Source organism: Metopolophium dirhodum, chromosome 9 (genome assembly GCF_019925205.1).
Source record: "Metopolophium dirhodum isolate CAU chromosome 9, ASM1992520v1, whole genome shotgun sequence".
In the NCBI taxonomy this organism is placed as follows: Eukaryota; Metazoa; Arthropoda; class Insecta; order Hemiptera; family Aphididae; genus Metopolophium; species Metopolophium dirhodum.
In genome coordinates, this window is record NC_083568.1 from 22,293,905 (window position 1) to 22,434,574 (window position 140,670).

Consider the following 140,670-nt stretch of genomic DNA (forward strand, 5'->3'; position numbering starts at 1 on the left):
ATATTCAACTAGAGTGGCATTACTAAAAAAAAAAATTGAAGGAGGGTGTTGGCGCCCGCAGGCAAATGCATTTTAGGAAACCAAAAAAAAAATTAAATAAATTATATTGTGGGAATACACATTACAAACTTCAAACTAAAATGCCCAGAATCGTAAACAGAAAAAAATATTCAAAATATTAAGTTCATTAAAGAATGATTATTCACAGGGCACCAAGTTATCAATTTTCAAGTCAATACAAAATATTCATTTAGAGTGGCATAATTAAAAAAAAAAATTGAAGGAGGGTGTTGGCGCCCGCAGGCAAATGCATTTTAAGAAACCCAAAAAAAAATTAAATAAATTATATTGTGGGAATACTCATTACAAACTTCAAACTAAAATGCCCAGAATCGTAAACAGAAAAAAATATTCAAAATATTTAGTTTATTAAAGAATGATTATTCACAGGGCACCAAGTTATCAATTTTCAAGTCAATTCAAAATATTCAACTAGAGGTTAAATCATAAAAAAAAGAAATTGAAGGAGGGAGTTGGCGCCCGCAGGCAAATGAATTTTAGGAAACCAAAAAAAAAATTAAATAAATTAGGTACATTGTAGGAATACACATTACTTAGTACAAACTAAAATGCCCAGAATCGTAAACAGAAAAAAATATTCAAAATATTTAGTTTATTAAAGAATGATTATTCACAGGGCACCAAGTTATCAATTTTCAAGTCAATTCAAAATATTCAACTAGAGTGGCATTACTAAAAAAAAAAAATTGAAGGAGGGTTTTGGCGCCCGCAGGCAAATGCATTTTAGGAAACCCAAAAAAAATTAAATAAATTATATTGTGGGAATACACATTACAAACTTCAAACTAAAATGCCCAGAATCGTAAACAGAAAAAAATATTCAAAATATTTAGTTCATTAAAGAATGATTATTCACAGGGCACCAAGTTATCAATTTTCAAGTCAATTCAAAATATTCAACTAGAGTGGCATTACTAAAAAAAAAAATTGAAGGAGGGTGTTGGCGCCCGCAGGCAAATGCATTTTAAGAAACCCAAAAAAAAAATTAAATAAATTATATTGTGGGAATACTCATTACAAACTTCAAACTAAAATTCCCAGAATCGTAAACAGAAAAAAATATTCAAAATATTTAGTTCATTAAAGAATGATTATTCACAGGGCACCAAGTTATCAATTTTCAAGTCAATTCAAAATATTCAACTAGAGTGGCATTACTAAAAAAAAAAATTGAAGGAGGGTGTTGGCGCCTGCAGGCAAATGCATTTTAAGAAACCCAAAAAAAAATTAAATAAATTATATTGTGGGAATACTCATTACAAACTTCAAACTAAAATTCCCAGAATCGTAAACAGAAAAAAATATTCAAAATATTTATTTCAGTGAAGAATGATTGTTCATAGGGCACTAAGTTATCAATTTTCAAGTCAAAACAAAATATTCAACTAGAGGTTAAATCATAAAAAAAAGAAATTGAAGGAGGGAGTTGGCGCCCGCAGGCAAATGAATTTTAGGAAACCAAAAAAAAAATTAAATAAATTAGGTATATTGTAGGAATACACATTACTTAGTACAAACTAAAATGCCCAGAATCGTAAACAGAAAAAAATATTCAAAATATTTAGTTCATTAAAGAATGATTATTCACAGGGCACCAAGTTATCAATTTTCAAGTCAATTCAAAATATTCAACTAGAGTGGCATTACTAAAAAAAAAAAATTGAAGGAGGGTGTTTGCGCCCGCAGGCAAATGCATTTTAGGAAACCAAAAAAAAAATTAAATAAATTATATTGTAGGAATACACATTACAAAGTACAAACTAAAATGCCCAGAATCGTAAACAGAAAAAAATATTCAAAATATTTAGTTTATTAAAGAATGATTATTCACAGGGCACCAAGTTATCAATTTTCAAGTCAATTCAAAATATTCAACTAGAGTGGCATTACTAAAAAAAAAAATTGAAGGAGGGTGTTGGCGCCCGCAGGCAAATGCATTTTAGGAAACCAAAAAAAAAATTAAATAAATTATATTGTGGGAATACACATTACAAACTTCAAACTAAAATGCCCAGAATCGTAAACAGAAAAAAATATTCAAAATATTAAGTTCATTAAAGAATGATTATTCACAGGGCACCAAGTTATCAATTTTCAAGTCAATACAAAATATTCATTTAGAGTGGCATAATTAAAAAAAAAAATTGAAGGAGGGTGTTGGCGCCCGCAGGCAAATGCATTTTAAGAAACCCAATAAAAAATTAAATAAATTATATTGTGGGAATACTCATTACAAACTTCAAACTAAAATGCCCAGAATCGTAAACAGAAAAAAATATTCAAAATATTTATTTCAGTGAAGAATGATTATTCATAGGGCACCAAGTTATCAATTTTCAAGTCAATTCAAAATATTCAACTAGAGTGGCATTACTAAAAAAAAAAAATTGAAGGAGGGTGTTTGCGCCCGCAGGCAAATGCATTTTAGGAAACCAAAAAAAAAATTAATTAAATTATATTGTAGGAATACACATTACAAAGTACAAACTAAAATGCCCAGAATCGTAAACAGAAAAAAATATTCAAAATATTTAGTTTATTAAAGAATGATTATTCACAGGGCACCAAGTTATCAATTTTCAAGTCAATTCAAAATATTCAACTAGAGTGGCATTACTAAAAAAAAAAATTGAAGGAGGGTGTTGTCGCCCGTAGGCAAATGCATTTTAGGAAACCAAAAAAAAAATTAAATAAATTATATTGTGGGAATACACATTACAAACTTCAAACTAAAATGCCCAGAATCGTAAACAGAAAAAAATATTCAAAATATTAAGTTCATTAAAGAATGATTATTCACAGGGCACCAAGTTATCAATTTTCAAGTCAATACAAAATATTCATTTAGAGTGGCATAATTAAAAAAAAAAATTGAAGGAGGGTGTTGGCGCCCGCAGGCAAATGCATTTTAAGAAACCCAAAAAAAAATTAAATAAATTATATTGTGGGAATACTCATTACAAACTTCAAACTAAAATGCCCAGAATCGTAAACAGAAAAAAATATTCAAAATATTTATTTCAGTGAAGAATGATTATTCATAGGGCACCAAGTTATCAATTTTCAAGTCAAAACAAAATATTCAACTAGAGGTTAAATCATAAAAAAAAGAAATTGAAGGAGGGAGTTGGCGCCCGCAGGCAAATGAATTTTAGGAAACCAAAAAAAAAATTAAATAAATTAGGTACATTGTAGGAATACACATTACTTAGTACAAACTAAAATGCCCAGAATCGTAAACAGAAAAAAATATTCAAAATATTTAGTTTATTAAAGAATGATTATTCACAGGGCACCAAGTTATCAATTTTCAAGTCAATTCAAAATATTCAACTAGAGTGGCATTACTAAAAAAAAAAAATTGAAGGAGGGTTTTGGCGCCCGCAGGCAAATGCATTTTAGGAAACCCAAAAAAAATTAAATAAATTATATTGTGGGAATACACATTACAAACTTCAAACTAAAATGCCCAGAATCGTAAACAGAAAAAAATATTCAAAATATTTAGTTCATTAAAGAATGATTATTCACAGGGCACCAAGTTATCAATTTTCAAGTCAATTCAAAATATTCAACTAGAGTGGCATTACTAAAAAAAAAAATTGAAGGAGGGTGTTGGCGCCCGCAGGCAAATGCATTTTAAGAAACCCAAAAAAAAAATTAAATAAATTATATTGTGGGAATACTCATTACAAACTTCAAACTAAAATTCCCAGAATCGTAAACAGAAAAAAATATTCAAAATATTTAGTTCATTAAAGAATGATTATTCACAGGGCACCAAGTTATCAATTTTCAAGTCAATTCAAAATATTCAACTAGAGTGGCATTACTAAAAAAAAGAAATTGAAGGAGGGTGTTGGCGCCCGCAGGCAAATGCATTTTAAGAAACCCAAAAAAAAATTAAATAAATTATATTGTGGGAATACTCATTACAAACTTCAAACTAAAATTCCCAGAATCGTAAACAGAAAAAAATATTCAAAATATTTATTTCAGTGAAGAATGATTATTCACAGGGCACCAAGTTATCAATTTTCAAGTCAATACAAAATATTCAACTAGAGTGGCATTACTAAAAAAAAAAAATTGAAGGAGGGTGTTTGCGCCCGCAGGCAAATGCATTTTAGGAAACCAAAAAAAAAATTAAATAAATTATATTGTAGGAATACACATTACAAAGTACAAACTAAAATGCCCAGAATCGTAAACAGAAAAAAATATTCAAAATATTTAGTTTATTAAAGAATGATTATTCACAGGGCACCAAGTTATCAATTTTCAAGTCAATTCAAAATATTCAACTAGAGTGGCATTACTAAAAAAAAAAAATTGAAGGAGGGTGTTGGCGCCCGCAGGCAAATGCATTTTAGGAAACCAAAAAAAAAATTAAATAAATTATATTGTAGGAATACACATTACAAAGTACAAACTAAAATCCCCAGAATCGTAAACAGAAAAAAATATTCAAAATATTTAGTTCATTAAAGAATGATTATTCACAGGGCACCAAGTTATGAATTTTCAAGTCAATACAAAATATTCAACAAGAGTGGCATTATTAAAAAAAAAAATTGAAGGAGGGTGTTGGCGCCCGCAGGCAAATGCATTTTAGGAAACCCAAAAAAAAATTAAATAAATTATATTGTGGGAATACACATTACAAACTTCAAACTAAAATGCCCAGAATCGTAAACAGAAAAAAATATTCAAAATATTTAGTTCATTAAAGAATGATTATTCACAGGGCACCAAGTTATCAATTTTCAAGTCAATACAAAATATTCAACTAAAATGGCATTACTGAAAAAAAAAATTGAAGGAGGGTGTTGGCGCCCGCAGGCAAATGCATTTTAGGAAACAAAAAAAAAAATTAAATAAATTATAGTGTGGGAATACACATTACAAACTTCAAACTAAAATGCCCAGAATCGTAAACAGAAAAAAAAATTCAAAATATTTAGTTCATTAAAGAATGATTATTCACAGGGCACCAAGTTATCAATTTTCAAGTTAATTCAAAATATTCAACTAGAGTGGCATTACTAAAAAAAAAAAATTGAAGGAGGGTTTTTGCGCCCGCAGGCAAATGCATTTTAGGAAACCCAAAAAAAATTAAATAAATTATATTGTGGGAATACACATTACAAACTTCAAACTAAAATGCCCAGAATCGTAAATAGAAAAAAATATTCAAAATATTTAGTTCATTAAAGAATGATTATTCACAGGGCACCAAGTTATCAATTTTCAAGTCAATACAAAATATTCAACTAGAGTGGCATTACTAAAAAAAAAAAATTGAAGGAGGGTGTTTGCGCCCGCAGGCAAATGCATTTTAGGAAACCAAAAAAAAAATTAAATAAATTATATTGTAGGAATACACATTACAAAGTACAAACTAAAATGCCCAGAATCGTAAACAGAAAAAAATATTCAAAATATTTAGTTTATTAAAGAATGATTATTCACAGGGCACCAAGTTATCAATTTTCAAGTCAATTCAAAATATTCAACTAGAGTGGCATTACTAAAAAAAAAAATTGAAGGAGGGTGTTGGCGCCCGCAGGCAAATGCATTTTAGGAAACCAAAAAAAAAATTAAATAAATTATATTGTGGGAATACACATTACAAACTTCAAACTAAAATGCCCAGAATCGTAAACAGAAAAAAATATTCAAAATATTAAGTTCATTAAAGAATGATTATTCACAGGGCACCAAGTTATCAATTTTCAAGTCAATACAAAATATTCATTTAGAGTGGCATAATTAAAAAAAAAAATTGAAGGAGGGTGTTGGCGCCCGCAGGCAAATGCATTTTAAGAAACCCAAAAAAAAATTAAATAAATTATATTGTGGGAATACTCATTACAAACTTCAAACTAAAATGCCCAGAATCGTAAACAGAAAAAAATATTCAAAATATTTATTTCAGTGAAGAATGATTATTCATAGGGCACCAAGTTATCAATTTTCAAGTCAAAACAAAATATTCAACTAGAGGTTAAATCATAAAAAAAAGAAATTGAAGGAGGGAGTTGGCGCCCGCAGGCAAATGAATTTTAGGAAACCAAAAAAAAAATTAAATAAATTAGGTACATTGTAGGAATACACATTACTTAGTACAAACTAAAATGCCCAGAATCGTAAACAGAAAAAAATATTCAAAATATTTAGTTTATTAAAGAATGATTATTCACAGGGCACCAAGTTATCAATTTTCAAGTCAATTCAAAATATTCAACTAGAGTGGCATTACTAAAAAAAAAAAATTGAAGGAGGGTTTTGGCGCCCGCAGGCAAATGCATTTTAGGAAACCCAAAAAAAATTAAATAAATTATATTGTGGGAATACACATTACAAACTTCAAACTAAAATGCCCAGAATCGTAAACAGAAAAAAATATTCAAAATATTTAGTTCATTAAAGAATGATTATTCACAGGGCACCAAGTTATCAATTTTCAAGTCAATTCAAAATATTCAACTAGAGTGGCATTACTAAAAAAAAAAAATTGAAGGAGGGTGTTGGCGCCCGCAGGCAAATGCATTTTAAGAAACCCAAAAAAAAAATTAAATAAATTATATTGTGGGAATACTCATTACAAACTTCAAACTAAAATTCCCAGAATCGTAAACAGAAAAAAATATTCAAAATATTTAGTTCATTAAAGAATGATTATTCACAGGGCACCAAGTTATCAATTTTCAAGTCAATTCAAAATATTCAACTAGAGTGGCATTACTAAAAAAAAAAAATTGAAGGAGGGTGTTGGCGCCCGCAGGCAAATGCATTTTAAGAAACCCAAAAAAAAATTAAATAAATTATATTGTGGGAATACTCATTACAAACTTCAAACTAAAATTCCCAGAATCGTAAACAGAAAAAAATATTCAAAATATTTATTTCAGTGAAGAATGATTGTTCATAGGGCACTAAGTTATCAATTTTCAAGTCAAAACAAAATATTCAACTAGAGGTTAAATCATAAAAAAAAGAAATTGAAGGAGGGAGTTGGCGCCCGCAGGCAAATGAATTTTAGGAAACCAAAAAAAAAATTAAATAAATTAGGTATATTGTAGGAATACACATTACTTAGTACAAACTAAAATGCCCAGAATCGTAAACAGAAAAAAATATTCAAAATATTTAGTTCATTAAAGAATGATTATTCACAGGGCACCAAGTTATCAATTTTCAAGTCAATTCAAAATATTCAACTAGAGTGGCATTACTAAAAAAAAAAAATTGAAGGAGGGTGTTTGCGCCCGCAGGCAAATGCATTTTAGGAAACCAAAAAAAAAATTAAATAAATTATATTGTAGGAATACACATTACAAAGTACAAACTAAAATGCCCAGAATCGTAAACAGAAAAAAATATTCAAAATATTTAGTTTATTAAAGAATGATTATTCACAGGGCACCAAGTTATCAATTTTCAAGTCAATTCAAAATATTCAACTAGAGTGGCATTACTAAAAAAAAAAATTGAAGGAGGGTGTTGGCGCCCGCAGGCAAATGCATTTTAGGAAACCAAAAAAAAAATTAAATAAATTATATTGTGGGAATACACATTACAAACTTCAAACTAAAATGCCCAGAATCGTAAACAGAAAAAAATATTCAAAATATTTATTTCAGTGAAGAATGATTATTCATAGGGCACCAAGTTATCAATTTTCAAGTCAAAACAAAATATTCAACTAGAGGTTAAATCATAAAAAAAAGAAATTGAAGGAGGGAGTTGGCGCCCGCAGGCAAATGAATTTTAGGAAACCAAAAAAAAAATTAAATAAATTAGGTATATTGTAGGAATACACATTACTTAGTACAAACTAAAATGCCCAGAATCGTAAACAGAAAAAAATATTCAAAATATTTAGTTCATTAAAGAATGATTATTCACAGGGCACCAAGTTATCAATTTTCAAGTCAATACAAAATATTCAACTAGAGTGGCATTACTAAAAAAAAAAAATTGAAGGAGGGTGTTGGCGCCCGCAGGCAAATGCATTTTAGGAAACCAAAAAAAAAATTAAATAAATTATATTGTAGGAATACACATTACAAAGTACAAACTAAAATCCCCAGAATCGTAAACAGAAAAAAATATTCAAAATATTTAGTTTATTAAAGAATGATTATTCACAGGGCACCAAGTTACCAATTTTCAAGTCAATTCAAAATATTCAACTAGAGTGGCATTACTAAAAAAAAAAAATTGAAGGAGGGTGTTGGCGCCCGCAGGCAAATGCATTTTAGGAAACCCAAAAAAAAATTAAATAAATTATATTGTGGGAATACACATTACAAACTTCAAACTAAAATGCCCAGAATCGTAAACAGAAAAAAATATTCAAAATATTTAGTTCATTAAAGAATGATTATTCACAGGGCACCAAGTTATCAATTTTCAAGTCAATTCAAAATATTCAACTAGAGTGGCATTACTAAAAAAAAAAATTGAAGGAGGGTGTTGGCGCCCGCAGGCAAATGCATTTTAAGAAACCCAAAAAAAAAATTAAATAAATTATATTGTGGGAATACTCATTACAAACTTCAAACTAAAATTCCCAGAATCGTAAACAGAAAAAAATATTCAAAATATTTAGTTCATTAAAGAATGATTATTCACAGGGCACCAAGTTATCAATTTTCAAGTCAATTCAAAATATTCAACTAGAGTGGCATTACTAAAAAAAAAAATTGAAGGAGGGTGTTGGCGCCCGCAGGCAAATGCATTTTAAGAAACCCAAAAAAAAATTAAATAAATTATATTGTGGGAATACTCATTACAAACTTCAAACTAAAATTCCCAGAATCGTAAACAGAAAAAAATATTCAAAATATTTATTTCAGTGAAGAATGATTGTTCATAGGGCACTAAGTTATCAATTTTCAAGTCAAAACAAAATATTCAACTAGAGGTTAAATCATAAAAAAAAGAAATTGAAGGAGGGTGTTTGCGCCCGCAGGCAAATGCATTTTAGGAAACCAAAAAAAAAATTAAATAAATTATATTGTAGGAATACACATTACAAAGTACAAACTAAAATGCCCAGAATCGTAAACAGAAAAAAATATTCAAAATATTTAGTTTATTAAAGAATGATTATTCACAGGGCACCAAGTTATCAATTTTCAAGTCAATTCAAAATATTCAACTAGAGTGGCATTACTAAAAAAAAAAATTGAAGGAGGGTGTTGGCGCCCGCAGGCAAATGCATTTTAGGAAACCAAAAAAAAAATTAAATAAATTATATTGTGGGAATACACATTACAAACTTCAAACTAAAATGCCCAGAATCGTAAACAGAAAAAAATATTCAAAATATTTAGTTTATTAAAGAATGATTATTCACAGGGCACCAAGTTATCAATTTTCAAGTCAATTCAAAATATTCAACTAGAGTGGCATTACTAAAAAAAAAAATTGAAGGAGGGTGTTGGCGCCCGCAGGCAAATGCATTTTAGGAAACCAAAAAAAAAATTAAATAAATTATATTGTGGGAATACACATTACAAACTTCAAACTAAAATGCCCAGAATCGTAAACAGAAAAAAATATTCAAAATATTAAGTTCATTAAAGAATGATTATTCACAGGGCACCAAGTTATCAATTTTCAAGTCAATACAAAATATTCATTTAGAGTGGCATAATTAAAAAAAAAAATTGAAGGAGGGTGTTGGCGCCCGCAGGCAAATGCATTTTAAGAAACCCAAAAAAAAATTAAATAAATTATATTGTGGGAATACTCATTACAAACTTCAAACTAAAATGCCCAGAATCGTAAACAGAAAAAAATATTCAAAATATTTATTTCAGTGAAGAATGATTATTCATAGGGCACCAAGTTATCAATTTTCAAGTCAAAACAAAATATTCAACTAGAGGTTAAATCATAAAAAAAAGAAATTGAAGGAGGGAGTTGGCGCCCGCAGGCAAATGAATTTTAGGAAACCAAAAAAAAAATTAAATAAATTAGGTACATTGTAGGAATACACATTACTTAGTACAAACTAAAATGCCCAGAATCGTAAACAGAAAAAAATATTCAAAATATTTAGTTTATTAAAGAATGATTATTCACAGGGCACCAAGTTATCAATTTTCAAGTCAATTCAAAATATTCAACTAGAGTGGCATTACTAAAAAAAAAAATTGAAGGAGGGTGTTGGCGCCCGCAGGCAAATGCATTTTAAGAAACCCAAAAAAAAATTAAATAAATTATATTGTGGGAATACTCATTACAAACTTCAAACTAAAATTCCCAGAATCGTAAACAGAAAAAAATATTCAAAATATTTATTTCAGTGAAGAATGATTGTTCATAGGGCACTAAGTTATCAATTTTCAAGTCAAAACAAAATATTCAACTAGAGGTTAAATCATAAAAAAAAGAAATTGAAGGAGGGAGTTGGCGCCCGCAGGCAAATGAATTTTAGGAAACCAAAAAAAAAATTAAATAAATTAGGTATATTGTAGGAATACACATTACTTAGTACAAACTAAAATGCCCAGAATCGTAAACAGAAAAAAATATTCAAAATATTTAGTTCATTAAAGAATGATTATTCACAGGGCACCAAGTTATCAATTTTCAAGTCAATTCAAAATATTCAACTAGAGTGGCATTACTAAAAAAAAAAAATTGAAGGAGGGTTTTGGCGCCCGCAGGCAAATGCATTTTAGGAAACCCAAAAAAAATTAAATAAATTATATTGTGGGAATACACATTACAAACTTCAAACTAAAATGCCCAGAATCGTAAACAGAAAAAAATATTTAAAATATTGAATTCATTATACAAGGATTATTCAAAGGGTACCAGATGGTCAATGTTTAAAAAATGTGGCTAGACGTTAAATCATAAATAAAAAAATTGAAGGAGGGTGTTGGCGCCTGCAGGCAAATGCACTTTAGGAAACCAAAAAAAAATTTTGAATAAATTTAACTGTATGATTACACATTACAAAGTACAAATTAAAATGCCCAGCTTCTCAAACAAAAATAACTATTTAAAATATTTAAAGAATGATTATTTACAGGGAACCAAGTTATCAATTTTCAAATCTACTTGAGTTCAATGAAGTGAAAAAAAATTGTTTGAGAAATCTGGGTGAAATATCACTAAACAAAAGAATACGCTGGAAGCTAAATACTACAATACACATTAACTACAATCCAAAAACTAGGTGTTCTTTACATTATAATAATGCGAACAGTTATCATGATCAGAGGTGTATCACGGTAGTATATATATTAGAAAATGTATAAAAATGAATGTAAATTATAAAGGATGCAAAGAAATTAAATAAGAAAAGGTCCTGCACGGACTCTACTATGTGATTGTAATTTATGAAGGACATAAAATGTTTAATTTAAAATAATATTGTGTTTGGTGGGTCTACAGTCATTATTAAATTACAAACTATAAAGTCTAAATGCAAATAAAAACATAGTCAGATATTTGTTTTAGTCTTTGTAAATATGTGCGGAAAAAAATTAGATTTAGTACAATGTAAAAAAATGTGGAAAGGAAACCATGAGAATTCTTTGACAATAGAATATTAAAACACAAAACCATATTTTAAATTAAAACTATTGATTTTATACATTTTCTATTTACAAAGACTCATAAGTATTGAAAACCTTATAAAACCTGGATAAAATAATATTTTGTTATATTTTAAAATACATTTTATAATTTGTTGTGGTAAAAAAGTCATTATTTAATGTTGGCTGTATTTAAGTTTTTAATTACTATAGTGGTACAACTCTAGCTGACAGTCTTTAAGACCGTGTTAAAAACTATGATAATTAGTTAACATCTAATTTCCTGCACAATCCTAACCTAACCTAACCTAACCAAATTAATAATATTTAAATATTTTCTTTCATTGTTATGTTTACAATATCGAATACCTTGATAGTTAGTAGGAAAAGATCATCGCAAAGCTCACGACCGGTGATGGTAGTCGTCTATCATTACCATAGCTTCAACTAACCATAGGTTAACCTAACTAACTAACCTTCTTATGACTTATTAGGTACACATTGAATAAAAAGATCCTGATTTGCCGGTTGCTGAACTTAAGTGTTTGATTATCAAGTTGATCGTTAGATTGTTGACACCTTAATCCATGCTATGGATGAAGCCCATAGATAATAAAGATATGGATAGTCCACGCCTATGTTAAATACATTTTAGGCCGCGTTCCAGTGGAAGGCAATTGAGGCTCCTTTATATTGATAGTCGATACTCGTATAGGTATACTTTATTCGGCCTCAATTGTTCCCTTGAAGACCGCTGATAAGACCATTATGTTATATCTTTATTATATTATATGATGGAGCCATACCCAGCTCACTCGTGTAAACAATTTGAAGCACATAAAAGCGATCAACGCGTCTCTATCAGTGTTTCTTTCAGGTACTTGTCCGGGAGGAAGGGGGGGGGGCAAGGCCCCCCCGGAGATTGTCTAGTGCCCCCCCGGAGAAAAATTTAAAGAATAGTAAAAAAAAAATCAAATAGTCATAAGACAAATGTAAATTCTATACCACAGTGAATCACCAACAATAGATAAGAGGTACATCCGATAAGAGTCAACACAGTATTCTATTTATAATTTTTTTTCCCCGATAGAAATCAGTAATCACATAGATAATATTATAGGACACCGGTGACTATAAATTATTAAACACCAAAAATATTATCAGATTTATACGTAGGTATTTCATTAGTTTGTAATGTGTATCATTGTTGTTCACTGTGATAATGTACCTATTACTAGTATTACTTTACTATAGTCTAAACGGTGAAGTGTATTGACTGTCACTGTGTTATTTGTTACTGTGTGTTGTGTACCTAATTCATTGAAATTTGTATAAAACAATAAAAAATCAAATTATATTTGTTTAATAATTTAGTACAGTTCTTAATCAGCATCAAAGCATTGACAATCATAATAAGGTAAACTATTATATTATTAAAAGGTCTGCAGTTAATCTAAATTCTTAAATTTATACTTTTAAGTCAGTTAAAAAGTTAAATTTATATGTACCTACTAAAATATATTTTATAATACCTAACCTAATGGTATAAATTCTATTTAAATGTATATTTACTTTTGTCATATTGTAGGTATATCTATTAAATATTTTTTTTTCAATGATTATCTTATTTAAATAAATAACTTGAATTTGTATTGCCATATTTTAATTATACTGAACTAATTTACCTTTATACTTGTATTATTTTATATGATCAGGATTTTTTTTCAGTGTAGGTAATAAAAAAGTAAGTTAAAAAGTATGTTTTTTTCTAGCTATTATTATTATTTTTTTTTTTTTTTTGTACCTATATTGAACTTAACATACATGTATTTAAAAAGAAGGTTAGGTTATATATAATAATACTATGGGGGGACGAGGTGGCAGAGCGGTCTAACGCGACGGATTCGGCACAGCCGGTCCGAGCTCGATCCTCGACCACCGGGCGGCATTTTTCTCCGTGCAAGTCACGGTGTCCGGAGAAAAAGTGCCGCCATCCCCCCACCCGGGGCACGGCAGAAACCTACGGGTGCCACATTAGAAATTCTGCCAAACAAAAAACACACGTGTTCCTCCCCCTACCGACTTAATAACCTACAGTAAAACTAAAAATAGCTAATGGCCTCAGCTGCCGGGCTCAAGATCAATTAAAAAAAAAAAAAATAATAATACTATGTGTGTATGTAAAACTTTATGCGAAATGTTGGGTATGACGTATCTATTTAATTATAATTTTCACAGTCATAACAGACTACCTATTACAGTATAATAATGTGATATTGTGTAAATAAAATAATACGTATTATAATTGCCCCTCCGAAGAAAATTGTCTGAAAGATACACTGGACTCTCTATTAATGATTTATCAGCATCTAAGCCCAGCCCACCTTCATATTATTCTCTATGCAAAAAGTAAATTTAAGACAAATTTGTAAATCAATGCACAGTCTCTCTATTGTACCTACTAATATTTGTGATTTCATTAATTTTCAGTATTTTGTATTATTAGATTGGGAAAACATAAGACAATATAATTTACACAAGACAGTGGCTAACACAATCATACTTTGATAAAAGTATATGATATAAGTACCTTCTATATTTGAATTAATCGTTTTTTTTTTCGGGTCATTTATTGGTGGACGGCACTTTAACTACGGTCCCTCAACTTACTGAGGCAATTATGATAATTAATTATGATATTTATGGACGACACTTGCACCATGGCCCCTCGATATAGTAATGTGGCGACCCGGCACATCTCTTTTAGATAAATGATTAAATACTTAATCAAGTCTTCCAATTTACTAAACATTTATATTTTGTAGATGATTTGAAGAAAAATTTAAAATTGAAGAGAGACTGTGTGAATTAACAACATTTTTGGTATGAACTGTTTATTTGAACACCTGTTATAATGTGTTATATTGAACTTAAGTTAATTTTTTATAATTTACTATAGTAAACATTTGAACATTTATTACAATATACGTATATTATACATAGATTTAAAGTATGATTATTTTTAGTTTTTTTTTTAAAGTTACCTACCTACTACAATACAAGACACTTTATTTTTATATTTTGAAGCAATATAATATGTTTTGGATTATTTAGATCTATATAAACTAAATTTCAGACCCATAGTTTAGTATTTAAAGTTTGTATGATCAAAGTCGTGGAACCAAATTTTATCAGACTCTACTAGAACGTTGTAGTTAAATTAAACTATAATAAGTATGTGGAATAACAGTACCTAACCTTCTATGATAATTTGTTATGAATATAATATTTTAAGTAATAGCTCAAATTTAGCACTTTTACGGTACTTAATACATTTTCCTAATATTTTAACAGAAATTATGGAGCTAAAAATATAGAAATACCTATATTATGTCACGGTCCATGGTTCATAGTTTTGTTTCATTTATAATAATAATGCTTTTTAATATACTTTTTCATAAATTAATATTTATTACAGTTGGCCTTTATGATTTGTTTGAACTATTAGTACGTATTTTTTTTGGAAAATCCCTATTATTACAACTCCGTTACCAATAAGCGTTTTTTTTTGGGTTAGTTAATATAATTGCATGTTTTCATGATTTCTTCGTATTTATGCTTATTTTCTTAAAATGTTTTTATATTTTCGGTTCATCCGTTACCTACTTACATACCTACCTACCAAGTGCGTAAATAAAGAATTTTTTTTGTAAACCAATTTGAATTATAATTTATTAATTTAAAAAAATGTTAATAAAAACGTTTTCATTCAGTATTTTTTTGAATTTTAAGTGCATATTTTTGAATATTTCAGTGCATATATTTCCGGTTTTTAGTGCATACATGCAGGCAAATATTTAACACTTTTTCATTACATTAAATTCACAGTCCTGCTAATTACTTTTACTTCCAATCATAATACCTACCACAGTCAGTGCCGTAAAAACCGGGTGTGTTAAGTGTGTGGAACACACGGGCCCAGGGCCAAAGAAAATTTTTAGGGGCCCACTCAGATCTCTCAATAATTCATCTCTGAAAAATGAGACAAGAGTACGAAAAAAAAACTGACAACGCAAGAAAATTGTGTGAACATGGAATATACCATTTAAATTTGATAAAAAGCGTCAACGATTTGCTGTAAGGCATTTTGACGAAGTAGATAGTGATTATCGACTTACAGTAATTGAAGATAATTTTAAGGTAGACGTATTTTACCCAGTAATTGATACAACATTGATGCAACTTAGAGAAAGGTTTAAAGCAGTCATTGTCAAAGTGGGCGATAGCGCCCACTAATGGGCGTTGGTGGTCTTCAGGGGGGCGGTAGGATGCCCGAAGGAATTTTGGGGCGTTGAGTTAGGTTTAGGGGGCGATACAAAAAATTATATATATAAATATTATAATTATATTTTATTAAAAAAAGTCTCATTTATATATTTATACATATATTAATACAAAATGTAATATAGTAAATCTATATTTATTAAAACAAAATACTTTTTCAATTTCTAAATTTTATATTTTGAATTCATAACTTTTTTAGCATGATTTAAATAAAACAATTTTAATGTGAATAATTTTAATTATAAATGTTTCGTTTTAATAAAAATACTTTTAAGTATGAAAAAGTATGCGTTTTAATTGCTGTCATCCAAAAAGCTAATTTAAAATGTATGTTAGAATTCAGAAATTAGATATAGAATATTTATATATTATAAATTGTAATATCTATTTTTAAAAGACATAACAGATGCTAAGTTAATTTTTTTTTTTTGGGGGGGGGGGGCGCTAGAAAATTTTTGATTCTCAAAGTGGGCGTTGGATGAAATAAGTTTGAGAACCTATGTTTTAAAGGAATGCAAATGGTTTGTGAAGATTTTAGTAAACTTATTCCTCAAACATTAGTATAAATGTCTGAAGAACTTTTAATAAAATCAGCGTACGACTTTACCATTAAATACAAAGATGATATAAGTTCAGATTTTACAAGACAAATTATCTCTTTAAAAGCATATTTATCATCAACTTATCAAGAAAACTCACTTCAAAAAATGACTGTTCAAAATTTAGGAGATATCATTATCAAAGATGACTTAACTTCCATACTTCCAGATGTTTTTACTGGTATAATCATTTTTATGACTATACCAGTAACATCTGCTTCAGCAGAAAGGTCATTCTCAAAGTTAAAACTTATTAAAAACTATTTGCGCAACTCTATAGGTCAAGACCGGTTATCTAACATCGCTATTCTGAACATTGAAAGACTTCAGCAGAAAATATTAATGTAGACAAAATCATTGAAGACTTTGCAAATTTAAAAGCAAGAAAAAAGAATTTTCTTCGATAGCTTATAATTTAGTTTTGAAAATTTTATACTTTTAACATTTTTAATTAATATTATTATTTTATTCAATTACATTTATGATGTTCAAATTTCAAAATATTTTTTATGACTTACCTACCTAAGAGTTATAATTATATTATTTATTTACCCACATTTATATGTAAAATTATTTAATTTTTATGTTGTTTCTAAACTACAAGTTATACTTATTGTTAAAAAAAATGTCTTATTAGGAAAATAAATATGGAGATTTTCAAATAAGTAAATTTTTTAGGAAAAAGGGGCCCAACAGAGTTTTCACACACGGGCCCAATCAAATCTAGTTACGGCACTGACCACAGTTAATGTTGAATGTCAAATTGTCAACAATCAACTGCTTCTTCAACTTGATAACACTAAGAGGATGTCAGATTTTTAGCGCACCATTTATTTCTCTCTCTGACCCAATCATTTTAGTGTTTTCTTAATCGTACATTTGGTATGCTACGGGTGGGTCAAAGATGGAAAACAAATAGTGCGCTGACATCCCAACCGGCAACAAGTTTACACGAGTGAGCTGTGTATGGCTCCATCATATCATGGTCTTATCAGCAGTCTTCGAGGGGAACAATAAATTGAGGCCAAATAAAGTATACTTATATCGAGTATCGACCATCGACTATCAATATAAAGGAGCCTCAATTACTTTCCCCTGTGGACTATATGATCCATATCTTTATTATCTATGGGCTTCATCCATAGCATGGATTAAGGTGTCAACAATCAAAGGATCAACTTGATAATCAAACACTTAAGTTCGGCAACCTGCAACTCAGGATCTTTTTATTCAAAGTGTCCTAATGATTCATAAGAAGGTTAGTTAGGTAAACCTATGGTTAGTTGAAGCCAAAGAGTCAATAGGGCCTTTGCAATTCAAGATCTTTTCCTACGTATTCGGCATTGTTAACATAACTATTCTACCTTTACACTTTTTCTTCCCCCGTCTCTCACAGCTATATACAGGTTCAGCCACTCTCATTCCACACCTCCATATGATCGGTATTTTGTCTATCCATCTCTTCTTCAGTCTTCTCGCCCATCATTTCTCCGTTAAATTAACTTCTATAGCCACTCTCACTATCTCTTATCATACAGTGACCGAACCACCTAAACCTATTCTCTCTTGTTTTCACTACAATATGTACACTACCCTACACTACCCTTAATTAATAAATTTCTTATTCTATCCTCTTTTGTACCTTAACACCTTACTTGTTATTCTCATATCTGCTACTCTCACTCCGCTTACCTACCCTAACCTTACATTTCTTTTTCATCTTTCCCTTTCATACACCAAACATTCTGAAATCCTGTTGACCCATTTCCTTATCTTCGCACATATCACACACTTCCTAATTCCTATTCACTCAGTCTCTAGTTACCTACAAGTCATCGTACTTGATTATCAGTGAAAATATTTAAATATCATTGAGCGAATTCCCTACTCGAAAGAATTGCTTAAAAAAATATCATACCTCACCAATTTTCTAATTTTGAACACGACTTTATTGATAGTCCGAATAGTGTTATACCAGTATAGTTAAAATACAAATATTGAAAATTTTCGGGCAATATTTATATATATATATCATAATTATTAATATTATTATTATTATTATTACTTTTATTCGATGTGTTAATCTTTTCATTTTTTATTATGTTAATATTTTAATTATATTATATTATTGTTATCTATACAAATATATTGTGAACTGGACTTTTGTCCGTATTAATAAATAAATAAATAAATAAATAAATACATCCCCTGATCAATTAACTATAATAAAAAAAAACCTACTGAGTAATAAGAAAATACATACCCCGTGACGGAATCAAAATCTGCTACGAAACTTAGTCTTCGAAACACTGAAACGTTCACACATTTCAATCTGCTTATATGTATTATTCCCAGTTTGAAAATGTTCACTGACGAATACCATTTCTGAAATAACACGCATCTTATGCAGTAAAATGTTCTACAATATTCTAATGACCTATGCGTTATAGTCTACAGATATTATATAAACCTACCAATAAATACCTAATATTAATTTTTATTACACAGAGTTTGTATTTTTAAATGTTGTATTCAAGGATTTATTAGTTTTATTTGTATACCTAACAAAAATTACATTTATTCACAAGTCAGTTATCAACTAAAACTCGACTACGAGTAAGACAGCGTTTGGATTGTTCGGACTGGCGTATAATTTATTATTATTATACATTGCGCTTTTGGTAGATAGTAGTAAACGTATATGCTTCTACGTTACTTAGTTAACAGGTTTTCCGCGACAATAAATATTTAATTCAAGTCTAAAAAGTAAATGTAAGACCAAAATAATATAAAAACAAACTTACGCATAAACATCGACTCTTCCAGTGAAACCTAGGTGTACTGCAGCACACGTTGTCGTCGAAGAAACAGCTATCTTCATCCGTCTACATCTCGTTCCATCTCCATCTCTCTCTACATCTCGCTAATTGAAACTTATCTAGTATACAATACTAGTATCTTTATGATCTGTAATATATAATGGTGTTCGATGAAAAAGATTGAAATAAGATAAAAATACATATTTTTTTGGTTTTGAATATGAAAGCTGTGAGATGATCGATATGAATTTTGTGAGAAATCTAGAGGTACTAGAAAACTGAGACGAGTGTGTTGAATGAAATAAATTAAAAAATTGATTAACACAACAATCGCTTAAAAATTAATTTAATTCAAATAATGAGATGAACCTTATTAGATCATTTAAATTTTCCAGAACAAGCCCCCAGTTGTTGGTCGCATGCCAATTTTAACCATATACTAGACCACAAGTTTATAGACATTCTATAATGCATTCTGCTGCCGGTGGCCCTAGACACTGTTGGGGAAATTATAATATTTCTTTAGTTATTAAATTACGATACGAATTATAAGTTACGTAGGTACTTGTCCAATACTCGACTACCAGAATTTAAATTAAAGAATGTGATGTATACCTAGGTAACATATCGATCGATTCTAAAACAGAAACTTAACCTAGGTACAAATAATATCACAATATCAAATAGTGAAATGTGAAAATTTGAAGAAAATTTCCTATAGGTATATCCCGTAAAACCCCCAAAATAAAACGTACGTTTGAGGTGTTCTCTTAAAACCCAAATGTTTTATGCCCGTATCCCGTATGCATAGAAAATGTATGTTTCACATTTAACGAAAACTAAAACTATCGTGACGGAACTGAATTACGAAGAACGTATAAAACAAAAATAATCGTCACCAAGTGATAGGTATAATCTGCTATGTACTTACAAATCATATTAAATAACATTAATCATTATGTATTTTCTTATTTTGTTAGGTAGGTATAAAAACCTACCTTCCTACTTATAAAAGCATTACCAAATCATTGATTTAAAACTTTAAAAATTATTCTACTATAACAATAAATTAACAGTTGTAGGCAAAGTATTATTATAATTTAAGGTATTTTTCATAATATCCTAATTTTTGTACACCTATAACAACTGGATTTTAAAAACTACTCTACGTCTAGCTGGTATATAAGTTTGTCTGACAATAAATATTTACATTAGGTCAACCGCTTCAACAGAGTAGAAGGACAAAACTTGCGTAATTATTTATTCTTCCGGTGAAACGCGGTCCCTTTGAGTGTATAATATTGTCTAGTGTCAGAGCTGTGCATCTCCGCCAAGGAAAATGCAGCGCGCGTCTTCATATCTCCGGTCCAAAAGTTCAGTCCAGTCTGGAAGTATTGAGATTAATGACATTTATAAAAAGGTAGATAAGTGGATGTCGCTCTGCTGTACAGTAGGTTACAAGTGGATAACTGTAATGGATGGTGTTAAATTTTAATTCAATGATATGATATCATTGTATAAGAAAAACGATTCTGAGCGAAAACGGTCAGTCAGCCTATGATATTACCAAGTATATTTGATGATATTATTGTGAATAAAGTAATTTATATATGACATATTTGGAACCTTGTATTAAATTTTCAATCTTTAGCCATAAAAGTTAAACATTTTATAAGTTTTAACTAAAAAATAATTAATAAATTATAAATTTGATAAATGTTGTCAAAATTTGAACTTTAAATGCTTAGTTTCTTGTAGACATTATTTTTTTTTTTTTTTTGACAATGTCCGTAAACAGCTCAAAATAAGTCAAAATATTTTTAAAATGTTATGGTGAATAGGAAATGCAATTATAAACATTCAGTCAAAATTTCATCTCCCTACAGTCATTTGTTTTAGAGTTACACCAAAAACCAAAATCAATTTCCTCAAAAACAGATTTTACGTAAAAATTCCCGTTTCTTTGGTTTTTCACGTCGCTTTTGAAAACTACTTGGAAATTTCATTATAACACGTCTGACAGATACTTACTATTTAATATTTAAAAAAAAAAACTTCGATATAGTATAATTTCATATTGGCAAGTGTTGTTTTCTATAACTGAAGACTGAAGTTATAGTATCGAACATAATAGGTAGATAAGTAATAAAATAGAAATATAAGTAAAAAAAATTACCTTTATTTAATTGTATTTAATTTTTTTTTTTTTGAAGGAATTTTCGCTAAGATTTTATAAAATTGACTTCAACCCATATAAATGTTCTAATTTCATTTTTAAATTCGTTGATAATAATGAAACGAATTCTTTGCTTGGAAAGCAATGTTTTAGAAAATTCAGAAAATGCAGTTTACATTTAAATCCGCGGCCTAAATATAAATAATAATTTCTGATGCATTGAATGCATTGAATGCTGAAGAGTGAGGGGGTGGACAATGAGCTGAACCGAAATATAACATCTTAAACACTTAATATAAACAATTTTTCACACACGCGTCATGGTATGAAAATAAAAAATATTTATAATTCATATATTTATACCGATCTTCTATATTAATAATAATTATAAATATATAGCAATAACAAATCATTTTTGAGTAGCGGCCCTCCGGGAAAGTTCCCAGTATCCCGCCGGCCCAGTCCGCCCCTGGTTCATATTGTAACCAAAAAATCCAAAAAATCTATTTTAAACAGAGTTACTTTTCACAGATATTATAAGTTAAAATTTAGACGAAATTACATATTAAAACCAAGAATAACGATTTTAGTTATTTTGTTGTGATTTAAAAATAGTAGGTATTCGCGGATTTATGAAACTTTTAGAGTATATTATTATAATTTATATACACGATGACACTTTCACGATGATACCAATGAATTATATATTAATTAATAATTTTTGAACATTGTGTTCGAAAAAATAAAAATAAATGTGATTTTAATTAGAGTCTAGTAATGTACCTACCTATATGTAAAAAATAAATAAATATAATAATGTTGAACTTTTAGGGACATAATAGGTAACACATTCGTGTGTATAGTATTACACTATTTATATAGGTATATTTATATACCTATACGAGTATATGAGTAAGTATATTATTCATAAGTGCGCACACGTCAGGATAGGCAGTTGACCATTCCGTGAATATTACTTTTATGTGTACATGGTTATACGTCCCTAATCCCTATGATATAGAATATCGATATTAGGTGAACAATAGAAGTTAAGTATATGTGACACTAAATTAATAGTTACCTATAACTTATAACGTTGTATTTGGAAAAAACATTACCAGTTATTAATTAAAATTGTATCTTATGACTACTATCAGTTATAAGTTATGACATAATATATTTCTATAAATTAAACCAAAGCATATAAATATTAAGTACCTACCCTATATAGGTATGCACCTATTAATTATAATTATTCTACGAACAGGGACTGGAAAAACGACGACGACGTTTATATCTCACGTATTTTATACATTTCTAGTTCGGAACTAAAATTCTTGGATAGCACATTTTTCGTGACATTAAATATTTATTTTAAGTCTTAAAAGTAAATTTAAGCCCCAAAAGAATGTAAAAACAAACTTACTTTAATTACCGACTCTTTCGGCGGAATCCGTGACGTGAACTGCGACGCCCATGAGGAAACGCTTTAGAATACAGAACATAGATAAGTATAATATAAGATACAGAACTTAGAATATTGTGATTTATGAAAAATAAAATTATATGAAACGCGGTAAGTTTTTTGATCGTATCTTCTTTGCTTATTGAAATTTTAGAATTTTTAATCGACTGTGTCTTCTGCAACGGCTTTGAGATTTGCCATAGATAAATAAATAAATGATAGATATTATACTAGGTACGTCAATATGATGAATCCACGGATATAATATAATGCAACTTTTTATATCAAAGAGTTCCGTGTTAAGGAACAATTTGTTCACTTAAATTTGATATGACAATAAACCAAAATAGTTTATAATTTTGAGTTTGAATTATAATAATATGATATAGGTATTATTTAAATTATTATTTTCGTTTATCAATTTAATTATTGATTAAGGTGGTGAATAGATATCTGCAGAAGCACAAGAATATTTTTATAAGAGCATATTGCATTTTATCAATCATTAAAAAAAAATGTGATTACCGGATTTTAGAGTTAGCATAAAGCCATAAACGTATACAGTTAATTAGTAAATTCATCAACTACTATAATACCAACTAGATTTCTAAAACTCGAAAAGAGTTTTTTTTAAGACTGTCTGTTTTGATAACAACTCATTTAATTTAAAGTATATTGTTATATTATATTATAATGCAATTAATAATTATAGTAAAATATATAATTGCATGACATTTAATACCTATATATGTATATAGCCATCTAGGGTATAAACTACACTAAACAAGGTGTAAGTATGCTAATAAAATATATGAGGTGTATAATATATTTATGTATATAAAAATATAAAATATAAAGATTAATAACATTATATTGTTTTAAATACTTCGCGCAAACCTAAGGTGATACCCGGCGTATAGTATAACATGCAAAAAGGTGCGTATTAAACTTGGCGTGGTGAAACGAAGACGGTCTCGCGTATTTTATAAATTGGGATTTTAGGATTAAACTTATAAATGCTTCTACGTCACCTAGTTAACAGATTATCCGTGGCAATAAATATTTAATTTAAGTCTAAAAAGTAAATCTAAAATAGTAGGTAATAATATGAAAACAAACTTACTCGTAAACATCTACTCTTCCGGTGAAACGTAGCTAGAGTGCCGCCATCGCCGAAGAAACAGCCATGATGTTCATCCATCTTAATTTAATCATCTCATCCCGATGAGCTAAAACTTGGAAGTATCGAAATATTTTATGAAAATAACCTGATCATAACGAAATTGGCTAGTTTGTGTAAAAACTCACATTATAATATATACGGTTTAACGAACTTTCTGTTTATATTGGTGGCTTATTATTTTTTTTTTCACTGAAATCAAAATATACAATATATTATATTTATAATACAATAGTAATTGCTGAAATTATTAGGATTGTTAACCGTCGCCGACGAATTTCGACAATTGACGATTGCCATAGATATTATAAAATATATTATTTACTATGATATCCATAGAACTTATATATTATAGTATTATACTCAGTACCTATACAGTATATTGGTAAATCCTTTCTTCTTTTACAGAAATCTTTGTCATCTGCAATGAACCTATTCTGGTTTTCTATTTCAATTATAGTTCGCATGCCAAATTTAAGTAGGTACTTGTCCAAAACTCGACTACCGGGAAATCATTGGTTTTTATGGTATAGCCTTACGAAGTTCACGATTTTCGGTGTTTTACGCACCCGTACAACGTTTGAAGTTTACCGAGCGTAAGTATAACAAATTAATTTTTATTTTTAATCTAGGTAAATCAACGTTTTAAAATTGATGATGGAAAAATAATTCTGACACCTACCCATGGTGGTTTTACATAACAAGTCGAGGGATGTTTTTGATTTCAATTGTTCGAGCAAGGGCAGTGTGCGAGTGACTACACCGGGTATATATAAAATATCAACAATTTCAATTAGCTATAATATAACCAAATACTATAGATTAGAATACGAGAAGCTCTGTAGAAACCTGCTGGCGTCATAGCGCTCCAAAATGTATGTGATTGCCTATTCAGCCCCTTTCTTTTATATACTCGTGAACTAATACAAATAATTTGGCGCCATATTTTACCTATATTGTATTATATTATACACATAATTATTAATTTAACATATTATATCATAAATATAAAAATATTGTTCATACATATTTTATAATGTTCTCATACCTAAGTTCTATTTCTTTTATTATTTTGAATTTGTACATTGTACATAATATTATGACTTGTAATGATGGTGTACACTGTTGCAAATATTTAGTAGGTACCTACATTTTTTATATTGTTTTAATAATATTTTGTATTAATCTTTATGTCACACATTTCTCACTGTACATATTTTTTAGTTAGTATAATCAATATTTTGTGATAATTATATAATTATTTTTTCACAACTATCGATATCATTAAAATGTTTAAAACTTAAGACCCGTATAACCGTGTAGAACTGTATCAAATTATTGTAAAAACAATAAGCTTACCATCAAGTATTACTCTATGAAATAAACCTTGGTTTAGTAATCCAGTGTCCATAATCCACACAGCCATACACTTGGTACAGGTAAATGGTAATGATGTATTGCATGTTTTATGTAATATATATATTTTTATATTTTAACACTAATAACAATATAATATTAATTACCTAAAGGCTAATGGACTATTGGACTTAATTTAAAAATTAGAAAAAAGCTAAGTAGTTGTTCTTTTGTACTAATAACTTATCAGTTAATAGTTATCAGTCTAAAAAAGAAAAATTAAGGGGCTTATATAGGCAACCTACTATAATATGAAGCGCTACAGTGTCCCCTAGCAAATCTAAGAGCTTCCCGTATTCTAATCTACCTATAGTATTTGGCCAAATGTATAACGCTTCCTTTTCTGATGCCGGTACAACCGCGACCGCTGTGCCATCTATTGGCAAATGTTATAAGCCTTTAATAAAACATTCAATGATTCTGAAAATTAGTACACATATGGTATAGAGTTCTTGGATTTTGGAAAAATATTGGAAAAATGTTAATATGCTTTGCATAGTTGGAAAAGTGGTGGGAAAATAGTATCCCATTGCCCTTCTACGGTAAATAAAATCTGCAATGGACAGTGGCTATATATTTCCCACCTAAGAAAATATACCCAGTTTTTATTTTATAAAAATAAAAAAAAACAACTGTCTTATAAAAATTGAAAAATTTTGAATATTAATAAATATAATTCTCCAAAAATAGTAAAAAAATATTTTAAAAAAACAAACTCAACTTTATTAAAATTAAATAAATGAAAACTTCTTTCTTAGTATCATAAAAGTTATAACATTTTTTGTAATCCTTTACATATCTATCAACTGAATAAATAACACAAACATAACAATTTAACAAAATTTTTTTAACTTAAAAATAAAATAGAAATAAGTATATATTTTATGTAAGTTCCTGTTAGTAATAGGTAGGTAACAATATTAAAACAATAAACAAGGACATTTTATGTAAATATTGTTTGTGGTAAAATACATTTCTTTCTTAGAATAACAAAACTAATCTCATGTTTTTAGCCCTTCCATAACAATTGAATAAACAATATAGATAATATTATATAATAAATAATACATAATAATAATAATAATAATATAATAATAATAATAATAATAATAATAATAATACAAAGATAACAATGTAACAAAAGTTTTTTTAAATTTAAAAATAAATTATTAATAGATTTATTTAATAACTTTTTCTGCACTAGAAATATATATATAAATAAAAACAAAATAGTATTTAAGTTCCTGGTAGTAGTAAATTGTATGTAATAATACTAAAATTAAATACAAATAAATATATGTAATGTGTCTTGATATGTTATTGTTTGTGATATGGTTCAAAACAATTTTTACATAGTGTTACCTTACAAGTTATGCATACTATATTAGACCTTTTTTCATTTTTTTTAGTACTACACATTTTACAACGCCTATAATTACTCATAAATTTTGGTAAATGTTCAACATTTTTAAATGATGGACTTATGACGGCAATTTAATTTTTTTTTTTATAACTATCTTGAGGTGATGAAGTCTGTTTTTTTCTAGAGCTAAAATTACTTATAAGTTCATCAGTAAGTCTTGACCTAAATTCCAATTGATTAATATATTTTTTGTTCATTGTATTACAACTTTCTTTGTATAAAATAAATGATTCAATGTTGGTATTTAATAATATATTATTTTGTTCAGCAAATAAATTTGATTCAAACACAATTTTTTGATACATAATATTACCCATAATCATATCAAAAATCTGTATGGGACACATTTTATAAATATTTTTATTACCTGAACCATGCACTTCTCTAAAACGGGTCAGTTTATATATTTCTGGAGAATATCCTGCTTTTTCAAAATTAAAATCTGATATGTTAGGTGGATTGTCTATAATATCATCGTCATTTAAAATATTTTCATCATTGAGAAAAAGGTCCAAATCAAGGGGGAAGTCTTCAGGTGATTCATTGCATTCTAATACAGTAGGTGTATAATCTTTGTCCTTGTCTGTGTCATCTATATCTTCATCATCAATTGATAAGTCTTCAAAACCAATAAACACATTATTTTGATATTCTAAAGAAATTTAAAAAAATTTATTGTTAAAAAAAATTGTCTTATAGGTACTTTTAAAATATTTACCATTGGACAAAGATTGCTTTTCTTCACATTCATTGAAAGAATTTATAATCACATTTGTTGAATTTTCAGTTAATTTTTCTTTTTCATTGTCAATACAATAATTATTATCACTCATAATATCTAAAATAAAAATAATAATTATATAAGAAAGCCTAGTATAGCCAATTTTATAAATACTAGTTGTATTATACATGAATATATCTTTATTTTGTTGTTGACTATTGTTATCATTTAAATTCAATATTATAGTATTTACTGTGGTATTTACACCTATAAGTATTGAAGATAACTCATAAATAAAATGAAATATAATGAATTAAATAATTTACCTGAAGATCTTGTTTTCAAACTCCAGAATGAGTTTTTCTCACTAGAATTTGTTTGACGACTATCAACTAAAGATGGGTATAAAATATCGTCTTCTGCATCACTATCACCTCCCTCATCTGAATTTAAGGCCATAGAATCACTTATTGCATTTAATTCATTTAAAATATGTTCATCAGTTAATTTGGAAGACATCTAAAATATATATTTATATTTATTTAAAATTTGTCATAAAAAATGTAAATATTACAAGAAAAAATCCCAAATAATTTCTAAGTGGGCATTTATTAAAAAAATGTTAATAGACTTTTTAAAAGAGTATAAAATGGTGGTTAATTCAGTATTTACTTTAAAGATATTCATCAAAAATGCGATAAATGGCGTTAAGTTGAATATATCAACTTATAAGTTAGAAACAAAATCACATTTTAATTATTGTTTGATAACACCGTAAATATTTGGCACATGGCCTGCATGATAACATAGAAATACGCGGCAAATTATATTGATTATAATAAACAAGTCAAAGAGATTGTAAGTATATCTGCTTATTTAATAAAATTAAAACAAATAATTATTTTGATAGAAAAAATATTGGAGGGAAAAAAATTGGTATCCTCTGTGGGCAATGGGATGATAATTTCCCACTTCCACGGTTATCAATTTATTACTCCTATTTAAATGTTATAAAATATTGGTAATTGATACTATCGTATACAGAAAAAAATAACGGTTTTTTTCAAATAAGTGGGAAAAATATAACCTTTGCACATAATGCGCAAGAATTTTTTTTTCTTAGGTGGGAAATATAGATCCCATGCCTATAAAGGGTTAATAAAATATAATATTTAATTTACAATATTCAACATTGTAACTGTATGGAATATCAAAATATATTTTAGTTAATATTATAATATATTTTATATTAATATGTATGTTTCAAAGATAGGTAAAAAATAAAAACAAAAACAAAAACAAAATTTAAAAAAAAAAAATCTGCTAAATTAGTCATTATACTTGAGTAATGCATATATTTTTAAAAAGTTTTGCTAAAACATGGCATACACGAGTAATAAATATTGATAACACAACACTTGACAAGTTATAAACTTATAACTCTAAAATTTTAAACTTATTTACTCTAGTAGATATCTGATTTGTGTGATAAAAATTTATCTTTATACTAATTATACTGTATATTCATATATGCTAATAATAGTTAGTAAGTTTTATTTTTTTTTTTAATCAAAGTACCCTTTCTATTTTTGTTTAAAGTTGCACATAGGCTGTAGAGCTGGCTACTTAGACTAGTCAACTAACATTGCTCTAATATCATGTTTTTATTATAAAAATAAGTTGAACAATTTACTTAAAAATAAATTAATTTACGAATAACTCCATAACGATACATAGAATATGTATATAATAAATAATTTATTTTGTTATTATGCATTAGAAACAACCCAGCATGGTATTTTGAAAAAGATCCAGGATGAGATAGTAATGAATTTCTTGATGAACGAAAGAATAATGAATCAAATTAGTAACTTGAGAACTGAAGAACATCATTGACTTCTCAAATAGCACCAGGCTCTGTTTTTTCATATGTTACCGATTAGGAATTTTTGGATCAATTTCCATTTTTATCCAGAATGAGCGTTTTGGAATGTAAAAATAAATTGAATAGTGATATTAATGAAAAAATTGTAAGTTAAAATAATATGAAAAACATGGCTTAAAAACTTTTATTTATTTCTGTTTTTTTTTTTTTTTTTTATCATTAATTTATTAAATTTGCTTTGCTTAATTGAAGATGTTGAAGCAAAAGGCCATGTAAGAAGGATATTGTCCAAATTATTTACCAATAAATTTGTAGTTGAATGTTCATGAACTGGCTGGTAGAACATTTGAGAAGGATGCAACAAAGTTCAGAATTCTGGAGTTAAAAATGATTTCTATAGCCTATAGTGAAAAGTTTTTTGTGATATTTTTGTGCTATAATATTGTGTACTAAATTAAAATAAAAACTTTTTTTATATTTAGGCATTATCAAAAATCAATATTTGCAATATTCAGATTATTTGAATTGGATGTCCAGACTTGGTTTAATAGAGCTAAAACCAGATTTAACAGAGAACAACTTAACTACAACCTAATATAGGTCATAATATCAATTGGTATAAATGGAATTTCCCCAGCCCCCCTCGGTAATTTTTGTTTTCAGGAAAACAAATTCTTTAAAAACGAAAAAAATATCTTTCCAAACTTTTACAAACAAATAGAATAAACGAAAATTCAAAATTCCAATTTAGGGCTGGGGAAATGGACCTGATTTTAATTACGAATAAATCCTTGTTTTATTTTGGTTTTGGATATTATGTTGTTGTTTCCGGACATTGTGAAAAAAGAGACAACTCGCTGCAATGATTAAAAAAGATTTAATGAACTGAAAAAATTAAACGATTTGTATTACAATTTAAAATTGTTATCAAATAATGTTTGTTGATTTGACTATACATACATATATTCAAAAAATAAATAATATTCGGTATCTATAAATACTATTTCGCTATTTTTAAGTGTTGTCATATAACGGCCACTCCTTACCTATGAAGTGAGTACATTTTACTATTGATTAGAAACGGTTTTCAAATATGTACACTTAGACAATCGGAGTTTTACAATTAAAAAATACTTAAATATTAAAAATAAATATATTTAATTGATGAAAAAGAGGTTCATAAAATTGTTTACACAAAATAATTATTAATTATTAACTTAGGTAAGTACTGCTGTATTTGTTTGGATTTTAGGAATCAAGATTTTATTACATTGATTTTTGTTCATTGTTTTATTACTGCATAATACATACATATATTTATAGAACTCACAGCATTTTGTAAGGTTTTTACTTTACTGAAAACATTTTAAAAATTATTATCCTGGATAGGTTTACAATAGATTACCTATCCAGAAATGTAATTAAATGTCTTAAAAATAATTTTAGTTTTTAATTTTCATGCATTAAAAATAAGTTGTAACTGATTTTGTCCACTTAAAATTAAAATATAAATGCAATAGTTTGTCCGCGTTCATAGATTTAGGTAGGTAGTACATGTTTAGTTTATTATAGTAGGTAATACATAATTAAATTTATATTTTACAAATCAATGAATTGAAAACTAAAAAGAATAATAGTAAGCTAAAATATGGAAATTAAAAATGATTTCAATAATTATAAATAACAGCTGAGCATTTAAAATAAATGTTTGGTTTTTATTACAGCACTATTTTGTAAGTATAGACATTTTTTATTTTAAAGTAAAAATTATAAATCTATCATAATATCAGAGATAAAAATGCTTACAATTTTTTTAGGTATTATCTTCTATGTTTAACTTTTCTGATATCCAACCATCATTACCTAATTTATAGTATTATTAAAGTCAAACGTTGTTGATGTACCTATTGTTCATTCACGCATTAGTGCAATCTACAACTTATCAACAAATTATTTTCGTCAGATTAGTTAAAGCTAAGGACGGTTAAAAGTTAAAACCGAGAATGTTGGAAATAGTAAAAGGGCATTGAGGAAATCGAATAGGCATAGTTGAAGTATAACCGTATATGTTCGCCTATCACGAAGCCATAGTTAACATTTACGAACAAAACAGTTAAAAACACAATTTATGATTGTTTAAAACACCTATGTAGTTTTTTAAAATTAGTGTATAGATGTATTAAATAAATAATAGTCCTTGAAAAAATCATTACTTATAAATAGAATACCTATATAGGCTATAGGTAGGTAATTTAACTGATCGTAATTATTCGTAACTGCATCAGACTTTTCCATTGTATGTGGTAAAATAAAGACGACAACAAAAATCATACTGACCCCCAGTCCCATCTTAACTATAGGTATGAACGTTTATTTATTAAAGAATATCTTATACCTAATATAAATATAATATAATATTTGAAAAGCAATAATAATAATAATAACAACAACAAGGGTTAAGCTTATAGCATAATATGTATAAATCCCGTGTACCATTTGTACTTCAATATTGTCAAATAAATAATAATTAACGTACCTATAATATAATTAGAAAGGTTATTTATTTTTCGTTGCTTTAAAATATTATTGTATTAATGTATATACCTCCTAGGTATATAATATAATATTACATTATATTGTACAGCCAAGCAACAGTCAACAAGTGTATAATATATTGATTAATTGATTATATATATGATTGTAACGCAACGGTTAATTATATGTTGATAATGAATTCTAACGAAGTTTTATTGTGTCAATGACTTGAGGTAAGTTCGTTATATATAAAAATAAAATAGTTTTTTGAAGTAAAACGAGTGAGAATGATGTGTAACGTGCTAAAGTGTAATATCCGAATATTGTGTCGAGACAATGTCGTCGTCAATCGTCATATTAAATGAAAACAATATTATAAATAAGAAAAATAATCAGTCTATTAGCATAGCACAACCACGTAAAATTGTTGTTTTAATATGATTTTAAAAAACGCAATAAAACCTAAGTTCGTACCTAAAACAAATATTTAATTTAGTTTATAAATGTATCGTATTGACATATTATATTGCATTTGGTTTAAAATTACGAGAATTTATACGCCTCTTTATTCTTTAAACTGGTTTTCAAATAAGTTTTGAATACCGATGGATCGATACAAAACAAATAAATCGAAATAATATCGATATTATCTATATTTTATCGATAGGTAGTTTAAATCAAAATTCAGAATAAAACTATTTGATTTGCAGAATCAAAATCGAAATTATATAACATTTCACAAAAACAATATTTATAAAATACCAATAAATCAAATCATAAATCACAAAAAATAAAAAAATACAAAGTTTGTTTTGGTTTTAAACCATGTACATTGTACATATTGTCAAAGTGACAGAGTATATAGGTACGTAATTAATAAAGATATCTATGACGGTTAACTATTGTCTATTAAGATGTACCTAATACCTATAATATGAGTTTATATTATGTAATATAGGTAGGTACTTAGTTAACCAAAGAGTAATAAGTATACGCTTTCAATTAGATTGAGTTTGATTTCTTTGTTTTGTTTCGACTTTTCGGACTTAACCTGAAACAAATGTTAAAACAATAAAATATTGTAAATTATTTTTAAAATATTTTTTAAAGAACTTTAATGTAAATAATAGATACGCATATTTACGACGTACGTATGTGGTTTAGTTTATCATTTTATATAGGTTTCTATTTTTTTTTTTTAATGTCAGGATATCATTATTTTGAAATGTGATTTAAAAATTTTTTTTAAGGCCCCTGCAAACCCTATTCATTTTTCATCAAAACGACCTTAGTGACTGACAAAAATTAAAGTACTTCTAGTGGTTCAATTTAAAAAATGTAAAGATGTTTTAATTGGTCAACAAGTCTACTTTGCATCGGTCGGAGAATTTTTTTTATATTTTAGATATTTTTGAATATATTCAATACTAAAAATTTATAAATTTATAAAATGTAAAATATTTATTCTTGTCAAGAATTTGCTAAAATTGAAAAAGTGCTCCGACCGATGCAAAGTAAACTAACACAAATATCTTTAAAAAATTTTAAATCAAACCACTAGAAGTACCTTAATTTTTGACAGTTCGACGGCTGTTTCACGTCCATAAATTGGTTTTGAATATTTTGATCTAGACATTAAAATTTAATGATTTTCGAATGGGCGTGCGTGCGACCATAAACCAGATAAGAAATAACAATGTATTGTAAACTTATGCGGTTCACGGGTGATGGTAGGGGAGTATACACACACCAATGATCATTTACTACACACCAAAGACGATCAGTAATCACAGGAACAAAATAATTGCCTAAACACAACTCCTTAAAAATAACACATTTGCAGGGGCCTTAAAGAGAATAATTATTAAATAGTTGTATTCAACCTTATAATATAATATATAATATATTTTACATTTTTATCGTTACAGTTTTCTGATGATTTTACTTTTTTTTAATGATACGCTATAACTTATAATAAGTATTTAAAGTTTAGAAAAGAAGACTTGAATTGCACAGGGTTACCCCACAAAAATGTCGGTTCACTGTTTTGTAACGACTTCAAATTATGTAACAAAAAATTATAATATTATTTTCAAGATAAATATAGCGATTTACTGTTTAAAAAATCACTCTGTATAAGTTAGGTGCTCTGTAGTCTGTAGTATATACTCACGCGTCGTCTCCGGATAAAATTTGCGCCCACTTTAGATTCGGTGCTGCAAGCCCTCTTCGGACGACTCCTGCCGGACGTTCGCCACAACATGTTAAATCTGTCGCATTCGCAAAACCATAATTACTACTTCTTTTCAACACACAAAGTGGACAACAAACTAGATTATCTTTCATGCGGTTTAAACGTAACAACTGTTTGCTTACAAGTTTTTGGTGATCGATTTGTCAGCAGAGTGTTTGTCTTTGGATCCACCCACGGGCCCGGTCTTAAAGTTCAACAAAGTCTGACCTTCTCCGTAAACGACCTGTGCACAGTACATACAGTCACTCATAATAATTAAAGCTACTCTAACGTATAAATAGGTCTTTTGGAGAAAAAAAATTTTAATAAATAATATCTGTACGATATACATTATACCTACATAATATTATATAATACACACTTCTTTATATTCGTATGACGGAGTGTTGTCCGACGATTCGATTTCTTCGATCAGAGGTTCTAATCGAGCTGGTCTCTTTTTAGGCGTAGACGACGTTACTATTGGAGTGGAAAAGATCGTTTCGATTTGCCGTTCTTCGTGGTAATTTACCTTGATCGGGGACGAAAAAATAATGTTTATATTCATAGACGCACAAACCACATTTGACCTTATTGGTTTTCAAGTTTTAGAACTAATATTTACTTCTGAAATTAAATATACTAATAATATGCACAGGCCGAAATGTTGAGAAAAAAGAAATAGTAAGTATGAAGTCACACGTATAAGCTGCGTTTAAGTTTGAATAAAAGGAAGAGACAAAGGAGAGACAAATAAATAATATTTGGTCGATCTTCAAAGACTTGTATAGAGATCTTGCAACTGACAACGTCTTATCAGCTCTCACCAACTTAGCCATCCTCCGGTAATCGGTCACTCATCTGTAATGGAGAAGCCGAATTCTACCCTACCTTGCTACCTGATCGCGGCCCAAAAATGTGTCAACTCGAAATACTATATATTATTGACTGTATTCGATTACACGTCTATATTTTATGCTGGTAACTATACTAGCCTGTTACTATAATGGAGACCTAGAATTTTACATAAACATTGAACACGTACATACTGATTATAGTTTTATAAATACATATTAATATTGAAGTGTTTATCGGATTTCAAGTCGTTGGTATACGAAATACAAAAGCAGTAAATAAACGATAAACGATTGTCGCATTTGTCGGATTCACTTAGGACACGAAGTAATGGATAGACGACCGCATTGTAGCTGAATTGCCTAATCAAAGCGCCGTGTTTTCTTAATTTTAAAATTAAAAAAATTACGTAAAACCATATTATTATAATATTATGATTTATGATCTACCGGGAAAATGATCCTAATAGAAAAAATAAATAACAGTTGCGTATTAACCGTGCATCGAGTGCCGAGTATACTACTTATACGAAATTTGTCACGGAATTAAGCGTTTTTATAATAATTATTTGCAGTTTAATTAGGCACAAAAGTCTGCTGAGTGGTTTCGCTTACTTCGATGGACAGTGGTGAAGTAGTGCTGCTATTTGGCGTTCCCCAGAATTCTTCACTCGATGCATCGTAGTTATAGTCTTCGTCGGTTGGTAGACAACAGCTGGCTGTAACGGGACAATAGTCTTCGGGCCATCTGTAGCAGAAAACCAAACAAATGAAAATCACAGGAGTATAATAAAAAAATTCCTATTGATAAAAAACGATTCATACCAAATTTTAAATAATAATATATACGTAGATATGTTTTGCATACACTAATAAGTGGACAAAAGGTTAGTCAGATTGAGCGGTGAAATAATGTTTTAACACGTTAACAAATTTGATTCGTATTTGAGATGTGCTTTAAAATAATTTTGTGATTATTATCAAGTAATTTTGTTGAATTTATGAACATTAAACTAAATTTATAAAAACTCGTCTCATATTTTGATGAAAATTCGTAAATTTATCAAATATTCATAAAATTATATTACACTTATTATAACGTAACCAATTTGCGTTCGGGAGAATCAATTTTCTGTCATTGTGTTGTTAGCTTTAATGTTATAGAGAACAATTTTATTTATCAATAACCAAGCGTAAAGGTAAGAACAGTATCTGTTATTACCGGTAGTCGGTGGTCGAACAATACTCCACTCTGTCCAGACTGTCCGTCGAATGATCGCGATTTGTGCCAGTTCTATCCAGGCTGCACGTCGACGAAAACCGGGGTTGCAGTCGAATCTGTTGTTGTTGTTGTTGTTGTTGATAATGTTGATGACTACTGCGTTGTAGTGGTGGTGACGAAGCGAGCAAAGCGTACGGTCTATCTGGTTCGAGTCCGTCGTCGTCGTCGTCGTCATCGTCATCGTCGTCATCGTATACGTTATTGTTATCATTTCCGGTATTGTTGTTGACATAGTTGCTATTGTTATTGATGTGGCCGAAAGGTTCACAAGGGCTGAGGTCTGTGGACACGGACACTGTGGACGGTTTCCATTTGTTTTCGGGATCCATGTCGAGGAAAGCGTCCGGCTGCTGGTTCCCGTTGATATCGCACGTCCTCTGACACTTGTCGCACACGTTTTCCGGCACGACGGTTCTCTGAGCACAAACGTGTAATGAAACAAGCACGTCAGTAAACATTCATATAATCGTCACATAGCGTTAGGTTAGGGTGGGACGCATCACGACTAGGAAAAACGCGATCGAAAAAAAAAAATTCAAGTCTTGCAGGTCTCGATAAAATAATTGAGTTTAAGAGGACGTTGTATACACGTCTTCGCTCATCAGTATCAATAGTGTGCTGTTAGTTTTGATATTAGAGTGAATTGACTGATCTGTGTTCTTTTTTGATTTTTTTAAATTATTTATATGTTTAAGTGAATAATGAGCATTTTATATTAAAAAAATATATATATCAAATATTAATATTTTACATACCTACTTATAAAATATCACTTAAAAATTAAAATATTATGAAAACCCAACGAGAGAACACATAAAATGTTCTTACCTAAAATGTTGATACTAAATCAATCCACTCTAATATCAAAACTAACAGAATACTATTGAAACGTGTGTAGGATGGAGACAATATATATGCGTCCTCTTAATATCTGCATTTAGCACAATTTTAGATTTTATGATCGCGGAAATATAAAAATTAACTGTGGACAATTGATGGCAAAATCCAAGAAAATCATTATATTAATATTAACCAATAAAAATTCCAAGACTCAAAATTGTACACCCAACCAGAGGTTAGAACCTTTATTAGGCTGTTTAAATTTCAGTTCCTCTTCCATCAGAATAATATTTAAAGATTATGGTACTGAATTCGGTTTCATCAAAATAATATTCCAGGGTTCTAGATCTGATTTTGCTTCTAAAAAAAGATTATCGTTTTCCAGGCGTTGTGGGACGATGCGATTATTGGAAAATTTCATATTGTAATATAACTGATGATTAGTTTATTATCTATATCAAAAACAAATATTAAACTAACATATAATATTATGGTATTAAGATTTGTATTTTGTATAAAAATTGACAAATACCGGTTATTTTATTTTGTATAACAAGGGTTTCTATATATTATATTTCTTAAATTCGTTTTTGTAATAAATAAAAAGTATTTTCGAAATCTGTTTTTCGATTCGTCTGTCCGGACAGCATAATATTTAAACAAATGCGCACCAACCACGTATGGGTTAAGTTTGAGGTTAATGATTATTGATAATATTATTATTTTATTATCATATACGTACTTGACTGTCGTCCGGACTGCTAACTACCGACACGGTTTCCGCCGCAGTTGCGTACTCGATGACTGTCTCTATACCATCCCGGGCCGCTGCCGCCGACGACAACCGACGTTCGATCTCCACCCGTTTGGCGTTCATCTGTTCCGTGGACCACAGTTCCAAGTCATCGTCATCGTAACTACCACCGCCAACGGTGCTGCCGCCTCCACCGCCTCCACTACTGTCAAATAAGCTACCTCCGAGTTCGCCCTTTATCCACTGCGATATGTGCAGCGCCTTGCCCTTGTTGCACGTGCTACTCTTGGTCATCCGCTGACACCTCTCGTCCACTAACGACGCGGCAAACGTCTATAAATCCACAGATGGCACACGATGCAGTTGGATTTTTGGTGTTTTTAAACATTTTTTTGGCCATTTTTCATAACGTTTATATCGTACGAGTTATGTGTGTGTCGGAGGAGGAGGAGGAGGAGGTCGACGGTACCTAACCGTTTGAATGTATTCAGATTTCACGTATTATCCGAATGTAATATATGGCGAAATTATATGAAATATTATTATGTATACCTAACCTATACGCCTATATGTGCACCTATATGTATAGGTAGTGATATATAATACTAAATGCGGTTGGTTTATTTTGCGTATGAAACACTGCAGCCTATTTCAGTAAATTAAAAAAAAAACATTCCTCTTTATGAATTTAACATTTAGATTACATAAAATAACAGGCAAGACATTAACGCAAAACTGAACACCTGAGAATCTGTTTTGGAAAATTAATACTTATAGTTACATATGACATATCAGAGATTTTTCAGTTATAATCGTTTGAAACATAATAATAGGTATATGCAAACAAAAACACAAAAGTTGACTGTGTAAATGAAAGTGTTACGAAACAAATAAAAGTAAAAACCTCATGCCAAGTAAGTTAAGTAATACAGTACACTGAGATACAGATCACTAACTTGTGCGTAAAAAGTAGGTATACAATACACGTGCAGTCTTGTAAAGAAATAAAGAATACATTTGGTTTGTATTCGGAATACGTTTACGATTAAATAGGTAAAATGGGGTATTTTAATGCAACTTTTTTTTCGATAAAACAAAATAACTATTTCAATGGTTACGACATTACAGTGGTTACAGATATACCAAGGGTTTTCGTTTTCCTACTTAATTAAATATTTGTAGGTTTTAATTTATAAACACAAATATTTTATACATTATATTTTTTTTTTCAAAAAAAGTACTCGAATATAAAAAGGAGGAAAGTAGGCAACTTTTCTGCTGTACAATATAAGTGTCGAGAGGATCTCGTTATTGAGCAGTCTCTGTAATGTATGTGTTACGTTTGAATTCAATTAAATCAATGCACAAGAAAAACGATTTCTAGCGAAGATGGTCTATTAGCATTCAGCCTGTATTACTAAGTATATTTTATGATATATTTATAGGTATTATAGTTATTTAATTTTCTATGAGACATTAGTAATACGATGGATTGAATTAATTTTTACTAAAAACATTGCATTTATTATATTATTAAATATCAAATACCAACGAAAAATAGTTTTGTATTATATGTATAACGTAATAAGTACCTAATATAAAATCGTTATTCATCGTTGAAATATCTAATTTCGTTCAAATTTCAACTTAAAAAGTTGTGCCATATTTTTTTAGTTTTTTGGTAGTTGTGTATAAACTACATATGAGTAGCTAGCCTTGTATTACATTTTCATGCCTTAGCTATATAATTTGAACATTTCGTAAAATTGGGCCTACGAATCGAATCTTTCATATTTTTAAACGGCTATGTTAACAATTTAAGAAGAACTTTGTGTTAATTTTCAAGTTTTTTCACCGAGCAAAAATATATAGAATATTAATAGAAAAAAAAATTTAAAAAATATCATATTGTCTATAAATATCTCAAAAAGAGGCCAATTTTAAAAATTATACCATATGTATGAAACGTTAATCTTAACAGTTGATGAAAATGTCAAGTATCTATAGTAATTTATTCTTAAAATACAATAAAATAAGAAAATCGATTTCGATAAGCTATTGCTTTGCTTATCAATTCCTGTTTTTCTCAAAGTAAGTATACCTATAGGTACTAGGAATTTTTCGATTTTGACACTCCAATGTACCAACTAGATTAATATTCCTACCAGAAAAGATATTGAAGTTGAAAAATCTAATCATTTTTTCTACTATAAACTGTATCTCCGTACACGGAAGTCGCAAAAAAAAAAACTGCACATCATTGTAAAATCAATACATTTATCGCTCTGCTCAGAATCTAAAAAATAAACGTGTTCAGAATACTATTATATTTGAATATTTTTTTTAAGTATCTTGAATAATATTCGAATATAAAAAAAAAATTTAGATATACCTACTTTTATTCGAATACTTTACAAGGCATGTATAATGCATATTGACGATAATAAATTTGGCCAACTTACATTATAGCTATTATTATAAATTAACTGTTATGATATCTTATGTGTAGACAGCATAATATTATTATATGACATGACCATGTCGATATCTGTACAATAATAAGCGTTTACAGGCGGTACAACATGCTCTCAAGTCCTCGAAGTCTTACATTATAGTGTTGTGTATTGATCGATCGATGGTTTTTTCCTTAAAAAATAACCCAACTTGCGTGCTATGATGCGATGCGTATTGCGATAGTAAAATAGCTCACGCTAATGCGTGTGTCATCCATTTTCATTATGATATACATACTGCTGACATACACAAGCGAAAACATTTTGGATTTCGGGATGCTGAATTAATAAAGACATAAAATATTTAATCAGACCATCTCCCGAATTGTTAATTGGTGTTAGAAATGTTTTTTTCAATATATTTAAAATGCATTAATTCAACTAGCCCAGCAGATACAAATAAGCACAATTACCATACAGAATGAAATAAAAATCAAAGAATACCTAGTGGTTGTGTTAAATTGTAACTTAATTAATACATTTTATCTGAAAAACTAAATTTAATATCGTATAATAGTATGTTAATATATAAAATCACAAACAAATGAGTCATATTATTTTTTTTCGATATTAATTATAAATTACGATAACGTTAACTGTAGATACTCAACCTTGAATTACATTTTTATTAAACCAGTTAAAAAATATCTTACGATTTATGATAACCGGAAAATGTGTACTAACTTTAAAAAAAAATAGTCTTTAATGGTGGACCAGGGTTATTGAAATGTCTAAACGCGGCGCCGGTTATGTTATGGTTATAAAATAAGGACATTGTATAACCATTACTCAAACATAACTATTCATTAGTCCATTATGCACAAATATAGATCCGAATGCATAATTATGTACAAATTGTGTTTGACGACAAATATCCTTTAATTTTGTTAAAAATCATTTAATTAATTATATTATATTTGTATATTTTTAAATTGTTTAATCGATGAATGAGTAAGAACCAGTTACCTCTTGGGTAATTTAAATTAAATCAGTCTCAAAATGCATGTAACTTATACGCATGATTGAATGCTTATTATAATTTCGTTATACACAGTCTAACCTATATGGCTATATGTATACTGTACGAGTTATTAGAGATTTTGTGTCGACTTTGGAAAATAAAATCAAGGGGTGCAAAATCAAAGCCATATCAACTTCAGGTGGTACATATTGGGTGATTCACAAAGCATGCTCACCACAATATTTTCCTTAAAATATTGAAATTCCGATTTTTGGAATTTTTAATATACTCAAATACCATTTTTTTTAAATTCTTGAATTTTTTTTGTAGTACTTAAGGAGTGTCCTACCTATATTTACAGATTCCAAAAATAAGAGTATGAATAACTGAATTTTTCAAGAATAAAAGGTGGTGAGTGTGCTTGGTGAATCACCCTGTACCTATACTTTAAACCACCGCGCGTCGTGCTTTGGATTGACAATTTTTTTTCGGTCACGATGCGCATGTAATCTTGTGCAGAATATTATATTTGCATAGTTCGCTGTAACATCACACATTACTTTATATATTAACGGTTTTTGTTTAACTCGATGCATCAAATAATCAAGCACGAATGTGTTGTGCATGCTCAAAAAATAATTACAGGTAAAAAACACAAATTTGCACATTCTCGCACACTCAAGAAATCGTTTTAAAAATACGATTTTTTTTTTATTTTGTATACATGCATTGTACATTATTTTCCCTTAATATAAAACCGTCGCTCATCGTTTCACGCATTCTTCCTCGAGGTTGTTGTAGTAATAGCTGTAAACAAGAAAAATAATCCAGCTACTATCCAAACGGTAACAATTAATATAGATACCTAGGTAGTGATTTTAGAAATCGTTTTGTGCGCATGGTCTGCTGCAGCTGTGCGATTGAATAAAATGAATTTTATTATTACAAACAAGGTGATTCTCGGTATAGCTCAAAAAGCACTTACGTGTTTGGAAATATTTCCTTTACACAGTTTAAGGTAATTTTTAAAGAATATTTTTGAAGAACACAAATTATGTTTTCACTGTTCTTGATAATTGTTATAGTTTTTTTAGTTTTTAAACGTGTTGAATATCTATTATCTACATACTCTTTAAGTATTCTGAAGCAGAATATCTTTCTGAGAAATGTAATTCTAGTTTGAAGATTTTTTCGACAAAAATATTATTTTGTAACGACCTAAAACTATGTGAAGAAAATCGTTCCGAAAACATTGTTACTTATCACGATAGTGAGTGTATACCATTAAAAGATACACTTTGTTTATTGAGTAAAATAATTATCATTAGTGTAAAAAGATTTTACCGTTTAAATAGTATTAAACAATATGTGAAAAAAAAATTTGACCGTATTCATTGTTTGAAAACATTTTTATTCATTACAATTAAGTACAAATATTTCAAATTTAAATTTTAAATTAAACTACAAAGAATTTACTATCAAAAACGATATGTTGACATTTAATACAAATCCATCACGTAGACAAGTTGTTCAAAACTTTCGGGACGGAAACATTTACACTATACAAAACATTTTAGTTTAATACGTATATATATATCATAATATATGACATTTACGAACAGTGAACTACTTAAAACGTAATATATATTCTATGTTTTAATATTATTTAAATGTTATAAAAAAAATGTATTTTAAATAAATATATAACTATATAGTAAATATATTTTATGATTATGTACACTATGAAATTTAAATATCATTAAGGAAGAAACAGTTCTCAAAACGCGTCAAAACGAAATTCCATTGGCTAATATTAAGTTGTACACAAAAAAATAAATCTTAAAACGACAGGCAGTACCGTAGACTATTAAGGGCATTATAATATTATAATAATGTGTCTATAATTAATATTACTCTAAAAACGAAAGTGTAGAGCGCTACACGCTAATGTAATATTATAAATTATAATTTTTTATAATTCATTAAGCTATACAATCTTATATGTGGATATGTATTTATAAACATAATAATAATATTATAAATTATTATTATTATTATACGTCAATGGATTTATCGATTTCGATGTTTCAATAGCATTATCGGTTTACAACTACGCAGTAATTAGACTTACAAATACAGTAATAATTAGTCATAATGCATGTATACAAATATTATTATGTGAGTGATTTTATCATGTTACGATCCGCCTATTCCCGGCGTCAAATAGATGCTGGTTAGCCCTGTGCTCTAAATGTTTACTCTAAACGGCCACTAGATAAACTGGCAAAGCCACTACGATGTTCAAATAATAATAATAATAATATCATAATAATATTATTTCTACGCCGAATATTTAAATTATCGATTACGGGTATTCAAAATACACATTGCAGTGCCAACAACTATACGTATACAATATTTAATAGTATTATTACTGCTGTCGTTCTATGTAATATAATAATATGTATGAAATAATTTTTTATAGGTACATAATATGTTTATACAGTGACGTATTTGAGCTGTGAGTGAATGAGTGGTGGTGGGTTTTTGGTCTTTTTCGTGAAATTTATGTTAATTATTGCATAAATATATGATGATGAAATAATTGTCAGCTTATATAATATTTTATTAATAAATAAAATTTAAAAAATGGACATTCATGTGACAGCTGGTAATCTACTATATACGGGATGGTGCAGATCTACCAAATTTATACAAGTGCGATCTATCACGAAATTCGAATACGTACAATTTATTATTATAATTACCTATTAAAAAATGAATATAATATTGTTAAATTCAAGAAGTCGACGAACTGGGGTGGGGCGTGGAATGGCGAGAGCTTTCCGTGTCAAGGGGTTAACAAAAAAAAAATAAAAATAATCATCACCCCTTCTTGACTGAGCTTCAGATACGTCACTGGACAACATATAATTAGTACAACATGCATTAATATACAATCGACATTGGTTATGTATATAATATAATAACTGTGCAGCTATTTAGGAATATGACAACTTTATTATTATGTAATTGTACGTAGGTCGTTCGTCGTTCGGTCAGAAGCTATGGATAAAATACGCTTAACATATTTTATATATTTATAATGGGCAATATAATATTGTAGTGTTCGTTTTTAAATAAAAAATAATCCGTTGAGGCGTGTCTCAACTGTATATAATATTATAATTTATAACGTATGTCCGTCCACACTCGACATTAAACTGGAAAATCGCCGCCGACTCCTACGAAAACCTACCTACTGCATTGCAATATATTATTCATTGCAAATCATAATGCACCCGATGAACTACATGACTTAATCGATAATCAGCCGTCGATGATAATTTTAATCGATTAATTTAATACCGTAACGTATGATTATAATATTATCGATTGTTAATAATTTATCTATCAATTTACTTTTAGTTATATACACATATATATATTTATAAATATAATCGAATATTATTGTATTTTAATAAAAAAATAGTTCATCCAAAAACGATGACGATCTCTTTACAACAATTACTATAAAATAAAAAAACAAATCATAATTGATAATTAACTGTGTAAATATCGAAAAAAAATACAGTGAACGATCGAAGTTTTTGGATATATCGTGTTCGTGTAATCGACAATGAGTGTATGCGTTATATATTATAATATAATTAGGCGATCGAGAATTAAAATTATATTAAATGTTATTAAGACTGTTGGACCACATTATATATTTGTTGTCGTTTTATATTAAGAAGTTGAAGGTTAGTTTATGTATGTACTTTACGATATCCGATTAAAGTTTTGAATGACGTTTGTATAGGTATGCATTTACTAGCTTCTTTAAAGCAGGTCCTTGTTCTACTTCTTTTCTAGGTTATGTAGGAATAACATTTTTTTGATTTTTTAATTTAACAAGTCTTAAATCATTAAAAAAATGAAAATATTGTTGTCGACGTTGCAAACGTCAAATATTTTTCCTACATAACCTATAGGTAGTTAAACAGTTTTTTTTTAACCAAATTTAATCGGACCGCTGATGGTAGTACATATTTGAAAATATTTTTCTAAATTAGTAGTTTCCACTTGTAAATTAGTGAGTTTGAAAATTTTAGAATTTTTAGTGATCTCAGTTCGTTCATTAATACTGTAATACTATGATATACACAATATGGACATTCCGTGTAATACGATAGATTGGCAATGTTACAAAAGTGTTCCAACAGCCTTCATAATAGTATAATAGTAATAATTACTATTATTGCATCGATTATGTGGGAAATTGTTTAAATATAGGTTCTATTGTTATATATATACATCGTAAGTAGTCCCGTGGGGGGGAGGGGCTCCCTCTGTCGTTGTCGGGCCCGAACGGCAGCAATAGTGCTATCTAGAACCTCGTGGGGCTGCAGCATCTATTCGGCCGGGAAACCGAATCTCAGGACGGCGGACGGACGGGATAACGGTCGGGCTCGGTGCCGGTGGGCGTGGTCGGGTTGCTTAGCGAAAGCTTACACTGTACCTTTAGCCTGTCCGCGTAGACGTCGTCGTCCAGCGTGGCCAGCGAGTTGGCCAACAGATCGTCCGGCGAGTCAGGTGGTTCCGACGACGACGGTCCCCTACACTTACCGTCCACGGCGAATGCGTTTTTATCCATCGTCAGTCTAACAAATGCAAAACAAACAGTGTATAGGTACAACCTACGTTAGTACATTATACAATATTATTCAATAATAGTCACATATTATTATATAAATATAAAATTGTTTTCCATGTGATTATTATTAGGTATATTAATTTAGGGCGTGGATAGCGTTTTTTTTCCCCCGTGAATGACCCAAGCAATTACTTTCCAAGCACGACATTTGTTCCGGACATCGAAGAATTTAAAAGTGAAAATTTTATTTTGCTATTTATTTCACTTTTAATTTTATACTATTTTTATATTTTGGAAATTTTAGGTCGTTTAGTCATTAATTTAATTTAATATTAAAAATAATTTTTATAGGTATTTTTCTTGTTTCTTAGGATATTAAAATCCACGCCATAATTGTTATTATTGTTCTGAAGAGTGTTTTATTATTTGAGGAGGGTTGGTGTGGTAGTCGACGATTGGCTTGTAGGTTTGTTTAATAATTTATATAATATATTACAGTATAGCTGAAGTGGCAATAATGGGCACATCGTTTAAAAATTGCAGCTGTTCAAAAGAGTTTTATTCGACCCTGCACCACCTCTCACCCTATGAACCACACCGACGTAGGTACTTCAAGCTCGTTCATTTTAATAATAATATCCATTTAATGCGCATTGCACCAGACGAGGTGCCAGAAATTCCCGACCTGTTTAAAATCTATAAGCATAAAAACTTTTCTTTTCAATGTTATTATAGTGTTTATATCAAAAATATCGCGTGTGAGCGTAATGTCTATATTTTAACGTAATGATTTTGTTAAATTTTGATGGCATCATTGGTTGTACATTAAACAGTTTTCATGTTCTATTATATTATTATATAGTTTATATTATTAAGTTATAATATATATTTGAGTACTATACCATTAATAATCACCCGCGATTGTACCTATAATAACTAACAAGTTACAACCAATGGGACTACTTGAAACACGACGGTCCTAACACTCCGAACACAGTGGCGGGGTCGTCCTGACTTTGCGTCTCAAGTCTGACGCGGGTGGGAATCGCGCAAGGTCTTAAAATGTCTCAATATTGTTTAATTAGTTCCCAACGCAAACACGTGCCGCTTACATTTGTCTCTGGATGAGATTCTGCCACACAGCTTTCAGTTCGGCCTTGGGCGCTCGGAGAACGATCACTCTTCCTTTGTTTTTCGGCAGTCTCGAAAGAGTGCCCGACAGGTCGGCAAACAGAGGGCTGCATCCGGTCATGGCCGGACTACTGTGACACGACGATGTGTCCGACCCATTGCTAATTACCAACCGGAATTCGGTATCTGAAACGGCGAAAACGCGCAGCTCAAAAACGTGTATAATTATACCTACACGGTCGTAGTTTGTACACACGAAACGTCAACAGTTTAGAGTAATAATATGTATTAGGACCCCCCCCCCCCCTCCCCGTGAATTAAATAAAGTTTCTCCGTGTAGCAGAAACCGTTACAACACTACCGTACCGTTTAATATATACCTAATAAAGAGAATCACGTTTGATTAAAAATACTTTAGTACAGCAGGAATTGTTGGTACTAGAGTTGGTTATAGATACATTTTTTTATCTGCTGTACCTATCTTTTGTAGGTAATTTGTTAATTATGAATTTGAACTTTTTTTGTGTATCCTATATCTTATTTTTTTTTTGCTTTTTTTAGACTTTAGATATACAAATAAAGTTAGTAATGATTATTAATATTAAATATATTTTTTTTAAATAAACAAAATACTGAATAATCATAATTTTTATTATAATTTACTGTGTACAATACAAATTAATTATGAAATTGTAAAAAAAAACATACCATACTAATTATAACCTAAACTAATGCTGATAATGGTGTATGTGTAAGCCCCTATAATTTCTGATATAGAATATAGATAAGGGATATTGATGTATACCTAAGTAATTGTTTTCATATTACCTTTAATCTCATTAAAAATAATCCTATCACTTAACAGTCATAGATAACCGAACTACACATTTTGAATTTAAATCATATTATTATCTTTGTGCCTAGGTATACAAATATTTCTAATTATAGTGTAGATAATTATTATTTGAAAAAGTGGATCTTTAGTATTTAAAGAAAAAAAAGAATCTTTTGGAAAATTTTGAATGTATCTATTGTATACAATCTACTAAGATGGTGTGAGTGTATTTATTTGTTATTTTAATTTAAAAATTAACATTTTTAGAAAAACGACGTAGGTGCTCGTGGTTTGCGTTCACTATAATATGTTAGGTACTTACCTTTTTTCTTGACAGAGAACTGAGTTTGAGCAATCGAGGATAGTGGCAATGGTTCATCAGTGACAAATAACACGCGGTCCCTGCTAACTTTGGTGAATAACAAAATGTCGGAGAACAACAGCGCCCAGTACGACCTGACGGACCGTCCTTCGACGCGGCTCAGGTCGCCGGCGAATATCCAGTGGCGATCAGGGGTGTTCAACGTAAAAGGCTGCCAAACATCGAAACAATTATTATTGCTATTGTTACATCAATATTGAAAACATGATATTACACTAAAACCTTGACCTAACCACGATTTATTTTGACAATTTGACGATAATTTAATGTCGTCGTCATTGCTGCGGTATACTGACCTTGCACCTGGTGAATACCAAACGGGCTTCTAAATCGTTGAGCGACAGTAAAGGCTTCCCGTCCACTTCCGGTTCCATTAGACCGGATTCCACAGTTATGAACCGATATGTCGTCTAAATAGGTAAAATCAATATTACCATCGTACAATATTATTGTTATGACTTTTAAGACGGTCTTCACCGAAGTCGTCACGGTCTATAATTATCGTTTGCAGAGTACACTATTTGAAGCGAAAAACTTGCAATCAATTTTTTTTCGTTATAATTAAAATTGAAACGAACCGTTGTTCATTATTTTCTGCACTGCTCTAAATATTTTAATGATACACGACGTGTCTATTATTGACTCGAATTGGATGAGATATTTTTTAATTTGGATGTTTTTAGTTTTGCAAAATTATGCGTACCTAAACGAAGACACAGCCTGTTCAGAATGCATTTTTAATCAACTGTCGATTTAAATATTTGTCAATGATACTGTCGATTAGGAGTACATTTATCTTAACTCTCTATGTTTGCAACGAAAAGTTAATATTTTTATGAAAATTCTATTCGTTTATCCAGCTTAAGTCTGTTAACTATATTTTACTATAGGTATTACGTACATCGTAGTTATATGAGTTTACTATATTTTCGAACTTATTAATTTTTTTATGAAATTTGAAATATTTTTAGTGATAAAAAATAATATTATTATTCATTACTTATTCAAATATTACCTGCATTTCGTGGACTATGTGTGACAACGCTTCAAAACCTTCGTCGTCGTGTTCGGTATTGATTTGAATGAGTTGCATGCATTTTAATACGTTTCTGTAATGCTGTAAACCATATGACACAAAACCAAGAGTATGTAATATTATAACGTTAAGTACTATAACCTATGGCTATACTTCACGTATAAAATTCTTAATAGTATGTATTATATTATATACTATGTAGTGTCCAAGCCCAAGTATTTATATAATACGGTATTAACGGTAGATAAGTACAATTACCGATAAATGATTTACTAAAAAGCACGGACGATATCAATGTATAATAGAATCAATGTAAAATACATAATATATTATTACTTATTTTTTATGTATAATATCATTTATAAAGGTACTATTTATAATCAAAGATAATATTATACAATACTAGTTATAAATTATAAATGTAATAGGTATATACAGAGAGAGGGACACCAAGCATGTTCGCCGCTCACTCCCATTGTTTTGTTTAATAATGCATTTATTTAAATTGAAATTTTTGAAATTTTACCTATTCTTCTTAAGGACCATATTTTAAAATGCATTTAAGCCATTTAAGGAGTGTCCTGATGTGGCTATATCAATTTTTTTTATTAAATGAGAATCACCATTTTCCCTGTAAACTGTTGATGGATATAAATACAAATTTACTCCTTGATTATATCTTTGGGAGATAAGGGGGTTATGGATGATTTGAAAACATTGTAATAATAATAAAATTTAATATTATAAACAATATTTATCCATCAGAATTTTAAAATTTATAAAAACTGTCCCTAACCTCAGTATAATAATCATCTATTTTAATAATTTTATAAAAACATTTTTAAGAATAATCATATATTTTTAGTACTATATTATAAATATATCTACATCATAACTCAGAAACTGATTATTCAAATTTTTTTTTAGATATAATATATCAACATTCTCAAAAAATACATCAGCTTAACAATATTTACAGTACAAAAGTTTGGTGTTTATTTGAATAAAATAAGTTTGTTTTTCCACAGGGCACTCATTGTTAGCATAAAAATCATAAATCATTGAAAGAATGTTTAACAGTAGTTTAAGTTAATCAGCTGATTTTAATAAAATAATTTTTTTAAAGGAAAAAATGGGGGTGAACATGCTTGCTTGGTGAATTATGTATAATACACTCGTGTACGGGGTGTCATGATATGGAAAAAATTTTCTAATTTTTTTTGTCTAGGTTGAAAATCATCTCTTTCTTAGATGTGCAAAATTAAAGTTTAATTTTACGTGAGTGCCTATTATTGTAAGTTTCGTATTTACTGATTGTATAATAATATAGGACTCATATTCTCAATATAAACCTAAAAAAAAATGCTACCGGCTTTATGTGAATATAGGTACCTACATTGTTATACCTAATCTATTCTATACCTTATATATTGGTATATTATGTATTATTGGGGCATTTTAAACATGACATTTTAGAAAACGTTGTTCGTTATGCGGTGAAAAATCGATAAAATAAATTATCATCTTGAAACATGGTGTGCCCAGCCGTTAAGAAGTATAGTATTAGGTATGTATAGGAAGGTACTTACCTCCAGTGGTTTGTGAATGAACGTGATCAAATCCGGCCTACGGTCGGGTATGGGCGGGTCTTTGATCAGTTCCAAAAAACTGGAATTTCGTATTTTCTCCACGAGTACGCAATCCGCGTGAATGATGCCCTTGCAGTACTTGTAATAGGCTCCGTTGATCTGATCGATTTTCTTCACGTACGCCTTGCACGTGTTCCGCGCCAGCATTTTCCAGTCGTTGTCGATTATACGCTCCAGGGTGTCTTCGGTGGTGCGCAGCAGCTGTGTAACGACAAATTAATAGGGAAAATTATGTCACAATCGTATATTATTATACTCCCGGAGGCGCGGTGCCACGAATTCCCGGGGGGATATGGCATGTCGTCGGGAATACCCACTACAATGGACGACACGACAATATCGTCGTAGTTGTTATTTCATATTTGGTATAACAATACGGTTATATCTTTGTAAATACACGCTTTAAACGTAAAACGTTCACGTGTTGTGCTCTACAGCCTTACCGTATCGTAGCAATACTATAATCGGTGACATATTTATAATGCATTCGAATAGCACGAGACACCCGATTGACTGCAGAATAAGGCGATTCGAATATTTTATTCGGGGCGGGTTTATCCGTATATTAAGGCAAATCATTGAGATTTGAAAATGTGGCTAGTTGTATTTTATATGCACATTTTTTGTCTATAGAATAGAATGTTTTTTAGATTATTATAACAGTAAATTAGTAATTAATAAATAAATTATTTTTATATATTATAGGTACCTACACCCATTTTTTTTACGTACGTTTCCCCAGCCCCCCACATATCAATTTTCGTAAATTTTCTTTTGCCAATATTTAGTACGTTATTTGTTTGAATTTGTTTGACCCAAATCAGAATTTGTTTGACATCAGGTACCCCGGAAAATTCAATTTACCCGTGGGGGGCTGAGGAAACGTTTCCCCAGCCCCCCTCATAGGTAAATAATCGTCTTTTTGAAATTTTTCTTTTGCCAATATTTAATACGTTGTTTGTTTGAATTTGTTTGACCCGAATCAGAATTTGTTTGCCATCAGGTACCCCGGAAAATTCAATTTACCCGTGGGGGGCTGAGGAAACGTTTCCCCAGCCCCCCTCATAGGTAAATAATCGACTTTTTGAAATTTTTCTTTTGCCAATATTTAGTACGTTATTTGTTTGAATTTGTTTGACCGGTTTTGGAATTTGTTCAACATCGGGTAACCCGTAAAATTCAATTTACCCGTGGGGTCTTAATTATTAGTTTAAATATAATGGCAATCAAATTCAAATTCAACTGAATTTGCCTTTTCAAGGGCAGTCGTTACTCAGAATTGGATTGACATCCAGTACTTGTTTGCTTATAAAATGTTTCTTTAGAACATAAATTGAAAAATAATAACTGTTAATAATAATAATAATCTTGCATAATATAATGCAATGAGTTTCAATCTTTAAAAACAAAATAAATTGTACAAAAACAAATAAATAAATACCATAATAGAGCTTTGTTCAAAAAAAATCACCATGTTAATTTATCAAATATTTTTTTAAAACACAACTTTCAAAAATAAAAATATTGTTTATTTATAATAATAATTATGCGTGCAATGAATTTTATCTTTCAAAGCAAAAAAAATTACTAAATCAAATAAAAAACATCTTGATGCACTTTCAAAGAAAAACAGTACTAAGTAGTATTTATATTATATTAACAAAATAAACTTCAGTCACTTAAATAAAATTGACCTAAATCATTATTGGTTTAAGAAGAACTTATAATCATTGTCATCATCATAAAAATTCTCCAATGGTATTTTTGAAAATATAATAATATAATACGTACATTAAACAAATATATATATTACAACATAAGTTTTTAGTAGGTACATTCCTACTTACTTAGGTATTATACTTTATGCAAACATTATGATGTCTTAATTAAATATTAACTTTTATGTTTTTATTTTAAAATCTATATTAATATAGAATAGGTACTTCCTTTTTGCCTTTTACGACGCACAATAGGGATCTAGTTATAGATTTATACGGTTTTACTATTTAAATTCTACTTTATACATAATAGGTATTTTATTATTTTACAAGGTTCGAGGTTTTTGAGATGGATAATATGAATATGTTAGTATCACTGATCATCAACACTTTTGGAGCATTTGACTATCAATAATCACAATGCTTGGTGTATGATGATAATGTTTTTAGATGTAGAAATAATTAAATAAACTATTCGTATTAATTTGCAAAGTTAATTTTTATAAAAGAATTATTTAAAATGTACAGGAAAGATTTTATGTAATTTAAAACAACTGGAAAAAGTACATTTTGTATTTACTTTAATTTCGTTTTCTATATTTATAATATAGAACATGGTGTGTTTTGAAGTTATATGGAATTAGTACGGTTTATAAAAAATGAATATTAGGAGTTTGCGGTTAGGTTATTAGCGGTTTGCCGCATAATTTTAAACCAAACATGTATTTATCACGGCAAATATAATGTTTTGATGCAATTTGTAAATAGTTCTTTTTGACCTAATATTGGACATGAAAAAAGTACGTTATGCCTCAATAACAGATAATTAAATTCAATTTAACAGTGAAAATAGTTCATTTTTGTTCAATTTGACCACGACGTTCGATTCCTTGGCCATTTTTTCATATGAATTAATGTACAACTTAATTCATGGCATTTTGGAAATAGTACGTTTTGAAATGTCACACCTCAATTATAAAACAATTATTTTAACAATTGTTTTTATTGTCATCTGTTAATTTGTAATATTCATCTTTTTATTTTAAAAATGGAACCGTACATCCTACGTAGATTATAGTATTATTATTAATTTTAAATCCTATAGTTTATTTTAATTTTAAATTATACTTATGGTGATATTAATATTTGTTTTGTGAACATAATATATAATTATATTTGTATAATGCACTGTGTGCTGCAGTGCAAGTGTCCTTAACAAATTAAAACGTTCTGAAGTTTTCTTCTAATTTTAAGCGTTTATTACTATGTTCAGCTGACAGGCACACACGTTCTTCGATTATGAATATAGGTATAATAATGTGGTAGGCCCAATATTCCTGTATACATTTGCTATTTATATAAATTATAATATGTAATTTCATTTATAATATTGTTAGCGATTTTAACAACTTATTTGGAAGAACCACGTACTGCTGTAGCACATGTTATGAGTGAATCTGTTATTTAATACCATTACCTACCAGTGCTCACTTTATTTGCTCACAAATACTTAATTAAAGGTACTCACAATATTTTTTATTTTTGAGTTCTTATAGACATTATTAAAATTCTAAATGGTTGGTCGAAAACCAGCTCTTCCAGCATCAGTCATTATTGACGCTGTTTTAAAATTTAAAGATAAAATAATACCTACGAATGACGATGGTAAAAAAGGTAAGTAGGAACCTACTTATATTTTAATAGCATAGTTATACAATAAAGGTAGTAGATATTTATAAAACAGTCAAATAATCATGTAGAATAATTTCAAGATGATTTAAATTTAGTCCAAAATATGAAAAAATTGAGACGTTGACATTCGTCGTACCAAATGTTTACTGTATGTGCTCAGTTACCGTAAGTAGATATCTGCCTTATAATTAAAACGCTAGATATAAGCCTTTACAAATTTGATCAATTAGACAAATTATTTATCTGTAAATATCTAAAATGCCATGAATAAAAATTATTCTAGGTGTAGGTAAATTTAATATAAGTATAATATTTGTATTATAATTTTTATCATTAATTGCTTTTTTGGTAAATTAGTCATTTATTAATTATTAATATTCAGAAAATTATTGATTTGTATTTATATTGTCATTTGGGCTGCAAAATGTCGCAATACAATATAATAGTATAATATGCGCTGGGCAATAAATGTAATGATTTTACAATGATGTGTGTTAGTTAGCTAATAATACATAGTTTTCAAAAGCAGCAGGAAAAACAAACAAAAAAAAGGTGGGTAAGTGGATGTTGCTCTGCTGTACAGTAGGTTACAAATGGGTCACTGTAATGGATGGTGTTAAATTTGAATTCAATGATATAATATCATTGTATAAGAAAAACGATTCTGAGTGAAAACGGTCACTCAGCCTATGATATTACCAAGTATATTTGATGATATTATTGTGAATAAAGTAATTTATATATAACCTATTTACGTGGAGCCTTGTTTTCAGTTTTCAATCCTTAGCTATAAAAGTTAAACATTTTATAAATTTTCAACTACAATATAATAATTAGAAACTATAAATGCTTATAAAAAAAAATTGTGCCTATGTATTTTTAATATTTTTCTACTGCTATTAGAACGATATATCAGGAGCCTTATATTAAATTTTAACGCATTTTTACCAAACAAATAAAATTTTATTGGTCTTTACAGAAAAAAAAACTAAAAAAATTGAAAACTGACAAATTCGAGTGAATAAATTAATATACAGAAAGCTATTGAAATAGATATGTAATCATGTGCTTAACATAACATTGTATATTTATTTATACAAGTATAAAGGTAATCAAAATTGCTAATATAAAATTATAATTAGGAGATTAATCTATAGTTTTATGGTGGTAAAAATTAGCCGTATGTAAATATAAATGTATACCAGTTATCAACAAATATGCAGATGAATCAGGTTTGTAATATAAATTTTGCCAACTTTTGGTTAATTTGCAAGTCAACAAAATACCGAGTAAGAGCTGCCATTAAAAGGCAAATTCAGTTGAATTTGAATTTGATTACCTACCATATTCATATTATCCATCTCAAAAACCTCGAACCTTGTAAAATAATAAAATACCTATTATGTATAAAGTAGAATTTAAATAGTAAAACCGTATAAATCTATAACTAGATCCCTATTGTGCGTCGTAAAAGGCAAAAAGGAAGTACCTATTCTATATTAATATAGATTTTAAAATAAAAACATAAAAGTTAATATTTAATTAAGACATCATAATGTTTGCATAAAGTATAATACCTAAGTAAGTAGGAATGTACCTACTAAAAACTTATGTTGTAATATATATATTTGTTTAATGTACGTATTATATTATTATATTTTCAAAAATACCATTGGAGAATTTTTATGATGATGACAATGATTATAAGTTCTTCTTAAACCAATAATGATTTAGGTCAATTTTATTTAAGTGACTGAAGTTTATTTTGTTAATATAATATAAATACTACTTAGTACTGTTTTTCTTTGAAAGTGCATCAAGATGTTTTTTATTTGATTTAGTAATTTTTTTTGCTTTGAAAGATAAAATTCATTGCACGCATAATTATTATTATAAATAAACAATATTTTTATTTTTGAAAGTTGTGTTTTAAAAAAATATTTGATAAATTAACATGGTGATTTTTTTTGAACAAAGCTCTATTATGGTATTTATTTATTTGTTTTTGTACAATTTATTTTGTTTTTAAAGATTGAAACTCATTGCATTATATTATGCAAGATTATTATTATTATTAACAGTTATTATTTTTCAATTTATGTTCTAAAGAAACATTTTATAAGCAAACAAGTACTGGATATCAATCCAATTCTGAGTAACGACTGCCCTTGAAAAGGCAAATTCAGTTGAATTTGAATTTGATTGCCATTATATTTAAACTAATAATTAAGACCCCACGGGTAAATTGAATTTTACGGGTTTCCCGATGTTGAACAAATTCCAAAACCGGTCAAACAAATTCAAAAAAAAAACGTACTAAATATTGGCAAAAGAAAAATTTCAAAAATACGATTATTTACCTATGAGGGGGGCTGGGGAAACGTTTCCTCAGCCCCCGTGGGTAAATTAATTTTCCGGGGTACCTGATGTCAAACAAATTCTGATTCGGGTCAAACAAATTCAAACAAACAACGTACTAAATATTGGCAAAAGAAAAATTTCAAAAAGTCGATTATTTACCTATGAGGGGGGCTGGGGAAACGTTTCCTCAGCCCCCCACGGGTAAATTGAATTTTCCGGGGTACCTGATGTCAAACAAATTCTGATTCGGGTCAAACAAATTCAAACAAACAACGTACTAAATATTGGCAAAAGAAAAATTTCAAAAAGACGATTATTTACCTATGAGGGGGGCTGGGGAAACGTTTCCTCAGCCCCCCACGGGTAAATTGAATTTTCCGGGGTACCTGATGTCAAACAAATTCTGATTCGGGTCAAACAAATTCAAACAAATAACGTACTAAATATTGGCAAAAGAAAATTTACGAAAATTGATATGTGGGGGGCTGGGGAAACGTACGTCATTTTTTTGTAAAAATTATAATGCTCTACACTTGATTTTCATTAATAAATAATGACCTACGCGTTCACAGGGTAGAATTAAATAATTTATTTAATAGTTATTAAAACTTTAGTCGTCATTAATTACACATACACAGACACATATAATATATAATATATAATACATACACATATAACTTTAGTATAATATACTAAATTAATAAAACGAAAAAAATAATTTAAAAAAGGCTCTAAAAGTCTGAGCCCTTTTTATTGTTTTGAATTACTTTATTTTACATCTTTATTAGTGGTACGTAACTGATATACAAAATACACATACATATTATATGTGTGAAAAAAGTTTTAGAACCCGTTTTATATTATAGTTCCGCCGTCACATGTTGATTAAAAAAAAATAAGAGTGATACCGTGTCGTCGATCAAGTAGGAAAGTCATCAAAATTTCAAAATTTTAAATCAAATAATATAATATAATATAAATTAAGTACATACCTCTTGAACGTTTTGAAATAACGCTGAGTGTTCTTTGGTCTTGAGCACGTCTTTGCGTTCGGCCAACGGCAACAGATACCTCCCAATACCGAATTGTAAACATAACACAAACTGTTGCTCGGCGGTGAGGAGTTGATGAATCCACCTGAGCTGCGAGTCCATATCGCCGGATAGGTTCTTAACAAAAGCGTTACGATGTATTTTAATCAACGTCATCGCCGTTTCCTTTTACACCACAATAACATGCAATAATTTACAGCTGGATTGTCTAACGCAACGACCGCGACGGTTGAGAGATATACGCTGGGTTGCATAAACAATTTATTAAATTTAATGGTTCACTAAAAATTTAATGGACCAATCGTGGGCCACTAAATCTTGTTTAAGGGACCATTAGCTCACTAGTGATTCATTAAAAGCTTTGTGCAACCCAGCATCAGGAGTGGCTATTATTATGATCAGAAATTCTCACGGACAAAAAAAACCTGTCTTTAAATAAATAAATAAAATATAAACCTATAATTAATGAGATAAATATTTCTCAAAATATTTTTTTTTTAAACAATGACAGCTCGACAGAATAGTCACCATTTGACCGATGGGACTTAACGGATTTATTAGCGACCTCTGGTCAAACATATTGTATTAAAGTAATGAAAGCCTAACATATTCGCAGATAGACAGACAGTTTCTGAGTTTAAAAACTTGAAATATGCACAAAAGGTCGACTGCAGATGAGTGGTACCCAGTGTATAAAAATAGGTACTTATACTTAATACTTATTATAAATAACTTTGTGAATTAAAAATATTTGTTGAGAATATAGATAATAGTCGATTGAATAATACGATATACGAAACAAACTTAAAAGACAAAAGTAGATTTAACAATTTAATGATCCATCCTGATGACCAATATTAAAGTTTAAATAAAAATTGTATTTTTAAATATTATTAAAAATAAAAGAACAAATATTTTTGATACATAACTGTTTGTATAACATTAATACGATTATCCTATACATTGGTCTATGTAATTGTAATTGCTTTTGAATTGAATTACGAAACACGAGTACCTAATGCATATTTGCATAATGTAAAATAAATATTATAAGTTATTGCCTCATTATTTTTAAATAACCGAATCACTCTATTCAAGTCGATTCCAGATGAATTTTAACTATAAACCTATTTAACTATTTCAGCATTTAAAATTCAAAATGTTCGTGTTCTTGTTTTTTATTTATCATTTGCGTGTTCAAAATTCAAACGGAGAAATATAAAACTGTCAAATACATATTAGCTAACATAATCTTTTACGGCCATAAAATAAGTGGACATTTCAAGTGTATGTATTTCGTACCGAGTTATTGAAACGTACATATATATTATTATTATATTATAGTCACCAAATAAATTGAAAAGAATTACTTCACGTAACAGATACGATGATAGTTTATGTTTTTTTAAATTTGAAGTTAATTTACACAGGTAAGTACACTTTTTTCAAGGCCTCGCTAAAACGATCCCCTGCTACGATAATTTATAACATAATAATATGATTAGCATTAAAATAGTTTACATTAATATATTATTATGTTATCCTCGCAGTCCTTACAATTTTTTTTTTTCGTTACGCGCCGCAGGGCTGTATAGGTATAGTGCCTTTTCGAAGTCATTGATTTTTAAATAAGCGTCGTAAAATTCTTGTAATCGACTGTACGACGAGTGTTATACAATACGCCCCGCGGTGTTCAGACTTTTTAGATCGGCCGTGGGGTCTATACAGTGAACGTACTTTAACAATCCCATCACAATAAGTCATAAAAGTCCTGCGAAAACGTCAAGTGGGAGTTGTTCCGTTCTGCGACGTGGCTTATGTATTATATAGTGGTGTGGACCGATTGCATTTTCTGATGGGGTAACCCTGTGCCACTCCACTCCGAGTCCGTAAACTTTAAATGCTTTTATATAATATAAAGACTAAACTACACGTCCGAAATTCCAGTTTGTAAATGTAGAGATTATCGGAAAAACATTCTGCTTGGGAATATGAAATAAAAAATGTACATTTTTGTTCGAAAAAATAATAACGATAAAATAATATAGGTAGTAAAAATATAATATTTTTCCTCGAAAATATTGTTTTGTACCTACGATGATTTCGAGTTATGTGTAAGAAAAAAACATTTCCAAAAACCTTAGATTACATTTGTCGAAAAAATGCGTGTCAACCTATTTGTTTACGTTTTTAATCGGGTTTGTTTTTTATTCATAAAACAAAACGTTCGTAGGTCATTGTATTTACATAAAAAAAGCATTATTATTTGCATTTGTATAAGTAACGGGTTTGTTGGCATGTTTTAACATTTTTGGTCGCATAGATTTAAAGAGCATTAAAACCTTATCTAAATCGACAATAAATAATAATAGTATTTTCAAATCTGACAAAAAATTATTTATCTTGATATTATTGCAATAATGGTGTAACGTAATTTGTTTACATTTTTTTATGTACAGATTAAAATAAGCAATTAAAATTTGAATAATGTGTTTCTGGGTTTCAAATTAATTTTATCTGGTTAATCAAAAATGAAACTTTATGTAAATTGTGTTTTGTGCAAATTTAACATTTTGTTATCAGAAATTTAATACTACACCATTAAATGATATTAATATTTATATATATATATATATTCAATTAAATAATTATTATTAACCACCCAACTATTATGTTTACAAAACTCAAGGAAAAAATATTGCGGTAAATGGTATACTATTATTAAAAGTACCTAAACGGTCATACATAATATATAGAATTATTACATCGACTATTTTTTCAAATTTGCATATGCCACTGTTAATGGTGGTATAATGGCACAGTATAATTTAGCGTGTTGTTTACTACCTATTATATTTTTGATAAAAATATGACAATCATATGGGTATTGTACATTTGTATGTGTAATTTGTTGTACAGATTATCTAAATATTAATAAAAAAAAATTACATCTACTAAAAACAACGGCAATAATTATTATCAGCTATATCCCGTCGTTCGATAACTGTAATGTATACTGTATAATGTTGTTCATATCTACGAAGAAAAATATTTTATAATATTATTTTTATTTAGGGGTTGGTTTGCACGAATGTTTTGATAACAATTTCGGTGCAGCGATTTGTTATAATTAAATATAAATTCCCGGACGTGTGCGGCGGCTCATCGATGACGGAGATGCAACGAAAATACTTACTACTTACTACTTCGTGTATATTATAATACGTCAGTGCCAAAACAACTCGAGCAACATTTATTTGAAACGGCGTATTGTGTTATGCGTATGTTTGGCGCCGTATAATGGCCAACTAATGTATATCTGTACGCGAGTGGGGCAAGCCGCTAAAGTTTGAGGTAAGGTCTGAAACTCCGAAATCCCTCTTCACCTCTATTCCCGCGGACGCCACTTCAGATAATGTTGTGCACAATAATAATAATAATAATAATAAATTATGCATACAATTTTGTTTCGTATATTATCGAAAATGATTAATGGCTTGTTTAATTATATCGCGAAAACGTTGTACACGATATTATATTGTTACGTTTAAACGGCGTATTTGCAATCATTATGATTTACGCAGTGTATAATGAAGCGTAGGCAAAGGTATCGACGTACATGATATTAATTACTACACAATAAATGTTTTCCTGGAAAATACACTTTTTAATTAAACCAAGGAGTTGCACAAAGATGAAAATCCCATAATAAATACCCCATTATTAAATCACAGCTCAACGCTGTAGATGAAAATGTATTGAGTTCTTTCACTGATACATAGACGACAATTAATAAGAACGCCACAACCTATACATATTATTATGTTGTATAACATCTCCCCGACAAAAATCTAAATATCTGTTTTAAATTCTCCAAAATTCATTCCCGAAAACACCACTTATATAGAGTTCTTTGGTACACCCGAAATAATCAGCTACATAATGAGATTACACGGGATTACTCTACCTAAAAAACGTTCGAAATAATCTAAATAAAACCGCGAAAAGCTCTCCGTTTTAAAATCGGCGAAAAACATTCAAACGTATCCCATAACCACGCCTACCATAAGGAAAAGTCCACTACTCTAAATATTAGACATCTTCCTATAGTATAGACGGTAATTTTTTTTTTTAGCAAACTTCTCTCTTTTATTACAGTGGTTCGCAAACTGTGAGGGACGCCTCCCTTGGGAGTCTCGAGCACTTGACAAGGGAGGCGCGAGCCGCGTGGTGAATAATGATTTTATTAAATCAACAATAATTTCTTGTACAGTTATATTGTAAGATATTTACTTAATTCGGGGATTTTCGAGAAATTCGCTACACATAGCCAGCGTTATCGCATTGTCGATAATCCAATATTATCGCATCTGCCGAACAATAAAAATATTTGTATAGGTATTTAAATACTATAAGTTTGTTATTTATTTACTCAAGGGAGGCGTAAATATTGTTTTTATTTTTAGGGTGGCGTGAACTAAAAAAGTTTGGGAACCGTTGATCTAACACGTCATTATTTTAAACGATCCGTTCTTGAGTTCGGGGTTGTCGTTTGGCACCCTGACCTCGTTAACGATCATTCTCGTCTTGAATATCATACGTTCGTAAATTGTTGTCTTACGCAGCTGCTTTTACACCTAATTTGTCCCTCCGACTCACATCATTACTATACTCCGACATTAGTTGTAATTTAAATTTCCCTTCATTGTATCCACTCATCGAAATAATATTGACTCTCAATTTATTCATTCTCTCCTAGTTTCCTCAATAATATACAATTGATGCACCTGACCTTCTCATCCGAGTTTTGTTTTAAGTTTCTTCACACAACGTTAAAAATCAAACTCCCTTTTACATCCCCACTCATTCGCCGTTCTGACCTTACGACTAATCATCCAATCCACATAATACTTTGGCTGTCCAATCAAGTGTAACCCTTTGCTTCCACTTTAATTTACGCATATTCACTTATTTTTTACTTATCTGTATTACTCGTCGTAGATTGTACTTACATATATTGTAAACATTACACATTTATTCATTTATTAATCAAATAATTGTTATATTATACTTAATCTTATATTTTATGTTTTATTAACCCAAATTTTTAATTTCTGATAGATTAGCGTTTATTCTAATAAATAAATAAATATTTTTGTAAACGTACCGTTGTAAATAAACATTAAGTAGGTATATAACTACGTCGACAAAAAAATCAATTAAATAAATAAATAATTATTAACTTTTCATATTTTGTTTGATTTTGTTGTTCAATAATGTATTATGTTGTCATTATAATACATGTAATATATAGCTTATCATTAAAACCGTGCATAGAATATCCATGTTTTAGATTATAATTTACACCTTAATATTCAGTTTTTCGTCACGAGTTGAAAGTCGAACGCACGTGAACATTATTCATTCACATAAAATAATATTATTTTATCTACATACGCCTGGCGAATAATTTAAACTAAAACTCGTGACGCATTTGAATAATTCCATTTTCAATCGAATCAACAGCGATGGAATTTAAACGCGTTTATTCATGTTTAATGAATGCGTTTCAGGGTCGGGTTTCGGAAAATGGGACGAAAAGTCTGTTTTTGAACTATATACGTTACAATAATAACACCAAATATAGCTAGCTGGTACTTTTTTTGTGGCCGTTATATTAAACCCGACAAACGTTACTAAATTATTAATATTACTTCCAAGTGGACACGACAAAATATGTGAATTATTAGTAAGGCTAGAATTTATATTATGCGATATAAAATATACATTTAATTTTGTCAAAATATGCTAAAATACGCATTACAAATACATATTATTTAATTAATTAACAAATGTAAGTAAGTACCTACAATGAATTGCCAATAATATTCGAAACATCAATAAGTGATGAAATTGAAATTTAGAAGCTTGATATGACGAGACATCTAAGGTTAGGTCAGTGGTTTACACTAATTTCGCTTAGGGTTTAAACTTAAAAAATATCATAAATTATGAATTTTTCGTGATAAAATAATATGCGTTAAACTTAAAAGATGCACAATAAAAATTATATCGTTTGTACCAAACATAGTGTAGTAAATACTGTATAGATACTAACCAAATTCGTATAACAAAGCTTAAAAAAACCATACTACCTCATCATATATTAGGATTTATATCTTAGCCTTAATTATTAGGAATGGTATTATGTCGTAGAAAGTATTAAAGTATAAACATCTAGACATCTCGCCGTATTTTAAAATTTGAACCGACAAGTTATAAATGTTTTAAAAATAAAAAGTTTCGTTGACTATTATTTTATATCGGAGGAGTGTATCCTTTTATTACGCAATATACAACTGTCTTATATTATTAACTTTTATGGTACCAAAAATTCCAGGAAGGTAGGAACGATGCTTCACATAACCGTAGTTTTAGTGTTTCAGTAAAGTTTCTGCTGTTTACACGAAAAATAACGATATGGATCTTGTTGTATGCAGTTAAAATATATTATAATACTACATGTCCACATTACAATAACTTATATTATATTTGACCTATATAAAATGAGTGGTTTATTTTAGTAACTGTCCATATCTACAATAAATTAAGAATTATTTCTGAAATCTGCAGCAGATTATTACGAATTAGGTTAGGTGACGCTGTTTAATACATCCGTGTCCCAAGCTCCCTACCTCCAATCAAACATTTACAAATGTTAGCAGTGTTCCGTTGGTAAAGGTTAGTGCTTTTTAGCATATCGTTAAATACTCCATCACTTAAAAATGTATTAGCAGGGGAAGTGGCTGGGAACACGGACCTTATAATAATAATACGTACTCGGTACCTACAGAGTCCTGAAATTCCAACTAAATATTATTTTTTAACTTGATAAAATTTGAATATTTTTATTTTTTCACCTGATATTTTATTTACTATAGGAATATTAATTGCAGTATAAATATTAAATTTTACTCCGCTCAGGTTCACATTCTGAATGCAATATAATTGCTTTAAAATTCAAACACGCTTTAGTTAACACTAAAACGATAAAATAAATTGTCTCTCCATTTTAATTTTTAAGTAATACCCACATTTTTCGTTAAAATGTTTAATTTTAATATTTAGTCGTGAATCTAGATGTACGATTGTTAGGTACTCTTTTCCCATAAACAATTGTTTGCAGCGATAAAAATAATAATTTACCTACGTACGTAGTTAAAACTACATTGGGACGAGAAGAGAGCGCTCGGAGAAAAATATTTATCCGACACTCATACGGTTATAAATCACTAATAAAATTAAAACAACACATCTACGGAACAAAAAATAACTAAACGCGTTTATGTACACAAAAAAAGGATACAAAATAAATAATAATAATAATAATAATAATAGATAATAATAATAATAATAATAATAATAAAAATAATAATAATACTAAAATGTTGTTCGTGAAAATTTTTTCATAAAAACAAAAGAAAAAAACGTACAAACACACCTATAACGAACGAGAGGAACAAATAACGACGAGCATCGGCCGCATGCAACAATCAAATAAAAATAATAATGTATAAAATAATACAAACATAAACGAGAACAAACATAAAACAATATTATGCGGGTGTGTACTGTTGTCTACAAAAATAAATAAAAATGATGATAATGCGAAAATACTGGTCACTCGATATCATACGATTATAATGTTGTAATAGTGTGTATAAAACCGATTGGGGAATAATTTTTTAACATCGTCATTATAATATTATATTAGTACATATTTTGTATAACTAGAAAAAGTTCTCCCAACCAGTTTTCTATTACTGTGGTGTACTGGCATCTGCGTATAGGTAGGTAGGTATAATATAATATAGTATAATACTGGCTTAGTTGGTTACAAAAACACGTCGATTTTTCATTTCTTGGCATCGCGTATCCACACAAAAATAATGATTATAAATAATAATAATAATAGTAGTTGTAATAATAACACGATTATGATGATAACAAACGCGCGGACACGTTGAAGACGAAAAACAAAATAATAATAATAATAATAATAATAATAATAATGAAAGGAACCTAGCTATTTACAAACAAATAATAATATTATAATTTACAAACGGAAAAAAATAAATAGAAAACGGTTTGAAGCATCAAAACAGCGAATAATAATTAATATATCGCAAAACGATATCACACGACAACGCCGGAACCTACCTCGGACGTGAACGTCACTTGAGGTATGTGAAATCGTCTTCGGGGCGGCTCTTGCAGAGAAACGGTCGTGTCGCTCTGGCTGACCGCCGCGGCCGCCAAGCTGAGTACGCCCGGGGTGGACGCGGACCTCGGGGGTGGTTGATTCCTCCTCCGGTTGGCCGTCGTCGTTTTGTTGTACACTTCCAACGACAGCTGATTTCCACACGATCTGTTAGGTGAAAAAGAAAAGAATCACACCGTTATTATCACATTGTTTTCAAATATTATCCCATTTTGTCAATATTATTAACTATTATTATAATATTGATGTTTGAGATAATATCATTGTAGTTAATTGTTTTTAAAAGCATAGGACAGGCAAGTACTACTATTGAAATCGAATTTTTTTTTTTTTTTTTTGATTCTGGTCGTGTTTGAATTTACTCGGCTTATATTTTTTAAACATAATGTATAATATGCATTTATTTTCATTTTCGTCACGATTTTCAACCGAGCGGTAGATAATACAATAAAATATACAAGTATGATGAAGATGGAGTATAAACGCAATGAAACTCGTTTTTCTCGTTGCAATATTTTTTAAAATTATTCTGTCAACGCAATGTACCATAATTTAAACCAAAAACCAGAAAAAAAAATGTAAAAGTTTTTCACGGAGTTTGAAACGACTTTAACGCGTACGAGGCTGTTTTATTTTATTATTAATGCAAATGGGCTTTTGCCCGATGTACATCATGGTGCAAATTTGATTAATACCGAAACACGAATAATTTTACATAAGTATTAAACTTATTTATACATGTTATACATTTGTTATTTAAATAGGTCTTGTTTGAACAAGTTGAAAGAACAGTATAAGAGATTAAAACAAATACTCCGGGAAATTTATATGAAGTGGTAGCGGAAGGAAAGTTATAACGTTTCATGTCACATGTGTTTTGTGCAAATGTTTCGCGAAATTCCGCATCGTTTCCAATATTGGTGAAACGCAATTTTCCACTGGTAATGTACAAATACATTTGTAAAAACAAAACTTTCATTTCGAGTAAACTCGTGTCTAAATTGAAAAGTTGGCACGCGTATAAGAGCCATTCTCAGCACTCATTAATACCGTCTAAGTACATTATAGCTACCGGCTTATTTTGTTCTAAAAGGCACAAGGCAATATTGTTGACGTAGTATTATTAGTCATTGGAGGTATTCTTTGAGATTTTTCATTACAGAGGTTCCGTTTCATCATATTTTACATATTATAAAATTAAATTGTTGACACGCCATGTTTACGCGTAAAATATTGCGCTGCAACGTTTGTTACTGGGATTATGTGTATAAATGTACAATTCGTAATTTATTATAGGTAACTTATAGCAAAAACTACGTATTTTTTCGAGTAGTTTTTTAAATCATGAAATTTCAGAAAATTATCGTCGATAACCACCAGCAGGGTACCGCGGTAATAATAGATTGTACTCATAACCCGAAAGCCACAATAATATTCGTATCACCCGCGCGTCATTCCGGCTTGTCAAATTAACATTTTATTTAATAATAGTTTATTTTCTCAGATACACGTATGGTTACGCGCGGTAAATATTTACACGACAACACTTATATTTACGATGAAATCATAATATTATTGTATAATCAATTGACATTACGTGTACAATTATTATTAATCTGTTTAAATCGTGAGCATATTATATATAATATATATATATTGTGAACTTTTCGTATAGGTACCGCAGTTTATTTTGATTTGAGGATATAAGTATGGGTAACAATATCATATTTCCTAGTCGATATCATTTCCTCTCCCGATTAATCGAAGTCTGGAAATATTTCTGGTCGTCTGCTCTGTAATGTTGTTAATTTCAAAAACAAAAAAACTATTTAGTCTACTAGAAGTTATACTACTAGTCTACTATATAACTGTCCCGTTTGTCTATTACATTTATTGAAATGTGACCGCTGTGCGCGTAATATGTGGTAAAATATAACAAAAATAAATACGTGGCGCCAAGTCAAAATTATAGAATAATATTTACATCGTTATTTCCAATTCATATTTCGATTTCGCCGATGGTCGTCAAATAAAATACGAACACAATAAATGTGAGTATAAATAGGTATATAATAATATATGTGTTCGGGTAAATCGTTTTTAAATTCGTTGGTAGATTACGTATTTTAGAAACGATCTTAGTGCTCACCGCTCAAGTATAAACCTATACTCTCTCTAATGATATCGGCCTAGTTATAAGATTGAAGTTTGGGAAATCTTTCATAATACAGCTGAATACATTTTACTACAGTAATATGACGTAGGCAAAGAAAAACACACACACACTACGACCACGCCAAGTTTCTGTGAGTATAATTTACGAGGATGATATAATAACATACCTAATACAGCCAATAACTTATGTCATATGTTGATAAAATATCTAATTCGATGTATGTGTGTAAACTTTTAACTTACAAAATTAATGTCACAGAAAAACCGGATAACGTGCCCTCCGGTCTCCACATATAGTAGAAGATATAAGTAGTAGATTTATTTATTAATCGAATAATGTCAATAAAACGTAATATCGAATTAAAGACAACGCGCCATAATGTTGATATATTATAGTGGTGGCCGACGGGGACACAATTCATTCGGGCGAAGACCTATATTTTTTCGAAAATACGTACTCTTCGTAATGCAATAGTTATATCAACAATTATTATTGTTATTATTTAAATGTACGATCTAATCGGTTCGCAAGGTGAAAAAAAATCTACGGATATTATGAGGCGTGCATCCCCTAGGAATTCTCAAAAATAAGCAGACTAGATAGACCAACGATAATAATATTATTACTACCTATAACTGCATATTGTGTTACTAATGTCGTTTAAAAAACCACCCCGATCAGGTGAACGGGCTATATTGTATTTGCGATTTTCGCGTTCGTTCGGCCCATGTGTGTATAATACTATTTAGTATGGCATCGAAAGCAAACGGATTTATTTTCCGAAACAAGCAGACATCGCGATATGCTGAAAGTTGAATAATGGTGTTTTCTATACACTTGTTGCGGAAAAGTCAAAAGATCACTGTCATACAGCGTATACGAGTCTTTAGAAATTCCTTACACACCGAAATAATGTAGAACGCGTATGCCACCATTTTTTTTTTATTTTATCCAGAGTAACGCCGCAATTTATTACTGTCGCGGAAAACATGCACTTTAGGTTATACACATTGAATAATGTGGGACAAAGTACATCGACAATAACTTTAACATTGTCGTGTTCGGTGGATGGAAAAAAAACTTGAGTAATTGTTTCGAACGTTCAAAGTAATCTCTCGTTGAAGAAAAAAATAAATATAATTTGCGTTAAACGTTATTTAAAGCATCGCTCTATATAATTTTAGGTGGTATATCATTATTCATTAAGTACCCACGCAGATCGAGGGAGAGAACAATTTTTTATCCAATTTATTATTATGGTTACTGATTTTATTAATATATAAAACTATTTTTTAGTGTATATAATCACTGTGACTATTAATCTTAATTCGCGTTTAGTTCCAAACGTTAGAGATAGAAGATTTTCCTCATTTCTGTGACGTTTTATTGTTGTAATTCAACAAGACTTACGAGAAAGATTATCCCACCAGAAGTAATTCGGGTTATTAAAATTAATCGCATTATAACAAGATTGTCTTTTTAATTAAACGTTAGTTGTATATTTTAACAACGATTTTCAAAATTAACTTATGTCGTTTGTGTTTAAAAAGAGTGTACCTAGTTTTCAATTTCCGAGTTCTGACTTTTCTGCATGTTAGGTACCTAACGTTACGATACATGTACAGAGAATAATGATAATACGATTTGCAAATACAGTTTCGAATAACTTTAAAAATAATAATAATTTTACTTTTAATTATATTAAACGTCTAAAGAGTTCGTTGTTTTAAATATTATATTATACTGTTCTATAATTTACATTAAACGTATTATTTCACTTTAACATAAAAACACACAATATAAGTAGGTACTATATTATACCAGAAGTTATAGTTATTAGTTTGACTGTTAATTAAGTTTCATGATATTATATTAGGAAAATTATGGGTATGTATATAAACAATAATGAGATGCTCGACTCTGATCTACCTCACGTATTATTCTAGAGCAACTGTCAGGTTCGGGTACTTATCGTAAAAGTAAACCACCGGACGGACAAAAATAAACTTACTTAATCAATTCCATGACGTCGTCTTCGGCCATCATCACTACGTTAGTTTTATTGATGAATACTACATAATCTCCGGGCTTCAGATCCGCTTGGTCTGCAGGCAAACCGCACTCCACTCTTTCCACCCTACGCAAGAGAAATAGTAAATGTAATTTATTTTAATTCATATCCGGTGTTGTTATCGAAAAAACCAAACGACTTATTAGTGCGTGCGGGTTCTTACCTCGGGGGGTGTGTCCACGCTATAGAAAATCCAAAACTGGATCCCGAGGGTTTCGACAACCGTTTGGTAATCGTGAAAGGAGTTCTGCCGGTTTTGCCATCCTTATTGGACGACAGTGGTGGGTCCAACTCGAGGTACTGCAAGAATTTGTTTTCTTCGTTGCCTGGAAAATATGCAAAAACATGATTACTACTATATCGTTATTACTTTATGTTCGGTTATTCCGGAAGCACGCTTGTAAAACGGACGTGAGAAATGTTCGGCGGTCTTATATAATGAACGTTTATCGTTGTCAAATGAACCAAAATGCGCGTCAACATAAAATAAAGGCCTCGCGATACTTATGTAGACGAACATGCGAATTAAAAGTCGTTTGAGTTATTGTTATTATAAGCCCGATCGCGTGAGAAAAACAGTTTTAGGTGCTGTGAATAATATTGAACGCATTACGCAAATTGGAACACAGACCGATCGACAGTGTAAGTTATGCTTGAAGACGTCCAACCAAATATAAGTTTACTTTATGGTACACTTACCCGTTTTAGTTGTCAGTGTGTCTTTTTTTGGCTTCTGACTAGATTTTACCTTGACGGACACTAAAACAAAAAAAATAAACAAGGATTAATTTTCAACACCATGATTATTGACATTTTTACGTTGTTCGTATAACCCCATGTAATATAACAGACCACTCACCTGAATGGTTACTGGGAGTAGTTTCGTCATCAATCATGATGTCTTCTTCATCGTCATCGGTACTGCAGTGTACGGTCTTAACCACAGTCAGGTCTAAAAGGCAAAACATGGTTAAACAATATTCAGTTGAGCGGGAAACATAGATATTTGTTATATTGCAATATATGATTTAGGTACTGACCTTGTGGTCGATGAGCCGGCGTCGAGTGGGGAGGCATTCGACCGGGACTTTGCGGTACGAGTTTGAACGTACCGTTTATTTCCTGAAGAACGAAAAACAATCAATCAGAATAGGCTTTCTAAATTATTTTTGTCTATAACACACTAGTGGCGACGATAAATCACTAAAAATATCTGTAATTGGGTCAAATGTTTTAAATACTCTCATCGTCGTATTATTTTATATATTGTGTGCGTCATATTGAAAGTGTCACATTATAAAAAGAAGGGCCGTATACATTTCAATGGGCTCTCGACACTTGAAGAGCTTCGTCAAATACCACGTTTATGTAGCAGTATCCATTGTTCCGATTTAATCGAAAATGTAATTATTAACATCGCGATAATTTCGTGATCGAATCGCCGCCGAGCGAATTTAATATTATATTAATACACTACGACGTGATCGTTAACGACGCGACGTTCCGTCGCATTGTCGTCTACCCAATCCCGTCTAATGTTTAAAATATAATATTATTATCGTGCAATAACTACGGTAATACTAGCTATGCACGCAACGACTTACTTTTTTGAGTACGTTTTTCACCGCAAACGACATGTAGCCCAGGAACTCGCTCCTCCTATGTAAAACAAATAAACGGTATAGTATGAATAAAAGTTGAGACGAGGTACGGACGATGACGTCGTCTATGTAGAATATATATAGTAAGTATAATATAGTGTTGTGTGTCGCGGTATTTCGTACGCGTAAAATAAAATTTCGTCGACTTCGCGGACCGGCGAGAAATTTTGTTCAAAAAAAAAATATTAAAGAAAACAATAATAAAAACGATAACGAACTGGCGGCTTTCCGGACGGACGAGAAACGACTGGCTCGGCTTGTTTCGGCCGCCGAACGTTTGCCGTTCGCGGTGTGCGCGGGATCGATCGGCCGGCACTCCTCCCCCAGCAGCCCCGTCATGCACTTCGCACCCCCGTCCCATCGCCCACCCACCCCACGGACTCGGCGCGGCGGCAGCATCCCTCGAAACGACGTCGGCGGTTACGATAGGTCGTACGGCGAATGCAAATCGGACCGCCGTCGTGGGGGAAGACGGAAAAAATAATAATAAACAGCGTGACGCTACAAGGGTAAGTTGCCGCCGCCGCCGCCGCCGTCTTTGTCGTACGGTGATCATAACGTGCTAATATCATGCACTCGACATTCGCGTCATTTTTTTTTTTTTTTTCGTTTCTGTCGGGGCCGAGTCGATATTTTCGTCCGCGTTCCACCGCGCGCCAGGACACGTCTTCCTCGGCGGTCCGGTGAACGACGATGGCCGTTCCGGTCGGTTTGAGATTTAGAAGGAGAAAAAAATTGTCATCGTCGACGATGATGATGTACCGCGGTGCCCTTTGAAATGGTCACGCGGGGCATCGCGCGTTAGGGTCGGGTGGCGGTGGTAGGACGCGAAACACGGCGCACTTGCAGAGGGTATAATTGTTTGATTACGCTTTCGGCCCGCGACCAATAATCGTCGTGTGTGCGCCAATGACCATATTTTTTATTATACACCTACCCCGTGTACGTGCCGATCTCTCGGCGACAATCGCGAAACGCGTCTATACCGGGCGGCCAAACCAAATCGATACAATACAATATCGTGCGCTCAATTATGTACCGCGGTATAATATAATTTTCCAGTAAATACACACGACCGGGTGTATTATTAATATGACTTGACGCGCGTCAGCCGCCGCTGGGACTGTTTCACAATCTGACGCAACCGACGCCTCGGCGATGTGTAATATCCGTGTACATAGTTATATTATTATTATTGTTGTACACACACGCACACACACACACGTTTGTCGAAGAATAATGTGAATATTATAATATTATTATTATTATTACGGCGCGACCCTTCTTTTATCGACGAGCGCAAAGTCAAGTTTGCACAAACAATTACGCCGTCTCTTATGTACCGTGTTATATAAAAATGGTGATCAAACGGTATACCATTATAATATTAAGTGAATAGGTTTTCGTATATATACACAATTATATAGGTACATAATACGTATGTATAGGCCGTAGAGCCGACGAACATTGTAATGCGTCCGACCTATATACATATTGTTATTATTATTATTATTATTATTATTATTATGTGTGTGGTGATTCGACTATTATACTATTATTATAGTAGCAGCAGATTATCACGCGTGAGTGATGTTTCGCGTCCGAAATCTTCTCGGGGCATTTCAATTTGTGTGACGCAATTTTTCGACGGTTGGGATTATAATGTTATATATTATAGTGCGGCGATCTCTCGTGTTTATTCGATTGACCCATTTCTCATATCATCTGGACAATTAATGATTGCATTTAATTATCTTTGCCCAACATACGTGAACGATATAAGGGTCCGCCGCGCGGTATTTTCGCAGGTATCGGGCGCGTTTCGTATCGGTCATTCGAGACTTCAGATCGAAAGTTCACGCGTGATGTGTGGTTGTAATTTTCAGTTACCTACTACCTACATATTATATTTTGTCGGCGCGTGAGTGTAATTCACAACGAAAATCGGATAAACTTCGCGAAAACGTCGGCAGGCGTATCGGATCCGAAACGAAACACGAACCGCAAGATTGTCAAGTATAATATATTATATATACTTCGTACTGCTGCAGTGTCCATTACAAAAGTCCATAACAGGATTGGACGGGCGCGTTGCGTTTTATATAAAACATCGATGGTTGTAAGTACGCGTCGGCCTTTATACAAGCACATATATTATAGTTGTTTTGCGAAACAATAGTAATCAATTATTCTTAAAAAGAAACTGACGAGACCCGCGAAAGCCATTTCTAAATTCACTCTGAAAGCCATATAACATGTCTGTATTCGTGTGTGTGTGTGTGTGTGTGTGTGTGTGTGTGTGTGTATTTCAAGTTTTGACTTTTGATATACACTTCAGATAAAACATGAACTCGAATCGTAAAACTCATAAAAATAATTTACTAAACTTTTGTTCGTATAGCGTAAATAATGTTAACGCGTCTGTGTGTGCGAAAGCTCGACGTTGGACCGCGTAAAATATTCAAGTTAACGTACCTGGTATATATCTATATTTTTTTTATTAATTATTGAAATCGTTAATGTCGGAATAAATTAAAAATTTAAAGTCACGGAATAACTTTATATTATAAATTACGTTTCGATAGTATAAAAGAAAGGTTTTTGTAAACTATCGTGGAAAATATGTTCGCGAACATTTAAAATTCAAAACAATATACTGTTGGGCATTAAATATATATATATGAAGTGTGTCGATAGCGTTACCTTTTAGATCGGTCTCGGTGCCAAGCGGATATCAATATTCTCTTGTCCAGATCTTCCTCGGAGAGTGGTACGGAAAAAGATTCGTCGAAACGAGGGTTGGTAGAATTGTGCCGCACTCGGGTCTTGTGGCAAGTTCCTTTGCCGGGTACTAAGTAAACCTGAGTAGTAATAATCTCAAGTTAATCTAATATTCAATTCCAGCAAACAATGGCGCCACGGCGACAAACTTACCTTTATATAAGTGTTTGGCGGTTCACCGTCTGCACACACCAGATTTCTGCCTCTTTTAACTACAGCACCGAAAGCAATCAAAAGTTTGTTTGTTAAACAATGCAGGTAAAAGGCAAAACAGTTTAAAAAGTAAATATGAAGAGTAAATATATATATATATACTTACGTAATACGGTTAAGTGTGTCGAGTCTTTCAGTTCAATGGATACCTCTAGGCCGGAAGCTAAAACGAAAATGTATAAAGATTAGACTCTAATTTACGTGCTTGCAGCCGAGTATTATGGACAGAAACACGAATCCAATACAAATTATAAATAACTATCACGTGAGATCACATTAAACATATATTTCGAATTAATGTCGTGTTCGGATATAGTTTATAAATTATATTAACTGTAACAGTTGAATTTCGTCAAAAAAAATGCAAAAAGTGCTAAAAATAATATTAAAAGTTAGTTGGTAATTTTACTTCCGCGTATTCCGATAATTTTTTAACGATGTTAGGTACCATTATAGGTATACCTATAAGTAGTTTAGTAATAATAATATTAGTAAGTGCTATAATATAATAGTAATGAAAACTTAATTGAAATTAATTGTTTTATTTTTTGCGACAATAAGAAGCTATCATTATTTACATCCATATTGTGCAATACCCTCGAAGTGCAAACTAGATCCAATTCACTACCAGAAACCACCCTTGAAGTAGAAAATCGATGAATTATTTCTACTATACACAAAGTGTCTACACTGTCATATAAAAATAACACGTTGTAAAATCAATTATTTCATTCATATCTCTCAGCTCAGATTCCAAAATTTGTTACTACACATTATTTACTCCGCCACAAGCATAGCTTATCGGAATGAACTGACTTAAATGCATTGTAATTTAATCTAAAATACAACATAATATCTATGATTACAATGCAATCGGTTTTAACAAATAAAAAAAAAATGACATTTTATATGCACCAGCTACTGCATAATATAGTGGGGTAAATGCGCAATGCGAAAACATTAAATCGTTATTTATTCGTATACATATTTAACGCGTATACCTTTGTCGGCGGTGGCGGAAGACGGTTTTTTCAATGACTTCCGGTTCCGCTTTTTGGCCGACGAATCAGACGGCGGCGGTGAAACAAACGACAGACACCTGCGGGACTTGAGCGTGAACGTCTCGTCCAGCACGGCTGGGCTGCGCGGATCACTGCAGCAGATGATCTCGTCGTCGACGGTTGTGGACGACGTGGTGGACAGCAGCCGATCGAAGCGGACGCCGGTGGCCAGCGACGGTCCGACGGGCGTCTTCCAATAGTCGTCGGAATCGTCGGCGGCCGACTGCCGGTGAAGCGGCGTTATAGGGCTGGGCGTCCCGATCCGCCGCTGGTGAAGTGGGCCGCCGACGCGGGGACGGTTGAGCGTCGAGTGGAACGGACTGGGCAGGCCGTCGGGCAGAGTTAGGCCGCCGCCGCCGACGCCGCCCGAGCATTGCCACCACCACGCGGCGACGGGCCGTTTGTTGCCGGCGATCGGCGTCTCCGGCCAGTCGTCTTCGCAGTCGGACGACGATCGTTTTCGTTTGCAGGCCTCCGTCGTCGTCGCTTTCCCGGGAGATCGACGCAACCGGATCTCCGCCAGTCGTTTGGCTAGCGGCGACACGATGCTGAGCCGTTCGTTGTTTCCGCGGACGAACGTGACGTCGTCCATGCGGATCTGATCCACGTACCGGTCGATCAGCCTGGACGCGCGCAGGTCACCGGGACTGCGAGTCCGAACGGTGGGCAGCGCGGGCAATTGTTTGTGCGACAGCTGAACCGGTTCTTCGGCAGGCGACATGGACACGCACAGCTGCTCGTCGGCGACGGAGGTGACGGCGACGGTGGAGGTGACTTCTGGGGCTGCTGTTGCTGTGGAGGCGAACGTCGCGACAGCCGCGTACGCCGTAGAGATCACGTGGTCGGCCGTACACGGCTTTTTCCTTTTCACCTTATCGTCCGTCCAACAAATATCGTCACCGGATCGTCTGTGACAGAATAATATAATTAGGTTAAAAACAATGTTTTATACACGGCGGTGGTTTCAGAACAGTGTTATCACCTCGGTCCAGAACTGTTTGTAAAAATAAAAAAATGTTTTTGTTTGCAAGACCCAAGTGCTTGCAAGCGATTTGTCGTTATTTTTGTTATCCTTACAAATCGTTTGCTATCAAATTATAAACGCTATTTATGTCCACTATACGAGTTATCTATTGACCCGCAATGTCTTCATGTTGGATCTTCGGGGACGACAGTAAATACCGAAGGCTTTAGTTTTTTGCGTCGTAAAAAAATCATAGTTTTCGAAAATAATAATTCGAAGACGTTATAAAAAATAAAAAAAACAACTAACAATAACGTGTTTACCGCGTAAACGGTATCATTACACTGGTAAATCTACCGTGTCACGGTTTATGTAATTGCGTGCGGTCATAGGTATATTATATATTATTAATAAAGTCATTATGCGTTTGACGAAACAATATCGCGTGTTTCCGGTAAACGCGCGTAGGCAATCGTGCGGTTTATTCGAGCTCGATTATTTGCGATACGTTTACCGGCTTTCGTTCTAGCACGACGAGTATAATAATTTAATATAATAATATTGTCATCGTTATTTTATTATGTCGTTTGGCAGTCAATGAGATAATGATACATACTATTATACCTGCGCACAAGGTCGGGTTTGATCCTTAAGATGCCCGGGGCCAAGAAGATTTTCGGGCTAAAAATAATTATTGGCAAACCCATCCGTTTATCGACGTGGATCGTGTTCATCCGTTAATCGTGTGGGACGATTATAATATTAAATAACGAATGGTCGAAAACTTTACTGTGATACCTATTATAGTCAGATGCAAGCACATTCGGAACGGTTAAGTGCACAGTCTACAATGATTAATAATATAATATATCTACTGAAGTCGATATCGATTAGACGTTAAAGTAGTGTACCGCGCAACGTCACTCCGCCACGATAGTGAATAACATTATGTTGAGCATTCACGGATCGTCAACATTATTTTTTTCATCAAATATAGGTCTAGGACGCAAACATTCCACTTTTATATCAATGACTACGCGCAAAACCCACAAAATCATAATAATCTGTGATTTACTGCCCCCAACTCGTGCGATCCACGTGAAAGTATGATGTTTCTCACCTCTTTTGCACAGGCATCCAATGGACTTCCGTGCAGGGACTTTTCGTTCGTCTGCCGCCCGGCGACATCTGTAACGCCGCCGCCGCCGGGCTGTTGTGGTTGCTCACGTCTCTCAAGCTCTCCCGCCGTCGTCGGCGACAAGTCTTCGCTGTCGGTGTCATCGCGTCCTATAAGTACGACAAAAATGGTTTTAATGTTGTCAAGTGTCTGAGGAGTTGGTTGGTGTACGCAAAATTCAAAATACTGCACAACGTTTTTTGCCCAAAAAAAATGATCGCAGTTGAATCATAGAAGTTAGTTGTTTATCGGAACTTTGCAGCAGTATGATAAAAAAACGCGTGTATACACTGCTTGGGTACTTATATATATGTATTATGTATGTACTCATATACATATTATTAGTTTATTTTAGTTTTTGCTAAAATCACATTGCACGAAAAAAAGAAACCAGTATTAAAATTAGCAACAAAAATGTATACCGGAATACTCTCGAGGGACGAATAAATTATGCATACGATACTAAATTATATACCTAACGCACATTATAACAAATGAACTGTGCAGCTTCGTCCGGTCTATCGGTCATGTGCTAAATGATGTATTTGCGCATCGCAACTACTCAGAGAATAAATTTAACGTCGATCGATACTTAAAATGTTTTACGAAATTCCTTCGGGATTTAGAAAAGTATGAGCTGGGCGGTCCGTGGTCTTCCGTATAAATACGCCACTTAAAATATTATATTTAGGTACATTCGACTTTTTCGATCTGCAGACGGTCATGTCATACCTATACATATATAATGAACTTTTTGATATCGTCTATATCGCACCTTTTCACTACATGTGTCAAAATATCATTTCTCGAAAACATTATCAATCTGTTCGGGTTTTATTATGTATAGAGGTGCCTATCGAATCCCTTCAATTCCAAAACCGTAATTTGTCTCGACATAATATACCGTGTGTTTGCGAACACTGGGTACACTCTATAACTCGCAGTTGCCTACGTTATACTTAGTACCCTATATACATATTTTGGAATTCTGTCTACGGGAGATCAATGATTCAATAGTATATAGTTTCATGTTCTACAAACAGAGTTCAATAGGGCACTAAGTAATATGGATAGATTAATTATACTGTTGTACCCTGTTTCTGTGTTTTCTTGGACATACGGTATATATATTAATTATTATATATATATACGCATCATATATCTTCTACAATGATATTGTCAAATTTATTTTTATTTTATTTAATATATTATTTTAACTTACCACACACTCAGCGTTTTCCTTGTCATGTTTGCCCGACATTCTGGACGGTCGTCTTCGCCGCGGCTTTTCCGAAAAACACGGCGGTGACTCGTCGGCCACCGTCGTCTGTCTCCACGTCGTCGTTCCCCCGCCCCTCTGTCCGGCCACGGTCCACTTTAACATTGCCGACGGTTATCTGCGAGAAACAAAAAAAATTGTATAAATATAAAAACACTGCAGCCGAAAGAATTATGGGCATTAATGTGGGGTTTTTTTTTTTTACACCGTCGAGTATTCAATTCACACGTTGTCGCGCGTTGAGGTGTAAATTTTTTCGTTTTTTTCGGACGTCAATCAATCCCGCGCATAACACATAATATACGAACACCATAGTCAATTAGGCAAACTCTCGGTTACACAATTAACCATAATAATATAGCGGTATAGGTAGAATTAAAAAAGAAAAAAAAATACGAAAAGCACACGGTGAGATAATAACCGACGACGTCAGTTAGGTACAGCACCAGGTTTCCGGTTGGCTTTATTATTTATTTATTTATTACAGGCGGTTCCGGAAATTGAATTGCATTGTTTATCGCCTACTTAGCATATGTGTGCACGTAAGCGGCGTATCGGCCCATAACCGATTTAGTCGTTTGGAAACGAGAAATGATCTATGCCGCAGTCCGTCGCCGTGACAACCGTGCGGTATATACATACCGTATATATGAGTGACTTATTAGCATATTATCTGCCACTGAACGGCGGCGGCGGTGGTGGCGCGGAGAGGCGGAATAAAAACCGCTCTATTTCGAGGGTATATATAAAATGCATTTATATATAGGTACATGTGTGAATAAAAAAAATAGGTACTCTCTCGTCCATTTTTTTTCCACCCTAGAACAATAGGTGGTGTCGTACACATCACGCTATTCTTTGTCGCCGTTTTTCATCGTACCTATGTATATCTCCACGGCGCGGTACATCGCGCGCATATATACATGTTACTCGGTAACAAGTCGGTGTTTTTTCGATTCTCCCTTTCAAAGTCGCGACAACCCCTTTGCGCCGAGCTCATAAATTTCCAGGTATACGACCATCCTCGGCGCGAAATAATACCGATAGTTTATATTCTCCCATGGATTCCTAACCGGGCCACTTAGACGTATTCTTTTGTGTGCGATCGCCGTGTCTTTTGTGAGCGATCAACCGTCGTAAATCAGCGATCAGTTCGTGCGGAAATAAAAACTGATATATAAAAAAAAAATAATAATAATAAAGCGGAAAAAGATACCCCTTTGAATACGGAATTTTCACGGGCCGCTTATAGTCCCGACGCATCTAATTACAATCTGTAGAACAATATCGTTAGGTATCGTGACAAACTACACAGCAGACTTTGTCACGCAGACGGCATCGTATAATATAATAGGTACATAACCTACATTTTATTATTGCGTTTCTTGTATTATAATGATAATATATAAATTGTAGAATCGTAAGTTCGTGGGCGATACTTAACCCAACGCCAGCTATATTCGATACACATTTTCAGGTCGTGTTCATGGTTCACTCGACAGACCGAGTTTAACGAATAGAATTTTATTTTCTAGGGGAAATCTAGAATGTGTTATTTAATAGACCTAATGGCTCGTGACCGTAATAATTATATATTATTATGCCTAACAAATGTATTAAATATTATATGTACAAAAACAGTCGTTTTTAAAAATAAATCTATATTATAGGGCCCGATTGTTGGAGTGCGTTCTGTATCTATACACAATTTCGATTACGTTGACAGTAATACAAATATGATTACATTGAACGCAGTGACCAGAACAACAATTGCAATGGGTGAATAAATTCAATAATATGTAAAAAAAAAAAAAACGTTAAGATATTATAGATAATATCCGTACACAAACCATATTATAATGCATCGAAAATGACTGTACGCATATCATTAGTACCTATGTCATTTGTACCAATACAAATTTTATAATTCAGAATTCAGATTAACATAATGTACCTATGAGTACAAGTGCGTGTATATCGTTATTTTTACGGCGCTAATTATTATTGCAGTTCCACGAAAATTATACTATGTAATTGTCAGATCGATAACGTGTTATTATATTCAAATTTTCAGCGGTTGTGTATTTAATTTATAATCCTTGTTGACGTATATGGAATTCATGTAAATAATAGTTGTAAAAAATAAAAGTGTATAACAAATAATTAGTACCACGATTGATATTACCATAATTATATATTTTATAATAATTCCTTACAGTCATTTATATACGAGACAAATAATACATAAAAAAGATTACGAATTTCAATTTTTATATATAATCCTAATAACTGTAATAAAAATTTATTGCGCTCGGATGTAAGACATTATATTATTATTATTATTATTTCTATAACATAATATAACATTACACTACTGCGTCGTGTAGCCAGTACGAACATATTTTGGATCGTAATCGTAGAAAAACGTTTCGACAAAACGCCAGTCGAGTAATAGTAAAAAAAAAAAATTCATTTCACTAAACTTAGTTAGGTACCTACAATATAGTACATTATTATAATATATATTGTTTAATAATTATTTAAACATTAAACGCAAACAGTAATGCCAAAATCGATTGGGGTGGAAAACGGTTTCGACGGTAATTACTAATTACGATCGTTAAATCCGTTTTTTTCCGGGAGGACCTGTCAGCGATGATGGGACAGGGGGAGACGCGCGTAAATTAGTATATAACCGTCGTCGGAAGTTATTATACGACCAATGTAAGAATTATAGAGACCAAGGTGTACGTATATACATATACAAAAATAATAATAATAATAATTGCTCAATGGACTCATATAGCGTCTTATAAAGACCGGATAAATTGCTTTCGACACACATTTACTATGTTTAATATGTATAAATAGGTATTTGTGTGTGTGTTATTTATCGTAAAAGGCTTTTGCGTTTAATGCATATATGGCCATTCGCCGTATGTCCCATCAGTCGAGGCCCCCCCGTCGGCCGCGGACGGATACGACGGCGTTGTTGGTTAACAGCAGAACGGGCGACGACGGCGGCGGCAATGGTGAAAACCAATATAACAATAGCCATGGAAATCATCGTGTTAAATTGAGTCTCGGACGTCCGAAACAGGTGTGCGATCGCGGGCGCAGGTGGTTTACGGGCGTGTTTTTTTTTCGGTTTTATTTATTTTATGTTTTATTTTTTTACGTCAGATCCGTCACTGGGAATTTGAATGCCGCCGCCAGTAAAGGTATACTACACTGCAGGCCCGAGCCGGCCGTTATCGCGCGGATGCGTTTATAATATTATAATATATATATATATATATATATATATATATATCCATCATACACACGCCGCGTGCGTAGGTACATGGACCGGAAACTTCGTAGCTGTTCGATAATAATATATACGTGCGTTTGTGCGTGTGCAGCGTAGGAAACGCTGTATTATCAAAGCTCACCGACACGTATTTAAGCCACATCAGACTTGCAGCGGACGACACCCCCATGCTAATTTTACCGTTTTCCACTCCCTATAGCATGCACATATACCCCGCACGCCGGCATCGTCCGAAGTACTCCCGTATTACGGTTATAATGTTTCCAAATATCGAATAACGTAGTATTATTAGGTAGCGACGCGCATATAGGTGCGTTGTTTCGAGAGGGATAGGGTGCAATGTGCATCGGGCAACGGCGTTACAATCGATGGGATTTATCTGAAAAATTACCAGTCATGCACTACGAGCGTGCAGCGAGTGGAAGAGTGACGGTATATAGAGGTAAATAATAATAGAAATAGTCATAATGATATAAACACACAAGCCACCCCGACGATGTTCGCTTACTTGTTTTGCGGATTTACAGTTGTTTGTGTTCGTCGTAGGGATAGACGCGCGCCGGGGAGTCTATAAATGTAGATAATCATATATTATAATGTATACGCGGCCGATATATAATATGATTAATCGATCGAACGGGGTAGCTGATACGCGCGTTTCTGACGTCAAGTATAATGATTGTATATATTTTTGCAAATAAATTCATAATAGTACAGTGAGTATAGGTGTTGTATCTAGGTATAGTAGTAGTATATATATCTCACACATATAAATAAAACACAACAAATAAAGATACAGGTTTGGTAAATGATAATTTGCAACCCTCCGATGATGATGAGCTGAGCTTATATTATAAAAATATTATTTTTTTTTTCCACTCGAGAGTTTTCAAATATAATTACTGTGAGAAAACTCAATTACAACGACAACGAGACATAACGAAGAGCGTATCCGAGATGTTATCCGTCGCAGTAGATGAAGGCCGCGCGGTGTCTTACGTCCGGGCGACGACGGCTTTGGGACACTTGTCACACGATATATTATATTAATAATAATTGATATAACGTAGAACGGCGACGAGGAAACACCCAGGAAGTGCCCCACCGGAGGTCCGTCGTATATATTCGTGCAGCAGTAATACGCGTCTGCCAACAAATTAAAAAGCATTTTTTCATTCTTTCTATTTCTCGTCCGCCGAGAAAATTATAGTAATTACGTGTCATTATAATATTACCTATGTAGGTATCTATATAATATACGTATCGTGCGAAAAAAAAATACCCAAACAACGAATGAAGTAAAATATAACTATTTAAAAATAAGACCAATTTTTGAGTTGCAACATTTTTTTTTTAAACCGATCATCGAAATTGTTTGGGTTTAGATTTATATCATATTATTATTATTATACAATATTATGAGAGGCAATAATACATACAAATATATTAAACGTATTAATAATTTTGTATTCAAATATTGAAATGATCGTTACTCCATACCGACATGAATAGCTTTGAATTTATAAATCATATAGGGGACCCGTATATTTTTGAACATGGTTTCATTATTATTATTATTATTAAATATAATACCCACCCGTGTGGGTTTGTGGTTGAATAAATTCATATTTCCGTTTTTGAAATGCAAAAAGTGCAAAAATTAAACTGCACATTGTAGTGTGTGCTTATAAATGGATATAATATTTTAAAATTATATTCCTAAAAATGAACGACTCCGTCACGCTGAATAATGAAATACGTATTTTTAAATGACATCGGAAGTATTTACAGAATAGAATTGAACGCGCTTTGAGGACGCTCTTTTAATGTTTATTTACAAATCATTTAATAATAATAATAATATTAATATAATAGTTCTTAATTTTGCAAAAAAAAAAAAATTCGTACGTATCACAATATACAAGTCAGTATTTGTGACACCCCTATATTATAATAAGCATAGAAAAATTATGGTAAATTAATTTAACGACGTTTAACTAAAATAGATAAGGAAATATGAAAAATGAGCTATGAATAATAATCAGGGGTAGTTGATCAATTGTATTTATGTTATTTATTGTAGGTAAAATTATGGCCTGTTATACTTATTTTATCAATTTTTTTATTTTTAATCCACAAGGGTAGTTCAAAAAAGATTTTCAGGGGGGGATCCAGTAGTAAAACCTGCAGCTTGTATACAGCTGCAGCAATCGTTTAAACGTATTCCAGATACATTATTATACTCTAAGAAGCCGTATAACATTATTTTTCAAAAGACCGTCTGGACTGACCTAAATGTCGTCAATATTGTCGAGATTGTGTTTGGACGTCTTTGCACAACGCGCAGGTATCCTACAATACGAAGAAACGTCTTTATATACTGTCACAGCATTTATTTTTAAATGTTTACACATTATTGCTCTTTTATAAAATCGCTATAATATGTATAAGTGTAAACGTAAAATGCTCGTTCTTCTATTATTTATTGTAAACGATTTTTGCCCACTGGTCCGACGACAATGCCGATCGAAACGATTTCTAAAGGACGCATCACATTTTATACAGACGATCACTTCACATCACATGTGCTTCTATATAAAAACATTTGTATTATTATTATTAGGGATATATATATATAACAACATACCGTTATGGTCCGTAGAGCCCTTGTGTCATGTATTTATCAGAAATAGAAATGGATTTCTAATAACACATTTGGACGGTTGTCAATATGTCAAATGCCATTACTTCCACTAATGTTTGATTTTCGATACGCAGTTTACGGGGAATGTGTACAAATTTCGACATTTGAGCGTATATAAAACGTTTTTCAGTCATTTTTTGTTCAAATCGAACGTGAATGGTACGAGTGTAAATAGGGTCAGTGGTTTTTTTATTTAGTTATTATTTAGCGAAACGCGTGTAACAGGGTCTTTTTCCATACAGTCTCGCCCGTTCGCCTACAAAATAGACTCGTCTATATACCTCCTGCATTCACTTTAAAACGTACATAACTTGGTATTTGAACACCTAGTGAAAATATAACTTAGTGGAATACAACTTCAAAAATATTTTCGTATAAAATCAAACCAAAAAAACATCAGTTTTATTGTTTTGTTTTATTTCATGTATCTAAAAATGATTTATCCTGAAAACGAATAAAAAGTTTGTTTTGTGCTTCATTTGACTATTGTGTGATCATAAAAATTTCAGAAAAATGTGTTCCATACCAGAACTGTTGTATTGTGTAAGAAAAAAATTGTTGAATTTTTCGTTGGTACAACTGCGCGCGTAAAAGATTTTGAATTGTTACAAACAAAATGTCTCGTATATAATACGCAAACAAAGAAACACGTATTTTTTATTTTAATTTTTTGAACGGCACAAGATATCGTATAATTTAAGCATACCCACCTATTATATTTTATAAAACAAACAGTTCGTATAAGAAACAAGTAATTCTTCATTGTTTTTTTTTTTTGAACGACGCAACATACACCCTGCATAATGTTCGCGTACCTATACCTATTTTATAAAACAAACAGTTCGTATAAGTACCTACTGCATATAGGTAACACTGTTATTCAGGTAAAATTATAAATAAAACTTTTTGATATGCAATATTACATGTATTGTTTTGAATGCATAAATTATAATATGTACCTATGATATATACCTCCTACATAATAATATTATGTTATGTTATATACTTATATCGCACTTCCTATATTGCAAGGTGATAACGATTCGTTTATTATTGTTTTCCCTTTAAGTAGGTATCGATTACGCGTATCATATTTTCATTTCCTCGGCTTTGAAATGACGAATGGATTGTTTTTCGCGAACATAAACATAATATATTACAGTATAGTATAAACGCCGTACGATCGCATTGTTCGTCGTATTTTCACCACCTCCTCCTCTTCCTCGTCCTTCATAGGGTACGCACACGCTGTTTCGGTTACGGGGTAATTGAATATATGATATTATTTACTCGTTCTAATAATAATAATAATAATAATAAAACATTACGACCATAATATTATATACGCATGAGAAATGGGTGAGAACGTCTAAGGTCAAAACGTATCCGCTCACAATCATATTGTTGTTATACCCACATATTATAAATACCGAATTCGCGGTCTGCGCTCGTTCAATATAATAACTACGTATCCGTTACGTCAAAGGAGTGCGCATAATATAGTTTATACCGCCGCGGCCGAAGGTGTCCGAATTAGCCCATAGAAACGTCAATAACCGTTTTTTATTTCTCTTATTCGCCGCGGACGAAAATCCCGTGTTTATTTCCGGTCCACGTGCCTATATATATATATGTGTGTGTGTGTGTGTGTGTACAATAATAATATTATATACGAATGCAACGCCGCGATTACACTCGCCCGCAATGTAATTTGTACGTTTCCGTTTCGGATCGCATTACCTCGCGCGCGTGTGTAATAATATGTAGAGGTATATGTAGAGGTACCTCTAACCTATACTGCCGGAACCATTTCGGCGGAATGCCGATGGCCAAATCGCGAGGAACGGGGTTAAAGGACAAATCTGAGGATAGCGAAACACCACCTGGCACATCCATCCAAGTATAGACCATCTGCTGCGCGATGCGGTAACAATATAATATATAAATAAGAACGAAGAAGCGTGCCCGTCCGTTGCGCGACATTACGTCCTGGAAATCTCGTGAATTGTGAACGTTATTATATATATATGCGTATATATATATATATATGTATAATATACTATATGTCTATAATGTCTATATACTAAATACTTATATATTATAGTATATATATTATATATATACGAACGTATTTTTAAGGAAAAAACACCCCATGTACCTATATTATTATGCCTCGTATACGCGTATATAGCAGCTGAAAATGTCAGTCGAAGAGTCTAACCGAATTTTAAAGAAACTCAAACTATATTTTTTTTTCGTCTCAGGAATTTGATCGCAAACTGCATAACTTAGATTCTACGAAATCACATGCTATGAAAAAAAAATTCAATCGACTACATAAGACAATATATAATAAATAATATATATGTATAGCAAGGCTTCTGTTTTTTTATATTTGTTTGTTATTGTAAAAAAAAGTTGAATTAGCTTTACAGTATAGTAAATACTAAATAAGTACACTAGTTGTAGCAGAAAGAACTTTTTTCTAATCGGTACATGAAATATGTTTATTATTGTTTATTAATGATCATATTTAAATGTTCTTATTTATTAATAATTTAGTATAATAGAGTTTGTAGTTATTTAGATCATGCAAAAAGTTACATTTATTTTAATGATTAATAATTACTCCGAAGTAGTCGGTTATTACTTATTAGTTTAAATACCAGAAGATTTATATCAGTGTTATTTGAATATAATGTATAGAAAAAAAAAACCATAGTCACACTATACAGGTACTTTCGTCTTAATAATATATTATTACGCGTCGAAATTATTCATTAGGTACCTACCTAAAGTTTAGGTAAATTGACAAATATGTCAAAATTAAAATCTAAGTTACATGACGATTTATTCTTCGTTGCCACGTAACCCCTAACCCCCGCAGTGGCCCGAGACGACCCGTCCAACGGAAAAAAATACGCTCGGTATTATATTATTAGCTTCTCTGCGGCTATACAATATATAAAATATAATAAATTAGTTATTCGGTTTTAGATAACGACCGCGTGGACTATACGGTGTGCGGTATAGACGTGTTGCATGTGAGAAAAAAAACAACAGCGATCTGGGAGGGCGAAATCTAAATAATATTATAATAATGCAAACACACAATGATCGTACTAATTTGCCGCCGCCGCATAGGTACACCTCTACCTATGCATAATATACGCAACAACAATAATGTATACTGCAGTAGGCAAAGGTACCCTATCCGCATAGTATTATTATTATGTAAAAATGTAATCGGAATGAATATATTATTATAATTCGGAAGCAGAGGTGGCACAATATATCGCCGAACCTACCTATACGCCATACGAGCATTGAGCGCACGGTCGGCCCGGGACTAGTTTCCCAAAGGGTGTCCGCCCCAAAGACGTCGGTGCGCCCCATCCCTCCCGCCGTAAGCAAGCTCACACACACACATATTTACATTATGGTCTATACGCACCGCGAAGTGTTTTAATCCGCAATAACTGTCTGGGTTTTACGACTGTTGGTCACCACCCCGCCCGATGAGCACAGTGACACTTATAATGTATATATCTGTATATATGCGCCCATTATTTGCGGTGTCACCTGACTCGTCGTCGTTGTCGTCGTCGCCGTCGGACTTTCAAAATTTACGACCCGATCGAATGCGCGTACCTATATATTATAATATTAAATTATATAGGTAGGTACGCTTCCGATAATATTATATTATAATAATAATAGGCATATAGGTACCTACATAGGTAGAATAATACACCGAAAGTGGTCGCGGCGGTATAGAACGAAATACATAAATTTAAATCGGCGGCAACGGCGAGTGCAGTGTTGGTGAGCGGGGGGTGGGGGGGGGATGGTTGATGGGAAAAATTTCGGAAATCCCGGACAAAAGAGACGAAAAAACCAGACGTCTGATCTTTTGTGGATTGCCCCTCTGTCTGGCCGAAAGGCGCTTCACTTGACCTTTTTTTTTGCGCCTCGCTCACTCCGACTAACGTTCGGGGGGTCGCATCCCCTTGCATTCGACGTCGGCGGCGGCGGCGGCAGGTTAACATTATTATACAGTATATGTATACTATATGACGTATATGTGTACATAGGTCTTATGCATGTATATATATATATATATATATATATATATGTCATGTACGGAGGGTCGAAGAAAAGACAAAAAAGACTGCGTGTTTAATGCGCAACCGTGATGGGGTGCCCCCGGGGGGAGAGATCCAGTTTTCGCCACACCACCTATGTTGTTTGGCCCCGATTGGCCCGAGGATTTTCTTATTCCCATAAAACGTTATTTATAACGTTTTAAAAATCGTAACGGACCGGTTCTCCTTGTTTCTGGCTCCTTCTCACTCGCACTTTTTTCCGTTTCTCTCCTACTCTCACTCGATCGGCTCTCGTTTTTTTTTCGTCTGGGTCTTTTGCTTGTATCGTGCCCGAGATGCGCCGAGATACGAATCTGTTTTAAATAATAATATTGATACGTCGTGGTAATTGGATGGTATCGGGAGGGGTCGCCGAGATAAATATTACACTTCCAGTTTACGTCTGCGAAACGCGTAATCGGTAATCGGCTTAACCCTTCCCTATCGACCGATTAAATCAATGTCGACGAACGTTTGTTCGATTGACAACGATATAGGCATATATTATAGTCGACCATGAGGTCTTGTACTGCAACGATACTGAACAATCCCTATCGTGGTTGATATTATGAAATAAACTCAAAACGGAAGGTATTCGAAATTACGAAATTAATTATTTTAAAAGTTCGCATCGAATATATTATAGGTACTCATAGTTTATGTTGTGAAGCTGATTTCCAAGTATTCAGTTTAACAGCCTCGTCTACGGTTCGTCCGAAATCGAGTAGCAGATCGTTGTTTGATGTTGTTATCGCTCGTCACAAACTGCAGCACTTAATAATCGCATAATATTTTGAGACAATCGATAATGATACGATTATAGCGTATAAAAAAGGTTCGTTCCGGTCTGCAATCACTTTAATTACCGGGATTCATGCGCGTAATACTTTATAATACGCAATTATATAATGCATTACAAAATGTCTTCGAATATAATATAGGCGGTGCGGCGGCAGCAGCAACCGTTTGGCGGGATTCACCTTCCATTTCGGTTTTTCGGTCCGTATATACTTCTTTATAATACTATTAGGTATATAGTCGTCTAACCCGATTTTTTGTTTTTGATTTAATTTTTTTGTTGTACCCACCCAAACCGACGACCGGTCTCGAAGAACCATCGAGTCGGTCGGTATACACCGCGCCGACAAAGTGCAAACCGGTTGTCCGCGACCGGGCGACCGCCGCGCATCTTCTGCAGTCCGAGGAGTCGCGCAACAATGTACGCATTGTACGTACTCGCACACCGGTCACGTGAAACCGAATTTCTCATGGGCCGGGCCGCGTGAATAATATGATAATAATAATAATAATAATAATAATCGCAACACGCGGAATGTCCAGCTGTGCTGTGCGACACATCGTATTATTATATAATAATATCGCGGACATTGTGACACATTGTGTTCCGTATATAATACTAACTGTTGCCCCGGTCGGCCGGCGATTGTCTCGGGGTGCGCGCGCGCGAGCGAATCTTACTTACGCAAACACGCACACCACGCGACCTTAAAAAAATAATAATAATTTATATAAACGTTATCAAAAGACGACGCACACGTGTGCAGTGTGCCGCAGTCGTGTTGTTGTGACGACGACGCCCATTTATACGTTACAATACGGCGTGTCGTAAATCTTCCATCGAAATACGAATCCTGCGGTACGAAGATCGTCAAGAGTATTATAATATATAGCGTCGGCCAACGATGTGGGTATATCGCGAATTTTTCGTATAGTTGTTTTTCATAGCCGATGTCCGAAGAAAATTATCGAGTATATCGCGAAGAAAAATACTCTACTAAAAAACAAACGTTGTGCCTATAGGTAATGGCTATAACGACTGACAACGAAAGTTAAAAACAAACGGTTTTAATAACAACCTATTATACAGTATGTGTACCAAATAACACTTATTTCTAATTTATATAATCGTAGCTAGTGTATACGTGTAACGCACGATCGATGTTAAAAGCCCACTGCAGACGTTACCGCCGAGGACTCGTAATAATAATTAATGTCAAAATCAATTTTTTATTAACATTTAAAATTATCGATTCGGTTTGAATTAAACGGTAAAATGTACTTAATAAAATGAAGCTCGAATGGGGAGAACATAAATATCAAGAAAATAAGAACAGAATTATTCCCGCCAGTAGGTATAGTGTATACCTACATATTTGAAAAAATGAGAGTAAATATATTTATTATTGCGTCGGTCCCTCGCCCGAGAACAGTTTTTTTTCTTTTTTAGAACTGTTAAACAACGACAACGGCGTGTATGACTTATATTATATTAAGGTGTGCAGAAACGTATATATATATATAAGTATACACCAGCGAGAGACCCGTACGCGAGTTTGGGGGAGAGAACGACGCGTATTTTTCTCCCGACAGCGCCCCCCCGCGCTCATTGTGCGTCCGCGGAGAGAGAGAGAGAGAGAGAAAGACGTGATTGACAAGTACATTTGCATTATACACCGGGCGCGGCAGTTCCGGAGCCCGTCGCCACGACCGCCGCCACTTCCACGCCACCACTGCCTCCGGTGTCACCAGATCCCTGTGCAATAATATAGTACGCGTCACGAGACGTGGAGTCTAGACGTGACGCGGGTGAGTGGCGGAGAGGAAACCAGTCCGGTGTGTGGCATTGTTGTATGGGATTTTCGGAGCCCAGGCGACGGGGTCTTGCCGCGGTCCAGCTTTCGGAGCACAATGGAGCCACGGCGCTGTGCGTAATTATTATTATTGCTGACGGAAATCAGCGGTGGTTGACCGAGTGGTTAAGATCGAAAACCGGAACGCGGGTTGGATTTCCGTATAGGTAAATACATACCTACGATCCGTTTCGACCGCGCGGTCCGTGTCATTAAAATTTAAATCGGTTTCCGATAACATAATATAATATACCTAATAATTATAATATTATGTACCAACTCTGCGGGTATAATAACACTAATAATAATAAATAATAATAGCGATAACAATAACATGCACGATATTATAATATTACGGCGAAATTATAATATATAGGTCACCCATAAAACCAGCCATTTTATACCAACATAAGTAATGTTGCGTATATAATAAAAAACGACGTTATGATAAACGCACGTTCAGCTGTCCATCCAGTGGCGTATCCAAAATAATTCCTCCCCCTGGATACGCCACTGCGTCCATCTATTCATTATTGTTATCTCCAAGGATGAAGATTCATACGGTTTTGCGAAAACCACGTGACAGTCAGTTATTTGGACGAACGGCGTCTTTTGAGAAATAATAAGACGTATACACCATTATGTGAATATGTTTATATTGTAACGATTCTTTTGTTATACATGTATATTGTATATGTGAATATAAGTAAGATTAAAGAATTTTGCATGTTCATCAAAATTTTTTTATAAATTTCTCTCGAAAATTATTAAAGTTAGATACGTATATAGATTAACATGTAAAACAATTTCAATATATTCTGTCAATAAATTATTTGTATATTTGAAAAAAATCGTTATCAAACAATAATATTATTTATCATGCTACCTAATGTAAATAATAAACGGCGTTATGATTTTGTAGGTATAGTATACAGGTACCTAACCTGACCCACTCTTACTTTTACTGTTACTTTTTACGTTAAGATAAATTTATTTAACATCGAGTCTAATAGTACTTAGGGGTACGAATTGCGTATAGGCATCTCTAATTTAAACATTATACTATTGTAACGTCCGTTTGATAAGATAACCGTGCATTGACAAAGTGCGTTTTCGTATGGGTTGGTGCGGTATAACTACGTCGTAATGAAATGCCTACAATGATTTTCCTTGCAGTGCACACTCGTCGCCACTACCACTACCGCAGTCATTTGTCTGTAGCCTGTGTGTTTTCAACGTGTGCTAATTTATTCCGCCCTTCGTCAGCCGGGACGACACACAATACAATAGACTAAACGTGCGGGAACACACAAACGTCCTTATCTGATGATCGTACGTATTTCAAATTCAATGTGTACATGGCATTCTTCGCCCGAGCACGCGCCAAGAAACCGTCTTATTAGTTACAATAATAATAATAATAATAAAAATACGAATAAAAAAAAAGTTACCCCGCAGTTCATAAATATCAACATTACAGTGCACTGCGACATGCTCCCCCGACCATATGGTAAAATGTCATTTATAAAATTGTTATAATTTGAAGTAGTCGCCGCAGTTAGTTGACAGACGTGTGTAATTATATAATTGTTTATTAACTTAGTGAATTTATCTATGGTTTAATGCATGGGATTCAACGAAACAAAAGCAAGTCAATACACTGTGTCAGTGTACAACCCGGAAAATTTCCTCCCACCAACCTCTTTCACTGTATCAAAGTATCGACTCGTTACTTAGGAGTGACACTTGATAACGTTTCACCTCGGCAACACATGTAAATACTTAATGACAGAATCAGGTTAATTAACCTACAGTAATTAGTAAAGCACTACTTTACCTCCTAATATCCAAACACGCCAAGTTCAAATGCATAGTAATCTACTTATTTACAGGCTTCTCTTTAAACTACTATGGATCTACACAAACTACACTAAATATATTATATCTATTCAAGTTTTGGGGCCACACAAAACAATAGAATATTAACAAGTTATTTCAATCTAAAACTGTTGGGAAAATAATAAAATCTTCCTTCGATGCATCAAACCATACCTAACATTATGATCTCAACATTCCTCTGGTTTCTAATATAGTATAAGTAGGTACTAGGTGGTTATTATCAGTGGGTAGCGTTACGTTAGGTTTCACCCACGTGGTATCACTCCATCTAAATTCTATGTAAACAATGTATATAAACATATAGTAAAAACTGTAAATAAAGAATCAATTGTTTTTCTAAGAAACCTAACCAAGAAACGACATTTGTATTCGTCATTTTAAGGGCTATTTGGTGTTTGTCTATCAACTGAGATAAACATTTAATTGGTCCAGTACAGTTTAAATACCTATCTTCAAAATCTAAACGAAATATAAATGAGTAGGCAACTGATGACACGAAATACTATAATATACGTTATATTAATGTGATTGTTCGATTTTTGTAAATACGGTGCGTGTAGACGAGACTTTTTGGCGGGATCTCAAGTTACCCAAGATACATGTAAATAGGTGTATTATATTATTACTTACATTTGATATTCTCGTACATTTGTCAGATCCACCGATGGTCTCGTATCCAAAAAGTCTGTGTCATCACATCGATAAACAATATAAGTGTACAAGTGAGTGTGTGTGTGTGTGTGTGTATGTGAAAAATCGAAAAAAATTAATATTAAAATATATCAAATGTAATATAAATAAACGCAAAACGTGTAAAAAAAAAATATCGAGTGTACGGATACTGTAGGTAATAAAGTCGTGATTAAAAAGAAATAAAATATTATATGGCGCAGGTACAACCGGTGTGTATCGACGTTGCTATCAAATACTATATAAAAAATGATATTATTTTCATGTTGTGTACGGTGTGCGCGCGCGCGTGGGTCTGACGTGCAGCGCCAAGAGTCAAACGAGAACTGAACGCTGCCGGTAGTCGAACGGCGACGACTGGTTCGAGCGCGCGCTTCGTACGTATATACTAGCTGGTAGAGCGAGGCACGACCATATAACATACACCTATATACATGTATATGAACGATATATATATATATATATATTATGTATGCGTACGATGTGTATATATATATATACAAACGACGACGTGTTATTTCCATTGCCATTTCGACGATTTACAGCTGCTTGCCCTGCCCCATTATATGCACGTTATATATATTATTATTATTATGTACATGGTGTACGTAATATATATATATATATATAGTGCCGCGCCACCTTTTGTGTACTATTTCGTTCCTTTTTTCTTTTCTTTTTTTTTTTTATAGCATTGTAATACCTGTGCCTTTTCGGTGTTACCTGCAAGCGCGCGCGCGCGCCAGCGCACATATAAGAAACCACCCCGCACGGCATTTTATAAAGAATCGTTTGCGGGGATCCAATAGGTACCTATACCTACTTTTCGCGTACACGCGTTTATATACATACATAATGAATAATATAACGCTCCCGATCGTTTTCTCGGGGCACGTTCTTCGTATGGCATAATAGTAATATGTAGCAATGCGTTGTTATGTGCATATATTATTATTATATCATATTATTATGTATATCATGAATTATGATACTCGTGTAGGCCAGATTAGTTGGGTAAGGTTAGTATATTGTATTGCGTTTAATTAACAACGTTTTGTCTAAGAGAACCATTTCGCACCGGGACAACGACTCCGTTATACCTATATATATATATGTATATTATATTGTGTACGACTGTTTCATAACGTCATTATTATGTATTATACTGCAGTACGGAATATTGTAAGGGATGAACGATGGTCGTGCCTTACGAACAAACGCGCGTTCTGCTTTTGCGGTGAATATATATCAGAGCCGTGGGACTCGATCAACCCTTATATTATAACATAAACTTGTTGTCGGGATATAATTTCGAAGAAAATGTATACATATAGATATAAAGCTCGACTTGTTAAGACTACTGCGACTTGGCGTTGTGGACGTTCGTACAGCTGCTGTTCTGCGTTATGATGTTACTGCAGACAATTCTGTCCGATTACTCAAAGACGCATCGCGTGGTACCGCATTGGACATAGTTCTCAAAAACTTGTTACGAAAAAATGTACAATTTTAAGCCAAACTATTTATGTTATATGAATTATGAACTGATGACCCACCCAAATACGCAATTTAAACAATATAAATATGACACAAGTAAAATAAACACTAAACAACTATAATAATATGTTAAAAACATTTGGGTTTTTTTTTTATATGACAACAATGAAAAAACAATTTTGTATCTTCACGTTAAAAGACTTATATAATAATTTATTGTATAATTGAATAATACACTTCTCTTTTTAATTGGTTATTATATTCTACTCACTACCCCTCAACACAGAACATTTCAATTATTTCCTGTTCTTTGTTTAATTGTTGTACCTATTTAATTAAAAGTATTGTTATCTTACGATTCACAATCTTGACCGATGATGTAATATTATTTTTAAATAAACCATACAATTTTTTTTTTAAATATATAATATTTTTATGACTTTAGACTTGATTCTTTTAATAAAAGTTCGTGTTATCAAACAATAGAAATCGATAAATAGATTTTAAATTATTTTAACATAATATAGAATTTCAGTTAAAAATATATTGTGACAAAAGTTGCCATTAACATAAACAAACTAATACATTAACATTTCTATAAATAATTAGCCATATAGGTGTATACTATATAGCATGTGTCAGTCATGACCATATTGATTAATGTTTTGAATCAACCATCCGGTATTTTATTTAATAAAGGTGATCAAATATCAAAATCATAAGTTAGCTAGCAATGTTTCATCATGCAGAAAGTATATTATAATAAAACCCTTTTAATACCATACTGGGTATACTATCTATAACCACTGGCCCGTTAACTTTTTAACCATACTGTTCTCGCTGTATAGAACTATAATAATAATTAATAGTTATACACAATGCATATATACAACTCACATATGTGCACACACGTATATTTATATAGTATATAGGTACGATATACCTACTTATTATTAAAATTAGTTCACAAACCTATCAATTTTATAGGCAATATAATATTATAATGAAATAGAAATAAAATAGATATAAAATAGAAACGGGTGATAAGTATAGGTAGGTACCTACCTAACAAAGTACCAAATGCCAGTACGATTCGTTTTTACCGGTTTTATACTTGCGTGTAACATTATTCCTTTTCGTTTGTTTTACCATCGTAGTAAAACAAAACAGTGGGTTTAACAATGCACAAACTCGAGCATTAGACAAAAAACTCGGAAGTACCTATTTACTCACTCGCGATTTATATGACACTATATTATACATTACTTGGGACGCGGTCAATTATAACGCACTCGAAACACTCACTAATGCGTATACCCACGATCGAGACAATAGATAATTCATTTACGAATTAATTAGAAAAAACATTTTATACAAGCGTACAAATTTAGCGTGAATGAAACGGCGATTGATACTCCGGACAGCAGGGGGACACGAAAGCGGCCACGTGATGGGCGTTTAACGGCCCATGAATCGCAGTTTGGTGTCATTCGCAGTGACTTTAATGCCCGTCAACCCCGCCGCCGCCGGTGGGTAGCCCATTTGCGACCGAGGGTGCGGTTCGTCTGGCCCCGTTTACAGTGTGCATATAATAATAATGATAATAATAATAATAATAATAATAATAGGTAATATACGTATACATCAAATGTCATTATTGCTATTACCGGTGCAATGGTTGCAGTGAACATGAAAAGTAATCGTTTTATGCATATAACATGTTTCCATAGCGAGCAAATTGTCATAACATTATATTATTATATGTGTTTGTATATTGTATTAATAAAAAAATAAAATAAGTAACTATCATTTTGAACCTGCATAATATGTATGTGTGTGTAATGTGTATGCGATTATATAGTAGTTGTTAAAAGGCAGCAAGCATACCACTATAATACTACCTGCCTGCATTAATGACGAATGGTCGGAAACAAGACGGCTTGTTGAATATTTCAATATTTGTATTTTAGATTAGTGTCTTATAATATTGTATAACATTTTCTACCCGCGGGATACCTACATCATAATATAATTATTATATGTATGCACAATTGGAATCGAATGAATTGACAATAATGTTTAACCATATCATATGTTATGTTTTACAACCCTAACAGTATGTATATTATTATGCACGCGTATCGCCCATTTAAACATCGATTTGTATTTGTCATGAATAAAATAGCATTAAAAAAATGCAGCGAATATATAGATCAACTATTATAATACTGTTGACCGATAAAATTATAATAAATAATAATACGCGTTATAATAGAATATATTGTTATAGATAAAACGCACTTATATAATATACGTATATATTAATCATTCCGTTTATCCCAATAATAATAAAAAGTAGTCTAGATTATTTTTGATGGCTCAATTACGGATCCCTCATTATACTACATAATAGAATACAATGACAAAACATCTGACAAATTGACCTACGTTCATTGCACAAAAGAAAATAATAACAATAGTAGGATTATTGTTATTTTTATATTGCACTTCATTTGGTATATTTTAGACAATGATTTTCATACTAGACCTGAAGCCAGTTTCATTTGTTGTGTAATATTATATTATTTATAATAAGCAATAATATATTATATTACATTATTATCGCATACAATATGCATAATATAAACCTATCAAATCGTCATCACGATTCAGGGTGTAGGTATAACCAACGTGTCGTGTAGTGATGAGGAGAGACTTTAACCCCGTCCGTTTTTTCTGATAAGATTTTATTTATTTCGGTATGCATAATATGTTACTGTGAATGTCCGCAATTGGTGAGTGCTGTCAGTCACCGGTTAATGTCGTCGTACACCAAAGTCGTTGGTGAATGTTACCATATTAATTAGATTTGTACTGTTTGTAAACATTCACAAGTGAATGTCCACATCTAGGTATATAACGATATTGGTGAATGTTGGTAATACCGATATTATTTAATCCGATCTAATCATACTATCTAGTATTTTAGTACCATATAGTAAAGGTATTGTACAAGTTGATAATTTTTATTACCTCACCCAACTACTCTTATTATACCTGAATAACAGCCATGCTATGCTGCCTCGCTAACATTTAGTATGAAACCTATTGTCATTCAAGGTAGTCATAGGTATATTTTATTGTATACGATTGGTTTGAAAAATTTCTAAAACTTTTTTTATCGTAGTAAAATGGATCCCCAACATATTTTAGCTGTAGTATTAGATGTAATAAATAATGATTTTTATAAATTAGCTACCAAAAATGGTGTTACAAATCAATTATACACTAGTGTACCAGTTTTCATTACGTACAGAAAATGTATTAACAATCACTGATGTAGGTACAAAAGTATCAACAAATTTTCTTAAGGCAAGCTACTCTGCATCAATTTCATCAATTGGTGGGCAAGAGTATACGAGATGTAATTGCAAAACAAAGAGCATTACAAAAAAGTGTGGTGAAAAATGTTTGTCATGTTGTCATGTTGCAATGTGTAGAATAATTTTTGTATGGTAAAATAATCATAATTTAAATTAATAATAAAGTATGATACAGTTTAATAATAACAATTTATAATTAAACATATTTTTGCTATTTTTTATTTTTGTCTATAGACATTATTACTACAGTATAATAGTGTGTACGAAAACGTACCTATGTCAACCTTAACCAAAATCGTGTTATGCATGTCAACATTGACCAAAATCCTGATGTAAATGCCAACATCCACTAGTGAATGTCTATATTATTTTAACTTTTCAACATTCACTAATTTGGTAGGTGTATGTTGACATTCACTAGGTGATGGTCAGCACTCACCAATTGTGGACATTCACAGAAACATATTTATAATGTCTGCTGTTAGATTTTGTTTTTATTAAAAAAAATGCAAAATTAACATAAACCATTTTTTTCCGTCTTACGCACTTGTGTAATATAGTTGAAATGTATCACCGTAGTTCCCTCGTCGTGATTACATATTATGTAATATATTATAATACATATATTGTTGAAATTAAGGTATTATTATTTATTGTAACAATATTATAAAGAATATAACTATAATATGTGTTTTGTCAGAAGTTATTTTTAATATTTAGATTCATAAGAAAGTTTAATTTTTTTATTGTTTTAGTTGTTTATAATTATTATTACTAATACCTAACGTACTTAAAAATTAAAATGTTATAAAAGCGTCTGACTAAATACATTTAATGTTATTCTTTAAAATGATTATCCATAACAAGTAAAGCATATTTTAAAATTAATTTTAATAATTTAATCACTACATGGGTGAAACATTGAGAGAGGTTTTAATTACTATAATTAAACTATACGTGTGTTAGAGAGAGAAAAAGTGATGGTTTTATTATACTGGTGTATAATATACTATATTTATGTTAACATTTTTAACAATTCACATCTAAGAAAACTCTATGAATGAATAAAAACTTAATTTTGACAAAAATAAGCTAACTTTTGGTAAACACTGTCCTATACTAAAAACTAAATATAGTACCTACGAACACACTTAATTAAATTTAGTTGGTTTGTAATGAACAAGAAATATGATCAATTTAAAAAATGTGTACTTGTCTTGTTTTGGAACAATTTACTGGTTTCATTTGATTTATTATTTTAACGCCGACATAACGAACCATCAGTAAGACGCGATTTATTATTTTATATTATCCTTTGTAAACATACAATATATTGTAGTTGTAACTTATATTTATGTTCAATGCTCACATAATATAATATCTGTCTACAATGGAATATATTCTTATATATATATTATTTGATTTATTTGATCATTGGTGGTATCGTAATTGATGACTAACAATATATTTTATTTTTAACCACTGAAGTCTTTTTTATTATAATCATCAATGATCTTTAACAATATATTTCAAAAGTGTGCATAAATATTTTTGGCAGATATTTACAACATATGTTTGGATTATCACTCCCAGTGCAGGAAAGGCCCCGGCATTAATACAATGAACAAAATGATAATGCTTTTGTTCTTTTGTAGTTACTATACTTTTGATTGTAAGGAAAATACCACGTTGCTTATGAATATATTCGAACTTGCAACTATGTACACTTCGGACCACTTGAGTGCAACATTTGTGTGCATTAATACTAGGATTTTGGATCACAAGATATTTATTAGTACACCTTATAACTGTAGATCAATAATAGTTAGCGTCGTATAATACTTGTTGTCAAATCGGTTACCATTAGGAATTAAGTATCTTAAAATGTAAGCAGAATTTATTATTGATTGCTGTTTAAATTAGACCTGTACCTAGATATTCAAAAAATATTTAGGTCCAAATGTCCAATATCTGAATTCTGAATCGTTTTCTTCAAATTATATTATGAAGATACAAAACTGTTGGATTTGTTTACACCATGACTGACATAAATGGAATCTGTAATATAATAATCATGTAAAGTCGTTTCGAAATTAACTGACATTATGTCAACTGTTACAATATATTTATTGACCTTATTATAATAGCAAGGAACTACCAGTATAGTTTTGTTTTGGAAGACGACCGGAGTATACATATAGCCTATCTTGATACAAATGGAAAATAGTTAATAGAATTGCTTCTGGCAACTTATGAATCGAAAAATAAGAATTAGGTAAGTGTTAATATACTTGTCGGTCTATACTCGGAAAAAAAATGATTATAAATTTATAACTGCAATAACTAGGTACATATTTTAATATATTTTGTATTGTGAATAATTATATAAGATCATACGGAAGCCAACACATCTCACGGGTAAATGAAAGAAGATGCGATATGGGAACCAATTCAACCGAATGGAATAGAATCTCAGGAACCAATTCGGTATCAGACATTATCAGTCCCCAATATACCACTGCAGCATTAAACTAGACTATATTGTCAACCTAGTCAGACACCCGACACATTTGACATAACATACGTCACGATACCTTAAAAAAGTTGTAAGTTATGAACACTGGAGTAGTACTCTAGGAGTGGTATCATAGCTATAGGTATATAGGTACCGACTGGTTTTGACAGATTAATTTTATTATTATTACTGTGGATATCAACTATTTTTCAAAATTGCAGCTGCGCTTATAGCGTTTGCTATTATGTTGTTATTCTTTTTATACATTTCTTTCCAATCCAATGATTTATTTGAAATATGAAAAATATATCATATTTATACCCACATTATACATATAATAATCGTATTGAAAACTCGGTGATATTGTGTGTGTGTGTATACACTGCGCACGCTGCTGCAATAATCCTCCAACATTTAAACCCACACAAATTCTTTTTTTTCTCATCCCATTGAACAAATATTTGCTCTCGATGTGTCAAAATGCCGTGGTTTTTTTTTAGCATTCAATTTCGCCGTCACCCCTCGGGCGCTCTAATTTTTTTTCTCACACGTACGGTTATCCAAATGTCATCGTTTCTCATGGTCTCATTTGTGATTCGCGGTGAAAAACGTATACCCCTAGGGTCAGGCCGTGGTTTAACTCTTTCACAAAAAATAATATTATATTATATATTGTACGTATGGTTTTATGGTTTACGTATACATACACACACACACACAAACTTATATAATATATATGTATCACGTATAATACATATAATATCGCAGAGTGAATTTGTCAACTAAAGGGTGACCTTTATGAAATTGATACTTTTTTACACTCGTATAAATCATACAGTTGTTACGGTTTTTATTCTACAACTGTTGCATGCATTTTCAATTAAACCATATATTATTATTGTACAACGAAGGGTTCTCGAATCTTAAACTCAGAATCGTATTGTAATGCTCTTGCTCTATGTCGATCGTAAAAGAAATATAAAAAAATATCAACCATTAAAAATGATAAACAAAAACAAGAAATGCCCTTTCTGAAAAAAATGTAGGTACCTACCCTTTATGTGCACGATGACAGACCGCAGATAGTAAAAAAAAAAAAAATAATTTATTAATCATAACACGCGTGAACGAAAAAGTGTAAAGCCGTTTCCGACGACAACATTCGCATTAGATATTGTTATTTATTATTATGTTTCATACAGACTCATTCTGAGTCATCGCGATGTTTTCAATTTGTATTATATTTTAGTACTTTAACTGTAGTACAGTAGGTACAGCCGATTCAGGCCGTCGATTTAGAATAATAAAGTATGTAAGTAATCCGTATTATAGTGTTATACATATTTCCCTTAACTACTATTTTGAGTACAATGCGCTTGGTGTTTTACTTGAGTTGTTTAAATGTGTAGTACTAATACAAATGTTAAAATAACTCAAGTGTTCGTATTCACTCATGCAGAGCTTTAGAATTTATTTCAAAAATGAAAATATTATATTAAAATAATAAACAAACTGTCGGTTGCTAATAATAATGCAATAAAAACTTCTCTATCCTCTAATATTGAATAATTTTCTTATTGGAACAAAATATAAAATATTTTCTCGAGTATTTGTTTGTCGGTGAATGGCATGCAGGCTGTATTTTCTGTGACCTACCGACTTTTTAGTTACGCTACATCACTAAAGAGTAATTCAGTGCTTGTGTGTGCATACTACCTACTCTAAAAATGCTTGAATACGTATACAACTATGCTTCTAAAAATATTCATTGTTCACTTGGATATATACAGTATAAACTATAAAATGTATAAATAAAACAATACCTACGATCTGACTTATGAAAAAATATTATATTAATTTATTATGAAAACATAATCTCATCTTAATGTTTTTGATTTCAAGCTTTTCTATTTGTGCGTTAGTTTATAAAATAATAATTGTTATTATTCGACATTCGGGTTGACCATTATTTTTAAAATTTTAACTGTCTAGTGTCTATGTATTGATCTTGCATTATTAATTATTATGCTTACTTTTTTTTTTTATTAAAAATATATTACAATGAGCTTACATGAATAAAAACAATAAGGATGACGGAGAGAATAGTACATAACATAAAACACATAAAGAGGTTAGAAATGACCATTTGGTAACAGAACCACAGATGCTTTTCTACTATAAAATGTAAACCGTATTTTTATAGTTTTTATTTTTCAAACAAATTCTGTTTTTTATGCATAAAAAAATGGTTCTTACATGGAATTATAAACAGTATGTCTACAATTTTTTTTAAAATGTTAAATACTTTTTAAATAAAAAAATATTGTTATGCATGATTTTGCCAAAATATTACTTAATACGTCGAAACTTCGAAATATGCAGTTATAGGCATAATTACATTTTATATATTGAATCCTATATCTCTTGAAACGAATTTATTTGTTATCTAGTATTTAATACAGCTTAAATAAGTTGATATAATATATGTAAATCATTATTACTTTTAGTTGGATTGTAGGTAGAGTTTCAAAATATAATATTATTTCATTAAAAATGCCGTAGAGACCTTCGAAGTTTAATTAATCTGGAACTTTTTCAATCACATCAAAATATACACGTATAACGTCAATAAAATCAAGTCTAGAAAGTAGAAAACAACGCATATACCTACGTAACCTACTGAAATGGTGAAATATTATTCATATTTTATAAAGCGTAACCTAAAAATTATGACATCGACAACAGTAAATATGTATAATATATACTAATATAGTACTATAATTCTACCAAGGCCGTACCTGTGGAGGGGGTTAAGGGTTTCACCCCCCCCCCCTTGAAATGTTCTCAGATTACGTAAGCTTAGAAATGTATAAAATTTTAATTATTTATAGTATGATATTCAGAACTACCCAGCCCCCCCCCCCCCGAAATGTGTTCCGAGAACACGGGCCTTGTACCATATATTCCACGTTATACCATACACAAAGGCTACTCTGACTATGTCAAATATAATATAATGCATTAGGTGGAAACGTGGAATGAGGATAATATTATATTGTGGCGAACTGGCGAACTGGCAAAGCTATAGAAGGCGCGACTAGTATTATTTTTGATCCGAAAATCCAATACACTCGGCACACAGGGATCTCCCTCTCTCTATTGCTCTAAGACCCCGCGGATACGGTCGCGAACATTACGTTGGTTGGTCGTATCCATATACTTATATACAGTGCACGTTATAATATTATTGTTATTATTATTATTATTACTATTATACTGCAGGCGGGTACGACAATATACGCAAACTAACACAAGACGGTCACGACGACCACGAATTCGCAACAAGGATTAGCGCCGATTGTACTGGCCCGCATTCAGACACGCAGACCACAACAATGTTATATCCGCTCGAATGACTACGATACGCGTGGAAACTGAGGGAAATAATAATTATTACGATAATACCTATATAATATTGAATCGTAAAACCGTTTCTCGATAGTTCGATTTTTTTCTGCCGTCTTGTCGGTGGTAATACTGGCGCGCGCGCGGTTTACTCCAGAGTTTTACCTCTTTACCTCTTTTTTTTCGTTCACCGACCGCGGGTTCGACGCCGATATAGGTAGCAATAATATAATACGTTTTATAATATTATTATATTCTATTCGAAAACCGCAACTGAAAAATAAAAAATAAAATAAGTCTTTAGCCGTTCGTGCGCGCTTCGCGGCCCGTAATATATTTTATATTTTTCCATCGCCCAGCATTGTTTATCAGTATACAATGATGTGACGACGAGGAGTGTGGCGCAACGGTGTCGCAGGTGGTAGCTTGTCGGTAGGCATACGCATACATGCATCGTGCGCGAGGAGGCAGATGTTGAGATTGGCTTAGGGGCGATGTCGTCTTGTATCGAAAAAAAAAAAAATTCTATACACAACAAAAGATCTAGAAAAATCCCGGACGTTCTTTTTTTTTTTTCAAACATCTTTTTCTTCCCATAAATCTGACGGGCTAAAGACGCGTGCCCCCGACGCCCGTTATTTTCGCCACACGACGGCTGGATTTATATATAGTGTAGATATATACCTACTACGTAATATATATATAACATTATATATATCACGTATATACCGCGGTATATACATATATGTTATGTACGCATATATTGTATAATATACCTAAATTAGACATGAATGGCTGTATAATATATAGACCCCACTCGAGGCACGTTGAGCACCGTCCCGCGGTACTATATTGATCGATGACTCGGCGGTGACTTTTGCTCTACTTATATGGGTACCTACGTACTATGCCATGCACGTTATGCTCCTACACGCTGCAAAGAGGCCGGTTGACATTATATTGTTTCTGTCCACTGCAGCCGACTATTATATTATTATTATTATTGTTCGGTACCTATATACATTATATACTTACACATGTGGGGCGGCGTGGGTCACCCCCGTCACACAAGCCCTCGACTTACCGGTTTTTTTTTCTTTGACTTCTAGTGCTTTTACCGATGACAAAACTAAATTCAACAAGTATATAATAAGTATAATAATATTGTATACTGTATATTATGTTATAATACCGACGCGGCACATATACTTTGTATCCGCTCCAGCAGGTCGCCGTGCAGGACTGCAGCGCGACTTGGGGTATTTGCACAATTCGTTATCCGTCACCGCGTGGCCATGGCATAATAATATAATATGTATATATAGATGATATTATTATACAGGGTGATTCATTGCTCACCCTCGTATTTTCCATCTACTATTCATTTATTAAAAATTTGATTTTTTTTTAAATGTTTAAGTATATACCTTATATACCTACTTCAAATCCATATTTCGAAAAGGTACTTGTAATTTTTATGCCATTTAATAGGAGTATCCTGTGGCGACACAAACTTCTATTTTAAAATTAGAATCACCCGTTTTTATTATAAACTGTTGAGCAAAAGATTTTTTTTTTTGAATACGTTATAGTTTTGATAGTTAATACATTAATAGTAATAATTACTATTAATTTTTTTAACTGTCCGTGTATAATAAATGCTGGAATAATAATATATCTATTTTATATTTGATGAAAAGTCAGAATAAGGACTATTATCCTTAATGCACCAAATTGAATCTCAAACGAGTAGTTTTTAAGTTATCATAAACTTGCTGTATTAAGAATAATAGCCCTAAAAACTACCCGTTTGAGATTTAATTTTGAAGCATCAGCATTGTCATATAAATCATCTGCTTGATAGTGTAGTAAAAAAGGGTAGGTCTCGTTGGAAAAAAAAATGGAATGCCACATGACATCACTATGATATTACGAAACATAAAACATGTATAATATCATTATATCAAACATATTCAAAATATGGATTAAGGTCTGTGTACATAAACGATAAACATTCTAATAACTGAATCTGAATAAATGCAGTATTAAAGGATAAAAATGGGCGAGTGATCATGCTAGTAAAATCATTAAATATTCTGTATATGGTATGTCTGAAGTCAAAGCGGTGAATAATAAAAAAAAAATTGCGTTATAACGAGTCGACCATGAAAATTCGTTAAAATCGATTCGTACACGACTATCTTATATTGGTATTGCACTATTTACGGGTTAAGTTGTATCTAAGTAGTATAAATAATAAAATGTGACCGAGTCCTAGACTATCACGTACCTATATATCAATTGGAAATTGTGTAGTATTTTAAATACGATCGTTTGTTTTGACGAAACGGAGACGATATACAAACGAATAATATTGTGTTATAACGAGTTTATTATTTCATTCCGTTTGCAACGAGAGGGCTATAATATTATACTGTTGCAGTTGTCCGGTTAGAACTTATGTATAGTCCAATAACAATGCTGAATGATCACAAAAGAAAATCTTTGATAAATTCATTTTGCATACGTTTTGGTATTATATACACATGCATAATGCTGACTATTAGTTAAATTGTATATCTAACGAATTTTTACGTTGTATGTCAATTTGTCGTTAGAAAACATAACACGCGAAGTGTATGGTAATAAAAAAAACGACATAACTGACGCAAAATTAATTAAGGCCATTTATGCGTTACCCCAGCGCCCGTACTTCCGAAATCATAAATTTTAATCAAGTAGTATTATGTACTTCATTTTGTACAATTTTGTAGGACTCTCAAACCCCCGAAAATCCAATTTCATCTTACGGGTGCTGCAGTAACGTTACCCCAGCACCCGGATCAGTTATTTTTCACAATTTCAACTTTAAACCGTACAGTATTATTTACTTAATTAAAATTTTTGTGTATTACTCTAAGAAGTAATGGCCAATGAGAATAGAGGAAAAAAACCAAATACTTTAAACGAAAATATCGATGATAAAGTTTTCAATTTTCAATTTGAAAAATCAAATTATTTTGGATGGCCAGAGTATGAATTATTGTAATAGTATAGTTATCTAAAATAATATATAAAATTAAATATGATATACGAGTAGGCCGTAATAAATTGTTTTCTAATAAACACAAACCTACGTGTAAACTCAGAAATAATTAAAACTTAAATTTTTATTAAATACTTAGATATATATTATATATATATATTTATTACTTAGATAAATACCATATGATGTGAGAGTTGTAAATTACTAATTCGATATAATATACACGATTAAATACGATTCGTAGGCTGCAGTTTGAAAAGTTCTATAACTTCAAAATGGAGCGTGTTACTTAGATGACATTATAGATTTAACTTATAATTTTTTAGTAAAATGTCGTTATTTTTGTGTCTTGTATACTTTCCAAAAAACTATATGGTAGGTACCTATATTAAATATAAAAAAGTTATTAAAATATATTTAATAATATTATTTTGTTCATACCAGTAAAATAAATATATTTCAGTTTTTGCTACATACCTATTTAATATTATACTCAAAACAGCCTGTATTCCTTTTTAATATAATTCCAGTTTTTACAAACAGCACGTAAAATAATTTTAACGACGTATGAATAAATTTTCAGCTGGATTGCGTGTATTGCTTTACCAGGTGAACACACAATGTTAGACCTTTAGAATAAATCAGCTGATATAATAGGTATTCTTAATTTATATACGCTTAAATTGTATTTTAATTTGTAACACTTTTTTTTTTTTTTAATAAGTTGGGACATGTTTACTTTTATACACAAATTAATATTATCAGAAGGAAAAATATTGTTTGTTTGTGGACTACATCCGAGTATGTTATATAATTATATGTACATTGTACAATAATGTGTATTACTTAATGATAGTGTGTAAAACGTATAACAGTTTACGATATTTGAAAAAGGTCCGGCCCCGAGAACAGGTTAGGCGGAGAACGCTTTGTCAAACATTATACGATAAATGCTATATATTTAGGGTCATAATTTTAAGGGCAATCACCTAAATTATTTCTATGGGAGGGTTTAGTCTGACACTCGTAAGAAAAAATACGAAATTGCAAAAACGTTACGAAATATTTGTATTTGAACAGAAATTGTGAGTAGTGGTTTTAACAATGGAGAGGGAACTGCTGGAAGAGAGATCAAATTCGACCTGCATAGCACGCACGGCTATATCGGTGGTATAATGTATTCAATATTCACAAAAGAATTCAACGCCTATCATCGTATACAAGATTATACTTTTAAATATAAATATCTAGGTACTAATTTTCTGGAAAAGTTATGTTTTTTAGGAAAATATCAGACATGTTGACGTACATTATATACTAGTTAGACAGGAATGGGCAACATCTGCGAGATAAAATTAAAAATGTATAAACATTTTTTTCGCATGATGTATTGTACCTAGTACCTACTACTTATCTTATATTTAGATACTATTTCCATACGTATCTTGCACGTTTTAAGCTCAAAAGGAAAATCATTAAGTTGTGTTTTTAATTTAAAAATAATTCAATGTTTGTGTTATCAAGGTGACCTACTGGCCATCAGTAAACTGATGTTTGACAAATTGTTTTGTATAGGTACCTAATAATTTTTGAATACTCGTTGACTTTTTAATAAATAAATCAAATGATAAATGAATTTATCCATCCACGTAAAATGATGCCTTTACTTTGTATGATTATATGTATTAAATCAATTTTAGATTCTGAGCGGAGCGATGAATGCATTGATTTTACAATGATGTGTGTCTTTTTATTTTTTAACTTTTAATAATAATACTAATAATCTTTATTAACGGAAATATAATTCCTAATTCCTTTTTTTTTTTGATTTACAACAATTATAAAATAAAATCAAAAGATATACAAAAATACAAATTAAAATAAAAAATAAAAAATAATTATAATTAATTTTGATGCACAATTTGAAAAGAAAATTCTGTTAAGGATTTATTAAAAAAAATCAATATTAATTTTTATTTTTTTGTGTCTGTCACCACCATTTGGGACAGTAAAACTGCTTCCATTTTTTTCAACAGTATCTTGTTCGATGGGAAAGTGAATCTAGTTGGTAGCTATAGTCACTTATAGACGACGGAAGAATATGGTCAAGTCTGGTAAAATAATCTTTGACTCTTCGACGCATTGGCGAAAGTCTTGCGATCGGCGGCCATACGACGTTCGTTAAACTTCGTGCTCTCTGTTACACTTCCGCGGCCGATGAGATTTGTTATAACGGCTAAGCAGACCGAGATTGTTGCTTCGGTAATGAGTCCTATCCTGTAGCCTTTGACGATATGTCCAAAGCATGTCGAAGTCAACGCCATTGAAGAAAGGTCGGCCGAGCCCCTTGCAGCCGGTCACCGTTGTTATCGGCTGACACGCCTACATCCTCCGCTTCATCAATCTAACTTATCTTTCTTCAATGACGTCGACTTTGACTTGCCTTGGACATATCATCAAAAGCTCATTACCGAAGCAATAATCTCGGTCTGCTTAGCCGTTACAACAAATCTCATCGGCAGCGGAAAAGTAACAGACAGCAGATCACCTTAACAGCAGATTCTACTGAATCGCCCACGATTTCTAAAAATCCGAGTTGATCTGGCGTTAACTGAAAAAGACTCATATCAATACCCTCTTCGTTGGCCTTGTCGCACAATTCCAAAGCCGCCGCGGTAACATTGTGTCGTTGACTATCGATTGCAATTAATCAAACTTGACACGTTAATGTAATAAAATGACACGAAAAAATCGTAATATCAAATGACAATAAATATTGAAGTAAAACTTTTTTCTTGATGTGTGGGTGGAAAAAAAATCGTAACGAAAAATTAAACGACACCCTTGTTTATTTATTTATTTTGCAAGTCATGCCCGGCGGTTTTATTTTATAAAGTTTTACTTCCCTGTTTTTTTTAAATGTAATCTATCCTATAATATTAAATTTAACATATAATCGAATTTCATGGCATCGAAATATAATAATATACTGCCAACACATGTTTTTTTATAATGAAATATTTAATGAATTTTTAACTACATAAAAATTTGCAAATGTTTGATATTGACGACTTTTGTCAAAATTCGGTGCTAATTCGGTATGCACTCTACTGCAAGTTTCTGATTCGGTATGTGCTCTACAGTCTACATGCGTTGTTTTGACTAGGTTTTATTTTATATTCATTCATTCATTCACGAGCTGAATGTCTTCTAAAATGGCGAGAAAAAGGTCCGGACTGTCTTGAAGGTAAAGTCACCAGCAATACCTAGCGATTAAGATGAGACTGCAAATGATTTAGTGGAACACCCCTCATTTTTTTATTTGAACAGTTTATTAATAATATATTTAATATACAATAGTAGAACGGCGGGTTATGCGTGTAACCTATTTTTAAATGAATGCAGATTTAATTGTTGTATGAAATACAATAACAACAATTTCGCTTTTCTGTATACTACTAGAATAGAAAATATATTCCAATATTTTTGTCAGAGAATGTTTCTTATAGCTTTTGAGTATATATAGGTACGTCTATACTATAATAGGTGTATATATAATATATATATATATATATATATAATATACTTTACTAGTCATCTCGTATAACAATATAGTATAGAAAGTACGGCGACGGAACGTCGATGAAAGATAAATAAACGGGAACAATGAGAAACGATAATGACATAATGTTATACTACGAAATAACATACATCGCAAGATTTTCGCACGTTTGACGACGCTTTTCGACTGTTGCACGCAGATGGTTGCACCATACAACATCCCGTCCATGGCCAGGACCCGACGACGCCGAGGGGCTTTGCCGGCCGAAATCGCACTTCCATACACCATTATTATCTACCTTTGCACGCACACATTTACTACCCATCTATCTAGGTGCACCCATCAAATAGACACGCGCGCACAAAAGTCACTTGCCGTCACGCCCGGCGGTCACCGCGAAAAACGCCTTTCCCTCGTCGCCTATAATAGCAGTATATATTATATAGGTAATATGCGCGAGTCATCATCAATAATCTTCTTCCCTAAAAATTCGACGTGTACACGTCGTGCACACCCCGACTGCACCGGTGGCATATCATAGGTACCATACAGCTATCGAATGAGACGTACCGAATATTATATTATTGTATACGACGACGGCTGAATGACGCGCCGTCGATGATGGGCGGCCGTTTCGCAATAAAAAAAAATATATAAAAATAATACCCATGTAATACAGGCAGGTATATTGCTCTTAGATGCACCGTGTAACGACGACGACACGGACGTATATTACAATATTATATAATAGCAAGTCGTCGTCGGTGCCGCGAGACGATTTATCATCGATCGCACCGCGTATATAATATTATTATATTTTATTATCTTTTCCTCTCGACGCGATCGATCCCGCGAGATCATCATTATAGGGGAGATTACTATCGTCCGTCGTCGTTATTACACAATTATATTATATTATTATCTTCATCATCATCGTCGTCGTAGACTTCCTTGTCGTCGCCGCCGTAGTCGTCGTTACGATATTATATATCATTTATATACCTGCAGCAGCAGCACTCGTGGCTGGCACCATTACCGTACAAAACATTATATTATTCGGAAATTGGCGAGATATCTGTCGCGGTGCGCACCGGTGCGATTCGAAACTATCTCTGTTTTTAAATTGCCCTTCTCGACGTCCTCGCACATGTCCTGTACGTGGCGCGTCCACGGTCTACCGATTCGATCGTGATGAATGTACGAGTTTCAACTATACCTACCCGATAGTCCCGTTTTCCATATTATTATATATTATAATATTCTACCCGCTCGGCCGCCGCGCGTCGTCATCGCCGTCGAAAGTAACCCCTTTTTTGCATAAAATACTGCACACGCGCACTATATGCGTAATAATAATAATATATATAAAACACGCACGTTACGCGGGCGGTGTACGTATAATTAAATTCATTTTTTTCAATGTAAATATACCCGCGACGCACACTTATTATCCTACGCATAATATTATAATGACCTATACCTAGGTAATATTCTGTTATTATTATTATTACACAGAGTCGACGTGCGGTGGCTGCAGTGGCGGCCGCAATGACGTACGCCCGCCACCCATCACACCCGCGGCATATTGTGCCGACTAATTATTATTAAATACATACGACGGGCACTCGCGCGGGAGAGGGCGGAGATGGGTGCCACCGCGGCGACAAAGCATATTCGCACCCACCCCACGCGTAGGTAATACGACTATATTATTTATGCATATTATAGCCGGTATACCTCCACCGAAGTATATTATATATTATATTGTGTGCGCCAGATCGGGTTTGATTTTCGCTGGGCGCGGGGAAAAAGGCCGTTGCGGATAAAAGTCGAAAGTCACGGTTTTAAATAGGCCCGACCCCGTTTGGACGTCGTCGTCGTCGTCGTCGGCGGCGGCGGCGGCGGTGGCGGCTGCAGCGGTAGTGAAAAGAAAAAGGGTTATAATATTATACCACGGCGGCCCCGGGATGATATCGTGCGGACAAAATCGTGGGGGCCGCGGAATAGGTCCGTAGTCGTCCGTATATGTTTGTATTATATATTATTACATGGGCTCGCGCGCGCACTCACCCCGTTTAGGGGAGGATCGGTGCATGTCACAGAGACCGAATGACCCCCGCGTTCTGCAGTTGGTGCGTGAGTTGGCCGTGTTTATTATAATGACGGCTAAAATGTCGTTTCGAATATTTATTTTATTTTTTTCTTTTGATTGACTTTGTCGCGGCGGTGGTGGCGGCGGCGGCGGTGGCTGTGGCTCTAAACGGCTCGTTTGCATATATGACCTCACGCTGACCGGAACAAATTGAATTATGCCGAGTCACTGCCCACCGAATGACAGATTTTTTTTTCGCATTGTTTCGTGTTTACGACACGTGCCGTTGACAGCTGCACACAATGTGTATAATATGCTGCAACAGAATCCCGACGCGCGTACTTACATGTAATATGCATATTATAATATTATATATTATATAATGTGTCCTAGAGGTGTAGTTACTGCACACAATATCGCGGGTGCGTTTAACTTTCGAAAATGTTTAAATTATTATTATTTCGGGCGCGATTCGTCACAATGGGTACGCGTAACAGTATAATATTATCATATATACTGACCGATATATACTTATTATATATATAATATGCAGTATTCAGATGAATGGCTAATATAACATATAATATATACATGGACGACGGACGTGTATAACACCCCTTTCGCGCGATCGGATATATATGTATAAATAGGTACCTAAATATTATAATATGTGATATATTTTAGCCAAACGCGGTTATACACAATATCTACGTATGTATATCATTGTTATTATTTTTAAGCTCTCGAGAAAGACAACAGAAAAAACGCGTTCGTTTCGCCGGCTCCCGAAATAATAATATATAGGTACATGTGTAGTTTTAACGAAATCATTTTATCTCTGTTTCGAGGGTGTGCGTAGATAAATTCGCCAACCGTTTAACCGTTACACATATTATTTATAATTCTATAGAGAACACACATAAACTGTGTAAATAACAATGTTTCTACCGAACCGTCCTGCGTAATGCGCGAGTAAAAAAGTGTTGTGAATTTCAACATTTAATCGTAACAATTTATTATCTTCCATAGTTCCATAGGTATACGATTTTTATTATAAAACACAATTCGAACCGATCGTGATGATGGGAATCAAATGCGTATTTCCGCACAATGGTACCTATTTATATTATATTATATAGGTATATACGATGATTCCCCCCCAAAAAACCGCGGAATCGCAAAAAAAATAATAATGCTAAATCACACACCATTATAGTTGAGCATTTTTTTTTCCGAAAGAAAATGGTCTTGTCGTTTTGGGGTGTCTCATCAGTGAGATTATATTTATTTTTTTTATTTACAAATACCCGCATACGGTTTCGCTATACAGGTTTATGATTTTTAGTTCAGGTCATGACCCACCGTTTAAATCACCAAGCAAAAGCCGCATGGTAAAAACGAGATAATCAGCCGAACCAAGGAGTGTAGGTATCTACCTATAATTCGTGAAAAATCTTTTTTGTAAGAGTATATTATGCACGCGAGGGCGTCCATTTGTTTGAGGGGCTTTCACGTGCGATGTCAATATTAGAAAATAATTTGAAAACACCCATTAAATTCCCATCGGCGTGTATGAAAACTACCCGACGCGGGTGCAAAACCATATGGGGGCGCACGTTCACACTATAGCTGACTATATTATATGCATTATTATTATACCTCTCTTTAATAAGCCATTCTGTCTACCCTTTTAAAATTATTATTTCGTTATAGAATTTCATACCCAGTAGCGATGGGTGGCATATATAGAAAAATTTGTTTTTACACAATATAATAAAATATGAGTTGTATAGGTGTTTTTGGAATAATATAATAAATTCACAACAATTTTACGTGTGTTAAAACTATTAACGCAGAGAGTATAATATTCTATATGCACACTACACGCAGTGCTCGAAGTGGCTCAAAATAAGTGGAAGGATGGCCTTGCGATTTATATAGTTCTCATATATGGCTTAAAAAGTGTTTTATGAAAATATGGGCATGTTCAAATGTTAAATATACTTATTATTTCTATTCATAATATAATGTTTCCCTTATAATTATAATTTATTTTTTGTTGTAAAATCTTTTCAACTTTAGAAATGCTAATAATTTTCAGTATGGGGGTAGCATGATTTGTGAATCACCAAGTATGACAAAAATTTTGAGAAGTGTCATATTATGTATATATAGGAACTTAGTTGTAACGAACACTTAAACAACAGCTGACCTCAAAATATATTAACCTATTATATTGTAAACACTAAAATCTTCACGGTTGACGTCCAACACACTATTAAGTTAAAAATGAATTTATATTATTTTAATTTTATGAATAGATTATAATAATAATTTTGAAACTGCTGTTATACATATTGTGTATAATAAATTGAACGCCTTAATTAAAAAAAAAAATAGTGTATAATTCACATTTATAAGACCAATAATTATAACTATATGGAATTATTCCTATAGTTTATTTTTAATTATTAATTACATTTTCATTGTAAAATATTTATACCACGTGTATTAAATTGTTAAACAATATATTATGATAATAATATAATATGTAATAGATATAGGAGCTGAAGTGCATAGCAGTAAACAAAAAAGAGAATATTATGTGAATGCACATTAATATTGTATTATTATTATTATAATTTATAACCAAGATGATAAACAAAATGCTTAGACAGTAGATATTTATATTTATATTGATAATATTATATGAATATACTTATATTATAATAGAGTCTATTTGTTGCACTTATTTTCAATTGTATCCTACGATAAATGTATCAAAAAGAACCAAGAGAAATAGTAAAATATCAAGTTTAGTACTCCATCAATTTCAGTTTTGACTGTTTTTACTTTTTAGTGAAGCTGCAAGGAAATAAAAAATTTAGGAATATAATTGATTCACATAATTCCGATATACTAACTACCGAAAACCGTTAAAAAATATTGGTTGGATCTCAACAACCGAAGTTTTACCAAGATCGCCGATAGTTAGGCACTTAATTTATTATAAATATACTATTAAAATTTAAAATATTATGTAATATTTATTTTTTTCCCGAATAAATAACAAATATTATGAATTACCTATATGGCTTATTGTACTCCCATAACAACCATTTTAGAACAATAAAATAAATATTAATTCGATCATCCGTTCAATCTCATTAGTTTGTCTAAACGAATTTAAGAATTTCCGTATATCTAGATACTCAAGTCTTGTGTTCGGTATCGTTCTACGATTGTACGATTTTTTTTGTTCTCAACATTGTATATTTCGTTTAAAATCATCATGAAGAATATTGAATTCTTCAGAATTTCACTGACTCTCGTCGGTAAGTAAAATCATAAGTATAATTGTATAACTAGGAAAGCGTGGCTTAGTATTTTCCAGGGTAGTTAATATAATAAATTGTAAAGATTTAACGGGAGTCTTCCCTATTAATATTATTATTTATTTATTCCTCATAAATTATTCTGTATAGATTTATATACGATTCTTATTTATGAATAATTAATAACTTTAGTGTTAACGCGCATCGATTGGGTACCCACGGCCATTAACATTTTTTAAATAAATCGAACACTATACTATTTTTTTTTAATTTTTTTGTTTGAATAGGACTATAATATTAGGCGTTATTATTAGTCTTTATCTCAATTATTTTAAATTATATTATAGAATATATTCAGATACTACAGTTATTAAAGTTTCACAGTCCACGCAATACTGTATTTAAAATTGAAATAACTACTTTATATAACGACTAGAAAGGTCAATATTCCTTTGAGGCGACGCGACAATAACAAACATGTAACCATATTAACTTTTATTTACCTTAAAATACTTTGAACATAACAAACAACTTATTTGGGGTTAATTAATCATTTAATTTAATATATTGTATATAGAAATTCAGAGTTGAAAGCGATTAATGTTAAATTCTTAACTATAATTAACTATATTTTGTCCAATATATATTATTATTTAATTTAAAGACTAACTGCAATGATAATACAATATTGTTAATTTTGTAACTTTTCTTTATGCATTGTTTTAATGTGTTATTTATAGGTTTGTTGTGTTCTGGTGGTCAAGCAATTAACATTTTTCCGATATCAGGCAAAGTAAAAAATATACCAAATTTTACTGCTCTTGATAAATTTGATTCACAGCCAATGCAACCGATGTTTGATTTGTATACTGGATTATTTAAAACTATGACTGAATTGTTTGATAGTTTGAAAGATATTGACACAGATATTGTCAAGAGAACCGCCAGAAATGCAAATACGGACAGAACTACGTTGCCAGAAAACATAAACGTGACTATTAAATACAACAATGTAACTGAAAGTCAAACACAAACAAATATCTACTATTCGATGATTAGCAACTCAACACCTATTAATGACTGGTTAACTAATAATAATACAAAACAAAATAACGATACTTATGTGAACAAGTCCTATAATTTGTCATGCACATCGTCCACCTGTCCAGAATATTCAACACTTAGAAGTATGCAATTTTGATAATTATCAGCACAATAATTATTATTTTTAAATTATTTTTCAGAAAATGTTAACCAAATTCCACGTTTAGTATTCATTTTTTCTGCGCATACACGGAATATCTATTTTATGATTAAAAGTATGAATTTTTAATGATAATCACAGTATATACCTAATAATTATTATTTTTAGATTTTTTTTCAGAACAATACAACAAAATAGTTAAAAAGTTATATACAGTTTATACCACTTTACTACCACATTCGTTTATGGCATCGTTTGTACTTGGTATTAGAAAATATTGGCTGCTTAGAGGTATGAACTTTTAGATTCTGAGCGGAGCGAGGAAGCTAGTGGTTTTATAATCGTATTTTTTTTTTTAATATCCTGTATATAAAATTTCTACCAGAAGAAGTGCTTCGATTTCAACATATAGTACCCTATCTTTTAGCAAATTTGATCAAGATGATACCTTAAAGAGGTCATTTTTCGATTTTCTCAATAGTTATTTAATGCCACGGGAAAATGCGTTTAAAACGGGATTTTAATTTCTAACGCTTTGTTTATCACCGTAGCAACGAATAAAAAATTGTAATATTATAATATTAATTTAACTTAAAGGCTATAATAAATAATAAAAATATAAAAATCCAGACTGATAAATACCGTCTCCGCTCAGAATCGTTTTTCTTATACAATGATATTATATCATTGAATTCAAGTTTAATACAATCCATTATACATTGACTCACTTGTAACCTACTGTACAGCAGAGTTACATCCACTTACCCGCTTTTTTAATGATTATCTGTGAATTAATTATTATTTTTAAATAATTTTTCAGGAATTTCTGTGGAAGGATACATTGTCTTGTATGTGTCATTAGTAATTTTCTGTGGTAAGAAATATAGTTTATCAGATATTTTGTATGACATTTAATTTATATTTAATTCATTTTATTACCGGTTATAATATAATTATTTATTTATATCATTCAAAATAACATCTTAGTAACAGGCAAGGCGTGGATATAGAAATCTGAAGGGGGGAGTTCTGCTTTTTTCCTAAAAGACGACAAATATTATTTTATTTTCATTTACATAGGTACATTAAGGGTGGCTTCTCAAGGTACAATAGCTTGACTACAGCTTGTTGTTTCACAAATTTTTTTTGAAAACTTAAGTTTAGAAAATGCCTATACATATTATATAATACTTATACAATTTTTCTTTTTATAATCATTATCATATTATTTTTTTTTTGAGGAATGCTGCTGTTTGTTGCTTTTATTACTATAAAAGCTATATGTCAATTATGGATCTTCCGACGTAAATTTAAGAAAGAAGATTTCTTGACGTATATGGTGTAGTAATGGAAAAAACTACATCATGAAATAGTTTATTGTCAAAATGTTTACGACTCAATGTTGGTGTTTATACAAAAGTTTTTTTTTAGGAATACTGCTGTTTGTGGCTTAGCAAAATTCCTAAAAGAAATAACTTTTGTATAAACACCAACATTGAGTCGTAAACATTTTGACAATGAACTATTTCATGTCAATTAAGGAGCCCACTTGGTGAATTAATTCAACGGCAAGAATTTCGATTGCAGTAATTGCAAAAACTGCAACTTTAAATAGTTTATTGTTAAACGTATGTGCCTCAATGTTACTGTTTGTACAAAAATAAAATGATATGTATACATCTATATTTTGTATTTTTTTTTTTTTTTGAAAAATCTCTAAAAAAACTGTCTTCAATTTTTAGTAATTTTTATGTTTTTTAGCGTAAATTGCTCAACCTTGGTTTCCATAAGTATTACCTACGTCCTTTTTACGTGTCTGAATAAAGTACCTACATGATATTATTATTATGTACTCATACGTATAATACTGATGCCAGTCAGTGAATGAGGGGCCGTATACAACTATTGGTACACTGACTTTAGGGATATAAATAATATATATTATACAAATTGTACGTCATTATTTTTATGATAAATTGGTGATTTAAGAACACGTAAATAAATATTAATTTGGTTAGTGACAATTTTCAAATTACATCTTAAAAATACCACCGTATACTGAACGACTATTATTGATGAAAAATTATTAAATTATTTCAAAAAAACACATTAATTATTTTCTAAGAATTGTAACTTGTAACGACATTTCTCGATTATAGCAGTTTAAGAATCGTGCCTATTGAATTACGCACGCGCTACATTATATGTACACAGCTGAAATATAAAATTAATGGGTACTTACGTTTTAAAACGGTTCGTTTAATTTAGTTGTTTAGTGTCTTCCAAAACGTGATTAATCACGTCGCACGATGTATTAAATTGTTTAACTTGTGCATTCGATTCTCAATGATTTACGCTCGAAAATCATTATATTTGATAATTAACACACGGCTATATTTCTGTTATTTGAATAATTTATGCTGCGACTCTATCAGATGGTGTCGTTCTACACAGAATTCAGAAATACGCGTTTCAGCTGCTGCAGCGTTGCTCCCTAGCTATGTTCACCGAGACGCAGTTTAAATATTACAATATGTTCGCATTGTTAAGTAGTACCGAAACGAAAATCGATAATATTTTCGATCTACATATCATGCCTAAAGGTTCGCCGCGGCGGCACCGAATATAATTTATTCAATAAAGGATTCCGTTGTTATATTGTGTTGCAATACATCTGATGCGAAAGAAAGAAATATTCGTTGACATTAAAGAGGTTTCCGTTATCGGGAGGTGAAACCGGGTGACTCTCGCGGTAAACATATAATATTTTAACCAAACCACAAACCGTGTATACAAGGTGATGCACCAAGCGTGCTCCCCCCCCCCCCCTCCTTAATCTATTATATAATAATGCATTTCTTTCAATTCTGATTTTTGGTACTTTCGAGTCCAACTGATTTTAAAGATCTTGATTTTAAACACATTAGTTTTTTTATATTATTTAAACAGTATTTTGTAGTGATATAAACATATTTTTTTTAAAATAGAACCCCCCTTTTTCAATGTACTTTTTTACAAAACGAGAATAGTTTCTGAATTATTGAACCTAATCTATACCTACTTGGCTACGTATAATAAAATGTATTAATCATCAATTAATATAGAATAGATGTAATATTTAGTATAGCGTATATCTAGCTACCTATTACATTCTTTGAACTTTTACATATTATAAAACATTTAACATTTATTAATAGTTATAATTTTCAAATCATCATAATCCTCCAATCTGCTAAACCTTTTATCATGGGCTAGTGTAAGTAGTAGCATTGATTATAAATGCTAGTATAATCAATGGTAATAGGTTCTTAAAATATAATAACTCAGGAATTACTCTGTACTCGTCCAAATTTTAATTTGTATATTTGGACATCTTTAAAAAAAATCCTTATTAATTTAAAAAAGGGCGCGTCTCTCAAAAAAAAAATAAGATTCCATCATCACGGGACACCTATTAAAATGCACACAAATGATTAGTTCATTAAAATATGGCCCTTTATAAAGTACATAATATTATGCTTGAAAATTCTAAAAAAAGAATTTGAATAGGTATGTTCATTGTTTAAGGACAAATTGTGATCGATCAATCTTTGTATATCACCCTGTATATCCATGTAGGTACTGTGTATCCTGAAGATATTGTGACATATTATCATTTGAATGTAACGACAATGTCAAATCCACTAGCCTATATGCTCTATAATATATGTATACGACACGTAACGCAACCAGACCGGTATAATATATTAATTTGACAATAATTATTTTCACGTCACCACAATGGGTCAGGTAATTTTACTAATGGACGTCGTTATACGGTGTAATATGGTAATTCGGACGGTGCGTATTATTAGGGACGGAAGTAGAGTTTTAAAAAAAAAAGGGGGGTTTACTACGGGACAAGCGGACACGCCGCCCACGTAAGTGCTCGCGGTGGGAAACCGTTGCGGAGTGCCACCTCCAAGTGCACCACACTGGTATTTATAGGTACATACGAGTTTGTAAAATGCGTACAAGACGTACATACACATAACGATCGAAATATACTTAGGCCGAAGTGAAACACCGATTTCGTTTTTACTGCAATATAATATTTACTGTAGTCTAATATTGTGAGACTTTTATATTTTTGTGCGAGTTGCACAATGGTACGTTATAATGATATGACATGTTCTGCAGTGCAGTCGATCTGACAACACATTACTTATTATAAATTATAATGCATTTCACGTAGTAAATGTGAGAGCATTAACTAGTCTTAAAATAATAAATCTAAGTTAAAACTTCAATTTTATTTTAACTTTTTGACCTGACTAATTAGTTAAGGTGTCTAATTAAATTAATAATTGAAGTAGTTAAAGTATCCAGTATCCACTGTTATAATATACTTGAGCCTTTCCCGGTTAATTTGAAAGTTAAAATCGTGTTTATAAATATTTATTAATTAATTTTAAATTTTTCGTTTTATCACTGTGCATAGGTTTGAAGTGATTTTAAATGCGAATAAACAATTATAGACAAATATTAAAGTTCCTTGATTTAATAATTTACCTATAACCAATTCAAGTTGATTGTTTTCATTAACTCGCACGCCTTTGCATAATGTCATAGTATTATACCTGCACACGAATATGACATTATTGTACATTAATACTATGCAATGTGCATAATACATACTCGTATATAGCTTACGTTAAAACATTATATTATTATATACCTACTAACAACCTAAACATGTTTTTCCGAGCTACAATTTATATCGCACACGCCTATAGTACAATAAAATATATGATACTATAATAATTAACCGTTTATATTTTGTGCGGACGTGCGCAGGGTGTACCTATTACGGCGACTATTGCACGTCAACGGACAAAGTTACATTATCGTTATAATTTATAGCCTCAGAGGTACACTTGGGACGCGTCGCGAACTATAATATTGAACGAAACCGTTTTCGAACAATGAGACGCTAACGAACGTTTTGCACTACATCGCAAAAGCGCCTCGTCGAAAACACACTCCCACACGATCGCATTAAATGCATATAGGTATGACGGGCAATGTTAGGTTAAGTCATAAACCCTGATCGCGACCGTCATTGATCACCGTCGTCCTATCGTTCACGCCGCACCGTTCGATCTCATTTGAATAATCATAATATAATATATCATGGTATATGACAATAGTGTATAATATATGGTTGTAATATTATTATTTGAATTAATTTCAACGTCCCTTTATATTATTTCCTCAAAATAAAATGCACAACCCCACGCATACGGGCTATAAATGCCCAAACGTTGATGTATCGCGAAAAGGCATGACGCGTCGTTATGTCCCCATGAAATTTCATCGCGCGTGCCAGTCATTTATGACGATCGATTTCAGGATTTATATCATTTATGAATCATGATGACTTAAATGCTGTAGGGCTAACTATTATTTGTATTAACTGCATCATACAGTGGTTGACCAGCACAGTGGTTGACCGTTGACGCATTCCGCCGCCTAAATTATATTCAATATTTTTATGGTATAAACGCAGCGTTATTCTTCACACCGGTATAGCCCATCCGAATTCAGAAACATTAACGTTTTTATTACTCCGGTTTGGCCACGATTTCCATCGTAATCAGACCTCATTTTCCGTCGCGGATAAAATCGCGGTGGATCAGGATCACATCCGTCGGTTACAGCCACTATAAGGACCGCGAATGGTGAATAGCATACGTCATCGAGGTCTTATAACGAGGTATCCGCCCGGCTGCTTAAAGACACAGACAAATACCAGTAAAGTTAATACTACTTAAGTAATCAATTGATTATATTTTAATTTTATAATCTCTTTTTCGATGGTTTTGACTGGTCTCTGAAAGTTGTAAGGGTCTGATCTTATAGCAGCCAAACAAATCATGTATACAATTTTAAAATGTCGAATTCAAAAAAAGTGCGGTGAATTTTGTTCAAATTAAAAACAAGTCCATTTATATTTCATTATGCAAAAAATAAAAATAAAACTATTATATTAACATTTTTAAGAAATTATTTCAACATATTCGGTACGTTTTAATTAAATAAAAAGCACCCCCCGTAGGATTGTGAACAATGTCAGGTCTGCAATCAATTAGCCACGGTTCGTTCGAATTCAGATTTACCTTGTTCCGAAATCCGCCGATCCGAGTCCCTGAGAAATGAAATCGACAGAATACAACAATATTATTTCAATTATAATAATTATTATTATTATTGTAATCGAGTAATGAATATTATTATTATTGTTGTTTACAGTGCACGAACACCGATAAAAGCGTCGTAATTCGATCGCGGGAATACGTAAACTGAATACTGATTCGATTACAGAGCGCGTAACTTAGGTACCTACCTGCTGTGTGTGTACCCATTATAATATAATCATTAATATACGTAAATAATACCTGCGCGGTTAGTACGCCCATACAGATATATTATTGTTGTGCGATCGATATAATGAAAATAATATTACCCGTCGATATAATATAATAATTATACAAATTGTTTTTAACGGTTGATTAAATACCGCGTGAGACTGTGTATGTGCACTGTAGTCGTATAATTGGGTGTTTATATTATAGGAGGCTCTCGCGGTTAACCGATTATTATATTATTTTTGCCTCCGGACAATACATTATATTATTATTATTAGTAAAAAATTATTATACTAAAATATCGTATAATAGATATTATATATATATATGCATATATATTAGGTATTCGTATTTAATTTTACCTCATGTTATGTATACGCGAGCGTTTACAACACACATATTAAATAATATTATGTCCGACGACCTCCCGATGATTCGCTTCCGCGCGGTTTTTTTTTTTTGTTTCTTCCCATTCTGCTCCATCGACAACTGATTATTATTACGAGTATTATTATACGTACCTTCGCACCATGTGTATTTTTCACAACAATCATTAGCGGTCCGTTTTCTTTCGAAAATCGTTTTCAGAATACTCGACCGACCGGCCGACCGAGTTCGAGGATAATGCATTAAATACGTTTTCCCGGCGAGGGACAGCGTTCCGTGTACAATAGGTAGGAGGTACCTCCCTATAATAAAGAAATCAAATAAAACGAATGCGTCGTGCTGGTTTGGTAGCGAATTACGATTGTGAAGACTCGGCTTTAATGACGACAGACCAAGGTTTTTTTTTTTTTAATTTTAACTGTAATTACTAGTTAGTAAATTATATATGATTAAACAGAATAACTTAACTAGATCATATATATTATTCAATGTGATAGCTTTAAGCTTTAGCTTTATTCGGTTAATTTGAGAAAACTAGGAGAGCGTTAAGTTAAAATCACGTTTATACAAATTTATATAACTATGGATAACCGTGCCAATTAAATGCATTTTTGATTAACCTGTACTCTGTAGACAATGATTTGAAATTAAAGTAAGCAAATACATTGAGTGGACACACACTTCTAAGTTATAAGTAATGAGTAAACAAACCACTATACATAGTATGACGGACAATAAGAAAAAAAAGTATAATGTATTTTGATAGTTTTACAACCACCAATGTTTGACCAGGGCGGAAAAAAAATCAAAGGAATTTTCTTTTTTTTAACCGCGCTTTTATGTGTCTACGTATTGGCTTTAAACTTTAAGGGTTAAAGTGACTGCCTAGTAATTATTATTAACTGTTAGAACCGAGAACGTTGACTCAATAGTAAACAAACTCGAGTTGATTTTTTTTTCTCTCACCCACCTGCTTTGATTAAATACATAATAATATTATAATATATACAACATCATACCTGTATATAATAGGTATCAGACACGCTGCTATATATATGCGATATGCCTACTAACGGTCCATATATAATATTGAGGGTAGGTAGGTATACCGTGAGAATTCGTCCTGGAAAAGAACTATACATTATGTATCGTATGCGCTATCGGCCGCGGTGTTTTTGGGGAGGATTGCGGACTTTGTTTTTTTTTTTTGTTTTCTCATTCCATTCTATCTGTGCACGGCGGCCTTCTCTCTTTCCCTCGCCGCGCGCGTACATAATATGGTTCGGACAACGCAGCTCGTTTCACCCGGAGCTAGGACGCGCCGCCTCTCCCGGACCAGGTGACGAAGCCGCCGCCGCCGTGGGTACAATATAATAACAATAATAATAATAATAATAATAGTATAATATACTGATATACACGCGGAGACATAATATATATATATATATATACACACACACAGGTACACCGAGCACGAGGATTTCGCAGGCCACGCGAAAACAGATGTCGGTCACGCCTTTTCGACCGGCCGCTGCGGCGGCGGCGGCGGGATGCGTGAATAATGTGATCTCACATTAGCCCGTAAAAACGTTACGGGCCCGGAACCGACGTCGACGTATGTCGTACCGTTTGCGTCGCAGCACTCGATTAAGTTCGGACGGCGCATAATATTATACGCGTGTAAACACAGCACGTATACAGGGTGTTCCGCACATAAGGAATGGGACGTTCGACAAAGTGGTAGCTCCGAGTCTGTCTCTGCGGGTTTCGGCCGTAGCGAGATCCATCGGTCGGCCGGCGGTTGTACTCTAGTTGTGCTTGCACCTTTGCCGTATACAGCCGACTATACAGCACTTGGAAAACAGCAGAGAGGAGAACGAATCGAAATAAGGGCTGTCAGTTTAGTGGTAGTTGTACACACTTGACACGTCAGCCTGCGGGCTATGTAAGGACGAGTTTTTTTTGTTGGGGGGGCAAATTGAATATTTGTGAAAAAAAATGTGTAAAAAACTTCACAGGTAACGTACAGTTTTGATTAGTACCAGTTGATTTGATCTTGCGTAAGTGCACGCCTAATATTTGGGGTCAATACGCCTAATACTCTATTGAAAATATCGTTTAGAAACCAAAACAACATATTCTTTATGCGGAACACCCTGTATAATATACTATCATAATTTAATGTTAGGACAGTGTGTATAATAAAATGTGATATAAAAATGTTTAATTCGTTTTATTGTTTTATATATTATATATATTATGGGTATACATTATGTTATTATACCATCGAGCGCGGGGGCGAAACCGGAACGATATTGTGTATCGTCATCGTCGTGGGCCTATGTATAATATTATGTTCATAAGAAGATGTACACTGGTAGATAGGAAACCGACACTTAATCGTCTGCCACGCGATACGGTGCGGAAAGGGTTAAGCGAACCGCGGTGATGCGGCGCCCGGCAATTTACACAGGCCGATATGAACATATTGTGTACAATTATTATTATTATGACGGGCGCGAAGATGCGTATAAGACGATTATGATAATAATATTGTTTCAACAATAGGTATTACATAATATATTATAATAGTCGTAGTGGTGTACGCGTGGACAACGATGTCTGGCCGACTATATTAAAAATAATTTATACCGCGAACGAAATTTATGACGGACGACTCGGACGTTATATTCGTGGCCATACATAATAATATAAAGGCTGGGCATTAACGAGTTAAAAGTTAAAATTAAGTTAAAACGTTAAGTTAATTAACTCGTTACTTTTTTTTCAAATTAACTTTTAACTTAATAAGTTGCTTTTATTTCAAGATTAGCGTGTTAACTTCAAGTTTATTTTATTTCAAAAGTATCTAAATTAAGTTAATTTTCGTCCGAGAAATAATGCAAATTTTTGAATGGGTTTTTACTTTGATGTATCATTTTAAATTTCCCCAGTAGTTTTCTTGGGCGTAAAGGAAAACTATCTAATAAACCGTATTGAGTGTCTGGAATTTTTTACTTTTGCAAATTAGACCTTTACACTAAGTTAACTTTTAACTTAAAGAGTTAACTAAAAAAATACGAGTAACTTTAACTTAACTTAACTTAATTTTATTATTTTAAAATAACTGAACTTTACGAGTATATATAATAATATTATCATGTTATTTTGTTAAACGATATTGTTAACGATAGTTTTTTCTATTATTCTTTCGGTCTATTTCGATTATTTATAGTTTATACGGTTTTTAATAAACGTATACACAATATGAAAGTATGGGACTATACATGAGTGAATATGGGTGCAGGCTAAGCTATACTAAGCTCCCCGCTCAAGTATATTTTTATAGCTTCGACAAATATTATATATTGGACAATAAGTCATGAAAAATGTATACTTGAATAAGGAAAAAAAAAAGAAGGACAATAGTACAAGACTGTTATCTACTCGAACTTGGATGTTCTCAATAAAGAGATAAATATATAAAAATGTCAATTTATTAAAAATTACGATGTATTAGAAATATATTATTAAAAAAACAGACAGTTATAGTATTAGTATAAAATTAAATTTGATAATAAAAAATAAATAATTATATAAATATCATTGTTAATGTATATTTATTACAAGACACTTGTCCACTCACATTTAAGTACATACACTTATAGTAGAGAGATGAGGGGAAATGTTCAGAGAGTTTTTTAAAGATCAATCATCTTCATCTCATTATTTATCAATGAGTGCTGCAGCTTCCCCCCTCATATATGTGATCCTAGTTGTCCACATCATGAATATACCTAAATAGTTAAAATCTATTATATTGCTATTATGATGAATAATGAAAATACTAGTTTCAAAAATAATTGATTTTAATTTTTACCAGGATTTTATAATAATAATAAGGACACGCAAATATTCTGAGCGAATGCGTATACGTAGACGCATATTAGTTGCACAGCAATGTTTTTTTTGTATTAACAATATTAGATTACTTTTTAACAACCACAACATATCGAATAGATATTCGCCATCAATAATTGATTCTTTAAAAAAGTAACTAGCGAGCGTGGTTTTAACTGAAAACTATTTTTCTTATGCTAATATTTAAAATTTATAATAATAATCAAGTATAACAGTGCAACATTATTCGAGCCACAGAGGTGAGTGAAGCGAGACGCTTTGCGAACACCCGTTATCTGTATTTCCTGTGTGGCTTTATTTTAAATTACAACCCTTACTGTCACTTTCATATTCTGAAACAATTTATTTTTATGAATATTTTTATACATATACGTCGACATTTACGTCTGAACGAACATTTTGCGAAAATATTAAAGTTTTTATATGTGGGGCAAATAATATGCGAACTGATGAAATACACCACACCCACTCTATATTATTTCATATTATTTATAGATCGTATTATATGTAATAATAATAAATTAGAATATATTATTAGTATACATTTAATATTTTGTTTTTGTCCTTCATATACACTATACACTAGTATACAGTATGCGTAACAAAACGTTTGAATACAAATTGGAAAAATCAGTTCTGATTAGAGGTTAACAGTTTATATCGAATTAGTATTATAGGTTCCTACCCACACATTATTTAATATTCCTGATGTTTTCGAATAAAATATAGGTAACTGATTTATTCTACAACTAATAAATGGCATAATTTTAATGGCAAAATAAAACGATAAGAAAAATTATATTTTGATATTTTACAGTTTACGAATTATTGTCTGTTTGAGCAGAAATTAAAACACATAAGTCAATATAAAACGCAGTCACGAATTTTCCAGCAATAAAAACAAAAAACTTCACAATAATAGTAATGACCCGAAAATCTGAGAAAGCTAGGGTCATCTCCTATGATCACCCCCATTGGATCTACGAATATTTTCATTCCATACATATATAATATGTATGTTTAATATTCTACTCACTATAAAGGTGTATCTTAGGCAATCCAATATAAAATTTGTAAAAAACGAAAAAAACGCGTTTCATTATTTTTAATTATTAATTTGTTATGACGTTTTTAAAAATATAACACAATTTATTGTATTAACAGCATAATTAAATATTTGTTTTTAATGTTAAATATATTTTTTAATGAAAGTGCTGTTTTTCGAAAGTTTTAATGGTCAAATCATCAGTTTTGGGTTCGCAGCTTTATTAACTATACGGACATTACGGCTCTCCAAAGTTTAGTAAATTCATTAATAGTTTTAATTTAAATAATTGGAATACATTTCATTTGTCGCTACTAAATAATATTTTTTAAAACAAATTTATATGTATAATTTAATTTAAGAATTTATTGTATAACTATACTCTATTATGTACTAATTACCAATTTTTGTTGCGAGCTAATAACCTTAGCAGTTGATGCTGTACCATGAATATAAAAAAAAAATAAATATTTTTTAACCATAATTTTAATTAATACTGCAATTTCATATCTTTTTATAAACTTAAATCGGTAATCTAATAAAACACACAAAAACCATAAACATTTCATTTATTTTTGTGGCCTACAAAATTGTTTGCAAACATCGTTCATTATTTCAAATGTTAACATTAAAATAAAAATGAGAATATGGACATTGGTATGTATACTTAATATATTCATCATACAGAATACATATGTAATATAACAATGATATAATTCAATCTAACATTTTAACGTAGGTAGGTACCTACCAACCTACCTACCTAATTTAACGAAGATGGTACCTACCAATATAGCAATATAGTGTATAAAAAGAAAATTAAAAAAATATTATGTTAATAATCTACGAGTAGAAAAAACGCATATACAGTTGAAGTAATAACTAGACGAAAGAATAAAAAAATTACCCTAGAAGGTTATTTTTTCTTCTATTTTTTTTTTACATGTAGAGGGGAGAAAAAAACTTTTGTTTGCGTGAATTATGTGCAACCAAATTTTTTTTAATCATCCGGAGTTAAACCCTCCGTTTGGAAATCGCACTTAAAAAAAAAATACACAATATAATATTTCCAGGTGTAATTACGTTATTCACATACGCGTATAAAAATTACGATTTTATTGAATTTGCTAACCGAGTTATTTGGCATTTAAATGTCGTCTTATTGTTGTCTGGATAATAATGAAAAAATAAAAATAAATATGCGTTTACACAGGTACAGCACAACAGGGGAGATGTGAGCATATTGTAAGGATTTAAAAATAGGGTCTATATATAGAGATAAAAAAGTATTATTGGAATCTCACAGGTATTTAAAATTAAAATACGATCACTGGTATAAAGCATATTGTTGTCACTGCTTAGAAATACTGATTTGTGTAGACCAGATTTTCATACACTTACAATTAAAAATGTAATGCTCGAGTAAATATTATGTAAACATTTTGTTTTATATAATTTTGAAATTATACCAAAAAAAAAAATATTCAAAATTTGGTTTTTGTGGTAGGTACAGTATTTCTGACAGATATAGACGAATATAGACGATGATAATTATTGTTTTTCTTGTAGAAAATATGGTAAGGTAATAATATATGATTAGACATTTAGACCATATTATTTTACCACATTTCACCTATATATTGTGTATATGTTTGTCAGCTACTCCGTTTGCTTGAACCTAATACAAATCAAATAGATATTGAATGTATAAACAACGCAATTTATGTAAATAATAATATTAATAATTTGTACTATTGTATGTTCATAAGTTATGACTAGTTATGAATCATAATTGCAGTTGGAAGGAGGGCTAAATGTCCCAAGTTTTTCTAAATCTATAAAAACTTGGACTGTTTAATTGTGCTTATGATTAATCGATTAAGAGAAATTTTAGACGTAGACCATCTAATATCATTTCGTTCATAAAATAATTATTTCAAAATTTTAACACGCCTACACGATTTTTTTGTTTTTTATTATTGCTCGTCTGCGCAACAGTAAATACAAATAAGTATCTATTCTAATATGACACAAAAGTTAAATTGTGTTTAGACACCACAAAATGTGTCTGGTACAAAATAGATACCGGGTCTGCAAAATTCTGCTGCAATATGCCATCTACCGAAATTTAATGGTGGTTTAATATACTTAAAGCTATCTACAAATCAAATTTATTTCACCGTTATAATACATTATATTTTCTACATTTTACTTTGTCAATTTCTTCATAATATTAACATGTACTGTAAAGTTATATGTATTTATAAATTTCTTACATTTCGAAGAACAATTCTTCTAATAAATCTTTTGTAGATGGTTGAACTTGAAAAGAACGCAAACTCTCGCTTCCCGAGGTTGGGATTCTATTGCTCTATTATTATTTATAATGTGTAATATAATATTATCTTATGAATTATGATAATATGTTTTATTTGCTCCTCGTGTTTTAATGTTATACTTGGTTTTGCATGACGTCCCCAGATTATTTCTACATCGTCAATATTTTAGCACCACTTATCGAGTCAATGAATCGATGATTGTTATTCATATCAGTAGACACACAAAATACAAGCATAGAGTACATTTATTTATTTGTTGGCATAAAATATACTTAATTTACACTTTCATAACGTTTAATATTAATTGAAAAATGATCAAATAGACCCAACAATTATTAAAAGTCAATAGATATTTATATTTTGACATAGACAGCATTTATACTACACCATCAAAAGTGAGATAGATAGCAACTTAGCATATTGAACGAGTATCCATCATATTTACAATCCGTATAGGCTCCTTATAATACCAATCGTACCATGACGTAAAGAATATATATTTATATATCAACGTCCATCTTTCCATATCTGTTTTACTATACCTATCACCTAAACCCTATTATTATTTATTACTACAATAATATATTATAGGTCCTCTATTTGTGTTAAGCGTATAAGAAGATTAAAAAAAATGCGTGCAATTAAAATATAAATGTTATGTATTTTAGAGTAAATACGCTTGTGCGCATATTTTAACGGTTTTAAGCCCAAAGATAATTTAAATTTCAATCGAGACGTCATTATAATAGTTAGAGCAAAAAAACAAAAATGCTCATACAGCGGAAAAAAAATAAATATTGCATCGTTATATTCCCGATGAGGGTGTGCTGAAAACTAGATTCGTAGACAATTTTTTTAATTCTTAACACGTTTTCGTCTGTAAACCGGTGGCTGAATTTAATTATATTACTATATAATACAAACTATTATAAAGTGATGACCAACAGATGTGATACTCTGTTTCGATGTTTTCGTTTTTCTTTCATTTCGATACAGCATAATATTATATCGCTATAATAGTACCTACTACAACATGTGATGATGACGTTATCCAACCGAAACTTTACACACGCGTACATCGATAAATTTGCAGTTTGCTCATGGTGTTGTTACCAAGCGAATGGTGTGTACATTAATAATACCATTATATTGTATGATGATAGGCGCCGAGAAGTTATTAATTTTCGGGCAAACAGTACGAAAAATATAATATCATGCACGCGATATGCTGTAATTATTTACGGTACATCGATTTGGCAAACTATGAATTTGAACACAATATCAAGGTCGGACTGGACGACAGTTTCCACCGGAAATATTCATTAAGCCCGGTCCGCATATTGTGAATAAGATAAAAAATTATAAAATTTATAATATTCTAATGGCGGCACGCGTGGCGCGACTGCAAGCGAGACTATAATAATTATTAGGGGAGTAATTAAAAAGAATCCGACCATCCGTATTTTGGTAGTTTGATCTCGCCCGCTGCCATCGAGAAATTTTTTCTATCCACCGAGCAACAACGTTATAAAAGGTTTCGCGAAGAATTCCAATCGGTTTCTGTGAATGTATCACAAGCGCGGATCTAGAAAATTGAAACAGTGAGTGCTCAAAAGAAAAAAAAATTGGTTACACCTTTCTGATCGACATAATTTTTCTTAATAAAATAGACAAATCAAGAGGATGATTAATGTAAAACGTGGCAATTAAAACTAATTTCAAAAAAATAAATGATTATCGCTAATATTGTTTCGTTAAAAAAAAAATCGATTGGAACAGCATACATGAATATATACGTCCAGTGTAATAACTTATAATTTCGTTTCGATTATTCTTAAAAATAATACTTTAATTTAAAATCACATATTAATTTATATTTATAATTAATGCGTTATACCTGTAGTTAAGACTTATTAGGTAGTTTATTATTTATCACGTTTAATCCCGCTGTATGGATTGATTTTTAATACAAATAAACAAATATATATTCCTTGATTTTATAATTTAGTAAACACATTACACAGATATTTATACATTAAACATTTATATATACATTTTACTACATTTATTACATGTAGTATACTACAAACAACTAGCATGCAATAAAAAAGAAAGTAGGGTGCATTTCTAACAAAATGCTAGGTTAATTATTTAAAAGAAAATTGTAAGTTGCACGATTACTAGACATGTGTAATCCATGTGATTACTAAAAATATTAATTAGCTTCTTTTTAACTAATTTAAGTTAGTATTTTTTTTTTAGGTACCTACATAAGTATCTACTGACAGTTCTCAAACTTTAAAAGCAAAATAATAATGTAATAAATATAATATTATAAAAATAATGCGAAATCGTACGATTCTTTTGTTACATATTTTGTGTTTATTGACCGAACCAGAACATTGTTGTTTTATTACAATCACGTGTTGGAAAAGTTTATTTTAAAATTTTGGAATTATAAAATAATATTTCATTTAAAATGTATAATTGTAATCTGTTTAATACCTACACATGCGTTTATTAATTTCATTGCATAATATGAATGCTGAATAGTATTGTACAGGTAATAAATATTATATTATTTACTGAAATTGATTCAATGTAATTTTACGCTTATATAAAAGCAGAAAAAAAAATATTATTTAAAAATATGTTCCTGAGTACTAATTACGTCAAGATACGTACAAACAATTTATGATAATTTAACCATAAGACGATGGTGCAATGGTATATTTCTTTATAAAGTAGTTGGTTGAAATGTTGAATTGCATGTGACAAGCCGTCACGTTATTTTGTTCGTGCAAAAAAAAATTTAAGTTATAAATAAGACTAAATAAAATGTATAGTCATATAATAGTAATAATAATAAAAAAGCGATGGGGGTTTTCGACCCTAATCCAACCACCCCTCTTGGATATGGTGCTGCATGTGGACTCCTGTAGAGTACCTATATCTGCCGGTGAAATGTTTTCGGTTAATTCACAATATTATACTAGATTGACTTGTATTCAGAATAATGAGATAATAGTATTGTATAACTCCGATCCGTTTTTGGTATATAATATCCCTGTTTTCGGTAATAAAATCATAATCACCGAAGACGGCAATATAACAACATGTAAGTAGAACATATTTTATTATGAGTAAATTACTGTGTTTATATTTTTTATGTTACTTACCCATTCATATCAAAGTCATCAATAAACCATAATAATATTATAGTTATTACTTATTAACCTCTAAACAAATAACAATTGAATTAACATAATATAAGGGTAAATAAATAAACAAAATAAATACTACGATCAGTTTTCTTTTTTGATGTTTAGCAGCAATGCCATTTAACGTAAAATATTCAAACAGCAAAATAATACTTATAAGAAATGTTTTTAATTGATCAAATATTTCATTGTTTTTAAATGCCTATATTATTATATTATTTTTACCAGACTAAAGATTATTTTCATTCTAAAGCAATACAATGTTATACTTTACAACACATAACACCCAAGACCCAACAGACATTTAATTCGTAATAAAACTGATTCATTCACTAGAACATTTTAAAAATTCTATAATGTTATAATATGCCAAAAAAGTTGAAGATTTTTTTGAAAATAATTTCACGTAATTATTTCATCTCTATTGAAAATAAACGTTAAATTAATAAATATAATGTTATTAATTTGTAAAAAATACAAGACTTAAGGATTATTATTTTATGAATTACAATAAAATAACCAAAATGGCCAAGTCTTGCAGTATTGTTTTTTCATGCCGTTCTGTTATACATAACATTTATTCAATAATTCTCGGAAATTACGAACCTGCTTATAATTTTCAGGAAACTCTTGGGCCACATTCATCACTTACTACTGATTTGTACGTACTTGACGTACCTCATCATCATGACCAACGGATATCCATTGCGTCCTAACTATTGTTCTTTGTATGTTCCGGACGACAATTTCGTTATTGACGAACAAAACGCACCGGTTTCCACTAAGCCCGTACTGGTAAGATATTATGTTTAAATCTTAATTTATCTTGCCACCCAATACCTTTCCGCTATTCCTATAGCATGATGATACCAGTAATATATTACTACTGTCGTAATTATTCCTACATCATGAATGCATACATTATACGGGGTTATTCACAAAGCATGTTCCTCCAATTTTTTTTTTTTTTTAATAATAATAAATTTATTCAAATTTTGATTTTGAGATTTTTAAGTATACCTACTATTAAGATTATAACTGTAAGATAATCTCAAATAGCTACTTAGATTTTTTTTAAGACCATTTAAGGAATAGCGATATCAACATATTGTTTTCAAATGATAATCCACATTTTATATCATAAATTGTTAACCAGATGATTTTTGCCACAAATCTTTGATACGTCTAAGTCACTTTGAAAAAGTAGGTAGTTTCTATAAAGATGCATATAGGGACTAATACTTAATAGACTCTATATTGTCCTTAAAAATGGTTTAACAAAAATTAAAAATATATGAAATAATGGCATTTACTAAGTGGTAGACACTTATTACACTCCGACAATTTTTACAAATTATAATATATTAATAGATTAATATGAATTATTAATAACTTAAAAATTAGAAACTATAATATTTGAATTATCAAAGCACTCTTATCTTAAAACGAATTATTATCGACCTATTATGAAATATATGCCTACATACCTACCTTATTCTTTGTTTGAATATCCAATGTTGGCAAAAATTGAACGTCAAACGCTTATAAAAAATCGTAGTTCACCGGTCATACAAAATTTTATAAACACCAAAAAAAATTAAATTTCTAATGCCAAAAATAGTTTATAATAATTAATAATAATATTAGAATTATTTTTTTAAAACTTTTATTGAGCTAGAAAAAATATTATTTTAGTAAAAGCGGAATGATTCAAATTTCTATAGTAAATACTTTTTGAACTACAAGGTTAAAAATTAAAATCGTAATTTTACGAATAATAATGTCTATAATGTCTTCAGAATTAAGAATTCAATCACTCGCAAAAAAATTATACCTATATATAGGGTATATGCTAAACATTTTTTTTCAATTTAATTTACTTATAATTTATAACATATAGACTTATGAGGAAATTTTTATTAAATGTATAAGCCACAGTTATGAATATCAAAATGTTATTAATATTTAAGTACAAAATAATCGCACATTTTTGCAAATTTGACGAATTTCGTCAAAATTCTAACGCTCATAAAAAATTATTATGGTATTACGCTCAACCTTTTATTTCTTATTCCAATATAAACAACTTATGAGGAACCTTTTATTACCTTTTAAATATTTTCAACCGATCCTAAAAATAATTATTAATACTTGAAAAAAAATAAAATTCAAACATTTAAAATGCCTATACATAGCTTAAAACTAGTCAAAATATTTTGAAAATTACACAAAAAAAAAAAATGACAATATAAACATTTAGTAAAAATTGTAAGTTTTTACGGTTATTTATTTTTGAATTAAAGCAAAATATTTTACTCGATTATGTCAAAAATTATTTTAAAGTTCCTTTTTTCCCTAATTTTCTCCAATAAATTAATGCCTAAGAAAAATGAGTACAGGGAATTATTTTTATTTTTGACCTCCTATAGTTTATTAGTTTATAAGTATAATTACTAAATTCGTTTTCTTACCAGAAACAATATTAAAGGTGAATATTGAAGCATTATCACACTTCCAAATGATAATATCATTTTAAAATATCAATACATTCCGCTCAGAATCGAAAATCAAACATCGCCCGTGTGATCTGTATAGTTATATATATATTATTTTTATCGCAGGTATATTAGATATAGATAATCGTTACTTACGCGTTTTGTGCTTACAGTTTTTCGGTAAGAGATTCGTGGAAGATAATTCTTCAAACGACTTAATAAAGCCATCCGAATCCAATATTATTCTGAAGAAGAAGAACTCGGAAATAATCAGCGCTTTGATGGGACTACGCAGGGCCATGTCAAACAAGTATGATGAACGTCATATACATGATTGATATCAAATAATGATATCAACATTCATCATTTCTAGTAAAAATACCTATGTTATGTTAACACGTAACATACATACAAATTGTAGCGAATACCAAAATAATAAATAAAATACAACTATATACGAATTTTTTAAGTCTTTGTGTAAAAATGTTTCAAAAAATGTATAAGTTATTTTTAAAACATATACTTATTTATGTATTTATGTGTGGCACGTTGTACACGGTTGAGAATAATATAAAATAACACTACAAATAAATATGGGTTACCTATAGCAGATTATTATTTTAATAACAGTTCAGTGCACTTATATAATCACACTATCACAATCCAATAAGTAATACACGTCACGATCAACTTGTACCTATAATGTACCTATGCTTTCTTTACTCATTTTTGTTCCACCCCCCAATTAACATAGTCCAGTTTTAATCATAATTAAAATATCTACATAAACATTCTTAGATTATATCTCAATCCATGGATAAATCTTTAAGTATATCTTAAATCATGTCACGGACTAAGAATCTATCCTTATCTTTGGTCTAACAACTTGCAAAGTAGCAACTTGCCTCATAGTGTTCGAATATCTATATATAGTGAATAGTGATTGTTTTGTATGTGAGTTTTATATTTGTGAATTATTTAATTTATAGTTTAAATTAATAACACCATTCGCCACATTACCCATGGGCTGGATCACCCGTTAGAAATATTGAAGATTTTTTATTTAAATAAATATTTATTATTTTACACGTTTACAGCATCAATACTTTTGAAATAAATAAATGATTTTATTTGTCATAGTAATATGTTCTTTGAATTGTTATCATCAAGTACGATTTTCATTAAATTACCATTACTTTTCTAGTGTAGTTTTAATTTTTATTGTTATCATTCATGGTAAAATTACAATTTGTATATTACTGTATTATACCTATATATAATATACAATGACGGCTTGACGTTTAACGTGGCCTGGTGTTTAATTCTTGTGTGGAGTCCAGAACCATTTATGACATTTTGTGGTCTTGTAAAATACTTTTACCTTCATATATATTCACTTTTAGTGAAAGGCCCCAAAATTCAGCTGGCATGGCACTGATAATATATGAGATAATACATTTTTTAGACGGGGAGTTCTAGAGACACAGGCACCTGTTACATTCTTTAAAATATTATCTTCATATTTAGAGAAACATTATTTTTGATGAGCCTGAGTGTGTGCAAATATGCAATAAGGTTGTACCTAGTGGATC

General features: G+C 31.4%; 3 protein-coding genes across 6 annotated transcripts; 1 reads left to right on the forward strand and 2 right to left on the reverse strand.

Moving 5' to 3' along the window:
- Positions 1 to 26,414: 26,414 nt before the first annotated feature.
- On the reverse strand, positions 26,415 to 28,931 carry LOC132952217 (uncharacterized). 3 transcript variants are annotated; one of them, XM_061024432.1, is made up of 5 exons: positions 28,461 to 28,930; positions 28,115 to 28,307; positions 27,786 to 27,905; positions 27,435 to 27,719; positions 26,415 to 27,229 (listed from the first exon to the last, which is right to left on the reverse strand). In XM_061024432.1, the coding sequence occupies exons 1-5, from the start codon at positions 28,473 to 28,475 to the stop codon at positions 27,204 to 27,206; spliced, it is 639 nt and encodes a 212-aa protein (XP_060880415.1). In that variant the 5' UTR covers positions 28,476 to 28,930; the 3' UTR covers positions 26,415 to 27,203. The 3 variants fall into 3 exon arrangements, with proteins under 3 accessions (XP_060880415.1, XP_060880414.1, XP_060880413.1); XM_061024431.1 differs by having other exon boundaries at positions 26,415 to 27,686; positions 28,461 to 28,931; XM_061024430.1 differs by having other exon boundaries at positions 26,415 to 27,719; positions 28,461 to 28,928.
- Positions 28,932 to 30,531: 1,600 nt separating this feature from the next.
- Positions 30,532 to 95,599, reverse strand: LOC132952906 (uncharacterized). 2 transcript variants are annotated; one of them, XM_061025407.1, is made up of 28 exons: positions 95,165 to 95,599; positions 79,766 to 79,940; positions 78,487 to 78,653; positions 76,343 to 77,310; positions 75,448 to 75,504; positions 75,282 to 75,340; positions 75,051 to 75,208; positions 72,291 to 72,345; positions 71,727 to 71,808; positions 71,546 to 71,638; positions 71,386 to 71,445; positions 70,850 to 71,012; positions 70,627 to 70,752; positions 66,379 to 66,586; positions 58,099 to 58,275; positions 51,276 to 51,536; positions 49,666 to 49,767; positions 48,947 to 49,060; positions 48,591 to 48,801; positions 47,415 to 47,619; positions 46,168 to 46,309; positions 38,160 to 38,504; positions 36,518 to 36,993; positions 35,911 to 36,043; positions 34,824 to 34,973; positions 34,585 to 34,685; positions 34,382 to 34,510; positions 30,532 to 33,259 (listed from the first exon to the last, which is right to left on the reverse strand). In XM_061025407.1, exons 2-28 carry the CDS (start codon positions 79,925 to 79,927, stop codon positions 33,211 to 33,213), a joined length of 4,953 nt encoding a protein of 1,650 aa, XP_060881390.1. In that variant the 5' UTR covers positions 79,928 to 79,940; positions 95,165 to 95,599; the 3' UTR covers positions 30,532 to 33,210. The 2 variants fall into 2 exon arrangements, with proteins under 2 accessions (XP_060881390.1, XP_060881389.1); XM_061025406.1 differs by having other exon boundaries at positions 34,382 to 34,478; positions 95,165 to 95,598.
- A 40,412-nt stretch (positions 95,600 to 136,011) lies between these two features.
- Positions 136,012 to 139,539, forward strand: LOC132952319 (uncharacterized). Its single transcript, XM_061024593.1, has 3 exons — positions 136,012 to 136,480; positions 137,207 to 137,378; positions 139,252 to 139,539. Coding segments are annotated over exons 1-3 (339 nt in total). The 5' UTR covers positions 136,012 to 136,478; the 3' UTR covers positions 139,417 to 139,539.
- The last annotated feature ends 1,131 nt before the right edge of the window (positions 139,540 to 140,670 follow it).

What these genes read in the sequence shown, in the direction of transcription:
- LOC132952217 (XM_061024430.1), bottom strand. An exon ending in TTTGAAAACAAGATCTTCAG is followed by an intron (nt 27,906 to 28,114) that starts GTAAATTATTTA and finishes TTTTTATTTTAG; the next exon opens with ATATTATGAGTGATAATAAT. An exon ending in AAAGCAATCTTTGTCCAATG is followed by an intron (nt 27,720 to 27,785) that starts GTAAATATTTTA and finishes AAATTTCTTTAG; the next exon opens with AATATCAAAATAATGTGTTT.
- LOC132952906 (XM_061025407.1), bottom strand. Translation starts at nt 79,927, where the DNA reads ATGTTAAAGTGGACCGTGGCCGGACAGAGGGGCGGGGGAACGACGACG. An exon ending in GCCGGCTCATCGACCACAAG is followed by an intron (nt 71,639 to 71,726) that starts GTCAGTACCTAA and finishes TTTGCCTTTTAG; the next exon opens with ACCTGACTGTGGTTAAGACC. An exon ending in TGTTCGACCACCGACTACCG is followed by an intron (nt 36,044 to 36,517) that starts GTAATAACAGAT and finishes TTTCTGCTACAG; the next exon opens with ATGGCCCGAAGACTATTGTC.
- LOC132952319 (XM_061024593.1), top strand. An exon ending in TTTCCACTAAGCCCGTACTG is followed by an intron (nt 137,379 to 139,251) that starts GTAAGATATTAT and finishes TTGTGCTTACAG; the next exon opens with TTTTTCGGTAAGAGATTCGT.